Source organism: Sinohyriopsis cumingii, unplaced genomic scaffold, assembly GCF_028554795.1.
Source record: "Sinohyriopsis cumingii isolate HCF-2022 unplaced genomic scaffold, ASM2855479v2 utg001050l, whole genome shotgun sequence".
In the NCBI taxonomy this organism is placed as follows: domain Eukaryota; kingdom Metazoa; phylum Mollusca; class Bivalvia; order Unionida; family Unionidae; genus Sinohyriopsis; species Sinohyriopsis cumingii.
Genome location: NW_028315955.1, coordinates 175,006 through 319,184, shown reverse-complemented (window position 1 = coordinate 319,184; position 144,179 = coordinate 175,006). Strand labels below are relative to the sequence as shown.

The window sequence follows — 144,179 nt, the reverse complement described above, 5'->3', positions numbered from 1 at the left end:
AAGCTGAAAATTGCGTTTAAAGAAAGTCAATATCGATGTACATGGAGTTTGAAAATCTAAAAATAGAGCTTGAGTGCACATAATGTGATCACATTACTAATGCGCACGATGCAGGTGGGTCGGTATCGTGATAGCAAATAGCAAATTATTGCCCCAGTAGTAAATCAATGTTATATGCAGTTTAGAGGAATGGATGAAATAAACCATTTGTTCTCAATATCTTAGTGAGTGAAAGCTGACGTTGTAACTCTCGCTCTCTCTCTCTCTCTCTCTCTGTCTCTCTCTCAACAAAATGTATATCGTAAAAGAGGTATTGTTTTAAAAATCAACAAGATAAGAATCTAAGATAACTTTTCATTTCTGAAGAAAAATAAACACGCATAAGTTTCGGTCAAATAGTACGCCATTGTCCTCTCTATCCGTTATTAAAAGGTTTCGGAGGCAACTGAAAAGCATTTTGCAGAAATTGAAAAATTTGCTCAGTTGCCGAATTTTTTAAACTCTTTTTTTTTTCTTGAAAGTTATTAAGCATGCCATATATTTTCAGATAAGGTAATGGCTGACAGTTAAAAAAATGAGGTCATGAAGAATGATCATATTTGGATTGGTTTTAATGTGCAATATAGCTTATTTTTTCTGGGTGCATTTACGTCACCAAGTAATCAATTTATCTTTGTCTCAAAGCTAAAAATACAATACGCATTTAAATCTGACGTGAATTGTGTAATCAAAGGTCCCTAGATACTTTAGACTGATTAGCTGTGCTAGTTTATTGTGTTGTTCGAGATTCTTGTATCGCTTGCAAATTGCATGTGGTAAAATTGTATGGGTGCGGTTGCACCTGCTTAACCTCCACTGACTATTTTCGTCTAACACGTGAAAGCTATTTTGAACTCTTGAATTACAGCCGTTTGTGATCAGGAGCAGAAATAGCGTTAAACCCAAAACAACGCAACCAACAACAAGAAAATTACACTGCAGAAACACAAATTGCATAGTAATCAAATGTGTGTCACAATGAGCAGGTGTGAAAGAGTTTTCAAGACACTTACAGCGAACAATCCTCGCTTCCTCCAGGTCTAGCTGGCGCGGCCAAGGATCTTTACCCACCAAACGAACTGAGGAGAATATCTGCATAACCCGCAGAGGCAACTACGCTAACTCCTCTCCGCCTCGAACAGAGGTGAAAACATTGTAACGACCGGACCCCAACAGTGTAATAGCGGTGTCAAGCCACCAGCCTCAGTCTCCTCGAGCAGATGCGATACTATTTTCATAACTCAGGCCCATTAACGAAAAATTGCGATTTCAAGCCACCTGTCTAGAGACATTATTTCATCACCAAAAGGTCGGGAAACCTATTTTTATGCCACATTGCACCCCGGCTTGAAGTTTACCAGATCATGTGCACGGGAAAAAAACTAAATTTCGCCGTGCCACTACGGCTGCGAAACATTAATCTAAACAAAAGTGTCTTGTATAGCAGGTAGTATGCGCACCTGTAAGTAAGATGCCATTTGCAGCTGCACAAAACCGTTGCCCATGATTAAAAATATGAAATATGCCAAGATGCATGTGTCCGTTGGTACTGTCACATTCACAATGCAAAGCATAAATCACTCACTGCTGCTGAGTGGTTGAGTGGTCTAAAGCGCTCTCCGTTACGGATCACTGCCATCTCACCTCTGTCTGCGTGGGTTCGAGTCTCGGATTCGGCTAATGTAATGAAAGCTTGCCAGTAGCTTCTCGTGGGTGGGTGGTTGTTTCCGGGCTTTTCCCGGGTTCTTCCTCCACCATTAATACTGGCCGCCATGTATAGCCTATCGTGTGCTGAAAAATGGCGTTAAACCCTACAACAACAACAAAAGCTGCTGAAAAAAAATGTTGGAAATGCTCCGCTTGGGATACGTCATATCAAGGAATATGTTTTACCTGCGATGGAACACACACTGTGCATAATTTCCAAAGAAAAGAATAAATTTCAAGACAAATGTTTCCAAATATAATGTATGAAATATGGCTGACCATGCCTGAGTTTGACCTTACCCATTTATTGCAATGTTGTCTCATGTCTCTACACATACTTTCAGTAGGGATGGCTGCATTAACGGCCATACGAGCTGAAAAGTAGGCAGTTTAAATGCCTGAATTGACCCCGCGCTAACGGCCAGCACTGAATCTGCGAATAGTGCCCACGCCAGGTTTGCGATCAATGACAGCGCCACATATGCAACTTTTCTGAGTCAGGTATGCGACCAGTACCCGCGCCAAGTTTGAGATCATTGCTAGAACCGCGTCTGCGACAAGTACCAGCAGTTAAACCTTCGGGGAGGATCTTAAAAGACTCATTAATTGCTTGTTGGACATGCATAAGCCGATCTACAAGCCTGGCAGCCAGCCATGTTGAAACTATTATCGAGCTGTGAAAGGAAATGAATTTCATGTGACGAAGCTCCTCAGGCACCAGCCCGATGGAGCTAGGGTAGCAAATGAGCACATGAAACAAACTGCAGTTGGGCCGTACTTTATTAGGTTTCTAGCAACAGAGTTTTGCGAGGATGAGATCGACTGGTTTGTGGATGAAGTAATTGCAAAAGTCTAGGACATAGAGCGATCATGCGCTCTGGATCTGACTGGTGATTTTTAAAAAGCATATAAACTTTGGTTGTAGCGATTTTCTAATTAATGTTGGCATGCTTCTTCTGTCCTAGCCGATAAATTATCTTAGCCACAATGTAAGAAAGAAGAAGGCAGAAAACACATATGCTGCCGATGTCTGCTAGTATGTAGCATGGCTGATTTGCTTAATTCAAAATACATAACAGGATGACAAGGCATACGTGAAAAGCAGTAGCGAACAACCAGACATGAATATTCTAGAGTTTTAGTCCCACTACAAGTAAATGCACGTACCCTACGTCATTTATACCGACAGTGAGGCACTAAATGTGCTGATTGAAGTCTTGCGCGAGCTTGCAGTATAGCAAGCAAAGATATTTTGATCAAATTACGTGACTGCATGCGTCTGTTACCAAATACCGGTATGAGAAAATTGACAGGAATATATAAATTCCATCTTTCTAAAAAATAAATGCACATGGATAAAAGTTATTGTTAGTTTTTTGAAACATTTTGAGTCAGTAAATAGTATCCATACTTAGTGAAAAAGTTTCGACTTAATGACAAAGTATAGTTTCAATGAAATAACTTGTTCAAAACATTAGAAATTTTCTAAAACAGTATTATAATTGAAATTAAACATATCACCAATAAATTGTACTAACTTGAATTTTTTTAAAATATAATTATACTAATTATTTTATTCTAGCTATACCTCCATTTCATCTATAAACAACATAAAGTGTAGCTGAAACAATATTTTCCATCTACCTATTAATATGATACCTAAATTGTCAAAACATGCATCGCAAAATACAAATTGCTATTTTCCATTTTCATGACTGTAGTAGTGGACAGGAAAATAAATAATAAATCATGTAACAATCATTGCACATTGGAGTTTCTTTTTCTGCCCTCAGATTTTATAGGTATGAAAGTAAATAATTTACAGTTTGTGAATTTGTGTTGATAGGTATCTGTAATAGAAGATTTCATCCGTGTCATATATACTCAAAGTCTGTTAATGTTTGTAAAAACAAAATTCGATTTCTTCCCTTCTGACATTTTTTTCCGCTGAAATAATTTTTTTATGCTATGCTATTGGATAGCTATATTGTTTTATATACAAACATTCATAGAAAGCATCACCTTCCTCTTTCCGAGAACACAAATTTAAATGTGTTTGGCAAACAGAAACTAACCCCAGTCATCAAATGCACTGTTGGTAAAATTTATATCACATACAAATAAATACAGTTACAAATATACATTAAATCGTTCGAGTAACGGTTGCGTGGCTACCAATGAAAGCTAAGTTCACATGGACTCGAGACACAAGAATTTTGGGTTCTGATGGGTTGGCTGGTATTAGTTGTATTATATGGGGATTTTAAATGTCCTTATGACATGTACTTCTAGTAAACAATAAATAAAAATAAAACAAGCAATAAATAATGAACATAAAGTAAAACAAGTTAACCAAGTATGGCACCCTGCCAAATGTATGTATGCAGTGTATACAATGCATAAAGGAAAATGTTCAGTAAAGAACATGAGTTGTGTTTTAACTGTAACAGATTTTATTTCAATGATGTGATGATGATGATAATGATGTCATCTTCTGCGGCTTTAACTTAAGAAGAACATTCTTATTTGCAGATAAATAAATATTTAAACACACACACACACATTACTATATATCCCCCCATAAATGTGGTCACTATCAGGGTTTGTTGGAATATCTCCTTCCATTTTAAAATGAGATAATTTTGTTGATATAGGGTGTAGAGGGAGGATTAATGAAGAAATCAAGGTAAAAGTTACTAATATGATGCCAACATAGTTATCTAGCTAATGTACATCGTAGAATAGTCCTAAAAGTCAGCTCCTCACCCGTGATGATAATGATTGGCGGTTTATCGTCCATTAGTATCAGCATAGATTCGAGGGGAATGCTATATCAGACTAATCCTATAATAATACATCATGCGTTATGTGCCGCACACCCCCTTTCAACCCTTTTATAAAGTGAATTATTGGTACCTGATAAAGTGTGGCTAGAATTTGATATAACCACGTTGCGATGACGTCCGTTGATTATTCACGTGCTGCTGTGTTCTTTGACCTAATTTTCAAACGTAATTTTTTCTTGCACAAATTAAATATAATGGACTTCAAGAGAAAAGAAAACGTGTTATACAATTAAAGACAAATGTTCAATACAAGTCACTGAAATTATTATGTCTGGGAAGCTGGACCAAGTGTGCCCCTGCAAAATGATTTGACGTAATGGAAGCAATTTTAACATTAAGATGTCATCGGCTGTTTGGAACAGAGATAAATATATAGTTAATGGGGAAAAGAACACTGAAACGAATAAAGCTTATGCGATAGGAACTCTGTTAGTGAAGCCATTTTCATAAATACTTTGCTGTATCCAGTATCAGGTACTGTTCATGATTCCATTTGAAATCAATTATAGATGTAATAACATTATATGGCAGGTATTTGTGCAAGTTATTCGTTCCTCTAGATGTATTTATACTATATGGTATGACTTTCTGTAAAGAAACCAATAGTTCCTGTAGATGTAATTGTATAGTATGTCAGGAATTTGTGTAAAAATACCAATAGCTCCTGCAGATGTAATTGTATAGTATGTCAGGAATTTGTGTAAATAAACCAATAGCTCCTGTAGATGTAATTGTATAATATGTCAGAAATTTGTGCAAAGAAACCAATGGTTCCTCTAGATGTAATTATATCGTATGACAGAAGTGTGTGATGACGAAATTATACCGTAAGGTAGGGATTTATGTAAAGAAACCAGTGGTTCCTCTAGTCTTGTAACTATATCAATTGGCAGAAATTTGTGTGTGTGTGTGTGTGTGTGTGTGTGATTTTGATTTTTAGCGTAGCTTTAACAATATTTTATCATATCGCTATTATGTCTGCAACAAAATAGCTAATACTTTATGACCGCTCCGATGACCTAGTGGTCCGATCGTCGTATACGGGAGGCCGCGGGTTCGAACCCCGGCCGAGTCATACCAAAAACTTATAAACATAGTACTAACAACTGCCTCGCTATGCACTCATCATTTAGAGGTTAGAAATAAAACTGTAAACTGTCACACTGCATGCATCGTAGCGATATGACTAAAAAATTGTTAAAGCTACGTTACAAATCCAAACACACACACACACACACACACACACGATATCTGCCGCTGACATGTGGCATCATGCCCCATCTAGTCTCATTATCCTGACACCAGACCGACCAGCACTAAGACTAACCTCTTAATTCAGAGATCCAAGTGAACCATTTTAAAAGTCGACGGTTTTACTCGGCTGGGGTTCGAACCAGCAACCACCAACCTTCCGCGTAGAAGGCGGACGCATTAGCCACTTAGGCAACCGGAACAGTCAAGGGGTTTAGTTGAAACCAGTGTAACTGTGGATGTGCCATTGTTGACACCTACTACTTGATCCATCAAAACAAAGCTACTGATATTACCCAGAAAATCTGAACATTTGAGGAAAGATCAAATTGTATAGAATGATGAGCATTGGTAGCACAGAAGGGTTGAAACATTGTAGGTGTTAGTGAGATAACACAAATTTCACATAACTGTATCCGTGTGCTTTTCCTGCTTTGCTAATCAGTGCAGGGAATTCGTTCCTTCTCTCACGAACAACAGGAAAAGTCCACAGTGACAAGTCGTATTCTGCATGAATTACTACTGTACACACTGATTGCTAAGCTGCTCCAGAAATATAGTAAAGTTATGTATTAGCCGGATGCAAGACAGTACTGAAACTGAATCTTAGGAAAAGTCGTAAACAACCAACTAAAACCATGCATTAGCCTGAAACGTAACAATACTGATATTAAGCCTTATGAAAGTCGCCAACAGCCCACTCACAACTGCCAGAGAATCATATCTTCAAGAGCCTTTACTTTTTTTCTCCAAAATAACCAATTTTGTAGACTACCAGGAATATCATAACTTGCAGTCTTGAACTGTAATACACGTTACGTGATGACCAGTTTCTTCAGCATCCATGCAGCCATAACGGTTTTGATGTGGCGAGGTATTGTGGAAGCTGGAAATAGTGATCACTTTGGCACCCATGAATTGTCAATTTCTCATTTCTTATATACCCTACTGTCTGTTTGCCATAGTGGTCACTTTGAGATCTGTATGCTGTCAATTTGTCTATTCTTACGTACCTTTGTGGAGGCTTGACATAGTGTTCACTTTGGTATCCGTCTACTTTTGTGCCAGTGTATCCGTCCATACATACCTAGGGCATGGTCGTTGTTCAGCTTCTTAGGTCTACTGTTCATGCTCAGCATGAACTTAGGATAAAGGATGTTAAAATTTTCCTTATGGGATATAAAAATGTGGTTGTTATAGCACAGTAGGTTGTTATAACTGTATTCAGGGGCATATTAACCATTAAGCAGACTAAGCACGTGCTTAGGGCACCAGGGCCAAAGGGGGCACCACAAAGTTGAGAAAAGGGTGAGAAAAAAAAACGAATGAAGATTTGTAAAAAAAAATTGATAAAACTAGTACAAATTGATCATAATGTTTTGTTTCTTGATCATGGTGCACCCTAGGGTTATCTTCCCAGGTGTACGTGGAAAGGAGGGGGGCACCAAGATTTGTCAGTGCTTAGGGCACCAGTGAGCCTTAATTCGCCCCTGACTGTATTACACTATATATGTATGTGCTTTTCCTGGTGTGACATAAAGATAACTGATCCTTTAATTTAAAAGAAAAGATTAAAATGAAACAAAATAAATAAAATAAGGAATCTATCTTATAGTATATTTGTTCTTCAGATGCAGCATGTCAGAGTTTAATTAGTTTATTTAGCCATTTGGCGGTATCACTGAAATGAATGAAAATGCTATATGGCACTAAATTCAAGTATCTGCTAGATAATTTGTGACGTCAACGTAGACATTGGAAAATTTAATTTGCATTTATGTAAGAAGAAATATGTGTTAATTGGTACTGTTTTTACTAATTACAAACAATAAAATAGTAGTTATTATCTTTTACATACATTGATATATGCACTGTTCCTCAATGTGATTTTATGTTTGTTTCACTGTGTATCATGATGGGGACAGAGTCGCTACGGTTTGATGAGAAGAAAAGCTCTGCTTACCATGCTTTCTCACGAAGTCCCACCAGACCATTACCCACAGAGTGCACATGGTGTTCATGAAGTGGGTGTGATTTACTTCTAATGAAGTAATCAAACATGAGAGAGAGAGAGAGAGAGTTCTAAGTAGTTAAATTTACCATGATTGGGAAAAGATGTGATGAACAGATTGAAGTACAAGTCACACGGGTCATGTAGGCATTCAACACCGACTATTTCAGTAATAGATGTCATTTTCTAGAATTTAATTCTACTTACCTTTTAGTGGCAAATATTCGCTCCATTTGGATACGTATACATCGATATTTCTTTAGAACGTCATTATTTAGGCGCACCGATAGGTGCATACGGTACAATCAATATTAAAGTATGTATACCTTTTTTGGACGCAATGAACCTAAAGGTGTGGTCCAGTATAATCCGGATTGAATGTCGTGCGCTAGGATGTCACAATGAAAGCTACGCATATTGATAAACAAATTCGTACTATCCTGTTTCTGACGATTCTACTCGACGCGCTCTTATTTTGATCCAAGTTTAGTACATGGCCCCCATTGTGAAAGTCCATAGTAAGGATTGAATAGACTTTGGTTAAAGAAAGTGTTAAATTTTAAAAGAACAATTTATATTTAATTTAAAATGAGTAAATGTGCATACATGACCCATGTGACTTGTACAAAAGTAGAGAGTAAATAGTGAACGAAAAGGTTAAATTCCTGGCTGAAAAAAAGGTTCAGTGGTTAAGTACACATTCAATATCATTCACATAAAACAGGAAAAATATAATTTCATAATCAGCTAGGTCAGCTGGAAATGTCATTTAGTGAAACTTCAAATTGCTTTGAGAAAGAGATACCTTAATGAAGAATTACCGATGACAACTGCATAACTACTTTTTGTTCAGTAAACTGAATTAAACATTCATAAAACAGTCTGGTATATTGGACTTATATTTTTGTTTGCAGATTCATGATCTGACATGTTGTTTAGTTTGGAATGTGATTGTAATGTACATCAGCACATGAAATCAAGGCAGAATCATACTAGTGGTCTAAACATCTCTACCATCAAACCCTCGAAATTGCTAATAATTTAATGTACTGAGGCAATTCGAGATAGTTTGCTTACTATATCGTGTTCCTGTTCAGGGCAAATCACTTATTAATTACGTGAGAAACACGTACAATTTCAATTTTAATATCAACAATTATCCACAATACACTTGTTTAGATAGCTGCTCCTTACGTCAATTCAATAAAAATGGAGTTGCAGAGTTTACACTAGAAAGAAAGATTTTCGACACCGGGATTGTATCGTCTTGAACAGCATGAAATGTTTGCCAAACAAGAAAACTGCAAGTGAGAAAACTGTATTTGATGATGCAAGATGTTTATTGGAATTTAAAGTCTGAAAGAACTGACTGCAAATTAACTATCCCAGAGAGAGGGGAATTAATCTTAGAATCATGATAGTTTTACGTACATGATTGTTTATTTCAGCAATAAATTTAGTTCATTTTAATTGCAGACAATTAACATACATGTGCTGTTAATTGCTGAGCTATAATTAAGGTTTATAAAAATGATGTTTAACAAAAACATGTCTTAGAAGTGGCTTTGATCTATTTTCACTATGTAATCTTTTTGGGATACATTTGTAAAAATGAGTTTGGAAAAAATATTTAAGACATCAACAGTAACCGAAAATATTAGTATTTTTCACAGATACTGAGGAAAGTCTTTTGTACGCACGTGTATTGAATATAAATAAAATCTCTTTAGAAATGATTCTATTCTAAAATTGGTATTTAATTGTAAACTACCCTGATGTCTCAACCTTTCCATGACTGGTATTTGATTGTTAATCACTCTGCTGTCCCAGCCTTTCCAGGATTGGTATTTGATTGTTAATCACTCTGATGTCCCAGCCTTTCCAGGATTGGTATTTGATTCTAAATCTCTCTGATGTCCCAGCCTTTCCAGGATTGGTATTTGATTGTTAATCACTCTGATGTCCTAGCCTTTCCAGGATTGGTATTTAATTGTAAATCTCTCTGATGTCTCAGCCTTTCCAGGATTGGTATTTGATTCTAAATCTCTATGATGTCTCAGCCTTTGCAGGATTGGTATTTGATTGTTAATCACTCTGATATCCAAGCCTTTCCAGGATTGGTATTTGATTGTAAATCTCTCTGATGTCCCAGCCTTTCCAGGATTGGTATTTGATTGTAAATCTCTCTGATGTCCCAGCCTTTCCAGGATTGGTATTTAATTGTAAATCTCTCTGATGTCCTAGCCTTTCCAGGATTGGTATTTAATTGTAAATCTCTCTGATGTCTCAGCCTTTCAAGGACTGGTATTTGATTGTAAATCTCTCTGATGTCTCAGCCTTTCCATGATTGGTATTTGATTGTTAATCACTCTGATATCCAAGCCTTTCCAGGATTGGTATTTGATTGTAAATCTCTCTGATGTCTCAGCCTTTCCAGAATTAGTCCTCTTGCTATGGCTATATAGTCAAATGTCGGTAACGTTGATTAGCCCCGTTAATGGTAGAGCAAGATACTTACCTGCTTAACTGCTGCCGTGATCTGTATTTGTATTTGCCACTCTACTGCAGCAGCTTCATCACAAAGAAAAAATTGATACATACATGCATATCACACAAATACATACATACATACATACATACATACATACATACATACATACATACATATCACACAAATACATACATACATACATACATAACACACAAATACATACATACATACATACATACATAACACACAAATACATACATACATACATACATAACACACAAATACATACATACATACATACATACATACATACATACATGCATACGTACATACGTACATACATACATGCCATACATACATACATATACACACACACACACACATACATACATACATACATACATACATACATACATACATACATACATACATACATACATACATACATACTTGAGTTTTTTATTTTTGGCTGCTGTGGGGAAGTATGTGCTTAAAAATATTTTTGTTTTGTGTAAAATTTTGTAACTTTGGCTTAAAGCTACAATTCTATGAGTGTCATACATATATTACTTAGCAGGTATTTAGAGTGCATTGTACCATGTCATTGTAGGAAGCATTGAATATTTTGGCACTTTGTGGTCAAGGACATTGTGTCTGAAAAAGAACAGATTTTCACAAAATAGCATTAGTTCTAATTAATTATATCCTGTGGCATAATCCATATATTATTTTAAATACAATAATTACATTTTAGAATGATCGGTGTGTAAGATAATACTGTTTATGCGTTTTCTTTTTCAGATACACGTACTAGATGCAAGAAAAATAGTAAATGCCAAGATCCTGTGAAAAATGTGAAATCACATATGACGGTTTGCATTAGGTATTCAATGTTTATTATGCCACCAATTTAGTAACAGAACATGACAAACTGCTTTGCAGCTGTCTGTATGTCTACACATCTACATTGCCCAGCAGACTCTATTTTAGCAGGAAGGCTCATAAAAATGGAACATTGAACCATAAAATTGTACACACAGGATGATGGGCATGTGTGGACTATATGACTAGATTTTCACATGCATTAGCAATGAAATTATGGTCCTTTAATCTTCGCTGGCCAAGGTTCCATTGCGTTAACCCTAACTACATCTTGGCAGATCGTTCAGATATTTCACAGCTTTGTCAAAGCGATATCTATTAGAGTTCTTGAGTTGTCTACCTTAGTATATAATGGTAACTAACCAACATGAAACAACGGGGCAATGTACGTCGGCCGCAAATGGTGGAGGCAGTTGCCCTGAAAAGGATACTTGGTAAGCTTAACATCAAAAGACTATATACCACAGAGATGACGTTGTACGTGTATAATTCGAGGGAAAGAATGTATTTCTACAAACACAGATTGGCAGTGGAACATTGTTTATTGTGAGTCCATTCCAGCTGTGTGCTGCCCGTGTCTCGATCTTGTATGAACAGTGTTTAAAATGTGAACAACTTGATTTTGATTGGATTTGGTTACTAGCCGCCATATCAAATGAAATTCGCAAACCCGAAGCACCGAAATATCTGAATGATTCGCCAGGGTGTAGTGTAGATAGGTTTAAGCTTAGCTGACAAAGATGTTTTCCTATATGACTTAGAACACGTTTGCTGATACAGCCCAAATGACCTTCAGCAAGAGTGCAAGAAGATGATTTGTGTCAAAGCCAAGAACATTCTCAGACCTTATGATAGCCATAACACATGGTCCACACTAAGGAACACTTCAGTGGAAATTGTAGCAGCAGAGGGGGCGAATCGGACATTTTGTCCAATCGTTATTTTGCTTAATTATTACTTTCTGCACTCAACGATCTAGTGTCGTCAGCGCCTGGTAAAAAAAAAAACGACGTCGTCGTTGGGGGATCGTCCAAACGTCATTTGGTTTAATTAACACCTTCTGCGCGTCGATCCCCAGCGTCGTCAGCGTCCGGTAAGCACGTCGACGACCGCGTCGATGTCATTGCCCCCTCTGCTGCTTACAATGAAAATTATTTACAACTAACCGAATATTTGGTCAAGTCCGATATGATATCGTGTCCGAGGATCATGTAAATTTATCGTTACGAATCCATGTGGGGTCGACTGAGCATGACTAAAAAAGTTTCGAAAAACATTAAAGTCCATGTCACCGCCGCACCATGTCTGCCAAATATTTCGTAGCGTGTGTGTATCAACGCCGTTGAACACAGCAAGAATATTACAGTTGTCTCTAATTACTTTTGGAATCTGAGTGTATCGTTGAGTGACATATATCACGTCAGTGTTTTTATGCCTGCCTCTGGAAAATATCCTAGCTGGGTTTTTTTGATTGTCTAACATAACATCATCGTACACGACTAGATTGTTAACGTCGCCATCAATATCATCAATACCCGGTGCATCATTGATATCCGTAATAAACTCAATAACATTTTTTTTAGCGATCGCTGATGCATTCTCGTTGAAATCTTTCAACACCTCGTAGCATCGTTGATCATCTACGCTAGGAGCAACCAAATACAACTTATCCCACTTCATCCATCTCATTATTAAATTGAGTAACAATTGCGTCTTGCCGGATCCAGATGGTCCGATGATAATCATCCGGATCGAGTTTGGTAACGCTGCAACATGCTTAACTGGTTCTCTTGTTTTAGTCGCCGAAAAATCAATTATATTCATATCTCTATACATAAATTATGGATCTATATTGTGTGAAGTGTAGAGTACGTACTGGCACAAATGATATGACAACCGCTACAACAAGAAATAACAGATCGGCCCTTACTGGCAAGTGTGTACAATGCGGTACAAAGAAATTTAGATTTATTTCTATTAGACCCGGAGATGTTTTAAAAAAAAGCGAGGAGGTGACATCGCAGCCAAATTGGCAAAACTCCCCGGAACACCGTGGGCAAAGTATCCAGGAGAAAAACACCTCCCAGGATATAACTACTGTGGCCCCGGAACACGATTAGATATTAGACTCGATGATCAAAATCAGCCCAAACCCGGTGAGTATCCAATAAACGCTATCGATAAGGCGTGTCATGCTCATGATGTTGCTTACAAAAGTAGCGATCTGCAACAGCGTCATATCGCGGATGTAAAATTAATTCACGCATTAAATGCTATTCCTGATAAATCCGTCAAAGAAAAATTGGCCTCATGGTTGGTAAAATCGGCTATGAAAGGTAAATTAATGATTGGAAGCGGAGCTTCTGGCGCTGGTAATTGAAAACGATAGCGTTTATAATAACAACATGGAATCCATCTATTATTCTCCGAGAGGATACTGGAAGGGGAAGGCCGCAATTGGTAAGCTTGCAAGCGCTGCAAAGGTAACAAAGACCACTGCGGCTAATTGGTTATCCAAACAGGCTATATGGCAAATCTATCTACCACCGCCTAAACAAATCAACTTCTCGCGCTTTGATGTCAGCGTACCTAATGAAGTTCATCAGGCTGATATACTATTTTTGCCGCATGACAACGGTTACAAATACGCGCTAACCGTAGTTGATGTTGCGAGTCGATACAAACAAGCGGAGCCGTTAAAAACAAAGTCAGCAACTGAAGTAGCCGCTGCGTTTGAGCGGATTTACCGAAGAGGCCCTCTGCGCTGGCCAAATCTATTACAAGTTGATCCCGGTAGTGAATTTCGCGGCGCTATTTTATCAACGCTGAAACATCATAGCGTCGCGATACGACGAGGTCATACTGCGCTACATCGTGATCAGGCAATTGTTGAACGATTCAATCGGACTCTCGCTGAACGGTTATTTGGATATCAATACGCGAAGGAATTCATCCAAGAAAAACGATCTCGTGAATGGGTTAAAAGGTTGCCAGGTGTAATTGCAGCGTTAAATAACGAGATTACCCGAGCAATCAACATGAAGCCCAGCGACGCGATTAAATACGAGTATATACCCGGAAAATCAAAAATAAATAGCGTTTCCAAGCCGATTCTTGGCGATGTCACTGTTAGATATCTATATGAACCAGGAGAGCTTGAAGGCGGTAAAAAAAGAGCTACTGATCCTATTTGGAGTGTTACCACACATAACATATCAACGATAACACGATCAACTGGTAGACCACCGATCTATAGACTGGATTCAACTGCTCCTCAGCGCGGATTTACACGCGAGCAACTACAAGTGATACCTAACGATACTCAATTGCCCCCACGTGGTCTTAACTAGCGCCGTTGCGTCTATTGCACTCAAGACAGGTCAACCTCACATTGTTTTTGACATGACCGACACTGTTATCGATCCTATCCACGGTAAATTGGCGAGTGTCTTTATCCGAATAACGCCAACTCATTATACAATTGCAACTCGCGCAGTGATTATTCTGTTGTTGTCGTAGCGAGATTATTAATTCGGCATCAATATCAAAACGCCGCTGTTTTTTTTTATCCTGTTGGCGGTAACCCGAGAGTTTTCTATCAATGACGCTTGCATCGATGGTGACTTTGTCGCCGGCTTCGTCGGTGGCTTCGTCAATAACAATTCTTCGAAGCTGATTTATCCTTCGTACTCTGGACACTGCAAGATAGACTAGATTCGACCATTCGATGCGATTATCAACTATCCAAACAATTGTGTCCGTGATGGTTAGTCCCTGCGAGGAATGTATTGTTGTTGCGTATCCTAGCGTCCACGGGGATTTATCAGCACGTAGCGCGTCCTCGACGACACCGATATCAACGAGCACGATATCATTCAGCACGAGAATTTGTTTTTCTGTCCGGCCTGGAATTTCAACTTCAATGTTCTGCCGCCGTGTGTCCGCGGGTCTATAACATAACGGCACTGGACGCGTTGGAAACTTTTCCTTATGCAACGTAAATAACTTCCGCTGAAGTGTGTCTCTGACTATCTTTCTACTCGCTACAATCAAATCGTTTGGTCTCCATGTTTCCCAGAATTCATTCAACGGCGTTTCCGGAATCACCTCGCGGATTATTTCACACTGAATTCTATCCGGCTGTAATCTGATTAGTTTTTTAACCTCGCGCAGTTGTTCATCAAGTGCTCGGTAATCAGTATCGGTTTCTTCATAATAGTCCACGAACCCGCTCAACCAATCATGTGGACCCTCGCCGACAAATGGTGGTGGTTGGCCATGGTCCCCACACATGATTACCGCTGTATTCGCGCGCAGCAACCACTCAAGAAACATTTGTAAAGTATCTAACGAAACAGTACATATCTCATCCCAGATGATAATGTCGGGAATAAATTTTTCACCCATTCGATCAGGAGTCCACTCACCGCCGCTGTATCGAAAAAAGCTGTGATAAGTAACGGCGTCAACATTTCGTTGTTTTATCTCTCGCGCTAGTCTATGGGTCGGTGTAAGCACGATTATACTTGCCCGCGTTCGAAATAATTCAATTGCCCGAGTCGTCTTTCCTGACCCGCCACAGCCGCTTAAATAAACCGTCTTGTGTCTACAAATTGGATCAGAACACGATGGTGCATTAGACCATTCTGACAATTTATCACCGCGTAAGTAGTTGTTCTCAACGGTGACATCTGCTGACGGGGAATAATCGCGTCGTATTTCATTTTTAATTCTCCATGTACCCCAACTCTCGTCCGGACTAGTAAACTCGGCTACGTTTCCCTTGTACGCTACGTCAATATAAAATGAATCAACGGCTACTCTAACCGCGGTATCGGGGAATCTATTTATCATCGAGAATAAATTGATAGCGGCATAACCCAGCATAGACGCCCTCAAATGTGGATACGCCGGGCTGTCTCCATCGCTGTAGGTAACAACTGTACCCAACCTCGTTCCATTGGACAAGAAAGCTGTTTTGCAGTTCACGTATCTATTTTTTGCCACTGCGTCCTTGATTACGAAATCATATTCTGCGTCATCTATAATCAGCCGTGAGCAATATCGTTTGTAGTCGCAGTTTTTTCCACCTTGTGTAAACTTACCGATTATTCTTCTACCGAGATCTTTTGCCTCGCGGTTTCGTTGGTTAAATATCCTCCTGGACCATTCGATGATATATTCCTCGTCGGCATCAATGTTTTTTCTGGACTCGTCAATTATGCTATCTAGACGCTCCGGTTCTGGTAACCAGACTTCAGTCTGTGCCCGGTATGATATAATCGCGTCACTGACAATCAACGAAACTAGCATGCTACAATCAATCATATACCGTAGCAGCGCTATTGGCAGCCACTTCTTTTCAGCCATGTGTCTACCGATCCAAATATAGCAACAGCGATGGAGTCCTGCCGCGAATTCAAATGATACTATGCGAGCGAATCCGGTTAAATCAAAATCAGGCAGTGGTCCATTAATAGCAACACGAGTCATTTCATGACTGGGGTGTCCAAATCGTCTAAAGTACTCGGCGGCGGATCCATACCCGAGAAAACTCGCTGGATAACAGGCAACCATATCAACCGAGATCATAGCGTCGCGGTTGTATTCAGTGTTCCATAATCCACCGTGATAATACTCCAAACAACTGGATTGTACATCCGGCAGAAATTCCTTGCGCGTTGGTCTCCACGCATTTTTCCTTGCTGCAACATGAGCTACAACCGATGGAATCGTAAAACAATTTGTTAGCAGTTGTTCATCATGCTCCTCAAATTCCATGGCGGTTTTTTTCATCCTGTTGTGAAATGCTTCAGTGCGATATAATTCACCGTTTGGTCTTACAAACTGATCAAAGGTATCCGCATCGTTTTCAGCGCTGCGAAGTAACCACATTGATACAGGGTCGTTTTTACACAAGTAGGCAATAGCATCAAATAGTTTCCTCTCCGCGAGAAAACCATCCCGGGAGAATTCTTCGGGTATATACTTTACTGTTCTATCCCGTGGAAATATTGTGATCGCGGGCGTCCATGCGTGTTCGTTATGATCAATAATTTTGATTGGGGCTCCCTTCGATTTATACTTCGATTCGTATAATACTTCACCGGTTATCGTTGTAACGGTTATTGGAAATCTCAGCGATGTTTCTAATCTCGCTATGTCGCTGATGGTTGCTCCACGCTCTTTTACAGTTAGTTCCCACTGGTTGATTTTGCTACGTCGTAAATCAGTCAATTTGTTTCCTCGACATGCATTTGTAAAATGCTCTATTATTCGTTCTGCTACGCAATTTATCCCAGTTGACTGTTTCATCGGTTTCAGTTTTCCGATATCAGGTTTCTTATTTAACGGGTATATTCCATAAACAACTGCTGTTTCAGGATACGCTCGTTCATAGTATGGTCTATCAATTCCGGTTAACAACCCCGGCTTGGAGTCGCGGCTGACAGTGACTGTTTTCTTGTCGCTGAGAACTGGTTCAAATTTATCACGCATGATCCAATCGCCTGATTCCACCCGGACAATGAATTTTACTCTGAAGAAATACCTTTTACCGTCAAGTTGTGATATTATCGTTGCTGCGCGGTTGTCGTTCATGGTAGCATCAACAACACCATCAATTCGAAATGTTGACCAACTATGAGATGCACCATCACGCTTGAATTCATTGATACAATCGCGTATTTTACTCAACAGGGTTTTATCGTTTATTAACGCTTTTGGTGTGTCCTTGAGGACTCTATCGAGATTGAACTTAATATTTTTCCAGGGCTTAATTACTGCTAATCTCTCAAATTCATCCATATAATTAAAACAAGTATTTAAATAAAAGAATATAGTATAATGAATAAATGCAAATGGTTGATGATTGGGTCGACAACCCCGTGCAATAAATCATGCAGAGGTGAATTCTGCGGGTATCATTTACAAAGCGTTCGTAATGGTTCTCTTGGCCCCCTCCCGTGCTTGGTTTGTCACGTCGGTGTAAGAGGAAAATCGCAGTTGTGTATCAATTGTGGCGGAAAGCGATACAGGGAACTAAAATGCTATTACGATAAACGAATAAAAAACGCCGTCATTGACCCCACCGCTGACTTCGTCATCAAAACCCCCCAAGACTACGTTGAAAGATTCATAATTAAACCAAATAATAAATTAGACAAGTAGTATTATTATACAAATGGACCAAGAGTTCAGACCTCACCCTGTGTTTGTTAATTACGAGGCATCTCGCGACGGCATTGTTAGAAATCGTAGACTGAAGAAGCCGGTTGGATGGAAAAATAATCAGGGGTATTTGATGTTTGGTGCCGGAAAAAAGAAGTATTTTGTTCATAGGGCGGTATTTGAAGCATTTAACGGATTAATCGAGAATGGGCTTGTTATTGATCATATTAATAATAATAAGACTGATAATTCTCTTACAAACTTGCAAGCTATCTCGCAAAGTCAAAATACCAAAAAAGGGGAAACTGGTAAATACTCAAAGAAAGCAAAACCCGTAAAGTCATTTGATACAACAACTCACGAGGAAAAAATATTTCAGTCGATGAATGAGGCAGGAAAATATTTTGACATTTTTATCGCCTCAATACGAAGAGTAGCAGAACGAGTATATCAAACAGCGATCTCAAAAAAGACGAGTCACAGAATTCGATTTTCATATATAACATCAAAGGGAGATAACTCGTTTTGTGATAGCGTCGCATGACAAGAGTTACGTCCCTTGAAGTCCAATTAAAGTTGCGATTAATTAATCATTTTACGATGAAAACTAATGAAATACACGCTGTTATCTAACAGCTGTATTCTTTTTTTTAATGTTTTATTTGAGTATTTGGTTTCATTTAAATGCCGTGAAGCACCATTCATAAGTATTTAAGGATTCAAACGATTCAAGGGAATTCAAATTAACACACACCTTGTGACTGACGCCGCTGTATTAGTCACTTTATATATAAGATAACTCGTTATAAGCCTGGGGCTTTCGAAAGCCAATTCAACTAATCAAAACTAACCCACGCTCTTGACCCGGGCGTGTGGTTGTCTTTTGTTCACAATCATGCAACCGGGTTAATTTAATTGGGTTGCTTTTGATTGGTTGAATTGGCCGTAGAGTTCCGCCCCGCCGTTTTATGTTTGTGCTGTCTTGTGCCGTCCCATCATCCATCAATCATTTCATTGTAAATATATTCATCCTTAATTAAGTACATGTAGTGATGTCCCCCCAAGCATATCTTCTGGGCGGTCTACGATGACGTTTGTCACCCTAGGCCTCCCTCCCGGAGATGTATATTTGGGGTTCCAAGATGTGAATGTCCTTAATTAAGTATATGTATATGCCTGTAATCTGCCACAACACTCGAGTGGAGATTTACGGCATTGTACTGTCCATACAAAAAACGGGGTCAAAAATGACCCCAATAATTTTATTAAACTTAAATTTTATTAAATTTTAACTTAAATTTTATTAAAATTTTTGATATTAGAAATAAGATGTTTATAAGAATATGGATTCCCAAGACATCAATAATATATTAACTGAGATTTCAAAATTAAAAAATCAAGGAATTGAATTATCTGATGGTCTCGACAGTGAAAAAATATTATCCGATTATGAGATTATTAACGAACAGTCGAAACGGGGGCGTTTTACCCTGGCCCGCGAGTACTTTTTTATAAAACGATTACAACATACGATTAATGAGAACCTGTACCACAATGACGCAAATGCATTCATTGGACTATTCACTGCCGTTGAAATAATACGAAAAAAGCTCGGACGTGTTTATGAACGACGCCGGGAGATTTCTAGTAAGATCAAAAACATTAGAAGGATTATAGACGAAAACTCCGTGGAGCCCCCGATGGTACACTCGGCGGAAAATTAGAAATTTGCGGAGCAATTTGCAATAATGGTAGGTGAATCACTTACTACTCGGCTAGCCAGAGAGCGACTAGCAGCGCTTAGAAAGTTTATACCGTTACGAGACAGAGTGAGAGAGAAACTTCAAACGCGACAACAAATGCAAACTGATTTTGCTGTTGGAAGTGAACAGTTATTTGCCCCGGTAACTAAAGCGACTAAGGATGTTACGGCGGTAACTGTACCCGTTCTTGGTGCGCTTGAAAAGATAGCGGCAGAGACAAAACAAACAAAAAGGTCTTTAGAAACACTCCCTGCAAAAATAGCGGCTGCTACAACACGGAGGCCACCACCACTCGCTATAACCGAACCACAAGAACCTTATGTTACAATGGCCGACGAAGAAGAATTAGGTGCTACTGCGAAAGAACCAGAAGAAGAAATACCCGAAGAAACACCAGAAGAAGAAATACCGGAAGAAAAAGAGGGGAATATACCCCGTATTGTACTCAAGAAGAGCACAATAGATCAAATTAGAGACTTCAGCAACAGGGAAGAATTAATTAATTTTACTGCCAACAATTTTGCTAAGAGCATACGAGATAAGAAGCATATCAATAGCGGTTACGAGAAAAATATAAAGTCGTTAAAGGACTGGGCAAGAATAGTGTATTTAGCAAGTAAACATAAAGATGCATTATCACATCGTAGTAAATCCGATTACGACGCATTCCACAAGGAAGTTAAGAGTATAACACCAAAAAAAGGAAAAGGATACCCTGTTGGTAAAGAATCCTACGGCGTTACCTGCCCTAATAGTGTTCTCAGTGATATATCACGGCTGGAAGTACTAATCGGAGGAAAACGAGCCGGAAATAACTCTCCGGAAATAATCAATGAGGCCGCTGATATTTGCAAGCGGTTATTTGCAGGCGGTATTATGGACATTAATGCATATCGAACGCTCATAGACGAACTCGTGGATGATTAAAAAAATTATAAAATTATAAAATTATAAAATTATAAAATTATCGTTTTTGTTAATTTTTGACCGTTTTTGGCCATTTTTTGACTGTTTTTGGCCATTTTTTGACTGTTTTTGGCCATTTTTTGACTGTTTTTGGCCATTTTTTGAGGGCAAAAACCCAAGGAAATCATTTAGAGAAAATCGATGTTTTTCTGAAAAATCGAGAAAAAAACGACTATAGGCAACAAAAAACGACCAAAAATGACTAAAAATCAAGAAAAAACCAGAAAAAAACCGGATTTTTATCGAGGGCAAAAACCCAAGGAAATTTTGATAAAATTTATTCCGGTTTTTGATTCGGTGGGGGGGGGTAATCAATCACTGGCGATCACAATCACTAATTGGAAAACTGGTGTTTTTAATAAGGATGATCATACACTACAACCATGATAAACCAGTACTCGTCTACGTGGTAAACTCGCGATTGCCTGTTTACCGCGCGTACTATGGAGATGGTCTCGGTAGCACCATTGCGGGGTTATTTACAAGAATGGCTCCAAAAGTAGCGCCGTTAGCCAAACAATTAGGAATGAAGGCTATTGATGTTATTCGTGATAAGGGTATTAGTGCTATTGGAGATGTTGCCGGAAAGGCGCTTTCAGCCGCGCGGGACAAACTAATGTCATTGGTGAAATCCAAGAGATTTTCAAAAAGAAAACAGAAACCACCGGTAATGCCATCAACGATAGTGATGCCTGCAAATGTCAGTAAAGTAATAAATAACGCCGTGGAAGAAAAACTAGAGTCGTTGGCGACGACTCAGTCGTTGGCGACGACTCCGTCGTTGGCGACTTCGCCATCCGCCGATGCGGCAACCAACGCGCTCATGAACGCGATAGCGGGAAGTGGTCTACGACGAAAAAATCGCAATTGAAAACATCAACATGATAAATAATAGAATGTTTGCGCGTACCGCTGATCCCGCGTTTGATATGGACGCCCCAGTGCGCAGGGATGATTCTGTCCGTGATTATCAATTTTATTCTTATTATGCAGCGCAACCTGACCTACGATCGCGAATTGAACTTCAGGTCCAAGATACCAGTAAATACTTTCTGCCGTGTGAAGCGTTTATCGAAATCGAGGGAGAACTCGTGACAAATGCCGCCGATAATGCACCATACGCAGATGACCATCGTGTTCGAGTTGGCTTCGTCAACAACGGTATCATGGCGTTATTTGAGAGCGCCAGATATCTTATTGACGGGCGAGAAATTGAATCAATAGAACGCGAGGTTGATGTTGCAACGACGATAATTGGGTTGGCGAGATACTCGGATGATTATACAAGATCGGCGGGCCCATCTATAATGTTCGCAAAGGACACCACTAATAACGCTGATCATCTTCAGTACATCAACGTGCTGGTGGAAAGAGATACCGCAGTTGCTAATCAAGCTGAAGCAGCCAATCCAGACCGTAGAGCAAGACCAGACGCTGAGTTCAATATTATAAAAAGTCTTAACGGTAATTACAATATGGGATTCGCAGCACGAGTAGGAATGTTGCAAGGACCACGCCGAAAGTTTTCATGCGCGATTCCACTTCATCACATATTTGGATTCTGCAGAAATGTCAGGAAGGTTATCTATGGGGCTAAGCATACAATCGCGCTGACGCGAAGGGGCGATGATAACAATGCAATATGGCATGCTGCTGGCGTCGCTGCCGGTAAAGTCGTTTTAACTAAAATGGCATTGTGGATGCCGGTGCTGACTCCATCAGTTACCACGGAAGCACGATTGTTAGCATTTATGGAACAGGGAGGGAAATCGTTGTTGAGTTGGCTAGCGGTAACAACTGATGCTAAAGAGGATAACGTCGCCGATACGTTTACATGGCACTTGGCATCAAAACAGGGTGTTTCAGCCCCGCGTCATATATTCATAGCGCTACAGAATAGGGAACGATTGGGCAGTCAAGAACACAGCCATATGATATTTGATCAATTAGGAGTCAGGGACGTTTCGCTGAGAATAAACGGACAACAGGAACCATCCGAGGACATACAGCTTAATTACGGCGACAACCATATCGCACGTGTGTATCATCGATTGCTGTCGTATATGGGTCGTGATCAAAACGTCGACACTGGTTTGCAAATATCACAACTTGATTTTAAAAACCTGTATCCGATTTATTATTTTTCGCTGGAACATCTTGATTTAACGAGACAATCCGTCGTTGATATACACTTCCGAGCTCGTATAGCCCCGGGTGGTGTTAATTACAGAGCGGTTGCTGTCATTCTCAGCGATAAATCAATGCTGCTAGAAGGTGTTGGTGGACGAATGAGAATCGTTGATGCGCCAGTGGAAAACATGTAATTGAAAACACAAACGCGTTTACAATAAAATGTCGTATAGTGTCGTCAGTGTAGAGTTGACTGATGGTCAAGTCAAGAAATTACGATCAAAGTCGGCTAAACAATGCGGGACCACAATAACGCTGAAGCCGTCACAGATGGCAGGTGGTAATCATAAGATATCGTTGACGGCGCGTCAAATAAAACATTTCAATGATGCGATGAAGAATAAAAAGGGTGTTCAAATAGATTTTTCAGCCGCAGCAATTAAAAACATGGAAAAGACCGGTGGGATATTTCCGCTGTTAGCTGCGATTCCAGCGTTGATTGCCGCGGCCGCACCAGCAGTGGCTAAGGCGGCGGCGTTAGGAGCCGTTGGTACCGCGGCGGGAATGGCATTAAAGAAGGCAACCGGGAAAGGCTACAAAAAAAAACGACCCGTAGCCGGAAAGGGTCTAAGACTACCGGGAACCCCGTATTCATGGTACTCGGGAAAGGGTCTAAGACTACCGGGAACCGTTTATTAACTCAAGAGTCTATGACTCCCATGTCTAATTTTGATTTAATAGACGCCGCAAACGCGCTAGCGATAAAAAACTTCAGAGGTGTTTTTATGAGGGATCAATTACCGGCGGCGCCAAGGAATGCTGAAACCGGCATAATTAACCTCGACGGGTCCTCCGGAGCAGGGACTCATTGGGTTGCGTACGCGATTGATCCGCGTGCGATCGTCTATTTTGATTCATACGGGTTAGCCCCGCCGAACGAGTTCATGCGGTATATCCGGACGTGCTCAGCCCGGGTTTTTTATTCCACGCTGCCAACACAGCGATTAAGCGACCCACCGATATGCGGCCGAGAGGTATTGAACGTACTCGCGGAGATTTCATCATCGCGGAAACCACCTCATGTGGTTGTAAACGAATACACTAGTGGGGTCGTAGAGGCCCGGCGGGTTAATTAGAAACACCGTTTTTTTTACAATAACGATGATTGATATCTGGGGACGACCGGTTTCGGCGCTGAAAGGATCCACGGAAACGCTCGCCACCGATGACATAAAAAACTAATTGAGGATGAAATCGCTGATACGTTGAACTTAACCAGTGTTGACCCAGGTGAAATAGTTGTATTTCAAGACCGCCAGGGTAAATTGAAATCCGGTAATGTGTCACTGAATGACGTTTTAATACGACAGCGTGATGCCGCCGAGGACACTATCGCGCTGTATACCAGCGACGGACGACTCAAACCGGGTGAACATATATTGGAGATAACGAATAGGATAATATCAACCCAAGACGATCTTATAAAGTTGAGGAAATTTATGATCGAACTCAACGTGCATGTGAAAAAAACTACCGATAGTTTTTTTGGGATCCCGACGGTAACCGAACCAAATCTTGCAACAATAAAAAATACTATTTCGGAGTTTACAACGCTGTCGGGCCAATTTTACACGTTACGAAAAAATTTTAACAGGGTTGATAGCGCCGTTGATAAATTCCTTGGTAAAAAGAATGTCAAACCGGATGAGATTGCAACAACTATAAATGATATCACTGCGTATGGACAGGAAATAGAAACAATCAAAACTGATGTTGCAACGAACAAAAGGAGTGTAGACGCGCATGAACGGGAAATAGAAATAATCGGCGCTAATGTTGCAACGATCATAAATAATGTAGACTCGCATGGACGGAAAATAGAAACAATCAAAACTGATGTTACAACGATCATAAATAATGTAGACTCGCATGGACGGAAAATAGAAACAATCAAAACTGATGTTACAACGATCATAAATAATATGGACGCGCATACACAGGAAATAGGAACAATCAAAACTGATATTGAAGCGAACAAAAAGAGTGTAGACGCGTATTGGCGGGGAATAGGAATAATCAAAACTGATGTTGCAGCGAACAAAAAAAGCATAGACGTGCATACATATGAAATAGGAACAATCAAACTTGATGTTGCAGCGAACAAAAAAAGTATGACCGAGAATACACGGGAAATAGAAACAATCAAAACTAATGTTGTAACGATCATAAATAATGTAGACGCGCATGGACAGAGAATAGAAACAATTAACACTAATGCTATAGCGAGCAAAAAAAGTATAGACGTGCATGAAGGGGAAATAGAAGTACTCAAAATTAATGTTATAGCGAACAAAAAAAGTATAGACACGCATATACAGGAAATAAATACACTCATTACTAGGGTTGCAGCGAACAAAAAAGATGTGGACACGCATATACAGGAAATAGGAACGATTAAAACTGATGTTGAAGCGATTAAAGACGGACTACCGAGAGTAGCAGAGCAATTCGAAAAAATAAAAATCCCTCATGAGAACATCATCAACACAGTATACACAATTCGGCATGGATCATTCGATTGGACTCCTACACAGAATACAGTAAATATTACCGCAACTGTTAAGGGCATTTATCGATTGACACTGGTTTCAATGATGCAGTTTAATATATTATCGTCGAGTTCATCCGGGTTTAACAATACAATATCAACAATTATAGACAGGAACGCAACTGAACAGTTTACAATTTATGCCGTTGATAGAAATCTAGCCCGGGCAAACATTACATGGTATGTGGAATTTGCAGCGAATCTAAGTAATTAAAAACACTAGCTCTTTTAAAATAAAAATGACCACCAAGGAAATTGAATCAGAGGTATCACCGACGTCACATCAATATCGATTCGATACCGCAAAAGAATTTTCCGCGAACTTGAAAACGCTTTCCGAACAATACCGTGCAAAAATAAAAAAAATACCGCCGAAAAATAACCGCCATCGACGCGGTCGTGTACTCGGTGTCGGGTATAGTGGCCGGTACCGGCGTCGTTTTATCCACGGTGACCACGATAGCCCCGATCGCTGTTCCAATCGCCGTCTCCGCGATGACAACAATTGCTGGAGTCGCCAACGCAATCACTAGGAAGATATCATCGTGTTTTCAGAAAAAACTCAACGAGCATACAGTAAAACATCAAATAGTATCCGACGCGTACTCGAAATTATCCGGGTTGATCTCGTTGTCAATTGATAATTTGTTCGTATCCGATGTTGAATTCTCCACGATGGTCCAGTTATATAACTCCGCGATGTCAAAAATCGAGGATTTTCAACTGGAAGCCGAAACCACCTGGTTGTTAAAATTAGACACTAAAAACAACGAATAATAATAATGTCGCTGAACCCCGAAGGGTCTCAATTACTTCAGCGGATCGCGGAGAATACCACTCCGGTACAAACAAATATGATATCGATAACATCAACGAAACCCGAATTCAGTGTAAACTTCCCATCGCCGGTTCCAGTGAAGGAAATAGCGCTGGCAAAATTGCGAGTATATCACAGTTGGCCTAATATTCGAGCGGACGCATTTAACGGACAACAACCTAATAACTCGCTGGTTTTTGCACGGACAAATAAACCCGATGGAACCCCAAACTGGGAGGAGGTTACAATACCAACTGGGTCATACCAAATAGAGCAAATCAATAAAGAATTTCAACGCAGGATAAAATCGATCACAGGAAAGGAATCAAAAATCGCTATTACGGTTCATGAACCGACGTTATCGTCGACGATTGAAATAAGTACACCGGGGTATATGGTTGATATTTATAACAGTTCAATAAGAACCATACTAGGATGGCCTGAAAATCCACCCGCGGACGCACCCCCATCAACTGTCCTCAGACACGATAACGGAGATGATGGCAGGCATATTGCTCCATACAACGTAAATATTGCATCGGTGATAGCGATTAATCTAGTGTGTGATGCTATCGAAGGAAGTTACCAGGTGGATACCAAGCAATCAAATCAGGCTCAACAGGGATATATCCTTTATTCGTTTTCACCAACAGCCCCTCCGGGATTTTTAATCGTTGAGAGTCCGATTAATCCGGTCTATATGCGATGCCATGATCGGTTTTTAACGAGAATTAATTTTAGACTTACCGATCAGTCAAATAACCTAATTCATCTACAAGAGGAGGAGTTAGTGATCACTCTGTTTGTAAGATCATAGCAGCAGGGGGGGCGATGACATCGACGCGGTCGTCGATGTGCTTACCGGACGCTGACGACGCTGGGGATCGACGCGCAGAAGGTGTTAATTAAACCAAATGACGTTTGGACGATCCCCCAACGACGACGTCGTTTTTTTTTTACCAGGCGCTGACGACACTAGATCGTTGAGTGCAGAAAGTAATAATTAAGCAAAATAACGATTGGACAAAATGTCCGATTCGCCCCCTCTGCTGCTATTGTTGCCGTAGTGCCGGTCATTTTACCCAAATTATTCCTAATGAAAATTCACACATAATATATTTGAAAAATGAAGTGCAATTTCACGCATTCGTAGCCCAATTAAGAATTATTAATCTATGGAGATTTATACACAGATAGATACTTAAGATAAATAAGTTTATTTGAGATGGTGTGTGTGTGTGTGTGTGTGATTTGCATTCTTACCGTAGTTTAAAATATTTTTCAGTCACATCGATACGATGTCTGCATGCTGGCAGTTTATAGTGATGTCTAGTACTGGGGCATTATGCTACAGACCCGTGGCATCATGTCTCACCCAGTCACATTATCCTGACACTAGCAGTAGTGAAGGGGGACACTTTACGGACAATGGGAATTAGCATTAAAAACACCCTTGGGACACTTTACGGACAATGGAAATTTAACATGGAGAAAAATCGTGGGACACTTTACGGACAAGGGGAATTAACATGGAGAAAAATCGTGGGACACTTTACGGACAAGGGAATTTAACATGGGAATAAATCGTGGGATACTATACGGACAAGGGAAATTTAACATGGGATTTTTTTTTTTTTTTAAAAGTTTTTTTTAAAATTTAAATTTAAATTTAAATTTAAAAAAAAGGGGTAGGCAATTCAAAGACTATCTCTTTTCGAGAAATATGGCTGGCCCTGAAAAGGGCCTTTGGGTTTTCTTCTTCTTCTAATTTCTTCTTTTTCTCCACCAAGTTCTTATTTTATCTCCTACACTCTTCTTCCCTTTCTTTTTTTCTTCTCCTCCTCTTCTTTCTTCCTCTTCTCATTTTCTTCTTCTTTTTCATATTTTTCGTTCCATTTTGTGACGATCGTCGATAAATACCTATGTATCTATAATCAGCTGAAATTCCTATGAAATCCCACTATCTATTTATAGCTCCAACTTGTGGGTTTTTCCTTTGGAAAATCCCACTCTCTTTTTATAGCCTCAGCTTGAGTGACGTTCCTGTTTATGAATTCTAGTATATATGTATAGCTACAAAATGTGGAAATCCCCAAGTCGATATTTATAGTCTCGAAATTTCCAGCGTCAGTGACGTCACTGTACTGAACACTAGGGATAAATATCAACAGTGTTGCAAGTGGCTGACCTGAATACGCGCTACTGTAGGTAGGTAGGTAGAGTGTATCTGATAGGGATAAAGTGAGTTTTATACGGACAAACAGAGACCAATAGACACACACAACGTACGCGCGCAGACACACACACACACACACACACAAACACACAAACACACACACAACGTACGCGCGCCGACATACTCACACACACACACACACACACACACACACACACACACACACACTCACACACACACACACACACACAGAAACACACAACGTACGCGCGCAGACATACTCACACACACACACACATAAACACACACACTATAAAATAGATAAAATTAGTAACTACTTACAATATCAACTTCTGTGACGATCGTGGATAAATACCTATGTATCTATAATCAGCTGAAATTCCTATGAAATCCCACTATCTATTTATAGCTCCAACTTGTGGGTTTTTCCTTTGGAAAATCCCACTGTCTTTTTATAGCCTCAGCTTGAGTGACGTTCCTGTTTATGAATTCTACAAAATGTGGAAATCCCCAAGTCGATATTTATAGTCTCGAAATTTCCAGCGTCAGTGACGTCACTGTACTGAATACTAGGGATAAAATATCAACGGTGTTGCAAGTGGCTGACCTGAATACGCGCTACTGCAGGTAGGTAGGTAGAGTGTATCTGATAGGGATAAAGTGAGTTTTATACGGACAAACAGAGACCAATAGACACACACAACGTACGCGCGCAGACACAAACACACACACACACACACACAACGTACGCGCGCCGACATACTCACACACACACACACACACACACACACATACATACTCACACACACACACACACAGAAACACACAACGTACGCGCGCAGACATACTCACACACACACACACATAAACACACACACTATAAAATAGATAAAATTAGTAACTACTTACAATATCAACTTCTGTGACGATCGTCGATAAATACCTATGTATTTATAATCAGCTGAAATTCCTATGAAATCCCACTATCTATTTATAGCTCCAACTTGTGGGTTTTTCCTTTGGAAAATCCCACTCTCTTTTTATAGCCTCAGCTTGAGTGACGTTCCTGTTTATGAATTCTAGTATATATGTATAGCTACAAAATGTGGAAATCCCCAAGTCGATATTTATAGTCTCGAAATTTCCAGCGTCAGTGACGTCACTGTACTGAACACTAGGGATAAAATATCAACAGTGTTGCAAGTGGCTGACCTGAATACGCGCTACTGTAGGTAGGTAGGTAGAGTGTATCTGATAGGGATAAAGTGAGTTTTATACGGACAGAGACGAATAGACACACACAACGTACGCGCGCAGACACACACACACACACACACACAAACACACAAACACACACACAACGTACGCGCGCCGACATACTCACACACACACATATACTCACACACACACACACACACACACACACAGAAACACACAACGTACGCGCAGACATACTCACACACACACATAAACACACACACTATAAAATAGATAAAGTTAGTAACTACTTACAATATCAACTTCTGTGACGATCGTCGATAAATACCTATGTATCTATAATCAGCTGAAATTCCTATGAAATCCCACTATCTATTTATAGCTCCAACTTGTGGGTTTTTCCTTTGGAAAATCCCACTCTCTTTTTATAGCCTCAGCTTGAGTGACGTTCCTGTTTATGAATTCTAGTATATATGTATAGCTACAAAATGTGGAAATCCCCAAGTCGATATTTATAGTCTCGAAATTTCCAGCGTCAGTGACGTCACTGTACTGAACACTAGGGATAAAATATCAACGGTGTTGCAAGTGGCTGACCTGAATACGCGCTACTGCAGGTAGGTAGGTAGAGTGTATCTGATAGGGATAAAGTGAGTTTTATACGGACAAACAGAGACCAATAGACACACACAACGTACGCGCGCAGACACACACACACACACACACACACAAACACACAAAGACACACACACACAACGTACGCGCGCCGACATACTCACACACACACACACACACACATACTCTCACACACACACACACACACAGAAACACACAACGTACGCGCGCAGACATACTCACACACACACACATAAACACACACACTATAAAATAGATAAAATTAGTAACTACTTACAATATCAACTTCTGTGACGATCGTCGATAAATACCTATGTATTTATAATCAGCTGAAATTCCTATGAAATCCCACTATCTATTTATAGCTCCAACTTGTGGGTTTTTCCTTTGGAAAATCCCACTATCTTTTTATAGCCTCAGCTTGAGTGACGTTCCTGTTTATGAATTCTAGTATATATGTATAGCTACAAAATGTGGAAATCCCCAAGTCGATATTTATAGTCTCGAAATTTCCAGCGTCAGTGACGTCACTGTACTGAACACTAGGGATAAAATATCAACGGTGTTGCAAGTGGCTGACCTGAATACGCGCTACTGCAGGTAGGTAGGTAGAGTGTATCTGATAGGGATAAAGTGAGTTTTATACGGACAAACAGAGACCAATAGACACACACAACGTACGCGCGCAGACACACACACACACACACACACACACAAACACACAAAGACACACACACACACAACGTACGCGCGCCGACATACTCACACACACACACACACACATACTCTCACACACACACACACAGAAACACACAACGTACGCGCGCAGACATACTCACACACACACATAAACACACACACTATAAAATAGATAAAATTAGTAACTACTTACAATATCAACTTCTGTGACGATCGTCGATAAATACCTATGTATCTATAATCAGCTGAAATTCCTATGAAATCCCACTATCTATTTATAGCTCCAACTTGTGGGTTTTTCCTTTGGAAAATCCCACTATCTTTTTATAGCCTCAGCTTGAGTGACGTTCCTGTTTATGAATTCTAGTATATATGTATAGCTACAAAATGTGGAAATCCCCAAGTCGATATTTACAGTCTCGAAATTTCCAGCGTCAGTGACGTCACTGTACTGAACACTAGGGATAAATATCAACAGTGTTGCAAGTGGCTGACCTGAATGCATGCTACTGCAGGTAGGTAGGTAGAGTGTATCTGATAGGGATAAAGTGAGTTTTATACGGACAAACAGAGACCAATACACACACCCACACAACGTACGCGCGCAGACACACACACACACACACACACACACATACACACACACACACACACATACAGAGGGAAGAGGAAAAAACAAACCCCAAATATACTATCAACACAGAAGGGAGATGATACAAAGCCCAAAGAAACTATCCACACAAACGTACGCGAACGCATACAAACCCCAAATATACTATCAACACAGAAGGGAGATGATACAAACCCCAAATAAACTATCCACACAAACGTACGCGAACGCATACAAACCCCAAATATACTATCAACACAGAAGGGAGATGATACAAACCCCAAATAAACTATCCACACAAACGTACGCGAACGCATACAAACCCCAAATATACTATCAACACAGAGTAAAGAAGTAAAAGTTTTTTGAAAGCACCTAAGCCCTCACCTGCAATGACCAACTCTGCCAAACACCTACACCCCACCCCACCCCCCACTCCCAACACTACAAAACCCATTTAACCCGTTATTTTATGGCATCAGTGTGTGATTTAGGAAACATCAAGACACAAAATAATGGAGGAATAGACTGACTATTGTTTACCGACTTGCATGCCTAAAGAGCGTGCGTGAAGGAAAACATCCTTCCATTTCAATTCTAACTAAAACATGATCCAGAGGGATAGAGATAGGTGAAAGGGCACAATTTCATAAAGTGTGAGTAGAAAACAAAACACGCCATCCTTATTATACAATGTCAAGACCAAGAGACACGTACGTGTTCTTTCTGGTCTATTCTCTTTTAGAAGGTAATATGAAATTTCACATCAGGGCCAACGCATCGGCTCACATTGTCAATTTTTCCATTTCCATGTCTTTACTGGCACAAGTTCTTCATCATCTTCAATTTCTTCTTCTTCTGAATCCCTCTTCTCTCTTTCGTCTTGTTTTTGTTTCTTCTCTTTTCTCGTAGGGCACTCTTGGCCATTCTCGTCACTGTCTGAATAGCTACTCAAGTCAATTCGAAGCGAACGCGGTAAGAAAATAAGTATAGCCAATGAAATGGCTTACAACGGGTGATGCATTGTTTTGTTCTAGGACTGTGTGGCATAATAATCCCTATGTTCTTGCGTTGTTACCATTACAGTGCAGACAGACTGAAATGTGAACTTACAAGCCCTCTTTGTGTGTGTTGTACCATTTCCTCTTACCACATCAAAATACTGAGCGTCACAGTATTGGTTCGCGTTTTCAAACTGACCATTTTTTTTATATCTCACTTAAACATTTCGACATAAACACTCACACTCACATCGGTAGAGTCAGAACAGACGTGTTACAGTATTGAGGGGCATGTTATCTTTTCGTTTTCAAACTAATAAATTTGGGGCTTGTATGAAGTAAAGAACCGAAAGTACAGTGAAACTCAAGGATGATGACCCAATCTGTCTGTCTATTGATGCGTGTATTTACTTAAGAAGAAATATGACCTCTAAAACACAAAGAGATACGGCAAGCATGATTAGATCAAACACAACGATGTTTTCCTTCACGCCCGTGTAATTTAGAGTTTCAATCGTCTTTGAAGACAAACTTGGTCTCATTTTGTAGGGCTTGAAATAATAAAAGAAACTGAAAAATCTTAAGCACTTTGCTATAGATAATTTCATCAACAGACTAAACAACATAAATACCGTTACAACAATAGAAAGCCTTAAATCTTCTATCAAAAAGAAATGCATGAAAAAAATTAAAGATTAACGATAACTAACCAATGAAACCGAATTTAACAAAGGCAATGACATGTGAACAAATGCCTCTCACTTTGGAAAAGTAGGCGAATGTACTCTGTCATGCACCATCAACTTGAAAAAAATTATAAACAGAGAGAAACCTGAATTCAAAATTCAGTTGTTTCTTTTTCTTCAAAATTGTTTCGTTTCTTTTTTCTTTTTTTTTGGAACAAATCTAAGCACTAATATAGAGTGGAAAAGGGAAAATGCACATACAAGCTTTGATATTTCTGAAAAAATGAGGGGATATTCCTAACGTTCATAACCACCTATATATGCTTGGACTTGTCTGTGACTTATCCACAAAACAAGATGTACATATTTCTGGTCAAGCTGCAAGTGTGTGCGTGTTTTTGAAAATGGTAAAAATGGGATATACAATTTTCTCGTGACACTTATAAAGTGAAGAGTCTGTGCAAGTGTCAAAAGCCAAAGTCATATAAGTTTTGTATTTTGTACGGCTTGTAAAGATTTCCACTTTAGAAAATGTGAAGTATCACAAGTTATTATCACAAACAGAAGTGGAACATAGGGGCTTGCAAGAAGGAAAATAACCCAGACAGTTGGTGTCATCAAGAGTGCTAGAGACGGTACCCGAACTTGCTTGCTTGCTTACTTGAATTAAAGTGATTTTCGCTCTAATGGAGCATGTATCACTGGTTTAATAACGCACCGCGTGATTTTTAATTACTCCTGGGGAAGGAAAGAGAGCCTCATCCCCCCAGGCTTTTATGTACTCACAGACTACTTTTAAATTTAGCCAATCAGGTGTAGGACTAACTAGTCCTTAACAACCTGACTGAAAGGCTTTAAACATGAGTGGGAATTGTCTCACCACACACTCATTTTTCTGTCCGAGCGTGGTAAAGGAGGAAAAAGGTGCTCAGCAAGACAGCCATGGATGTTAAGTACTCACCAAAACGCTAGCCCGTACTTATTTCAAATCAAGTCGTGTCACCAAAAAAGACGACGTGTACGACATCAAAGGCATTGTCAAACGCAGAATACCTCAGTGCTAACTGGCTAGGTCTGCATTTCTTGCTCCCGCTGCTGTTGCGTATATTTCTTCCCTCCACACCGAGTTCTGGGCCTAATTCTTTAAATTTCGTTGTACCCGAACTTATATTATCCATATTATCACCAACAAAAAAAAAAAAAAAACAAAAAAAAAAAAAACGCACAGACCTAAAAGAAACACTCACTCACTTTTTACAGAACATTACTATTTTTAAAATTTTGATAAGCGACGGAAACGAACAACTTAGAGTCACACTTTCTAACCAAGATAAAGAAATCATGTGTTGATAGACTCACTTCTGTATTTTTTCTTCTAACTGACTAACATATCATAGGCAATGGAATGTTATTTCTTTTCGAGAGTATGGGGTAGCCCTAAAAAATTTTGGGGGAACTTGAATCGATCGCCAAAGCCATAGCTTCAAGTTCCCCAAAATTTTTTAGGGCTACCCCATACTCTCGAAAAGAAATAACATTCCATTGCCTATGATATGTTAGTCAGTTAGAAGAAAAAATACAGAAGTGAGTCTATCAACACATGATTTCTTTATCTTGGTTAGAAAGTGTGACTCTAAGTTGTTCGTTTCCGTCGCTTATCAAAATTTTAAAAATAGTAATGTTCTGTAAAAAGTGAGTGAGTGTTTCTTTTAGGTCTGTGCGTTTTTTTTTTTTTTTGTTTTTTTTTTTTTTTTTTGTTGGTGATAATATGGATAATATAAGTTCGGGTACAACGAAATTTAAAGAATTAGGCCCAGAACTCGGTGTGGAGGGAAGAAATATACGCAACAGCAGCGGGAGCAAGAAATGCAGACCTAGCCAGTTAGCACTGAGGTATTCTGCGTTTGACAATGCCTTTGATGTCGTACACGTCGTCTTTTTTGGTGACACGACTTGATTTGAAATTAGTACGGGCTAGCGTTTTGGTGAGTACTTAACATCCATGGCTGTCTTGCTGAGCACCTTTTTCCTCCTTTACCACGCTCGGACAGAAAAATGAGTGTGTGGTGAGACAATTCCCACTCATGTTTAAAGCCTTTCAGTCAGGTTGTTAAGGACTAGTTAGTCCTACACCTGATTGGCTAAATTTAAAAGTAGTCTGTGAGTACATAAAAGCCTGGGGGGATGAGGCTCTCTTTCCTTCCCCAGGAGTAATTAAAAATCACGCGGTGCGTTATTAAACCAGTGATACATGCTCCATTAGAGCGAAAATCACTTTAATTCAAGTAAGCAAGCAAGCAAGTTCGGGTACCGTCTCTAGCACTCTTGATGACACCAACTGTCTGGGTTATTTTCCTTCTTGCAAGCCCCTATGTTCCACTTCTGTTTGTGATAATAACTTGTGATACTTCACATTTTCTAAAGTGGAAATCTTTACAAGCCGTACAAAATACAAAACTTATATGACTTTGGCTTTTGAAACTTGCACAGACTCTTCACTTTATAAGTGTCACGAGAAAATTGTATATCCCATTTTTACCATTTTCAAAAACACGCACACACTTGCAGCTTGACCAGAAATATGTACATCTTGTTTTGTGGATAAGTCACAGACAAGTCCAAGCATATATAGGTGGTTATGAACGTTAGGAATATCCCCTCATTTTTTCAGAAATATCAAAGCTTGTATGTGCATTTTCCCTTTTCCACTCTATATTAGTGCTTAGATTTGTTCCAAAAAAAAAGAAAAAAGAAACGAAACAATTTTGAAGAAAAAGAAACAACTGAATTTTGAATTCAGGTTTCTCTCTGTTTATAATTTTTTTCAAGTTGATGGTGCATGACAGAGTACATTCGCCTACTTTTCCAAAGTGAGAGGCATTTGTTCACATGTCATTGCCTTTGTTAAATTCGGTTTCATTGGTTAGTTATCGTTAATCTTTAATTTTTTTCATGCATTTCTTTTTGATAGAAGATTTAAGGCTTTCTATTGTTGTAACGGTATTTATGTTGTTTAGTCTGTTGATGAAATTATCTATAGCAAAGTGCTTAAGATTTTTCAGTTTCTTTTATTATTTCAAGCCCTACAAAATGAGACCAAGTTTGTCTTCAAAGACGATTGAAACTCTAAATTACACGGGCGTGAAGGAAAACATCGTTGTGTTTGATCTAATCATGCTTGCCGTATCTCTTTGTGTTTTAGAGGTCATATTTCTTCTTAAGTAAATACACGCATCAATAGACAGACAGATTGGGTCATCATCCTTGAGTTTCACTGTACTTTCGGTTCTTTACTTCATACAAGCCCCAAATTTATTAGTTTGAAAACGAAAAGATAACATGCCCCTCAATACTGTAACACGTCTGTTCTGACTCTACCGATGTGAGTGTGAGTGTTTATGTCGAAATGTTTAAGTGAGATATAAAAAAATGGTCAGTTTGAAAACGCGAACCAATACTGTGACGCTCAGTATTTTGATGTGGTAAGAGGAAATGGTACAACACACACAAAGAGGGCTTGTAAGTTCACATTTCAGTCTGTCTGCACTGTAATGGTAACAACGCAAGAACATAGGGATTATTATGCCACACAGTCCTAGAACAAAACAATGCATCACCCGTTGTAAGCCATTTCATTGGCTATACTTATTTTCTTACCGCGTTCGCTTCGAATTGACTTGAGTAGCTATTCAGACAGTGACGAGAATGGCCAAGAGTGCCCTACGAGAAAAGAGAAGAAACAAAAACAAGACGAAAGAGAGAAGAGGGATTCAGAAGAAGAAGAAATTGAAGATGATGAAGAACTTGTGCCAGTAAAGACATGGAAATGGAAAAATTGACAATGTGAGCCGATGCGTTGGCCCTGATGTGAAATTTCATATTACCTTCTAAAAGAGAATAGACCAGAAAGAACACGTACGTGTCTCTTGGTCTTGACATTGTATAATAAGGATGGTGTGTTTTGTTTTCTACTCACACTTTATGAAATTGTGCCCTTTCACCTATCTCTATCCCTCTGGATCATGTTTTAGTTAGAATTGAAATGGAAGGATGTTTTCCTTCACGCACGCTCTTTAGGCATGCAAGTCGGTAAACAATAGTCAGTCTATTCCTCCATTATTTTGTGTCTTGATGTTTCCTAAATCACACACTGATGCCATAAAATAACGGGTTAAATGGGTTTTGTAGTGTTGGGAGTGGGGGGTGGGGTGGGGTGTAGGTGTTTGGCAGAGTTGGTCATTGCAGGTGAGGGCTTAGGTGCTTTCAAAAAACTTTTACTTCTTTACTCTGTGTTGATAGTATATTTGGGGTTTGTATGCGTTCGCGTACGTTTGTGTGGATAGTTTATTTGGGGTTTGTATCATCTCCCTTCTGTGTTGATAGTATATTTGGGGTTTGTATGCGTTCGCGTACGTTTGTGTGGATAGTTTATTTGGGGTTTGTATCATCTCCCTTCTGTGTTGATAGTATATTTGGGGTTTGTATGCGTTCGCGTACGTTTGTGTGGATAGTTTCTTTGGGGTTTGTATCATCTCCCTTCTGTGTTGATAGTATATTTGGGGTTTGTTTTTTCCTCTTCCCTCTGTATGTGTGTGTGTGTGTGTGTATGTGTGTGTGTGTGTGTGTGTGTGTGTGTCTGCGCGCGTACGTTGTGTGGGTGTGTGTATTGGTCTCTGTTTGTCCGTATAAAACTCACTTTATCCCTATCAGATACACTCTACCTACCTACCTGCAGTAGCATGCATTCAGGTCAGCCACTTGCAACACTGTTGATATTTATCCCTAGTGTTCAGTACAGTGACGTCACTGACGCTGGAAATTTCGAGACTGTAAATATCGACTTGGGGATTTCCACATTTTGTAGCTATACATATATACTAGAATTCATAAACAGGAACGTCACTCAAGCTGAGGCTATAAAAAGATAGTGGGATTTTCCAAAGGAAAAACCCACAAGTTGGAGCTATAAATAGATAGTGGGATTTCATAGGAATTTCAGCTGATTATAGATACATAGGTATTTATCGACGATCGTCACAGAAGTTGATATTGTAAGTAGTTACTAATTTTATCTATTTTATAGTGTGTGTGTTTATGTGTGTGTGTGAGTATGTCTGCGCGCGTACGTTGTGTGTTTCTGTGTGTGTGTGTGTGAGAGTATGTGTGTGTGTGTGTGTATGAGTATGTCGGCGCGCGTACGTTGTGTGTGTGTGTGTCTTTGTGTGTTTGTGTGTGTGTGTGTGTGTGTGTGTGTGTGTGTCTGCGCGCGTACGTTGTGTGTGTCTATTGGTCTCTGTTTGTCCGTATAAAACTCACTTTATCCCTATCAGATACACTCTACCTACCTACCTGCAGTAGCGCGTATTCAGGTCAGCCACTTGCAACACCGTTGATATTTTATCCCTAGTGTTCAGTACAGTGACGTCACTGACGCTGGAAATTTCGAGACTATAAATATCGACTTGGGGATTTCCACATTTTGTAGCTATACATATATACTAGAATTCATAAACAGGAACGTCACTCAAGCTGAGGCTATAAAAAGATAGTGGGATTTTCCAAAGGAAAAACCCACAAGTTGGAGCTATAAATAGATAGTGGGATTTCATAGGAATTTCAGCTGATTATAAATACATAGGTATTTATCGACGATCGTCACAGAAGTTGATATTGTAAGTAGTTACTAATTTTATCTATTTTATAGTGTGTGTGTTTATGTGTGTGTGTGTGAGTATGTCTGCGCGCGTACGTTGTGTGTTTCTGTGTGTGTGTGTGTGTGAGAGTATGTGTGTGTGTGTGTGAGTATGTCGGCGCGCGTACGTTGTGTGTGTGTGTCTTTGTGTGTTTGTGTGTGTGTGTGTGTGTGTGTGTCTGCGCGCGTACGTTGTGTGTGTCTATTGGTCTCTGTTTGTCCGTATAAAACTCACTTTATCCCTATCAGATACACTCTACCTACCTACCTGCAGTAGCGCGTATTCAGGTCAGCCACTTGCAACACCGTTGATATTTTATCCCTAGTGTTCAGTACAGTGACGTCACTGACGCTGGAAATTTCGAGACTATAAATATCGACTTGGGGATTTCCACATTTTGTAGCTATACATATATACTAGAATTCATAAACAGGAACGTCACTCAAGCTGAGGCTATAAAAAGAGAGTGGGATTTTCCAAAGGAAAAACCCACAAGTTGGAGCTATAAATAGATAGTGGGATTTCATAGGAATTTCAACTGATTATAGATACATAGGTATTTATCGACGATCGTCACAGAAGTTGATATTGTAAGTAGTTACTAACTTTATCTATTTTATAGTGTGTGTGTTTATGTGTGTGTGTGAGTATGTCTGCGCGTACGTTGTGTGTTTCTGTGTGTGTGTGTGTGTGTGTGTGAGTATATGTGTGTGTGTGAGTATGTCGGCGCGCGTACGTTGTGTGTGTGTTTGTGTGTTTGTGTGTGTGTGTGTGTGTGTGTGTCTGCGCGCGTACGTTGTGTGTGTCTATTCGTCTCTGTCCGTATAAAACTCACTTTATCCCTATCAGATACACTCTACCTACCTACCTACAGTAGCGCGTATTCAGGTCAGCCACTTGCAACACTGTTGATATTTTATCCCTAGTGTTCAGTACAGTGACGTCACTGACGCTGGAAATTTCGAGACTATAAATATCGACTTGGGGATTTCCACATTTTGTAACTATACATATATACTAGAATTCATAAACAGGAACGTCACTCAAGCTGAGGCTATAAAAAGAGAGTGGGATTTTCCAAAGGAAAAACCCACAAGTTGGAGCTATAAATAGATAGTGGGATTTCATAGGAATTTCAGCTGATTATAAATACATAGGTATTTATCGACGATCGTCACAGAAGTTGATATTGTAAGTAGTTACTAATTTTATCTATTTTATAGTGTGTGTGTTTATGTGTGTGTGTGTGTGAGTATGTCTGCGCGCGTACGTTGTGTGTTTCTGTGTGTGTGTGTGTGTGAGTATGTATGTGTGTGTGTGTGTGTGTGTGTGTGTGAGTATGTCGGCGCGCGTACGTTGTGTGTGTGTGTGTGTGTGTTTGTGTGTTTGTGTCTGCGCGCGTACGTTGTGTGTGTCTATTGGTCTCTGTTTGTCCGTATAAAACTCACTTTATCCCTATCAGATACACTCTACCTACCTACCTGCAGTAGCGCGTATTCAGGTCAGCCACTTGCAACACCGTTGATATTTTATCCCTAGTGTTCAGTACAGTGACGTCACTGACGCTGGAAATTTCGAGACTATAAATATCGACTTGGGGATTTCCACATTTTGTAGAATTCATAAACAGGAACGTCACTCAAGCTGAGGCTATAAAAAGACAGTGGGATTTTCCAAAGGAAAAACCCACAAGTTGGAGCTATAAATAGATAGTGGGATTTCATAGGAATTTCAGCTGATTATAGATACATAGGTATTTATCCACGATCGTCACAGAAGTTGATATTGTAAGTAGTTACTAATTTTATCTATTTTATAGTGTGTGTGTTTATGTGTGTGTGTGTGTGAGTATGTCTGCGCGCGTACGTTGTGTGTTTCTGTGTGTGTGTGTGTGTGTGTGTGTGTGTGTGTGTGTGTGTGTGTGAGTATGTCGGCGCGCGTACGTTGTGTGTGTGTTTGTGTGTTTGTGTGTGTGTGTGTGTGTGTGTCTGCGCGCGTACGTTGTGTGTGTCTATTGGTCTCTGTTTGTCCGTATAAAACTCACTTTATCCCTATCAGATACACTCTACCTACCTACCTACAGTAGCGCGTATTCAGGTCAGCCACTTGCAACACTGTTGATATTTATCCCTAGTGTTCAGTACAGTGACGTCACTGACGCTGGAAATTTCGAGACTATAAATATCGACTTGGGGATTTCCACATTTTGTAGCTATACATATATACTAGAATTCATAAACAGGAACGTCACTCAAGCTGAGGCTATAAAAAGACAGTGGGATTTTCCAAAGGAAAAACCCACAAGTTGGAGCTATAAATAGATAGTGGGATTTCATAGGAATTTCAGCTGATTATAGATACATAGGTATTTATCGACGATCGTCACAAAATGGAACGAAAAATATGAAAAAGAAGAAGAAAATGAGAAGAGGAAGAAAGAAGAGGAGGAGAAGAAAAAAAGAAAGGGAAGAAGAGTGTAGGAGATAAAATAAGAACTTGGTGGAGAAAAAGAAGAAATTAGAAGAAGAAGAAAACCCAAAGGCCCTTTTCAGGGCCAGCCATATTTCTCGAAAAGAGATAGTCTTTGAATTGCCTACCCCTTTTTTTTAAATTTAAATTTAAATTTAAATTTTAAAAAAAACTTTAAAAAAAAAAAAAAAAAATCCCATGTTAAATTTCCCTTGTCCGTATAGTATCCCACGATTTATTCCCATGTTAAATTCCCTTGTCCGTAAAGTGTCCCACGATTTTTCTCCATGTTAATTCCCCTTGTCCGTAAAGTGTCCCACGATTTTTCTCCATGTTAAATTTCCATTGTCCGTAAAGTGTCCCAAGGGTGTTTTTAATGCTAATTCCCATTGTCCGTAAAGTGTCCCCATTCACTACTACTAGCCGCTTAATGCTGGGCGCCTAGTGAGGCAGTTGTTGGTACCATTATTTATACGTCTTTGGTATGCCTCGGCCGGGTGTCGAACCAATAACCTGCTGGTTCCGAGGCGGACGCTCTAACTACTAGGCCACAATACAGAGGCACATTTTATCATCTATTTCAGTAACATGGGCACTGTAACAATGATGTTATTATTACAATTTACTATTACAGAGCCAGTAATGAAGAAATATTTAAATACCTACAAGTGGAGTAATTGTAGGTCAGTTGGTAGCATCAAAATCATAATCTAATGGTAGCAGGTTCGATACCCACTAAGGTCACCCCGTTTTGGCTTTTATGATTTCTCCTTGGAAACAGCAATTAAATCTCATTACTCAGCATATGCAAACCAATTATGTGTTCAGAGTGATTTTAACACCAGCCATCCAACAGACCTTTAAACATTTCAAATCAAGTTTTTATATCTTTCATCATCTTCATCCAAAAGTGAAAATTTAATATCAGCATCACGATTCTAAATGCAAAATCTTATAATTTGTAAGAACTCTCTGATATAAAATTTAATTTTTTTTATTCTGAAATATAATAATTTGCACGTATCCGATTTGTTATGCATAGTGTTCTGTTACAATGGCAACTGTTTTGTTACCAATAAACGGAAGAAAAAAGAATGTGACAAAATGATCGTTTGATGGTGATTTCACAGGGTTCCAATATGTGAAACATTGAAAATAAATCCAGCTGTATTGTTGAATCTTGAGTGAGCCCATGGGACATTATACCTTCCCAAACTGGACGGTTGTGTCCCCAGAAATTTCACAAATCCCCATTTATGTTAATTACACATCACATAACCGAGGTGCATAAATGCAGACAGAATCTGGCGAGCTAGTACTTTTCTCATTGTAGTTTAACAAGGCATGGAATTAAACGAAAATTCCTACTCATATTGATAAACACACATTTTCGTTTTCGAGTCATTTGTCTACAGTAGCAGGAATATTCGGCTGGGAAATATTAAACGTACATGGAAAATATGCTTAGAGTTTAGATCAGGTTGTAGAAGGTTTAATGTGGCAATGACCTGGATTATTTTAAAATTTCTAAAAATTGTGTATTTGTCTAATGATAATTAAGAGAGAATTTTATACATTATATTATATCATTGCAAAAAATATGTCTTTGCAAGACACATGACACAAAACCAGTTAAAATTGGTATGATTCTTTGTTCGGTTGGTTTTAATGGCGTTTTTTTGAATACATTTTTATCTATATCATGCTGAGAAAATGGAAACTAAGTGCCTTTTCCAACATAGAGCTGACATGGGCAGGTATTAAATCCCCCAAATGTATGGAATACGAATCGGATATTCCACGTGCTGACCTACCACAATTCTAAAATATGATATACTATGTTTCGATGTAGCAGTGATTAACGATTAAGGTTCAGTGAGATGCAATGTTTTCTTCAGAATATGCAAGTAGCATTTAGAACTGTAACTGATCTTTTAAGTGCCTAGTAGTTAAATTATGCATTAAATTAAAGCATTTTAATGACATGGACTTTATAGGAACTTTGATGAGTGATGCTTACCATCGTTAATAATACAAGTAATGCATTTGATGACATGGACTTTAAAATAACACTGATGTGATTTGCTTACTGTGATTAAAAATATATGTAAAGTATGTATCAGTCGATCAATTCCAGCTTTGGAAATCAAAGATAAATAAATGTTCTGGTCAGCATAATGTAATCTTTTAAAATAGTATTAATCCACCACGATTTTCTTTGCTAGTGCTGTTTATATTCACAATCAGGAAAGAGGATTCTAACTTATTTCTAAGAAAACACAACATATGTTGAAAATAACGTCAGCAATAAATGATTGGCATGCTGATGTCTTATGAATATTTCATGCGTAAAAATTAAAAATCCATACCAATGAAATATGACGACAGGAATTCCTTCAGTTTAACAGCACCCTGGAAAAAGCGCTATTCATTAATTTTGAATTTTGTTTTAGAATTGGGAGTTCCTCCAGTTAAGTAAAAGTTTGATTATCGTTTAATAGTTTTTTGTTTCAAAATGTCTTTTGACAGTAAGGAAAGATGTTGCTCAGTTTATTGAGACTGAGCACTTCCCAGTGAAGGAGATGATTCAAAATGGAAGAAGCTGAGAAAGATAAATGCTCAGAAAATGAAACTTTTGAATTCTTTTGAAAATAATTAGTTTTGTCGATGAGAAATTCATTCAGTGTTAAGAATGTTTCAGCTTTTCTCAAGAATAAACCATAATTAGGTCTAAAGTGTTGTGATTACGGAGTAAGTTTACATCTTGAATCATCACAAGACGAAAATCCAAGATTTAATAAAAACCAAGCCTGCCACTATTGCTTACCATTCAAGACACTAGGTCTCCTTGTACAAAGTCATAATTCCACCATCATAGTATATGGAATGTTGTAAATATCTAGATAAAAAGAACCCAGATTTTCTTTGCTAAAATGTTTCATTTCAACTGCGTGGTTATACCCACAGGCAATGCATTCGCTGGCTGAATTTAGCGTTCTGAATAGTTGTAGGGACTTTTTGGCATTGTATTCATCAAGATGTGCTCTTCTCATTTTTTTTCCTCTTCCCTTACGTAATATTGGTATCAGTAATTCCTCCTGAGTGGGAAGTTCTGGAATTTACATTTGCTCTCGCATCACTTTTACGGTATATATTTATGCCTAGAGTTAACCTTACTGCACTATCTTGGTTTCAAATTTGTCTTCCCTTATGTTTATAAAATCTAGAACAAATAATTAATAGTAATTACCACGGCAGTGTTCTTAATTGCTTTGATTGTCAGCTGTGGAAATTGAGTAATTAATAAGTACTCGCTTAGGAAGTAAGCTGAATTTATTGCATGGAAATAATTTATAACGCTGCTTTATCAGTACCATTTGAATAAGAACCTGCTTACGCAGTATATACGAAAATATTGTATCAAATATTTTTCTGCCCTGCTGTGAATAGACACATGTTCAGTATGATTTTAAATTGTGGAGATAAATAAACTGTATTTTGCTGCCTCTGCAATATACAACTATTTCTAAATCTACATAATAAAATTTGTGTAATATTTTTGTTTCAGATAGTAATAGCATTGTCAGTGCTATTCCTTCAAGAATGTCTTAAACTGTGAGCACATTAATGCATAATGGGATACGCACCCCACGCGTTTATCTTGCACGAAGTACATATAAATGGACATTTTTCTGTTCTGTTGTATATAGCATAAAGACGTTGGTACCTGTCTGACTGTTGGTGCGCCTATAAAGTGTGTAATTAATGTCATTCTTCCCTTTGGACTCCGCGATCCCAGGATCATATGAGATCATTATGTTAAAGTCTGGAGTGTATGAGAACTTCCTCATCCTGACAGGAGAGTACTTCGCCATGGGGACAGATTCATTTTGATTCCTATAAGACTTGGAGTCCCAGAAAAGTACGGGACCAATTGCTCCTCAATCACAAGACCATGTGGAATATGTATTTCCTGAAGTCAAGAAATGCAAGGCTCCTGAAGAGTCGCATAACCTTATCAGACTAGTTACTGATTGATTCCAAACATATATGATACCTTTATCTTGTGAGGTAGCGAGCTGTAATGATCCTGAATAATTGCAGCACTATGTCAGGGTCAGAAGCCCGCTGAACGCACCAGAGCCCAGCTCACTTGTCCCTGAGAAGGGAAAGCAGCAATATTGTTGTGTATGGATGCTCATCTATCAGATCGCCATCTTTGATTTGTCACTGGAAAACTGTCTTTGAGTACCGCTCAATATAGTAACCATCTGCGGTATGGTCGATACTCAGTTCTACCCTACTCCCTGGTTTTCGTTCTACCAAATAATTTGGACAGGGACAGGGAGTCAATATATACTTGTCTGACTAGGGCTTAGCGATTAGACTGACATCCTTCCTTTACTTTGTTCCCTCTCAACCCTTATGAGATGTGGTGACATCTAATCCAGGGAAGCACATCTTCTTTCCCAATAATGTAATGGATCTCCATGCCTTGGCCTCCACTCAGCACAGATGTGGGAGGCCACAGGTCCATACCTTCTGGTCTTTTGGCGACAAACGCAAAAAGGCAGAGGGCTTTTTCTATTCCACTAGATAATCTAGGAGGTACAAGATCTGTTCCCATCCCTTTAATACCTCTGTAAGGGCTGTCCTGCCACTCTAATGAGAAGTTGCACGACATGGATAACCCTATAAGTCAAAGAGAATTAGATCCTGTCCTCCTTAAACGTCCAATAGTAGGGTCAGTCCCATCACACCAAGTGAGAGGTTGAAGAGTGTGGATATTCCCACTCCTCCGTCTCCCTGTTATCAGAGAGACTCTGGGTAAGGAGGTATCATTTTCCCAGAGAAATGGGATCATCATGGTGATGTTTTCTTGGGTTATGTGGACTTTACGAGGTTCACTTTAAACTAGCAGAGATGGTACCTCCTCCTGCCCTATGGTCCTCTCTCTCCTTTCACGTGTCATTTCAGGTGGATTATAAGAAAGATATTTGGCTTTTTAATAATGTGCGAAACGAAGTTTATTTCCCTTCCCCAGAATGTGTTGGCTTGTGGGACAAAAACAATTTCCAGTTTGGAGAGACTATCAGAAGCTACACTTTTAATGTTATTTGATCATCGTCAGGCAGCTTTACCAAAGATTTTCAAAAGGCCACGGATTTGGCAGGTATCATAAGGGGTAGTCAGCAACTCCATCATCGCTGTGATTGGTGATTTCAGAATTCAGCTGCAGGGTTCACTCCTGCTTCGTTGCTGAAACTTCCTCTTCTCCTCCCCCCTTGGACATTGAGGAATTGCAAATGGTTATACTGGCTATTTAAAAAAGACCTTGTATATCTTAGGTATAATGCAAAGAACCTTTAATTCCCTTTATTTTGGTGTATGATTGATGGGTGTACTATGGGTTATAGAGCATACAGCTTGGCCTTACTTCAAATGTGCACCTTTCAAAAAAGTGCTAGCTCTACTTGGTCATTTTCACTTCCTGAACTTCAGAGGTCAATTGTATAAAAAAGAGCCAATAACTTTTTTTACATTTTATATATTTGGTAATTCATTCATTGCGCTTTCAGAAGCTGGCATTGTCTAGTCTGGCAAATTTCATTTTCCCTATTTTAATAGCTGCTATGTATAGTGCACTTTAGACTAATTCAGACTGATTTTTTAACACAAGGGAGCAGTCATTTTAGTTAGCAGTGTACTTAAATCATGTAAAATTTCTAAAAGTACAATATCCAAAAGAAATATCATCCACATTACATTAATGTAGCATAGAGATATGCCAACATTCTCTCCACTGTGCATGTTTTAAATGCGAACTACTTCACCTTACATACGTCACTCTCTCAAAAGTACATATTATCTGGTGAGCGCCACCATAAAGAAGATATAGGTATTAGTTTTGTATGATTTAATTATGTTTATATGGCTGAAACATTTAAGTTGCAAGCATCAAAACAATCCTTTTGAATAATTCTCCTGCCTTCCCCCCACATAACAGTATTTATGAGTGTCAGAGTCTCTAACAAGTCCAGCCTTCCCCCCCCCCATGACAAAAGTGAGCCATTTTAAGAATGCACATTACATTTTGTAAACATAGCAACCAATGTTATGCTGAATGACAGGAACATGAAACTAGCCAGAATTATTTCAGAGAGATCAACAATGAATTTTACAATTAGAAAAGGGAGGTAACTCATCAGGTTCATAAAGGTCAAAGGTCAAAGTGTAAAATATTTGCCTATTGTTTAATATGGAAGAAGCGAATTCACTTTCTCTTCATTTATTTTTTTATTTCATTGCAAATAAATGAAAAGAAACATTTTCACCATATATTTCTGTCACTTGTTGCAACAGTTTTAAATTTAAGTTGACTCTATTCCTATATTCTAAGACTTCTAATTTCCCCATAATTAAGGTCACTACTCACACAAACATACCTCATGGCAAATTATGTAAGCAAGAGAAAAATGATCATAGTTAGCTTATTTTCATGCTTAATATCAATATGAATGTACCATTTTATTCAGAACATCATACATAATTATATGAAAATAAAAAACATAATTGCAAACATTTTTATTTTTTCTTTAAGGTGGCGCTATACAGTTTCGCATTTTGCATAGGGTTAGGATTTTAAAGAAAAAGAATTTCCCCGGCTCTCCCCACTGGTTATACTGGCTATTTAAAAAAGACCTTGTATATCTTAGGTATAATGCAACGAACCTTTAATTCCCTTTATTTTGGTGTATGATTGATGGGTGTACTATGGGTTATAGAGCATACAGCTTGGCCTTACTTCAAATGTGCACCTTTCAAAAAAGTGCTAGCTCTACTTGGTCATTTTCACTTCCTGAACCTCAGAGGTCAATTGCATAAAAAAGAGCCGATAACTTTTTTTACATTTTATATATTTGGTAATTCATTCATTGCGCTTTCAGAAGCTGGCATTGTCTAGTCTGGCAAATTTCATTTTCCCTATTTTAATAGCTGCTATGTATAGTGCACTTTAGACTAATTCAGACTGATTTTTTAACACAAGGGAGCAGTCATTTTAGTTAGCAGTGTACTTAAATCATGTAAAATTTCTAAAAGTACAATATCCAAAAGAAATATCATCCACATTACATTAATGTAGCATAGAGATATGCCAACATTCTCTCCACTGTGCATGTTTTAAATGCGAACTACTTCACCTTACATACGTCACTCTCTCAAAAGTACATATTTTCTGGTGAGCGCCACCTCAGTTAGCTATAGACTGGAAACCAGACTAATATACATGACAGTATCAACTACTGTAGCTCAAAATCATGTCAGTTGCCATTGCAATTAGCCTCTTATTATTTTAGGGAATAAATCAATGACACATACAGTCAACTCAAGGGAATTAATTAAGGACACACACACACACATACACACACACACACAGTCAATTCAAGGGAAGCAATCAAAGACACATAAACACGATTCAAGGGAAGCAACCAAGGACATACATACTCAGTTAAAGAAGAGCAATCAAGGACACATAGTTAATTCATCAACTCACATTGTTTCCTAATCTTTAACCAACACCAATGAACGTCTATAACGTCAGAAAGAGAAACCTTCTTAAAGGGTTTCAGTGTTGCAGTGAAGACCAACAATTTTGGAGACATTTTTGAATGCTTGGCCTGAATGTGGTCTTTGTGTTTAGTAACTGATAATCATTTTTCAGATTGCATTGTCATTGTAAAATGTTTGGGCTAATGTTTATATTTGGTTGTTGATTTTGACGTTATGCTTGTTAACCCCACACACCAAGCTTTCGTCAGTTTACCGTAAGGCAGTCAGTTAATACCCCTTTTGTAAAGTTCATCTTTATATATCATCCATGAAATAAACCTTTGACATTTGTCCTTCAATATATTGATTTCATATCTGAATGATAGTTCACTATTTCTTTATTTTCATTCATGGTGGATAAATGTTCCATAAGTATCCAAAACCTGGTCAAATAAGTAGTAGTGTACACTCATACACATGATAAGTAAATGTTACCATAGTTAACTATGCTTTCAAACTGTCTGAAAGACCACCTGTCTAGAGAGACATTTTAATTATTGTCAGTATTTAGTACATATAATTATGTGGATTTGTCATATTTCATAACAGTATAAAAATGCATTTTAATAACTTCATTTATAGTAGTTATTTGATGTATTTACATATTGATTTACCAGTACTGACTGTTTTGTTGTCATAAAGTAATACTTTCATTTTTAAATCAACATTAATTGGATTAATATAATGTTATTTTTGATTATGCTTTTGTGAAGTTTTCATCAGTTACATTTCAATATTTCCATGGAAACAACTTGAAACTTTCAAATCAAATATATAATATATGCCTATATAATGAAGGTCTTTAATTTGATAATGAGTGAGATCCTTGCATACTAATGAGGTGATGTGCATTTGATTGGCTGAGCTCATTACCATTCATGTGAGGCTATATTTCCGATCAAATTTTGTTCAACTCTGAATCTGGTGATTTGTCATCTGATTGGCTGAGCTTATTACCCTGTTTGGAGCCAATTTTAAGATCCAATGTTTATCAAACTTTGATATTGTTGTGTCTTTTACTTTTGAACGAGTTCTATAATGAGCGAGATCCGTGAGTATTAATGATTAAATATATGCTTCTGTTTGACTGAACATGTTATCACAAAATTCACTCAGGGTCACAGTATTAAACAACATAATCATTTAGACACTTAAAGTTTATATCTAGATCTTTTAGCACCTCATGTACATAGACTAGAAGGCATGATTCAGTAATGTATACATTTGTGTGCTGTTTTTTTAATTGTTATTGGTTCAAATACACAAAAAAAAATTCACACTAACAAATCCTTTTGGGAATTATACAGAGAATGCTTATCAAAGTAGTGTCAGAAAACATTGTATTGTCACTGTGTACTGCTAACAGGTTTTTTTTCTCTCAAAGAAATATGTTTTGGTTGTGCAACCTTGATTCACTTTTGCTAACTAGAGGGAGGAAAATGAAATTTAAAAGGGTCTTATTCAAACAAAATGAATCTATACATTTTTAGAAATATTTCGTATTATTTTTGACCGAATAGACAATGTGGCAATTACTTGCTTAATTTTGTTCTTTTCACTCCACAGTTTAACTATATTGATTAATTTATATTGTAAATTATTTATAAATAATTTATATTTATATTTATCATTTAACAAGGTAAGTGATATTAGGACCACATGGGCTTCGACTTTTAAGATATGTATTGCTAGACCCACTTGCACCTCATCGCTGTGTTATATTATACAGAACTATTTTGTTGTGATTTATTAGACTTACGAAGGATCCCTATTCTGATGTATGCATTGGGGAAGTGACTCAAGGACAGTTATGCATCACAGCCACCGTAATGAAAGAACAATACAACGTTGAATGGTTTGTTGGCCAGAATACCCAGTAGATAATCCAGAGCAAAGAGTCTTTTTGAACCCATTATTTTGGCAATAATCGTGAAGGATAAAAATATCTTAGATCCTAGTGTATACAAAATCAGTATTAATATGCTTTAGTTTTCAAAAAATACTACAGAATAAAAATGAAGTCTTATTTTCTGATTAAAGGTAACATTTAGAATTAGATTTTTTAAAAATACAAATTTCAATTGAAATGACAAGAAAATGTCCTTTCATTTAATAAACATTTGATATGAAGGTATTGGATCTCTGATGGAAGTTCCAGTGTGCTGTTACACAATTCACTTGGACAGGTCAGCTCGAGTTGATGAGGTGCTATATGCATAGACTTCATTGAGACTATTTACATCATTTCCGCAAAAAGAGGGTCAGTTCCAACGGAAACGAATGTCAGTTCCATCAATGATACTCATCTAAAATGCAGCATTGGATATGGCAGGAAGAAGAACAAAAAACATCATCATTCTTGTTGTTGGATATTAGCCGAAGGGATAAATACTGGATACAGAAATAGTACTAAATCTAAACGTGTTATGCCACTGCTATATTTTATTCATATGCTTCTTTAGTTATTTACAGATTGTATTTTTGTGACGGGATATTTGCATTATTTTTGTTTGAGAATGCTGTAGTTTGAGAGCTTTTAGTCATTTGAGAGACCAACATTTTTTGACATTCAATTCATAAAAACTAAAGCTGTACCAGAATGCATTTCCTGGGAAATTCCCAAGCTCGCAGCGAATCAGTAACATGAATACCAAGTAAAGATTTCATGGGCTTTTTGGAGCAATCAGTTTCAAGTAACATGGTCTGTTAACATGCTAACATATCAAATGTAAGAAACTGCAATGTTAATCGTGTTTAAAAGCGTGCCAACTATGTGATAATTTTATGAATGGATCCCCAAACATACGGTTATTATGACGGACATAGTAATGGACACAGTGAAGCTAAAGCCCTGTGTGAATGCTATGTATGCTCTGCCATAAACAGGATGTTCATACCAATCGTATCTGACAACTATCTTCTTTTAGTGCTTCGATAATAATTGGAGAATCTTTACATGAGTATGAAAGTGCATTTGTACGCATGTTCTGTGTAACTCTAACATCATGTGTACTTCTACGCATGCTCTACAAATCTAACATCATGTGCATTTGTACTCATGGTCTTTAACTCTAACATCATGTGCATCTATATACATGCTCTGTAACTCAACTTCACGTGCATTTGCTTTGTAACTCTAACAGTAAATGCATTAGTACTCATGCTCTTTGACTCTAACATAATGTGCATTTGTATGCATGCTCTGTCACTTTAACAACATAAGCATATGTAAACATGCTCTATAACTCTAACATCGTGTGCATTTGTACGCATGCGTTCTAAATCTAACATCACATGCATTTGTACGCATGCTCTGTAACTCTATCATCCTGTACACTTGTGCGCGTGCTTTGTAACTCTAACATCATGTGCATTTGTATTCATGCTCTGTAATTCTAACATCTCATGCGTTTGTACTCATTCTCTGTAACTCTAAACATCATATTCATTTTTATGAATGTTCTGCAACTCTAACATTATGTGTATTTGAACGCATGCTCTGTAACTCTAACAGCATGTGTATTTGTACGCATGCTATATAAGTCTAACATCATGTGCATTCTTACGCACGCTCTGTAACTCTTTCAAAATGTGTATGTGTACGCATGCTATGTAAGTCTAACATTATATGCATTTGTACGCATGCTCTGTACCTCTAACATTATGTAAATTTGTATTCATGCTCTGTTACTCTAACATTATTTGCATTTGTACGCATGCTGTGTAGCTATATCATCATGTTCATTTGTACGCATGCTCTGTAACTCTAACATCATGTGCATTTGTATACCTGCTCTTTAACTCTAACATCATTTGCATTAATACGCATGCTCTGTAACTCTAACATCATGTTCATATGTACGCATGCTCTGTAACTCTAACATCATGTTTATTTGTATGCATGCTCTGTAACTCTAACCTCATGAGAATTTGTATGCAATCTCTGTAAATGTAACACCATGTGTATTTGTATGCATGCTCTGTGACTCTAATATTACATGCATGTGTTTGCATGTTCTGTAACTCTAACATCATGCTTATTTGTATGCCTGCTCTGTAACTCTAAACGTCATGTTTATTTGTATGCATGCTCTGTAACTCTAACATCATGTTTATTTGTATGCATGCTCTGTAATCTAAACATCATGTTTATTTGTATGTATGCTTTGTAACTCCAACATGGTGTTTATTTGTATGCATGCTCTGTAACTCTAACATCGTGTTTATTTGTATGCATGCTCTGTAACCCTAAACGTCATGTTTATTTGCATGCATGCTCTGTAACTCTAACATCATGTTTATTTGTATGCATGATCTGTAACTCTAAATATCATGTTTATTTGTATGTATGTTTTGTAACTCCAACATGGTGTTTATTTGTATGCATCCTCTGAAACTCTAACATCATGTGAATTTGTATGCAGGCTCTGTAAATCTCATACTATGTGCATTTGTACTCATGTCCAGTAAGGATAGCATCATATGTATTTGTATACATTCTCTGTATTTCTAACAACATTTGCTTCATTACGCATGCTACGCATGATCTGTAACTCTTAACATCATATGCATTTGTATGCAAGCTCTGCAACTCTGACATTATGTAAATATGTATTCATGCTCTGTTACTCAATCATGATATGCATTTGTACGCATGCTCTGTAGCTATATCAGCATGGGCATTTGTATATGTGTTCTGTGACTCTATCGTCACGTGTATTTGTTTGCATATTCTGCAACTGTAACATCATGTGAATGTGTATGCAACCTCTGAAAATCTAACACCAAGTGCATTTGTATGTATGCTCTGTGACTCTAGCGTCACGTGCATTTGAATGCATGCTATATAACGTTAACATCATGTACATTTGACTGCATTCTCTGCAACTCTAACATCATGTCAATTTGTATGCAACTTCTGTATATCTAGTACTATGTGCATTCAAATGTATGCTCTGTAACTCTAACATCTTATGTATTTGTACGCATGCATTGTAACTCTAACATCGTGTGCATTTGCATCCATGCTTTGTAACCCTAAAATCATACGAATTTGAATTCATGCTCTGTAACTGTAACGTCTTGTGCATTTTGTATGCATCCTATGGAACTCTAACGCTATGTGCATTCGTATGCATGCTGTGTAATTCTAACATCATGTGCATTTGTCAGCTTACTCTGCAACCCTATCATTGTGTGCATTTGTATGCATCCTATGGAACTCTAACATCATGTGCATTTGTACACATGCTCTGTAACTCTAACGGCATGTGCAGTTGAATGCATGCTCTGTAACTCTAACATTATGTACATTTGTATGCATGCTCTGTAACTCTAACATCATATGCATTTGTATGCAGACTCTGTAACTCTAACTACATAACCGTTTGTATGAATGCTCTGTACCTCTATGCTGATGTGCGTTTGAATGCCTGCTCTGTAACTCTAACATAATGTGCATTTGTATGCATGCTATATAACTCTAACATCATGTGCGTTTGTACGCATGCTCTTTAACTACAACATCATGTGCATTTGTATACACGCTCTTTTATTCTAACTTCATGTGCATTTCTATGCATGTTCTGTAACTCCAACATCATGTTCGTTTGTGTATCTGTGTTTTAATACTAACATGATTTGCATTTGAAAGCAAGCATTGTAACTTCGTGTGCATTTGCATCCATGCTCTGTATCTGTACAAGCATGTGCATTTGTATGCCTGCATTGTAACTCTAACATCGTGTGCATTTGTATGCCTGCATTGTAACTCTAACATCGTGTGCATTTGTATGCATGCATTGTAATTTTAACTTTGTGTGCATTTGTATGCATGCATTGTAACTCTAACATCGTGTGTATTTATATGCATGCTCTGTAACTGTAACATCGTGTGTATTTATATGCATGCTCAGTAACTCAAACATCATGTGCGTTTGTACGCATTATCTGTAACCCTAACATCATGTGCATTTGCTTGCGTGCTCTGTAACTCTAACATCATGTTCATTTGTATGTATGCATTGTAACTATTACATAGTGTAGATCTGTTTGCATGCTCTGTAACTCTAACATCACGTGCATTTGTGTGCATGCTACATAACTCTAACATCATGTAACTCTAACATCATGTGCATTTGTAATCATACTCTGTAACTCTAACATCATGTGCATTTGAATGATTCTGTCTAACTCTATCATCATGTGCATTTGCATGCATGCTCTATAACTCTTACGTCATAGGCGTATGTACGCATTCTATGCATCTCTGACATACTGTGCATTTGTACGCATTCTATGTAACTCTGACATCATGTGCATTTGTACGCATGCTATCTTACTCTAATATCATTTTCATTTGTTTGCATACGCTGTAACTCTAACATCATGGGCTTTTGTACGCATTTCTATTTAACTCTAACACCATGTGCATTTGTATGCATTGTAGGTAACTCAAACATCATGGGTGTTTTGTACACATTCTATGTAAGTCTTACCTCATGTGAATTTGTATGCATGCTCTGTAAGTGCATTTTGATGTTTGTTTTGCGACTCTTAACATCAGTGACTGTTATCTTAATAACATACTGGGCATTACGATGGCAATCAATTATGTGATATACATATTTAATTTGTTTTGTTTATCAGGTTTTTTCACCATGATTATATGCTATTTATAATTGTATTTTGAGCTTGATCTTGTCCAGAATTAAGTTCATGGTGTACCTGACCATTGACATTTATTTTGTTAAAAAGGAAGGCATAGTTAATATTTTCTCTTTGAGTGTGGGTTAAATAGTCAGATCATAATACATAGCAAACATGACTACCTGAATTTGAATTAAAAATAGAGGCCTTGATTCTGACCTCAGAATGATACTGAATAAAACTTTCATCACGTGACAGTATTTTCCGTAAATGGTAGTATTAATGTCAAGTAGAGAGCTATATTAGCTTGTATATGAAAAACTGATTCATTCTTACATTAAACATCTGAGACCTAAACATTCTTATTGTTGTGTTCAGTACTTGATTTGGATGGAACCATTTATTCCAGTTATTATTCACTGGAAATTCAAGGTGCTCAAATAATAGTCTTGGAAATGATATTAGAGTAAGATAGCATGCGTACATACGCCCATGATGTAAGAGTTACAGAGCATGCATACAAATGCACATGATGATAGAGTTAGACAGAATCATTCAAATGCACATGATGTTAGAGTTACAGAGTATGATTACAAATGGACATGATGTTAGAGTTACATGATGTTAGAGTTACATGATGTTAGGGTTACATGATGTTAGAGTTACATGATGTTAGAGTTACAGAGTATGATTACAAATGGACATGATGTTAGAGTTACATGATGTTAGAGTTACATGATGTTAGGGTTACATGATGTTAGAGTTACATGATGTTAGAGTTACAGAGTATGATTACAAATGGACATGATGTTAGAGTTACATGATGTTAGAGTTACATGATTGGTAATTGTAAATGTAATAAGCACAATGTAAGGTTTGGTTTATAGAAATACTGACATTGGGTCTTTTGGTGTGTTCATTTACGTGTGTGTTTGAGGGAGGGAAGTAGTTTAATCTTGGTGTATGTATGAAGATAATGTTGATTAAAAAAATTTCTAGCATGTGTAAACCATTAATCCATTAACCATTAATCCATTATCTGATCTGCTGCATAATTATCACATTTCATTAGACACCGACCCAAGTCGCATTACCACTCCTAGCCTTGCGTATTGATCAAGGTCATGAGATCAGCAAATGCAGTATATACTAACTTATTTGGTTGGTGATTTGGATTGTTTTTAAAGGTAGCTTTAACAATGTTTCAGTCATATCGCTACGATGCATGCAACGTTGCAGTTTATAGTGATGTCTAACACTGGGACATCATGCCGCAGACACAGTCACATTATTCTGACACCAGGCCGACCAGTCCTAACACTAACCTCTTAAAGCTAAGCGCCTAGCGAGGCAGGTGTTAGTACCATTTATTTAATTCTTTGGTATGACTCGGCCCGGGTTCGAATGCTAACTTATTATTCGAGTGAGACTGTAAGCAACAAAGATCTTGATCTTCCATATCATAATGCAATTGCAGATCAGGTCCTATCTTGTTTGTTATACGTATTGCTCCTAAAGAACTACAGATACCCAGGTATGTCAGCGCATTATGCGACGACAGATCTTGATCTGTGCAGTTTGCAGTTTAACTCAAAAGTGGGTATATATGGTACATTATGTACGGTACATTATGGATTTGTTATAGTACAGGTTTTTCTATTAATCTTGTTATGTTTATTTAATTTGATTGTTTGTTTGTTAGTTTTAAAACCTTTTTTATTTCATTGCATGTTATTGTAATGTAACATTGTATGCTGAACTTGACCTTGTCCAAAACTGAGTTCAGTTCGGCTTGATCTAATCGACTCTTTTTTATTTCATTTTATGATTCATGTATAGGATTCAGTCCCTTTGAACTGGTTTTTTGACATATTGTGCATGGAACATTGAAGTTGTTAAAAGAGGAACTTCTTTCTAATGAAGTCACCGAAAATAATCTTCTCGAGTATGTTTCCAATTTTAAATATACGTTGTTAAATGCTTGTGAGGTTGCAAGAACTAACCTGCACTCTACTCATTCAAACATAAAATTAAGGTACGATAAAAAACAAAAAGGAATTAAGTTTTCAGCCTGATAGATTTATGCCTCTCTTGCCAGTACCTCAAAATCCTCTTCAGGCTAGATACAATGGTCCTTATACAGTTGAAAAGAAAGTAAGTGATTTAAATTATATCATAAATACTCGTGGGAGGGGTAAAAAAAAACTTTGCCATATAAATATGTTCAAGGAGTATGTGGATAAAGATGGCCATGTTAATCATGCAATTAATTTAGTTATACCTGTCCCACAGATGATTTAAGCGATGGAATGCAATCAAACTGGAGTAATAAATCTTCTAAGTGCGGAAATTATAAATAATCTGGACCAGAAAATTTCACATTTGCAGCAACAAGAAAAGAATGAACTAAAATAGTTATTACTTGAATTTGTTCGTTCCTACAAGAACAAATAAAATTTATCATGACGTTGAAATTGTAAATTTCGCACCTGTGAAACAACACCTGTACAGGATGAAACCTCTCAAACATGAATATTTGAAAGAATAAATTCAATATTTGCTGGAGAATGATGTTATAGAGGCAAGTAAAAGTGATTGGCGTTCACCATGTATACTTGTTCCCAAACCAGATAATGCTTTCCGCATCTGCTTTGATTAAAGAAAGGTGAAAAGTGTGATTAAAACAGATTCATTTCCATTACCAAGAATCGAGGACTGCATTGATGAAATTGGAAATGCAAAGTATGTCACCAAATTTGACCGTCTGAAAGGATTTTGGCAAATTTCACTGACGGAAAGGGCAAAGGAAATTTCGGCATTCATGACTTCAGATGGACTTTATCAATATAAAGTGATTCCGTTTGGGAAGAAAGGTTCGCCTAGTACCTCCAAATGCTGAATGAACATGATTACATCTGGTCCATATAATTGTGATGCTAACTTTGATGATGTCATCATCTACAATGACACATGGAATGATTATTTAGCGGCAGATCGGAAATTCTTTGACAGACTCGCTGATGCAAATTCGATAAGTAAATTTTCTAAACGTGCGCTTTTGCACTTGTGCAACATTTCTAAGACATATTGTGGAACATGGGCAAGTTAAACCTATAGATGCTAAGGTCAAGGCTATCTTTCTGAATGCACTGTGGCTGTAAATAAAAAGCAACTGATGCGATTTTTAAGTATGGCTGGATACTATTGGAAATGTTGTTCCACTTTTTCCATAATTGTTGAACCCCTGACAAATTTATTGAGCAAGAAAAAGCAAGTTTTCACTGGTCTGAAAAAGTCAGGATGCTTTTGATACGTTAAATGCCATACTTGAGAGTTCACCAGTGCTTACAGCTTTAAATTTTACTCATTCACTTAAGCTGTCTGTTGATGCAAGTGATGTTAGGGTTGGAGCAGTATAAATTCAAGAAGACAAAAATTGTGTAGATAATCCAGTCTGTTATTTTTCAAAGACATTCAATAAGCATCAGAGAATTTATTCTACAATCGAAAAGGAATGCTTGGCTTTGATATTGGCATTAAAGGAATGCTTGGCTTTGATATTGGCATTAAAGGAATGCTTGGCTTTGATATTGGCATTAAAGGAATGCTTGGCTTTGATATTGGCATTAAAGGAATGCTTGCCTTTGATATTGGCATTAAAGGAATGCTTGGCTTTGATATTGGCATTAAAGGAATGCTTGGCTTTGATATTGGCATTAAAGGAATGCTTGGCTATTGATATTGGCATTAAAGGAATGCTTGGCTTTGATATTGGCATTAAAGGAATGCTTGGCTTTGATATTGGCATTAAAGGAATGCTTGGCTTTGATATTGGCATTAAAGGAATGCTTGGCTTTGATATTGGCATTAAAGGAATGCTTGGCTTTGATATTAGCATTAAAGGAATGCTTGGCTTTGATATTGGCATTAAAGGAATGCTTGGCATTGATATTGGCATTAAAACACTTTGAAGTCTACAGCTTCTTCTCCGATTATTTTCTTTAGTGATCACAACCTCCTTACTTTCATCGGAAAGATGAAACACACAAATCAGAGATTAGTAAGTCGAGCTTGGTGTTGCAGAAATATAATATTCACATCAGGCATGCTCAGGGAAAATACAGTTTACTAGCAGATTCACTTTCACGTGTGAAGAAATATATTGTTTCATGTGTGCTTTGTGTCATTGATAATATTTCATTATATGTAAACAAATTTAAGACATGTATATTTGACTTATGGTGGAAAGAAAGCCTCATTGCGCAACTATTTATTGTTCTTTTTGAGGGGAAGGGTTATGTATATTTAATTTAATTGTTTGCTTGTTAGTTTTTTTAAAAAAGTTTTTATTTATTACATGCTATTGTAATGTAAAATTGTATGATGGACTTGAACTTGTCCAAAATTGAGTTCATTTCTGCTTGACCTGATTGACTTTTTTATTTCAGTGTATGTAAACAACTAATGCTTAGCTAAATTATTCTCTATGTGTATGGGCTTAATATCAACAAAGACCCTGGTCTTCATGCACATTATGCTATGACATATCAGAATCATTGCTGTCTGTAGTTTGACTAGACTTATAAGCGAGCACATAAGGTACGATACACGTAACATAACAGTCCAAACATTTCTTAAGCAGTGGGGTTCATAGTCGCATACTGACGTGCTAATTGAAAAAAACACTTCATAGTGAAAATACGGTAAAGGGGTAGACAATTATGTACATAATCGAGTGAAGACAATGCGTAAATTGTTTATGCATAAGAGAGACATAGATTAGACATAAAGTACAGTATTAGAAAGACAAAAGAGCCGAGTGCATCATGAGATAAAATAACCACACACATAATCCACGGTTCTGGTTGTTCCCGAAGAAAACAACAGTCTACAATGTATTTTGAACGGCGATAAGAAGATAATACAGTCATCATAGTTTTAAAAAAAAATTGACAGAGGCAATTATTTTGCAGCAGGGAACTCAATTTTATCACTACTTTCACTTATTTATTTTGTTTATTTACTTTTAGAATAGATCTCATTTGCAGACTAGGAACGAAATGAAGCCTAGAGGTGATATAGGGGAAACAACTCTTGCTATGCTACTATTTATATTGATTGCATCCCGTGTTGTTGTGCAGTTTATATTGTCATCCAGGCCATTGACCCTGAGTACATCAGCAGGTAATTGATCGGCAAGAAGAAACCACCACGAGTTTCTTATAAACCTTTAATTATTTCTCTGTTTACAGGTCCTCTATCTTGATTTATTAATGAAACAGCGATAAAGTTAGATAAAGCTGAACAAGCACACACATTATATATATATATATATATATATATATATATATATATATATATATATATATATATATATAACTTCGAGTTGAGAACGACCGAGAATTGTGAAAGGTGCACGTTAATATGAGGCGGAACTGTATCGCAGCCTTAAAACTGGGTATATATTTTATATTTAAGAGACGGTGTATAATCTGTGTTTTAGTGGCATTCGTTTTATTTTTCTATATATTAGATATCTAGCCTATGTCGAGTCCTTAACTCTGCCATGTCTCTTTCTTAAATTTGAAATATGTACCTGGTGTCTAGAATATGGTCCGTTTTGTCTTAAAATGTCATGAGTCATCCCTATTGTACATGTTAACATTCCAAATTATATCGCTCCAATTCGGAACTGTCCCTCTGCATTCCAAAAGATTAATCAGACTGTTAATTATCACAGCGGTCATGCAATAAATACCAGAAGTTGCAATGCAGTTCAATCAAGGATGTAAGTCATTAGTTATCATCATGAAAATCGGTTTATAAATAACATAGATAAAATTAAAACATATCTTATGACAAAATTTGCTCTGAGACATGTCATTCAAGCAATCACCCTAGGTCTGTAAACTCACGATGTATAAACGTATCAACTATGTTCTTGTCCCGAACTACTTTCTCGCACAAGTCAGGGATGAGAGTAACGAAGGTATATGGCGAGAACTGGATACATAAAGCCCTTTCGTTAACTTTTTTAAATCTTTCCAGTCCCTTTATAGTTAAGTAAATACCAGCGTTACAAATGTTTAATACGAGCCCATTATATTAGATATGATACAAACTTATATTCACCGTCTTTTTTTGATGTGCCTATACCTGTAAAACTATTAAATGCAGTTCGATTGGGGGTTTCTATTATTTTTATTTTCGTTTAATATTGTCAGAACGTTACAGTAAATACGGCGTGGGTGGATGCGTGGGATGAGGAAGAAAATTCGTAGATTTAAGATAACCCAGAAATGCTTAGTTTATTGTAAATCCCTGACAAAATACCTACCGTCAAATAAACTTCAGAAGGCTAGGATGGGCCAAATTGTGTGGTTATGAAAACAGGACCTGTAAGTTTGCTTCTATCAGCAAGCTGCACACACGTACACGTTGCAAAACTTGCTAAATAGCTCAGGAATCCAATACGATAGTGTACATTGGTCACATAAATCAGGATTTTAAATTGGATTCGTGCACGTCTAGCTACTTGGTGCAATCCCATGTAAGAGTTTTCTTCCCAAAGCCTCATTTCAAACACATGCCAAAAGTAATAACAGTTTCAGAAGTTATATAAGAATGTGAAACTCGATTGATATTATAAATAAGCGTATTCGATTAATTTTATTGTCATATTTCATTCATCAAGATGGAGTACTTGTTAATCGCGCGCAAAAGAAATCTCGAGACCTTTATTATCGCGCAAACGAGACAACAAATGGAACGTATTTCTTAGAGTTATCACGCATTCGAAGCACATTTTTGGCAGACAGTGGCTGGTCAAGTCGAATATTTTTCTCTAGTCACCGCCAAATAAAAAATGAACTGTGTTCCTTTCAAGATATCTGGCTTCTGTCATTTTGGCATGTGCATTTTAAACAAGCTGACTCCCGCCTTTATGGTATATGCATTGTACACAAGCTGACTCTCTGCCTTTGTGATATGTGCACTGAACACAAGCGGACTTCCTGCCTTTGTGATATATGCATTGTACACAAGCCCACTTCCTGCCTTTTTGGTATATGCATTGTACACAAGCTGACTTCCTGCTTTTGTGGTATGTGCATTTTGCACAAGCTGACTCTGCCTCTGTGGGATATGCATTGTACACAAGCTGACTCCTTGCCTTTGTGGGATATGCATTGTACACAAGCTGACTTCCTGCTTTTGTGGTATGTGCATTTTGCACAAGCTGACTCCATGCCTCTGCGGTATGTGCATTGTACACAAGCTAACTCTCTGCCTTTGTGGTATATGCTTTGTACACAAGATGACTTCCTGCCTTTGTGGTATATGCATTGTACACAAGCTGACTTCCTGCCTTTGTGGTATATGCATTGTACACAAGCTGACTTCCTACCCTTGTGGTATATGCTTTGTACACAAGCTGATTTTCAGCCTTTGTTGTATAAGCATTGTACACAAGCTGACTCACTACCTTTGTGGTATATGCATTTTACACAAGCTGACTTCCTGCCTTTGTGGTATATGCATTGTACACAAGCTGACTTCCTGCCTTTGTGGTATATGCTTTGTACACAAGCTGACTTTCAGCCTTTGTTGTATAAGCATTGTACACAAGCTGACTCACTACCTTTGTGGTATGTGCATTGTACACAAGCTGACTTCCTGCCTTTGTGGTAAATGCATTGTACACAAGCTGACTTCCTGCCTTTGTGGTATATGCATTGTACACAAGCTGACTTCCTGCCTTTGTGGTATGTGCATTGCACACAAGCTGACTCCCTGCTTTTGCGGTATATGCATTGTACACAAGCTGACTTCCTGCCTTTGTCGAATATTCATTGTACACAAGCTGACTCACTGATATTGTGGTATATGCATTGTACACAAGCTGACTCACTGCCTTTGTGGTATGTGTATTGCACACAAGCTGACTCCCTGCCTTTGCGTTATGTGCATTGTACAGAAGCTGACTTCCTGCCTTTGTGGTATATGCTTTGTACACAAGCTGACTTTCAGCCTTTGTTGTATAAGCATTGTACACAAGCTGACTCACTACCTTTGTGGTATAAGCATTGTACACAAGCTGACTCACTACCTTTGTGGTATATGCATTTTACACAAGCTGATTTCCTGCCTTTGTGGTATATGCATTGTACACAAGCTGACTTCCTGCCGTTGTGGTATATGCATTGTACACAAGTTGACTCCTTGCCTTTGTGGTATGTGTATTGTATACAAGCTGACTCACTGCCTTTGTGGTATGTGCATTGTACACAAGCTGACTCCCTGCCTATGCGGTATCTGCAATGTACACAAGCTAACTATCTGCCTTTGTGTGATATGCATTGTACACAAGCTGACTCACTGCCTTTGTGGTATGTGCATTGTTCACAGGCTGATTCATTACCTTTGTGGTATGTGCACTGTACACAAGCTAACTCTCTGCCTTTGTGGGATATGCATTGTACACAAGCTGACTCCCTGCCTTTGTGGTATGTGCATTGTATACAAGCTGACTCACTGCCTTTGTGGCATGTGCACTGTACACAAGCTGTCTCCCTGCCTTTTGTGGTATGTGCATTGTACACAAGCCTACTCCCGGCCTTTGGGTTAAATGCATTTTACACTTGTTCTCTTCCTGTCTTTTTAGTATGTGTGTAATTCAAACAAGCTAAGCTGATGAAAATGCAAAGACAATGTTTAATTTCAAAGCTTAAAATGCAATAGACCGACGGTCTACCTCTTGTCGGACATTTTTAAAAGTATTGTATGGCTCTGATTAACATTAAACAGTTGCATTACCCTTCTAAACGTATTGCGTTCCAGTCATAGTATCTCATTCATTGTACTTGAAGCACAAGTCAGCATTCCCAGAAAAAATTAACATATATTTTCAAAAGTCCGAGTTTCAGCAATATACAATTTTATCACGTTTAAATTGATTTTCAATGATCTTTGTTAATATTTATGGAAACAGATTTCCTGCGTTAGTGTATATGTATCGATTCTTGCAGTTTTCGTGATGATAAAGAGCCAACCATTAAGCAATGGTAAGTTGTACTTTAATTTACTGAAAAGATGCATCGACATTGTATTTGTGGAAATAAAATCGCAATCGCATCTAAATTGTGCAGGACTCCGTTTTAATTATTAGAATTGCTGCTTAAAGGGGCTCTACTGCAAACAGTTTCAAAACTTGTACTTAGCATTCATTTTCTGTGTTATTTATATTTTTTTAGTTATAGCTGATCTAATATATATTTATTTCAAATTAATTATTTGTTTCTCAGTTTTAAATTTTATTTACTTTTCATTACATACTATTGTAGTGTAAATTTATTACTGAAGATGATACTTTTTTCCAGAAAATAGTTTGTCCTTGACTGTTCGTTTTGTAAACACCAGGTGTTGACCTAGATCCTGACCTTGATTCAAAATTGGTAGTAACCACGTAAATAAGCTCTATTTGTATTCTAAAATGATTGGTTGTTGTCGAGGTCATGATGGGACTACCTGTTTAAGATGTAAACATTTTTTAAAATTGTATTTCTTAGAGTAAAATGATTGGTTTTCGTCAGGGCCACACTGGGTGTGTGTGTATTTTAACAAGTTAATAATTTCGACGAGGTTCTGGAACATGATCACGTGACCCCATTTTGCGTTTTAGAATACGATATGACCTTTGTTTTGGAGAGATATTCTCAGATGGGCTCTTACACTGGAAGTTGTATGTTGTCCTGTTTGGAGTTATTTCAAATTACTTAGATTCAAAGGGATCAATTCTTTTTTTTTCCTGGAAAACACGTGTGCTCATGTGAAATTCTTGAACAAAGACAGCTCTTATAAATGTTTATTTAGATTTACAAAACCGGAGTGATAGTTTTTGTTTCTACAAGGAATTGTAGACTTCAACACTACAGATTACAGCATACGTCATCGTCTTCCATTTTGGATTCTTCGTCTTGACATGAACTTGAAATCCTTAGAACATTTTGTTATAAGGACTTCAAACATTTTATTCGTGGACTATTCTTGGATTATTTTTGGATTTGATTCTTAAAACCGTAAGTTCATATATTTTTTAATTTTTCAGAATTTTCCAGGGAATAAATTATTACATTTTTTAAAGGCTTGTTGTTTTCACTCTTTCTTGTATTACTGTTTATTAGAGCCTAAACACGTAACATAAGACTTGTTTGATTCGAAATGTAGAAATAACAATCCCAGACGAAAAATTCGTGATACTGATTTTTCCACTTTAATTTATGTGATAATAAAAGACTACGTACTGCTGTCGCCACTGGGATGGAATAGTTTTAATGCATATAAACGCACTGTCCTTGAAGTAGTTTGTTGTTGTGGGCTTAACGCCATTTTGTAACACATGATAGGCCAGTATAACTGGTGGAGGGAGAACCCGGAAAATCCCAGGGAAGATCCAGCGACACACGGGAAACTACTGGCAAGCTTGCTATAAAATAAAAAAAAACCTACACAGGCCGAGCCCGAGATTCGAACCCACGCAAACAGAGTTGTCGGTGATCGATAAAGCTTTAGATCACTCGGCCACCAGAGGCCTCGCTCTTCTCTTTTAAGTATAGCAGTTTTTATATCCAGTTTTAGAGCAGTGAATACAGCAAGTAATTTTTATGCTCAGTGGGATCACCCGTTGAATGTTTACGTTTACCCGCCCCCCCCCCCCCCCGTAAAAACGATACTAAAAGGATGAGTCCTCTAACTTTTTATATGGCACCAACATGCCAGTCCCAAATTCAACCACAGTGCAAGTATAATGTTAATATATGTTATTGTTGTTGTAGGGTTTAACGCCATTTTTCAGCATAAAATAGGCTATGCGTGGCGGCCAGTATTAATGGTAGAGGAAGAACCCAGAAAAACCGCGGAAAGAACCACCGACCCACGAGCATAATGTTAATAAGTTGTTTATATATATATATATATATATATATATATATATATATATATATATGGATTTTTGCATGAACAAGACAGATGGATCTACAAGCGTTGACGGACAAAGTAAATTCAATAACTTCATGGCATGATATTATTAAAGGAAATATTATATGCAGGTCGTAAACTGACTCCTTTCCAAGAAATTAAATGAATTTTCAAGGGGTAAATTAAACATTCCTTAAAAGAACCAAGTATTGCTCACTAGGATTAGACTGAAATAAGAGTAAAATGAAAGTCAAGCGGTTAAACTTGTTTCAAATATTTTTGTTGTTGGTTGCATTAAACTCAAGGACAAACAATTTAAGTTCTGGTGGATGCGTGGGGCTGGAACATTTTAACCACAAAACTACACATTTCCAACCTTCATGCAACTTGTAAAACTCTCATTCTAATTTGTTGAAAGTTATTTTTTATCCAATTATATCAGATGAAATGAATTACCTGTCTTAGAGATAAAATACTTTGGTTTAAAATGAAAATCGGTGTCCCCTTTCCCTCTGCCAAAAAAAATTATTTGGTCCATTCACAGACGGCATTTGTGATCCATACATACAGCAATTGCATAAAAAAAGTATTAAATTTATGTGTAAAACTTAAATTACCATAATAATTTTAAAAAATATTAAAACAAATTTCTACCTGGCTGGCTTCAAAATATACTTGGTTCCTAGCAAAGCTAAACGAAACAACATTAACTAAAATGTCAACTAAAATATATCAAATTGAACATTTCGTGGCAACATTAAATGAAGTGGTCTCGAAGAAATTCGGCAAATTATCTTCCTCACCTGGCTATCAGTGGGATCAAGATGCACACGTTTGTTTGCAGATTAGGACACAATAAACATTTCCTGTAATAATTTGATAAAAATGTTACCAGGCATTTGTTAACACTTTTTTTTTCTCTATCTGGATGCTATGAGTTTTAATGGTTGCTATGGAAGCTGTCAAAAAAAGAACTTGCCTAAAAATACACCTCGAATGTTTAACCAAATACAGTTATATCTTTAGCTGTAAAAGATTATTTTTAATCGGACTGTTGTTGGAATTAAACATTGTGTCACCTAATAAGTCAATGCAGGATAGATGATTAACGAATAATATATGATACTGTTTGCGCCGTGTCTCATTTTATAGGAAGATCCGGAAGATGGAACGCTCCTCATCCTCTGAGCCTATTCGAAATCACGTGAAACGGTCTTTTGTACCAAAATTGGTGTCATGTTTAAATTTCTCGAACATTATGTTAAAAAAACAATCACAAGAAAAGCAGTAAATCTGCGGGGTCTACCCTTTTATGCAGTATTTACCCAATATTGCTATAGTTACATGCAAAAAAAAAAAAAACTGACGACAATTCCATGACAAAAGGTGGTTATGTTAAACGTCCTTAAAACACACACTAGTTCGCATTAGGATCATATGGGTTAAAGGCAAACGTATGATTAAAGACCCTCTTAAAGTCTGCAACTTTGATCTCGAAGATGGCATCAGAACACTAAGATGTGTGTGTGTGTGTGTGTGTGTGTGTGAGAGAGAGAGAGAGAGAGAGAGAGAGAGAGAGAGATTTGGATCTTTTTACGTAGCTTTCAAATATTTTAAGTCATATTGGTACGATATCTGTAGTGTGACAGTTTATGGTGATGTCTAGCATTGTTGCATCATGCCGCAGAGATGAAGCATAATATCCAACAGTCACATTATTCTCACACCAGGCCGACCAGTTATAACACTAACCTCTTAATGCTGAGCGCCAGTGAGGTAACTGTTAGTGCCATTTTTTTTATAAGTCTTTGGTATGACTCGGTTGTGGATTTTACCCTCGACCTCCCGCATGCGAGGCGAACGCTCTAGCCATTTAGGCCACCAGAGCGGTCACACAATAAAGATGTAACACAACCTTGAGGCTTTACGCAACAAGAGTTCCACACTGCATATTTATATTCCATCCTGTGCCCTTTTCCTTACAAATGACCTCGATGTTAGAGCTACAAACCTGACAGCTGCATCATAAAGCGTGGAACTGGATAAACATTCATCAAAATATACGAAGTAGTTAAAGAATCACAGCCACGATATGGAAGCCGTTCAGCTGACTTCCCCTGTATTTGACCTTGACCTTGGGGGCATAATCGTACTAAGAGTACATGAGACACTATTACATCTAGATATACAGCAGGCTCATGTTGCATGAAAATACCTTCATTTCGTCAAATATTATAACTGTGTATGATCAGAAGCTGCTGATATATATTTCCCTTTCATACTGAAGTCATGGCTATGGTATCTCTAATTATGATATATAATTGGTTCAGGTTTCATTCATTAGTAGTTTAAGGCTTGTCCTAAAGAAAATGCAAAAATCGCATAATTACATTTATCTTACCTTGTTGTGAACTAATGGGAGGGGGCTTGTATTTCCTTGTTCGGTCCAATATGAAGACATGAGCTCAAGGGTATTAGATTATATTTTTCACTTTTACAGTGGGCAAAACGATTTGATGAATGGTAAAGACGTTTCAACTGAGAGAATTTATTGCTATTTGCACTGACTATGCCAGTCAAACAATTGACTTCGATATGTCAGATTTTTACGTTTGTTTTGGTCTACTTATTCTGTCTGTCAATTACACTTCTGAATAACATTTCAGGTGATCTGTCAATTACACTTCTGAATAACATTTCAGGTGATTGAAAGAGGCAGTGATAGATTAGCCATGTTATTATTCAATAATCGTTCTGCCGCCTGTACACGTGCAACCTGATATCTCCTTTCCCGCGCAGCCGGTGTACATTTCATTGTATATCTATCGTTTGCAGTAGCGCCTAGGGACTCTGATACGATTTTGATGATGGAATTTACGTCACCTAGTTAAGTCTAAACGTACACAGAACTTTTGTACTCAGGTGACGGAATTTGCTGCCAAAACCCAACCATTGCCTTTAACAATGCTGCTCACAACCCCAGCCGATGCAGTCCATATACAATATGTCTGTCTGAAATGGAAGATTCAGTTCATCCCCAAAATCGAAGTTAAAGACACCAGGAAATAGACTATCCGCCACTGAAAGGTGTGTCAAACGCAGACGTTCAATTATAGTTTTGACCATTATAAATGTACGTCATCGAATAATGTGTCATACGTATAAGGCTTCGTAGTGGACAAAAGATAGTACAATGAGAAAGTTGCAGGTGAAATTTCGATGTCGTGTATCGGATATCCAATATTACGTGTTAGAATAAAACTGCATGTCTTTAAAGTTCCATTTTCTAGATCGATTGTTGGCAAACAATATAATTTTGATTTCTTCTCTTCATGTGATAATTATACAGATTTATAGGCTATGTTAATAATTGCACGGAACATCATTTTTACATGCACATGTCCATACAAATCGTCCCCTTCTTCTTTCCAAGAACAAAAATCTAAAGGTATTTGGCAAACCGAAATTAAATTCATTCTTAGGAAACACTGTAGCTAACGTATCGATCTGATCAGTGTCGAGATAGACGTAGAATCCTTCACCATTACAGTTACAAATAAGTCAATGTAAGCGAAGTTAACAAGTAGGCGAAACAGACAAAATGGTTTGAGATTCTAATATATGCAAATCACTGTCTGGCCTCTGATAATATGTGTGTATGTGTGTGTGTGTGTGTGTGTGTGTGTGTGTGTGTGTGTGTGATAGATTTTTATCGTAGCTTCAACAATGTTTCATTCATATCGCTACGATGTCTGCAGTGTGGAAGTTTATAGTGGTGTCTAGAACTGGGAGATCATACCGAATACATGTAGCATCATGTCCCACTTAGTCACATTATCCTGACACCGGGCCGACCAGTCCTCTTAATGCCACCAACCTCTTAATGCTGAGCGCTTATATATCTTAATAAGTTGGAGAGATTAAACAAACAGTTTTTACGACTCTTTCGTTCTTTTATTTTACCTTCCACATAAGATCCACTTATGTTCTACACAGCAGTCCCGCAATTGTACTTAATTAGACTATGCAATATGTCTTTATAGATTAGTTAAATGCATGTTTTGGACATTTTTAATAATTTAAAATGCTTTTCTTTTAAAAACATAAGTTCGACAAATTGTCCTTGGTTTGTTATAGAAACATTCTAAGAACAAATTCAGCAATCAGAAACAAGCTAATAAAAGCAACACAATAGAGGAAATGTCTCGTCCGTGTTATCGAGGCATGTATCGTAAACATTCCACCAGAGAGACCAATACAAGTGCATTTTTGTTTAACGTTAGTGCTTAAAGCGTGTGCGCAAATAAGACGCATTCAGGTTGTGGCGATGTTGTAAATTTATATCGATTTGGGGCAAGAAGAGGGCGCATTCAAGTGATGGCGATGTTGAAGATTTACATCAACTTGGGTCGAAAAGGAGACGCATTCATGTGGTGGTGATGATGTAGATTTTGATTGACTTCGGGTGAGAAGAGGATACATTCATGTGGTAGCGATGTTGTAGATTCATATTGACTTGGGGCGAGGAGGGGACACATTCAGGTGGTGGCGATGTTATAGATGTATATTGGCTTTGACCTAGAAGGAGACACATTAAGGTGTGGGCGATGTTGTAGATGTGTATTGACTTGGGGCGAGGAGTTTGCACATTAAGGTGTGGGGGATGTTGTAGATGTGTATTAACTTGGGGCGAGGAGTTTGCACATTAAGGTCTGGGGGATGTTATAGATGTATATTAGCTTTGACCGAGAAGGAGACACATTAGGGTGTGGGCGATGTTGTAGATGTATATTGGCTTTGACCGAGAATGGGATACATTAAGGTGTGGGCGATGTTGTAAATGTGTATTGACTTGGGGCGATTAGTTTACACATTCAGGTGGTGCAATGTTATAGATGTATATTGGCTTTGACCGAGAATGGGACACATTCATGTGTGGGCGATGTTGTAGATGTGTATTGGCTTTGACCTGAATGGGACACATTCAGGTGTGGGCGATATTGTAGATGTGCATTGACTTGGGGCGAGGAGTTAACACATTCAGGTGTGGGCGATGTTGTAGATGTGTACTGACTTGGGGCGAGGAGTTTACACATTCAGGTGGTGTCAATGTTGCATATTGGCTTAGGCCGAGAAGAGGACTATTAAGATGATGGCAATGATGTAGATGTATATCGAATTGTCTTACACTTTCATCTAACCATGTGTGATATCGAAAGTAAAAATTATAACCAGGATGCGAAGTGCATGTAATCCTTTAGTTGCCATTCATAACTGGAAATACGTCAGCAGTGACTGACATTTGAAGCTAGTGTTTCCGTCTCTAGTGATGACATTATACGATGTAAACCATACCGTCTAACACACAATCCTTTAGTTCTTCAACAGGATATAGAAGTCTTCATAATATTTCACAGGAACTGTAGATAATCATCGAACGACTATATGAAGTTTATCCTTTATTAGCTAAAGCAGGAAGTTAGCTGGCATTCTTTTATTTTCACGTTTCGTTTCGATCACTGTCATAATCAATGGCAGTTAATGTAGTCCTCATTTCACTGCTGAGATGAATGTTTTTGTCTCTTCCACTCATTATCTTTTATCGTAGAAATTGCAGCCTGATTCAAATTAAGGTATCTTTCTAATAAAATAAAATATTTACAATATTTCGTTATGTGACAGTTCTTTATGTGAATCATATTGATCAAAACACTAAAGTTTCCTTTCGAAAAATAGCTTACCGCTTCATAGCCTTACTCATGTATAATGAGACGCCTCATGAATTCTTCTTTTTATCTAAGTCACAGAACAGGTTCCTGAAAAGACGAAATTGTTTTTAAATAAAGTTTACAAAATTAATATTAGATACGTTTTTGTTTCCGTATGGATCTAAGTTAAAATTGTGTCAATTTGTTTTTCATCTGGTTATTTTACAGTCCGTCACAATGAGACTGTCTTGTACAGTTGGGGCATCATGTCGCACTGGGGCATCATGCTGCAAACATGCTGCATCATGTCCAACCAAGTCACATTATCCTGACACCAGGCCGACAAGTCCTCTTAATGATGAGCGCCAGTGAGACCGTTGCAATTATCATTATTAAAAGTCGTTGGTATGACTCAGCTGGGGTTTGAACCCACAAGCTCCCGCATCCGAGGCGGACGATCAAACCAGTTAGACTACCAGAGCGAACAAGTAGTTGTCTGTGAAATTACAAACATAAAATTCATGGAAAGAGACGTATCAAAATATTGGACACTTGTTATTGGTATCGTCTGGGCGCTTTTAAGTTGACTCCAATACAAACTGCACAGATCCCGATCTGCCGTCAAGTGATGCACCGGCAGAGCTGTGTCTATGCATTCTCCTCATATTGCACTTTTATTCAAATTGAAAACGGGAATACGAATATAGATAGTAAATGATAGTCACGCATTTTATCGAATAAATATTTGCTTTTGACCTAACTATAAAGACTAACTAGCCACGACTATTATTCAAAAACTCGGATGGCGTTAAGTGCACCCTGTACAGCGCATGTCAGACAACTTGTCTTAAGCCATGTGTTCTAGATGATGTGGACAACTTTTTTTTCAGCATCCTTTCTTTTTCGTTTGTAATGGCAAAGATAGTTTATCATTATCTCAGTAATAGATAGACCACTGTGTCGGGCAATCTCCGTAATAGATAGACCACTGTGTCGGGCAATCTCAGTAATAGATAGACCACTGTGTCGGGCAACATCCTCTTAAGACCAACTTACAATTTAATATTTTGGATATCAGATAATCTTGGATCGATAAATATGAATATACAGAAAAGAAAGAGAAAGAACATATGCACACATCCATTTAAGATGTACTCTCTATAGGTATACGATTAAGATAAAGAAACGCATGTATGCAACGTCAGATTATGTGATACAAACTTTTATAAAAGTACAATATATTGTTCCTTTTGCTCATCAAATCAGAGTAAAAATTTTAGAAAGAAAACAACAAGTTGCAATGTATATATTCATGATAGATGTTCTCTTCTTTGTTTAATCTACTTATGCATTTGTATTTTTCAATGTTTTCATATCTCTAAACTACTGGTTTCAAAGTATTGTTCAAAGCATGGAGTCTCTCTACGGAATCAAACACCTGCGTGATTGTGGAATGAAGTGTCTTGTTTTTCTTTTTTTTCGCCAAGGACAACAAAAAGGAAGATGTTGCCTACTGTCGTAAACGCGCGAATACTGCAAAGAAGTTTTCTCTAATCGCCTAATGGTCACACATGACGAAATTCTAATTTCACAATTGCATGGTCATTTTTATTCCACATTTCCATGATTCACCATTAAGCCTTTCCAAACCGAATATTAGTACTTCATGCCATACAATACAAAACACGACCCAAGCATCCAGTACAAAGAGTTATTCCTATTTCGGGTCACTTCATACGTATATCTTAAAGTATTTAGAAGATTCTCTCTGTTAAGAAAGTATGGAGGGTCGATTTTACGAAACGAATCCATGCTGTCACAACGTTTCATGAATAAGATACGCACGTTATGGTGTCTGCTCATAGAAAGTGGCGAATTACTCGAATAGACAAATACCTTCCCAACACCGATTCCCCATAATGAACGAATAATAACTATATCACAGCTACAGACGGAGAGAAAATACACGTGTTGCCATCAATCCAAATCAAACTATTCGTGCATGCAGATCGAAATGGTCCTATATAATTCATTCATTTATATCAGCAACAGTTAATCTAATTTTGTCCTGGTGCCGATGTTGGGCTGGTGCCCTAAGCACGTGCTTAGTGAGCTTACTAGGTGATCCATCCCTGAAGGTTGCAGACTTTAGTATATGAATGACAGAATAAAAGACGATTCAGACAAATCAGGATCTTCTTAATCGTAAAAAGACAATAGCAATATCAGAGTAACTCATGTTTGTTTCTAGGTAGTCGACAAGTCTAGGTAAACTGAAGCAGAATGAGTTTCTCTCTGCTGCTACATGATATATACCTTGAATCCCTCCGTAAAACAAGCATGCCGCTAACAACTGGTGAAACAAGCAGGGACTTCCTTCACGGCAAAGATAAGACAGGTAGAGCTATTTTGATTTGTTTAGCAACTCAGTAGTTTTCCATGAACAACTGAAATGTTAACTTCTTCCTTTCAATAAATCTTCGATATCACATGTTCACTACGAGCCCCACATGTTGCCGCTACACGACAACAAAGAACCCTGTCGCGTTATATTGCTGATCACATGTATAAACTCACGTTATGACAGCCAGAAAGCTCCATCAGGAAGATCAGCATACACAAGATTAACTGTCACAATGTCGCTCAAGAAGGTATTTCCAACAGAAAGCCTGACACGCTCGCGCCCATCAAAGATGAACATTCGGTCATTCTTCGGCCCAACCAAGAAACCTACGTATGATAGTACAGTCCAGACTAATATCAAATATATGCTTACAGTGACCAAATATATGCCGTGTTACTTCTGCGATAGAAACAGTAAACCAGTCCTAGACATGTCATTGCGGTGGTTCATCTATCAATGTTTGTAGTCGATTTTCGTTTACTATGAGCAATCTTTCTGAGATTAGTTAATAAACCTGATCTTCACATGCCAATTCATTATTATATACATGATGATGACAACATAGTCATTGTTGTTGTAGGGTTTAACGCCATTTTTCAGCTTACGATAGGCTATACATGGCGACAGCCAAAATTAATGGTGGAGGAAGAACCCGGGAAATCCATGGAAAGAACCACCAACCCTCGAGAAGCTACCGGCAAGCTTTCTCAAATACCCACATTGGCCGAATCCGAGACTCGAACCCACGCAGACAGAGGTGAGATGGCAGTGATCCGTAACGGAGAGCGCTTTAGACCACTCGGTCACTCGGGAAATGTTGCCTATGTTTTGCAGGTACTCAACATTTATCGAGTTCGCTGAGGAGATGCTTATTAACAAACAGGTCTCTAGCAGATCCAAAACGCAGACTCGCCCTCATCCTGCTGACCACGACGAAAGGTCATGAACAGAGATTGCATCTCTACCAAAACACAATAGTCGCTTACGACCTCAGTGCCCATACTAAAGTGGGTAAAATAAATCGTAGTCTGTTTCCCTACTTAGTATGCTCCCTGCGTTGCATTCCGCTATACTAAGTCAGGCGAACGCTGACGTCATATTGTCACGTTATCAAAACAAATGGCCTCACATGGAGAGATCTCGGAAATCTAACCGTGGCACATTTATTGCTTTAATATTCTGTTTGTTAGAGACACAATACGAACTTTACTAATACTTTCAATTTGAACTATAGCAGTCGTTATCTGTGTTTAAGCTTAATCAGCAAATCGGCAACGTAGGTATTTAAAAAAAAAAATCTACAGTTTGGCGAGACGAAGTATAGGGATACACACAACAATATTGCACGTTTCCCACTATGTCATCTCAAAAAAATTCCCTTTCTAATCGATTCCTTTATAAATCTTACGTCAAAGTTGGTATGAGTTGACGTACGACAGCTTTAATTGTGTCAAAGATTATGACGAAAATATCTTCCCCATTTTACCAGGGGTGTGGGTAACGAAGCGGAGTGCAACTCAGGGAGCATACTAAGAAGGGAACCAGACTAAATAAATCGTCTCCACTAGACCAAGCTAGCTGACACTGTATTCTCACATATACATCACCACTAATATACAACTGCTACAGTGATGGAAAACCGTTCGAAAGAATCTACACAGTTACAACATAAAATGTCACATTCCACTCACACTATCCCCCCAACCCCAACCCACCCGAATCCTACGCCAAAAGCAAACCGCGCGAATGAGTCTAATCGACTATTTAAAAATCTAAGGCGTTATTAGAGCTGCTCTTTTTCAAAGCACACAACCGAACTCCAATTCACGTGTCTCGTGATTAAAGCAGCAAACAAACGACTTCTAACCAATGCTTATGTGTTTTAACCGATGTATCCAAATCAAATGATCATATACATCTTTTTTAGAAGAAAAACAAAAAACAATACCCCCCCCCAAAAAAAAAAAATAGAGCCACCTGCGATATCACTGTCAAATAGCATCATTATAAAATATACACCAACAGCAATGCACGGAACTATATGAGCTATCCGTGTGGTTTTCTCTACTCCACCCGGCCAACAACAATGTTCGTATCCCAATCAACAGCCACGGGACACAAATGCTGCTCATCCTTTGCTGAGGGAAAGTGTCTGTACGGGGGAGAGGGCGGGTCTATAAGATGGTACTTATGTTATCAGCCAAAACCTGCACAACATATTCATCATACCCGAGTGCAGAAAAACGCATTACAATGTAATTTGGGTCATGTAAATGCACCAGTAATAGATTACGCATGCTCTGTCACGTCATTTCTAACTTATAATGCAGTACGGCTAATCTCGTGTCTGGTACAGACCATAACACGTTTCTCACTGATCCAATGAAGAAGCTGAACTGCGACTCGATTGTTAAAAACATACTATATTTCACCTCCAAATTAAATCCAACCGGCTTATAAATAGCTGTGCTGAATTTTAAATGGAAACTGAAACAAAGAAATATAAATTCTTTCATGCAATACATGTTTCGAATAGCCTGACTTTCTTTTTTCTATACGAAAACCGAAGAAGAAAAGAAAGAAAAAAAATAGAATAAAAATATAAATACTACAAATCAATCCGAAATCCCACCGCTACCATTAGAACATCTTTCTTGTTACAGCAAGGGGTCTCTCTAACGCCTGCTCAGTGTGGCATGATAGTCTATGTCTTCCGCTATTTACAAGGACTTAACGACAACATTCATTGTCAACTGAGAGGTTCGTAAACTTGCAAATACCACATAATTTTTCTCTGATCACCTAATGACCACACATCGCGAAACTCTGATTGCACACTTACATGGTTTTTCGCTTGTTTCACATTTGCATTACTTACTAGTGAGCCTTACCGAGCCTGATGTTAGGAGTACGGGCTATGCAATACAAATCACGACAAAAAATACGTAATACGAAGAATTATTCCTTTCTCAAATTACTAAACACTTATAACTAAAAGCAAATCCAGAGCATGTCCTCTTTCAAGTCTGAAGAATGATGACATATGCCTATTATTTATAACACACTTTTTATAGCAATTACAAAGTAATTAAATATCTTACAAACATAATCACCGAAGTTAAAAGCCTGCAACGCCGTTTCTACTATTTCCAGTTAATTGACTCAATGGATTTCTCAACGTCTATATGCAATAACAAACCATACATGTTTTCGCCCTCTGGCTGATCCTTGATATCATATAAACTGATATTTACTCTGGTGAATCTATTCTTCATAAATTCTTTTTGAGTATAGCTGTTTCTTGATAGAAAAAGATATACTGTCCTAGCTACAATAAGTCCTGAAGTAATCTTATAGTCAACATATAAAAGAAATATAAATATAGATATCCAATTTGTAATGTATTTAATTATTTTTCTTAGCTTGGTAAACACGCGATAACTCATGGATCCTGAAAATCTACAGTACTAGTATATCTTTGATTTATCGATCTACATTAAATCCCACCCTCGTCACCCTGAGGTTTACACAATAATTTATTGAATTCTGCAGTCCATCATTCTGAGACTAGACATTTTCCATCTCCAACAATGTTAAAGAATTATTGATAAACAGACCCTATCACAATTCTCTTTCTCTTGACTAAATTTCGTAGTGTGCTTAAAAATAGACTTTAAACTTCATGAGTAGCATCAACATCTAATTGAGCATCAACATCTAGCTGAGCATTAACATCTAGCTGAGCATTAACATCTAGCTGAGTATTGACGTCTAGCTGAACATTAACATCTAGCTGAGCATTGACGTCTAGTTGAACATTAACATCTAGCTGAGCATTGACGTCTAGCTGAGCATTAACATCTAGCTGAGCATTAACATCTAGCTGAATACTGACGTCCAGCTGAACATTAACATCTAGCTAAGCAGTGACGTCTAGCTGAACATTAACATCTAGCTGAGCATTGACGTCTAGCTGAGCATTAACATCTAGATGAGCGTTGACGTCTACTTGAACATTAACATCTAGCTGAGCATTAACATCTAGCTGAGTATTGACGTCCAGCTGAACATTAACATCTAGCTGAGCATTGACGTCTAGTTGAACATTAACATCTAGCTGAGCATTAACATTTAGCTGAATTTAACGGAATATTCCTTTTGAGTGTCAGTAAGACACTTTCTAGCCAAACCCATATGTTAATTGGTCTTCAATAGTTCGGCATCACATTTCCAACAACGATTTCCCTTGGACAGCTTGACGAAGTCACGCTCAAAACTGAACGATCAGTTTCATATCCAGCAAAAATTGATGCATCAGCTATATTCATATGCATATCGCATTACGCATGATGATAATCCAAACACCTCTGCTTCTAAGGATATGTTTAATTGTGGGTATAATACTTGACTGACATTTCTCCAGTTGTCAATTACTTTCAGGTCTAGACTTGCTGTTTAAGACGGTCGGTATTTGTCATGTTAAATATAATCAGTACCTAAATTTAAGCCTTTAACATTAATCCAGTCTCGACACAGTTTAATGCAATGGCTTTCAAAGCAAGGTGTCCGACCCAGTAGTGGGTCGCAGAATGCCAGGCATTGGGTTGCCATAATGATTCATATCATTACAATAGTATGATTGTATGTAAAATCTAGTCAAAATATATAAATGGTGCACTTCAGGCATAAACGATTTACTTGAAATCGGTCTCTAGAAAACATGTTTGAAAGATTTAATGGATGACCTCTGAAAGACTCGTGTGTCGTTCCTTTATTTAGATTTCTGAAAAGGTAAGGATTATCGTCATAAATTATTATAATGTCATTAACTGAGGTATGTAAAATAATTAATATATCTTGCTCTTTATATTATACATTCAAATTTATTCATAATATTTGTTGAGGCCCCAACAGAGGCTAATAATTTATTTGCATCCCTATCGAGCAGCCCAATGTTTTTCAGCATATTTTGTACAATGCGTTTCCTGGAAATATACTTTAGATACGTTTAGTTTTACCAAATGAAAAATGTTCTTTCATTTAAAGGTCGCATCTTACAGATCTTCATCATTTATAGATACAATTGTTATGCTATTATCCATGACAGCAGATGTACATTAAGATTAATTTGTTCTTGTGCAAAAATAAATTTTGCAATTATCATTTGGAAATTTAACATTGACAAGGTACTCACAAATACACCAATACAAATGACTATTACAAAACCATCCATCGTGTGACAGTGTGCTGCATTTACTACATTTAATGTATCAATATGTTTATAATGTGTTGACATTTAATATAATGGACGATAAATTACGGATACTAGTTTAGTGAAACACCATTTCTAGATTGTTACTAACAGCTGGCTTGTGTTCCGTTATGCCGACAGTTGATATGCGTCTCGTCGTGCAAACGGCTGGTACGTGTCTCATTATGTTGACAGGTGAGTTTTGTCTTCTCGTGCAGCCACATGATATAATGCCTCGTCGTGCAGACAGCTGACCGTTTACTTTTGCATACAGCTGATATGTCTCATCGAGCAGACAGCTGATTTTTGACTTGTTGTGCAGCAAGGTGGTTTCTGACTTGTCGTGCAGCCAGTTGATATGTGTCGTTATGCAGACAGCTGTTTTTTTTTTATTTGTCTTCCAGGCAGCATATATGTCTCGTTGTGCAAGACTGTTAATTTGCGATTTCATTTCATATGATATTTATGACACAATTGGAGAAACGAAAATAAGAGACATGGCGATGTTGATGGCGTCGTCGGAGGTGTTATTGGTGGCGTTAAAAAAACAATGCTATATTTCATGCCACGACACAGCATTTAACGAAAGTCTTATGCTTCACAAAAACCGACTAGAATAACATTAAATAAATCGATCGAATAAAACTTATTGTCGCGAACCCGAAACTGTATTGTTGTTTTTGTTGTTGTTTTATGGTTTGACAACATTTTTCAGCACAAGATAGGCTATGCATGACTGCCAGTATAAATGGTGGAGGAAGAACCCGGGAAAACCCCGTAAAGAACCACCGACTCACGACAAGTTACCGGAAAGCTTTCTCACATATCCACATTGGCCGAGCCCGAGACTCGAAACCACGCAGACAGAGGTGAGATGGCAGTGATCCGTAAAGGAGAGTGCTTTAGACCACTCGGCCCAAACTGTTTACACACATCCATCCATAAATACATCCATACATACATACATGCATGCATGCATGCATGCATGCATGCATACATACATACATCCATCCATACATACATACATACATACATACATACATACATACATACATACTTTCATACATACATACATACATACATACATACATGCATACATACATACATACATACATACATACATACGAAAGAGAGAAATATAGAGGGATAAAACTGACACCTGATTGTGTTCTACACATGTGATACACTTATAATCGGTTCTGTACCGTATTTTAAGTACCCATTTAAATACATATAAAAACGATTGCGCTCATTTCACTGTGTAAACGTTTCGAAACAAAGACTAGAAGTCATCTCCATGAAATGCAGACGTGTATGAACCTAGAGGAGTACTATTTATCGAGTCATAATCTTGGTGCTGAATTTATGCCATTCCTTACTTACCATTGTCGGAAATTATTGTGTTCTATATTATTATCATTATTATTATTATTATTATTATTATTATTAGTAGTAGTAGTAGTAGTAGTATACATTTTGAGGTTGTTTTATGTAGGTTAAATATCTGGTTAAAATACAAAACAAACAACTGACTGATAAACAGCATAGTTCTAAACCACCCACCCCACCCAAAAAGTAACCCACCAACCACCAACCCCCAACAAAAAAGAGAAAACAGAACCAAATTATTCTCAGGCGCATATGTCCATATTTGATTTGTAACTAAACGGATGAATGCTGCATTGTAAAACTTGATTGTTACTTCGTATTCTAAGCAAGCAGCCATTTCATCATAAGCTGAATCACGTAGAGCATCCTACATGTGTAAGATTATCACACAGCAGCAATATATATAAAATAAGATTATCACACAGTCGCAATAGATATCAAAATAAGATCATCACACAACAGCAATATACATAAAATAAGATTATCGCACAGTAGCGATAGATATCAAACTAAGATCATCACACAACAGCAATATACATAAAATAAGATTATCACACAGTAGCAATAGATATCAAACTAAGATCATCACACAACAGCAATATACATAAAATAAGATTATCACACAGCACTAATATATAAGGACTTATTGAAATCAGATTATCACACAACAGTAACATATATCAAATATAGATTATCACACATTAGTAATAGATAACAAAATAAAACTGTCAAACTGTAGTAATAGATACCAAAATAAGATTGTCACACAGTAGTAATAGATAACAATAAATGATTATCTCAAAGTAGTAATAGATAAATAAAAAACAGATTATCACACACTAATAATATATATCAAAATAAAATTAGTACCCATCTTTAATAGATATCACATTAAGAATTCAATTTCGGTGATATCTTTATGATTTTACACCGTCTAGTCCGTATGCGTAAGTCCAAATTTCCTCGTAGGTGTACAGTTATTTCCGTTTCTATTTAAAGGATTGGTTCCCGCTTATATACTTGATCTACAAACTATCTACTTCCACTTTTTAAAACTCAGTAGCGTTCCCGGATTTTTAAACGAAAGAAATGATAAGTTTGCATTTTATTAGATCTTAGACGTGCAAATAAGAACCAAATTACGCAATAATATACATAAATCCTGTACAGCACGCAATAATATACATAAATCCTGTACAGCACGTTCAACACAAGTGGTCTGATACAGAACTCTGAAAAAATGCAAACTGACTTGTGTGTACAACAAAGGTTCAATTATTTAACATACAATAGGACGCTAAGCCACTATAACGGTTGTAACTTACGAAGAATGTTAACATACATGCATGTGATATGACAAAGCAGTACGACGGGGACAATTGTAGGTGTTGTACATAAGTGTGTACATGTGTTTAAAATTGCATTTATTTTATAAAAACCATGTAAAAGAAATAAAATTATAATACAAAATGAAAAAAGCTCCACAAAATAAAGAACGCGACAGAGACATACTTTGGTTGTTTTTTAAACACGTAAAACGCAAAACGGAATAACAAAATGTAAAACTAATGTCAGCGCTAATTAAGTAATATGTATCAGAAAATTTAGACATACAACATTAGACTAACTTTACAAATGATAACGTTATCTATGACGACAAATATATTGACGATACATATTGTGATAATTATCATATCCCTATCACCATTATCATCACCACATCTACCAATCTTATCACTTTAACCTATCTCCCCCTCCATTTCCTCATCACCGTCAGCATATCAACATGAACAGTGTCCTAGCTTTCATTATTATTATCAACGTTGACGTCGTTGTCGTCTTTATCATCATCGTCGTCATCGTCCTCGTCACCAACATCATTAGAAGTAATATGTTCATCTCTATCTCGTAGCTGATTTGTCCGAATTCACTTTCATTTTATTGGTGTTTCCGTTAGTAGCATGATTACAACAAGACCATCATCATCATCACCACCACCATCATCATCATTTGCAATGTCTGCTGCTCATAGTAATTCTTTCTCTCAATGTTGGCGTTTGCGAGCGCGTAGGTTTTGCCAAACTAAAGTCAAAACTTAGAAGCAAACAGGCAGGTAACCAAAATGAAAAGAAAATAAACCAAAAAAAGAAAAAAGAAATCAAAACAATACCCTCCCCCCCAAAAAAAAAATTATACAAGTGTCAACTTTAGAGTCCTATAGGTTTCAAAAGATATACTTTCATGTGAATCTATCCTCTTATTGGTATGTTTTTTGTTAATAAATATCATTTATTTATTTATTTATTTATTAATCTAGGGCGGACATAACTGGCACAATCAAAGTGTTCAACTTCTGTATGTTGGTCCTGTTCTGTGAAACAACTTATGTTATTTAGTACCCAATAGGTAGGTAGATTGTTAAAAAAAACGAGGCGAACCGTTGTCATAATTTACGCGCATATATGTTACGCTGTATTTGTCATAGTTTGTCACACAAATACGGAATCTCTCGAAGGTCTCCGTTTGCAGTAACACTGGGGAAAATCCCCACTCTTTTCAGTTTCGCATTTAACATAGAGCGTACGTCTTTTGGTCATGTGATATAGCTGTTTTATGCTAAGGTCTGTTACGTTGTTGAAACAGATGGATCATGTCAGCGCTTGTTGGAATGGAGTATTTAAGTTGACCGGTCAAAGGAGGGTATTATGATTTGAACTATTAATGTGTCAGCAGTTAGGAATTTGTGTCCCACTTGGATTGCAAGTAGAGATGTAAGTAGAAGAATATACTATAAGAATATACTAATGTATGAGAGAGAGAGAGAGAGAGAGAGAGAGAGAGAGTTATTCAGTAATTATTTACAGTCAAAGCAGGCTAACTGTATGAATGGGTTCAGACACCGTTTAACGATAATATGAACTGAATCAACATACATTTCTTTGCTTGTATATTTGAAAATAAAAATCAGTGTCGAAAACATCTGCAGCTTTTCGAGTTAATTATGGTTAAGGCTCATGTATGCCTTGCCGGAATGACTGTGGGGACTTTCTCTAGTTTTTCCTCCACTAAATATATTGACCGACATGTGTATCCAGCGTGTTGTTGTTGTTGTTGTTATAGGGTTTAACGCCGTTTTTCAGCACATGATATAATATACATGGCGGCCAGTATAACTGGTGGAGGAAGAACCCTGGAAAACGCCAGGAAGAAGCAACGACCCACGAGAAGCTACTGGCAGGGTTTCTCACATACCCACGTTAGCCGAGCCTGAGACTCGAACCCATCCTTCCTGTAAAATGGTCTTAAACGCAAAAACAAACTTGAGGATGTTTTGTACTAAGTCAGATCTAATCAACACGCTGCGACCTGACAAAAGGAAATACAGTGCCTCTCAGATTGTTTCCATTTTGACTACCGTATACGAAGTCACTGAAGCGATAACAGTACAAGGCTGCTTGTATGGCACATTCAGCAGTATGAATGTGTCATTGAAAATGTAAGGTTCATTTAGTTCATTATTCCTTGTTACGTTTTATATGCCCGCCTTGATTATTAACCTACATCTTTTTGTCATATCACTTTCAATGAGCGCAGTAGATGCTATAAACCCGGGTAACTAATACATTACTCCGATTACTGCAATACTGCAATATAATTTATAATTACAAACAGGTAATATATATATATATATATATATATATATATATATATATATATATATATATATATATATATATATATATATATATATTCAGCGGCCACTTAGACCAGTTATTGATTCATTTTTTGTGTGTGAAATTTCCAGAATTTCATCACAGAACTATAATGACGAAAGCATTAAAATGTTCTGACACAAACCCTGTAAAATATATACAAGATCACACCCACGTGTCGCTTCAAAATGTAGTGTTCATCTGTTCTAAATATATTGGTCGCCATTGTTAAGGATGCGTAACCTCATCTTTGCAACTACCTGTTTAGGTGATTACTTCTAATCAACATTCAGATCCTTTGAACTTGGTCAGATGTTTTTGTTACGTTTTGAAGAAAAACAATTGCTTGTTTTAGTAGTAGTTGATGAACCGTTATTACCTGTTTACACTGCAACTGTGTTAGCTAGGTACTCCATTCAGTAAGCATTAATTACAATGTGTATTCGCTGTTGTGCTCGTTGGAAGTCATATGGCCAAAATTCTGTGTAATGACCAGGAAAGGTACGTGTGTGGTTGTGTATGTGTTTTGGAAGTCAATCACTGGGGCATCATGCTGCAAACATGTAGCGTCATGTCCCACCCAGTCACATTATTCTGACACCAGGCCGACCAGTCCTAACACTAACCTCTTAACGCTGAGGGCCGAGCGAGGCAGCTTTTTTTATCATTTGTATTTCTTTGATATGAATCGACCGGGTTTCGAACCCGCGACCTCCCGCATCCGAGGCCGATGCTCTAACCATTTAGACCACCGGATAGGTCAAGGAAGGGTACATAAAACCGTATTTAAAGTGTATATCAGCAGTTGCGTAAGTTAAATTAAATATGTATTGTTGTTCTAAAATGTAATATTAGTATTAATTAGTTTAAACACAGCATATTTAATCATGATTTGTCAATACTCTGCAGTTATTTCATCAAAAAACTTCCAGACGAAATTCATGGACTTTTACAATTGTGGCCAGGTACTAAACAGGGTCATGAAATAATGAAGTCGGGCCTGTCTGTCGTCACAAATAACAGGATACTACATATATTAAAACATGCGCTGATTTCATTATGACATCATAGCGCGAGACATTCATTCCGGTTTGGGGGGTCCAGAGTGGCCGAGTGGTCTAAAACGCTCTCCGTTACGGATCACTGCCATCTCACCTCTGTCTGCGTGGGTTCGAGTCTCGGATTCGGCCAATGTGGGTATGTGAGAAAGCTTACCAGTAACTTCTCGAGGGTCAGTGGTTCTTTCCGGGGATTAGCCCGGGTTCTTCCTCCACCATTAATACTGGCCGCCATGTATAGCCTATTGCGTGCTGAAATATGTCGTTAAACCCTACAGCAACAACAACATCATTCCGGTTTGCATTGGATGATACCTTTAGTTTCACCTCGGCCAGAAAAGTCGACGTAACTTACTATTTATTTCTGACGTATGTATTCATCGGGGCATGTAAATAACAACCCCTTCCAAAGGAATGTGGATGTAATATGACGCAAATAAAGTGAAATATCTTCCTTTAAATGTGTGTATTCAAATTCTAACAATGACATATATTACTGAAATAGTCGGTAGTAAACGTCGACCTGACCTGTGTTTCTTTGTATAGAAACTGCTTAACATGTAACCGTATACGAGTTTGAACCGGAAATGTGATTGAACTGTTCATCGTCATTACAACATGAAGAACTCTGAGCAGTATAGATTTGTATAAATTTATCAGCCAGGATATGTACAATTTCAATTTATAGAATATCTTTTTAAAAGAACAAAAACATGAAAAAACAGCGGCTGAATGAGTTTGAGGGTAAAACTTCATCAAAATCGACATAGTCTTAAATAGCCAAAACAAGTTGTAAAACAAAATGTAATTTTTTTATTCGGATTTACATTTCTGTTTGTTGTTATTAATTATTGCCTGTAATTGACCCTTAGGCCGAAAAATATACACTTTTCTTATAGGCCTGTTCGATAAGCTCCCTTAAAGAGCTCTTCGGAGAATTAATATCCGAAACGTTGTCCGCGACTTTACAATCCCTATTTCCGGTATGAATTCTTCAACTTTAGAGCTTTAGTGTGCGCGTGTTTGTGTCCTTTTCAGATTGAATATATATTATTACCATTAAAATTCAGCCCATCATACATCAGTTCTCCTACTGAAAGCATTATTATTATTTATATAAATCCTCCACACACACACACACACATATATATATATATATATATATATATATATATATATATATATATATATATATATATATATATATATATATATATACATTTCGAGGTTTCCCAAGTAAGCCTAGATATGTAATTAATTAGCTTTGTTTTTGTGAAAATTCTTGTGCTTGGAGAAAGAGGGATATGAATTAGATTTGTCTAGAAATGACACATTGGAAAAGAGCAAATAATCTGTTCTGTCTAATATGTAAAAAAGAGGTGATTTAAAAAAAAAACATCAAATGCATTTTTTACTTAGAATATTAATGTTAAGACTGCTTTCACTTCTGAATGACTAAAGGGGGCAGAGGCCAGTTTTTATGAACAAATTTAATGCCACAATCAGTGACCTAGTTAAAAAAAACATAAAAAATCAAATACAAAAGTGAGGTCAAAATGGTCCATATTGTTAGATACCTCTATTAAAACAAAGCAGAAGAATATTTCCCACTGGACCAGGGAAGTCAATGGCAGTTCATAGCAGTATAAGTTTATGCACCCAACCCCTATTTTTTTATACATGCATTTTTCACATCCCAATGTCATTTTTGACAGCATGTGGTGCTACTAAATAACTTGATGCAATTTAGAATAGTTGTCATCCAAGCCGTTTTTGAGAAATTCTACTTGCCTTGAATCCACGTGTCTGCTGCTTTCGGAAGGCTAGCTCTTCTTCCTAGCCAACTATTGGTATTTCACTATCAACATACTGCAGAGCAACTATGGAAAGTGTACATTTCTGACATCAATTTCAAGAACAACACAAGCCCGAAACACCTTGTTCACAAATATAACCATATCTATAAATAGTAAACAATAATACCTGAAAAAGGCACACCATGGCTTTAAGTTAAGAAATTTGCCAGTGGCCAATTTACGAAATTGGACCTTGCCACCTAAATGCTCTCAATGATGAAATAAATACAGACTTCATAGTCAGGCTTCTTGCTTGGTTTTCCGTCAAAGTCCAGTCCCTAGATTTACCGTAACAAAGGGAATTACCGGCATAAACTTTAATTTACCAGAAGTAGAAGTTGAACTTAAAAGTTAGCAGTATTGTCCATGTGGAAGAAATCACACACACACACACACACACACACACACACACACACACGTATATATATATATATATATATATATATATATATATATATATATATATATATATATATATATATATAATCACACTCATATTATTTATTAGCAATAAAATGTATTTACGCAAATATTCCTGATGAACTTTAGTTTTAACCGGTGCTCTAATTTGTTCATAAGTATTAAATTAAAGGTGGCCGCATGCGTGACGTCGACACCTCATGTCGATAGTTATAATTTAATTCAAATTAGCCACTTCGATACTCATTGTTTCCGTTTCTTAATGAAACAAACAAACTTTATACCTTGCTTCCTGTTCTTTTGTAATTAAATAAAGGTGTATACGCTCTACTTTCGCATACGCTTATTTATACAAATTTCTCTCTCGCGTGCGCATACACACACACGAACACTCTTTAAGGATTATACATCTTTCTAGGTAAGTGCAAAATGAATTAGATCATTGCGATTGCAATTCCGGATTTAGTAACTTACAATCGACCGTAAAATCATCATTCTGTCTTTGTACTACTATCATTTGCCATTTGTCAAACATTTCAACTAAATCCATCTTAAGTCATTACATGAATTATATTTAAAACAGGAGAAAGGTAAAAAGAAATTCATATAAAAATCATTTATATTAAAGTTTATATTGCTTTTACTTATTATTCAAACATCTACATGGCATAATTTCCGCATTTACAGCCAGGACCGGCCTTAAACCGATTGGACCGATTTGGCCCAATCGGACACCGTGCTGACAGGAGCCCCGCGCGTTAGTAATTTTTAAACATATATCTATGGAGAACTTAATTTTAAAGCAAGGGAGGACATTTTTTTAAGTTTAGTATCATATAAAACCTGTATAAAAGTGTATTTCCAAAGGGGACCCCGCGCGTAAATCCAAAATGATCTAAAACAATCCGAAATGATCCAAATGATCCAAATCGGGCCCTCCAGTTGTTAAGGCCGGTGCTGTTTACCGTGAAGGTTAATTCAGAGATTTATTTGTCGACTTTACTACACAGATTTGCTCACCGAAATAAGGTTGCATCATGGGTAAATTAGGGGATTTACTAACCCATATATATATATATATATATATATATATATATATATATATATATATATATATATATATATAATCTTGACTTGTGGGGTTACTGGGGGGGGGGGGGGCAGGGACGGCAATAAGAAACAGGCATGGTCAGCCGACTGAAAACATGCGGTGGTTTTTGTTTTTTATAAACAAAATTGGAACTTAAGGTTTATTTATAAGGCGGTGGTGGGGTGGGGTTGAGTAGCTAATCATGTACTGTCGATCAACATGTAATCCAGGGACTGTGATGGGGTGACAGTAATGATAGCAATTTTGATGATCAGGGCATAACACACTATTTGTCAATAGTCATCTATGACTGAATGCTTGTTTTATATGTTTAGTGCTTAGAACCAAAGTGGAGACTTTATTTTCTTTAGAATGTGTTTTCCCTCTCTCTCTCTCTCTCTCTCTCTCTCTCTCACACACACACACACACACACACAGAGACACAAACAAACGCATATTGTGCTTTTGTGAATTGTATTGAAATGTGTGATGGGAAACCCATTCTAAGATTAACAAAGGCTGGTTCACTATTGCAAATGCCCAGGTATTTCAGTACTGAAATTGACATCCCCCAACCAATGTCTTGTCACGTGACCGATTTGGCCCAAGGTATGTTAATCTGAAACCCCGATACTTTTTTGATGTCATCTTATGCAGTGAGACTAAAAGTGTTCACGTTACGTTTGTTCTTCTAATATTAGAAATGAAAATAATTTGTTTAATATATAATCCCTCCCATACCACCGGGCTCCAGATACTGCCAGACAACTCCCAGATAATTATCAGAAAGGAAAGCTAATTGCCAAGTTCACTGTAGTACCAAAGAGGTTTAGAAAGAGAATGTGTTGAAGACAGACAAACGGAAAACATGTGGAAACAATGGACTTGTGATCTGACCCTTATTACCTTTCGTGTGAATTAGATGTTTTGAACTAAATTATATACATATGGCTTTAACGTTTTACCTCTAGATATTCGCCATATTATGTAAAACACCAAGTGGTTCTTTCCCCGCCATTAAAGCGATTCCGTGTTCCTAGTATCAGTGTTTTTCGCGATACACAAATTACCAGTGATGTACATAGATCTCTTTAATGCAGAGAAGTGTTTTAATATTCACAGGTGGTCTTAGTTTCCATTCCATATACAGGGTATTTTTCACTCTCTGTTCGTTGTGTAAAGAAAAAAAAAATCATACCAACAGTTCTTTCTCCGCCCCCCCCCCCCAAAAAAAAAAGAAAGAAAAGAAAAACCACGTAAATATTTTGTATGTGTTATTAAGATGTTTATTTGGTTTCGTAGTTCATAAAATGAATGCGTAAAAACCAAATAATTTAGTTACTGCCATTTTGCAAATAAAAATCAGCGTTCCGGTGGCCTAGTGGTTAGAACGGCCGCCGCGGATGCGAGTTCGAGCCCATGCTGAGTCATGGTACTAACAGCTGCCTCGCTTAGAGCTCAGCATTAAGATGTTAGTGTTAGGACTAGTCGGCCTGGTGTCAGGATAATGTGACTGGGTGGGAAATTGTGCTACATGTCTGCGGCATAATGCCCCAGAACTTGACATCGCTTTTAACTGTAACGCTGCAGATATCGTAGCAATATGACTGAAAAATTGTTGAAGCTACGTTAAAAAATCCAAATCACACACACACACACACACACACACACACATAACATTCTGATAATAAGTTCTGATAATAAGTTTAACGGCTATCGAAGTGGTTGGGACATAGGATGGTTGTAAAGCAAAATTCAGCGCGCAGCTGGTAAATCCGAGTTTTCTCTGACCTTTCCCATCATGTTTTAGATATTAGGACTTTTTACTTTTGGTATAAGGTTAGAGCACATTGCCTATCGAAACGTTGGATTTAGCTGAAAAAGCGCGGTGCGATCATTAGGTTGACTTTTACTTAATCTGGCCGAGGAAATTTGTAGGACCTTGACTCGGGTCCAACATACATGAGATGGATAGAAGATGATTTATCTAATCGGATAATATGAGTACAAAATTAGTTAAGTCTTTAATTTGTTGACAATCGAGACGATACTTCAGCGTTGACTAACTTACCTGTTACTTTCGATTTTATATTATGATTGCACAAGTCTCGTAGTCTACATGTTCGTGACATCAGAGACTCAATATAGTGACGTGATACAAATTTTTGTTCTAATGTTATCAACATTAACAAATATTATTAAATGCAAGTCACATAATGTTTGTAGAGAAAACGAATGGTCAGTATACACACACACACACACACACACACACACACACACACATATATATATATATATATATATATATATATATATATATATATATATATATATATATATATATATATATACCGCGTTAACACGTGCTCTCTGGAAAGGAATTGTGTTTATATCACGTGACTATATTGTACCTCTGATGCCATGAACATGCAAACCACGAGATCTGCTAGGGGAGTCATGTGACTAGCAATTGAAAATTGATAGTAGCGGTCACATTTCATCAACACAGGTGATTCAGTTCGTCTGTCAAGGTATGGAAGTCATACGCACTATTATACTCACAATGTCAGAAATGACAAATCATCTTCATATTGATTTCATTCAGTTGTAGCTCGTTGTTCGATTCATTAAGTTTGATTGGTCAGGTGGTAAGCAGTATATATACTACTGCTGGAAACATTTTTACTTTTGCTTTCAGCTATGGTATTTTGTTTCTAATATGCAGTACCAATATCACTTGTACACAGTTAAGTGCACGAAAAATGGAAGTGGTGTTTCATTCGTGGCGTCATAGATAATTCATGTATGTCACGGAAACTCCTGATGGTTTTTTTCTTTATTTTGTTTATCCTAACTCCATTTGAAGAGCGTCTCGTAAACGACGTAATAAAAATTGATCAGCTTTTTGCATAGCTTCCGTCTTGAAACTTTCTCTCAGGGAGTTTTAATACAGTTTCGGGTTGTGTAGCTGGGGTATTATGTGAGGCAGCTTATCAAACATAATTCGAAACATAGGAAAATGACGGTACAGCAGGAGGGTGGCTCTTATATATTATATAATCTGTTATCTTGCTGTCTTTGCTACGTCATATATACGTTACCTATGTTTATTGATAACGCATATAATTTGCACTATTTTTTCCTTTTCCCCTTGACGTTCCTCTACCTTTTATGTACAAACTATGCGACCTGAAAATGTATTTCTGTAGGCGGAAGTAGCCCTGTTTAGATGTCTCGGCAAGACGAATGATGTGTACTCTTGAGTCAAACTTGATATATATCAAGCTAATATATTTATTTTGATGTATATTGCAATAATTACAGAATATCCGTGGGCAGGTAAGTCAAGTTTTGTCTTTAACAATCGTGTTTGTCATGCTCCTGTTGTGTATTTGTGTACCTGTACAAATGTATTCTATGGTGGTGACAGGAACACCGGTATAGCCATATACTTTTCAGTTATTCCACCTCGTGCTTTACACAAAACTATTATAACGGATATATCTGAATTTGTTCTTTATACGCCGTTACAGTACTTTTCATTTTAGGCAAAGGGTATGTGATAGCTGTTCAAGAAGCGGTGTCGGTAGCAAATATAATTTGAAATGTTTGTACGACTTGCATGACTCTATTCATGGTATACACGTAACTTCCGTCTAATAACCGACCAACCTCCATCTTACTGGGTGAAATTATGCTCTGTGACCGCAAGTTGAACTCCGTAGATTCGTTACTATTGGTTGTTGTCATAAGTCGTTGTCATACACTGATATACATTGTATATGGTCTTAAAGTGACTTCTCATTACTCCTGATGATCGGCCGCTTTAACACAATAGGCGAACAAGGCGGCGGCCTAGTGCACCAAGATTTGGGGGAGGGGTGCGGAAAACTAAGTGCACTGTGAGGTTATTCATTTATTATCATTACATATGTAGACTAAACAATGAAAGTGCTAAATTTTCAAGCAGAACGTTTATTCCTACTTATCAACAGTTGATAATGAGCGATCCCCCCTCCCCAGGTGTGTGTGTGTGGGGGGGGGGGGGGGGAGGAGGCAAGGTGGAGGGTTCACCAAAGCACAAAATACTCCTGCACCGGCCTTGGAAACCGGCCTTGGACAAAACATAAAATACTAAGATGTTTGGTTAGCAAACAGTTGTTGTCATTTTTAATCAGAGTAAATATATCCGTGAGATGTTTACATCCGCTGTTAGAAGGAAATGAATTCGTATCAGTTTTAGATGGACATGCTGTAGACCAGAGTGGCCTGCGCCCATACAAAATGTTAGTTCAGTAATTACTTTACATTTTTAGTCTGTGTGGCCCACGGCGTTGACGATGCTGGACCATCCTAACAACAGTTAAAGATGACCATTTCGTTCAGCAATCTTAAAGTTTAGAAATATGTTGTATTTATACAAAGTACACGAATTTTGTTTAAGCTAAACTTACATTGAAAGCCTGTAATGATACAATACACATACTAATTTGAAATATGAAGAAGAAAAAAAAACTTGAATTCTGTACAAATTAATTAGCTGTTAATTCGGCAAATGAGTTTTCATTAGATGATAAATTTGTTTCAAAATACCTAAATGATACAGCGATCTCGAAATTAAAACGGCGATGGATCCTGTTTATTTGAATGTCTCATTTTACAACATTCGACCGCTCTGGTGGCCAACTGGTTAGAGCATTCCGCCTCGGATGCAGGAGGTCGGGGATTCGAACCCCGGCCGAGTCATACCAAAGACTTATAAAAAGGGTACCAGCAGCTGCATGGCCGTAGAGAGCGATCACAGGCCCTGGGGTAAGAAACACCTGGGTGTCTCCTAGTTCTTGTTCAAAGAAATGTTTTCTTTTATAAAATTCAAAAGTGTTGCTCGGTTAGGGCCCCCATTCTGGCCAGGGCCCCAGGGATATATCCCCGCCCCCCCCCCCCTTGTCGACCCTGAGCAGGTGCCTTGCTTGGCGCTCAGCATTAAGAGGTTACTGTTAGGACTGTTCGGCCTGGTGTCAGGGATAATGTGATTGGGTGGGACATGATGTTACATCATGTCTGCGGCACGATGTCTCAGGGCTAGACATCACTATATAATTGCTACACTGCAGACATCGTAGCGATGTGTCTGAAAATGTTTTAAAACTACGTTAAAAATCCCAACACACACACACACACACACACATACATTACATTATTAATGTAAAAGTTTACACAAAACGCAGGTAGCGTTTAGATAGGTTCTAGCATTATAATATACGCAAGAAAGATCGCTTTCGTCTTCTGTGTTATCTTTGCAAAAGAAGAGTTAATGCACTGTATAAAAGCGATGTGAGTTAATTTTAGTATACAACGAGGTGAGTTAATTTATAGTATACAACGAGGTGATTGCTCTTCAAATCAGTCGTTTTGGCAAGGCATTGTTGGTAAAAAAATTTCTAAGATATTATACGTATTACGGCTGATGCCAGATTAGGTTGAACTCGTTGAAGTGTAAATAATGCAAGTCTTACATACTATGTCTGGAAGAAAAGCTTCCACAATGACTTGGAAATATGTGCGATTTGTATCAAAACAATATAAATGTTAGATCGTGATGTTTGTTAGTATCATCCTAGTCCAGTTAAAAGCAAACATTTTCATATGTTAAATGTCATCTTGTATGTCACGTTTAGTATACGTAACTGTTTTTCTTTGTCCGTGAAACCTACCAATGAGCAGAGCTGTCCGATAAATCATCCGTTTTAGCTCTTAATAAATTATGCACAGATATGTGTGTGCCACGGAAATATGATAAGTCTCTAAAATAAATATGATTTATATACCAGGTGGATAGACTTAATATTTACCTCATATATATATATATATATATATATATATATATATATATATATATATATATATATATATATATATATATATATATGGGCTTATTTAGTGTCGATGATAATCTGCATAAATACATTGGTTTTGAAATGGCATGTCAGTTTTTAGTGGTCTGGAACGAGGCTATTACCTTGTGATGTCCGTCTCAAAGAAACCTTGCAAACATTTTGTTGTTGGTTATATTTACCAAGATTTGAGTGATCATGTACGTGGAGCAGGTAACTTTATAATACCTATATGACCAAAAGATAAAATACAAATTCTTTTAAAGCTGCTAGTTTTGAAGGTCTACCATATTCACTTGTGTGGTGTTTGAGAACGGAAAAATTTATCGAGCTATTTACTTCGTTTCTGTCGGATTTATCATATGCTTTGTAAAGGTTCTAAATAACAAACGGATGTAAAAACCCTATAGGACGAAACAGGTATTGCTCAAACGAAACATTTTCATGCGTTCAATACCTGTTATCATAAACCTGAAGTCCGGTATGTTTAATATCACTACGATCATTCGCATATAATTGATTTGTTGTAATAGATAGTGCCGGTCGTGTGAAGTGCCCCGGATGTGGCAAGTGCGGCAAAGTGCGACGACGAATGAATGTATATTAACAAAGAGAAAAAAAAAAACACGTTTAAATAACTTCAAATTGAGAGTTTTATTTATTATTAGTTAACGGAAATACCGAGTTTTAAATGTTTGAAACTAAAATGATCTTCCTTTATCATGGTTTAGGTATGTTATTTGATGGTATTTCATTATGATAATATATTCAATACCTCTTCGTGTTCGTGCGTGTGTGTGTGTGTATGTGTGTTGTAAATGAGAGATATATTATTGTGACCCTACCAATTCGTCCTCTGTGAAGGTGTGAAGGAGTTTTCTTCGTTATATATATATATATATATATATATATATATATATATATATATATATATATATATATATATATATACGTTTAGATGCCAATGATCCCGTTCTCTCACAAGTAAAATTGTTATATTATTTTTCTAGTATAAGAAATCAGGGGACCGTGTTACATTGGTCGTCAGTTGCGTGCGTATCAAAATAATTTGGTAAATAAAAGTACCCCCTCCTTTACCGTTGATTATGCTACATGTTCCCTAATGGACATTTGTGTAAGGTTTTAGTATTTCCAGACCATTTGCATAACATTTATATGACTAAACTGACCACGATAGTGCAATGCTTGCATGGAAAAGTGTTACAAAGGAAAAAAAATGAAGGCATATATGACAATGTTGATGTAGATAAACAGATGTTAAACAGGTTTGAGCAGTTACCACCATTTGGTGTGGTCAAGTGTCTTGGATTGGGAGACGGCGCGGATAGGTAGGCGCGAGTGCGACAATAACACAAAGCTCCCAGATACACTTTTGATGTTTAGACTTGTAAGCGTTTTTTATAGTAAAAAAAAATACTTGATATGATAAAAGCTTCATGCAGTTCACGTATTTGTGTATACTTAAGCAAAAACACGTATAAATATAATGTATATAAACGCCCACCTAACGTAATAAAAACTATCTTCTTAGGAAGTGAAGTTCTTGTTGCAAGTTATTGTGGTTTTTGCAGGGGCAGAGTGGGGGAGAGAGAAATGCTATACCGTAAAAGAGGCTAAATAAAACAACAACAAAAAAATCATGATCACAGACTTTAATTCTGTGACAGCATCGGTGCCTGATTACTCACTGTTTACTGTACCCAATGAACGCCAATATCAAATCACGTGATTCTCATTTTGTAAAGGAATAACCAATTTACCAGGTTCTTTGAAATCACTACTTACAAAGTTAAATCTATTCCAGAACCAACAATACATAAACGTATCAGAAGGATAACCAGCAAGAAAAGAAAGAGATACTCCAAAAATAGATTTTGGACTCGACGGATTCTACAATCATAAATCGCGCAGCCTTATTCTGTCGTACTACTTTAAGAATAATGAAGATGTTACACTGTAGTGACACTTAATATGTCTGCATAAATGTCACTCAAAGAACCAAAATATTTTTTCTTTATCATCAGGAGACAATTTTATAGAAGCTAAATATAAGCAAAATGAAGAATTGAGTTCAAATATATTGTCCTTTATGAACCAGTAGTCTTAATATGGAAACGTCCGCTAAGAGAGGGACATTGATTTTGCGTGGCTGTCGTTCGATTATCCCTGCACTGCCTATAATACGTGCTCATTTTGTTTCATGACACTTGTTGACAATCTGGAGATTAACGAGGAATAATCCCTCCCCCAACGTCCACACACAAGTAACTGTCACTATTCCTGAAAATTGTTTTTTGCTACTATTTAATGGTTGAATTTATGTTTGTTCCTTGCTGAGAAGTAATTCACCTGAGTGAGTCTTTAGATTTTTCCAGATTATGGTCCCATGGACAGGTGGATTTTTTGTATTTTTAGACCGTTCTAGATTATATGTTTCGTTTCATGTAGCGGTATTATTTTCCATTCGTGCATGCTGATGCCATCAAATAACTCGAGAACAGGCAAGGAAACAAGCCAGAATGTAGTTATGAACGAAACATTAATTTATTTTTTATCACAATTATTCTTAATTATTATGTTTGGAAACATCAAACTCATTGTGCTTTTACGATTTTAAAGAATTCTTAAAAGAGATTTGTCTACTGGACAAGGAAATTTAAAAATAGATCCCTGTCTTTTCGTACATAACTAGCCCTGGAAAACTAACCGTAAAATTAATAACGTAGCTGAAAACAACTCTTTTGTTTACATTTTCGTAATATATAGAGTTGAAGGTCATATGATTGTATATCTAAAAATAGGCATGTGCTTGAGAATTGATTATTCTGTCACTGACACTGAATAAGGCAAGCCGACTTTAACAAATGATGTACTACTTTAACATGACGCCGTTGGACGAGCTCGAGTGAACATGTGCACTGATTAATGGCTGTGATTTCTAATGTCTTAAGTATGCATGGAATCCACGATGACCTTGAACTGACTTCAATGTTCTCACATCCAGAAACATCCCGCCCAGCTGGATACATTTTCTGAGCCTGAAGGTACATTTTCGTTGATTTACTTTTTTTTTCATTTAATTTTTTCCTATTAAAATTCCAGGTACGCGATTGGTTCTTGTCTCTGATTCTCAGTACACAACATGTCCTCAGTTAGGAATTTCGGATTCACGACCAACTCTCACTAATAGACCAACGTACCTCCAAATACCAGTCAAGCGTTATTTGTTTACCTTGATTCTACGTTTTTGAAATGAACACGATGAAAAACGAAGACATTTAACGACACACAACAACAAAAATTATTTTAAAAAATGTCAGTTAATTTTAAAAATTAAATTTAGCTTTGTGCACAAATTACATTGAAGGTGTCTGCAGAAAGAAACTATTAAGGTCCAGTTTGAATACAATAAAGTTCGGTATTCACAACGTCCGTATGATACAATGCTGAGATTTGAATAAAGTTAAATTTTATTTAAATCGTTTAAATGTTTCACTGCGAACGAATTTATACAAAGTACCATCTTTATATGCTGCACCATCTTCCACGTTTTTGTTCTTCAAAATTGCAACAGAATTAATAATACTTTATAACAGCTCTGGTGGCCTAGTGGTTAGAGCGTCCGCGTCGGATGCGGGAGATCGCGGGTTTTATATTGGTCCTTGCAGCTGCCTCGCTTGGCGCTCAGCATTAAAGAGGTTAGTGTTAGGACTGGTCGGCTTGGTGTCAGGAATAGGTTCGTGTTAAAATATCTTTATTTGTGGGATGTTAATTTTTCTCCTTATTATCACTGTAAGCAGACCACTCCGGTGTCCTAGTGGCTAGAGCGTCCGCCTCGGATGCGGGAGGTCGTGGGTTAGATCCCCGGCCAAGTCATACCAAAGACTTACAAAATGGTACTAACAGCAGCCTCGCTTGGCGCTCAACATTAGGAGGTTTGTGTTAGGACTGGTCGGCCTGGTGTCAGGATAATGTGACTGGGTGGGACGTCATGCTACATGTCTACGGCATGATGCCCCAGTGCAAGACATCACTATAAACTGCCACACTGCAGACATCGTAGCGATATGACTAAAAAATTGTTAAAGCAACGTTAAAAATCCAAATCACACACACTACAAGCAATGGTCAGTCACTTTGAATAGTTCAACTATGTAACATGTCTGTATTCACGATAATTTAACCGATTTAAAACAACCTTTTTCATGAAATGTTGGTTCTGAACTAGACAATAACGTTGTTGTAACCAGGCACATTATGAAATTGAATCTTTGATTTTAAAGGAGCTGTTGTATATATGTTGTGAGCGTGGTTATTTTAGATGTGGCGATTCGTCTTTTCCGACATATTCATGGACGCTTGCTCCATGGGGTGAACGATTTTGTTCTTTATCAATGGTTTTACATCATATTTCATTAATTGTCTTGAAACATTAACACTATTCTTTTAAAGTGTATAATACAGTCAGTACTGCCCAACTCCCCCTCCAAAAAAGAAAGAAAGAAAGGAAGAAGGAAAGAAAGAAAGAAAGAAAAGAACTGTACTTCATGAATGGTAAAGAATAAGTTTTCTCAACTGAAAAAGGAATCATTTAAAATCTTCCGGCATTTGAGCTTCAATGTTTGTAAGTGAGAACGCTTGTCAGTGGCTTCCCTTGGGTCGGTGTTTCTTACTGGGGTTTCCCCGGTTTCGCCATTTATACTGGCCTCTTCGTATAGCCTACCGTGTGCTGAATGTTGGCGTTAAACCCACAACAGCAGCATCAACAACAGCATTCTCGGCCTATTCCGTCAAGTAGAGAAATTGACAGAAATGGCAGATCAAACTTTTGACTGAGTAACCGGATGTCGTAAATTACTAGAACAAGGTAAAATAGTAGTCCATGAAATGCATTGTGCTGATAGCTTCACAGTTGCGGGGGTCTTGGGTTGAGTAGTAAATACTATTTATATTTCCAGTGTTATATTTAATCTGAATCAGTCGTTCTGATTCGGACTGTGGCACTTGTTATATACAGTTGCATTGCCCCGTATACTAACCGTATAATAACCGTATCCAGTTTTATTTATAACAACCGCGGCCAGTATTTATTTATTAAAACAAACAAAAAGTTGAAAGGGTTGTTTTAGAGGACAAGGAAATTGTGGTAAACGATGTTATAAGGCCTTTCACGGACGACCAGGATGAGTTCACATCGGAAAAGGTGAAGTGCAGATGGCAATGAACAGAAATTATCCAAAACTAGACTGATGTTTCAGATCTTTACCATCATGACGAGAACTTTAGAAATTCCAAGTATAATTCGCAACAACTGTCGAATTAACTTAATTGGCTTCGCTAAACATAAGCCACTACCGCTCTTTTCAGCAAAAGGTCTATGATATGCAGCCATCCAAGTAACGATCTCAATGACCAGTCAAGTAACGGTATTATATCTAACAGTTCAAGTCATCAACGATTATTTGTGTATAATGCTGGAAATGTGAATATTTTATACAGAAATTAATAAATCGTCAGCCTATGGAATGCATGTATATGCATCTCCTCGACAGAAATAGATGATACGGATATAGGTGTTTTGCCGTTCGTTCGTCTGTTTGTTCGTTCGTGACGCGCTCAATAACTTGGATCCTTTTTTTTTTTGGTTACTTTTATTCGCGAGAATTGATATGGGGATGCATTTCTGGATAAATAGAATATCAGCTATATCAAACCTAGATCACTAAAATCTAGTTTTTCACGCTTAATTGTCTTTTGTCGTTTTCACCATTGATTCATTATTGTCTGACCTCTATGGTTGCCTAGTGATTAGAGCGTCCGCCTTTGATGTGTGAAGTCGCGGGTTCGAACCCCCACCTTAATCATACCAAAGACTTATGAAAATGGTACTAATAGCTGCCTCGCTAGGCACTCAGCATTAAGAGGTTAGTGTTAGGACTGGTCGGCCTGGTGTCAGGATAATGTGACTGGGTGGGACATCATGCTACATGTCTGCGGCATGATGCCCCAGTGCTAGACATGACTATACGGTGCCACACTGAAGACATCGTAGCCATGTGATTGATAAATTGTTAAAGCTACGTTAAAAATCAGCCACACACACACACACACACACACACACACACACACATTATTATCTTAATATCTTTTAACACTATAGCATTGATACGAGTCAAGCATTCTTTGTAAACTTTTCTATTGAAACTTTATTTGTTCATTCATCTTGCTGAATAGGATATCGTAATAATAGTTCCTTATTCCACATAGTGGCTTAATCGTTGGCGTATACTCACAACTAGTGGGTATCTGGTTCGAATCATATTCACACCAGCCTGAATCAGTTGTAATGGCATGGCAACAAGAGTAACTTATACGTACCCCAAATTATCCCTTTTATGCAATTGTCACCGTATGACGGGTTTGTGTATTTTGGGTTATTCGTTTATGACGCGCTCGATATTTTGTGCCCTATTTGCCTACCCAGACGAAAACTGAAAAAGGATATATCTGAACGATAGCAAAACTGAGATCACCGTGATTTAAATTTTACGCTTGAGTAACGTTTGTATTTTCAGGCGTTTCGTTCTACGAGACATCTTTAGCTTCACTATCTTAAGACGAATCAAAATGCATTAGCAACCTGTATTGATTGACAAGTAGAAGCCTGTATTGTTGAACCTTTAGAACCCATTGTTGATGAACCTCTATAACCCTGTGTTGTCGAACCTTCGGAATCCTCTATTGATTAACTTTTGGAACCCTGTGTTTAATAGCATATAGAGCCCTGTATTGTGGAGCCTTTAGAACCCTCTATTGATTAACTTTTTTGGAACCCTGTATTGGTTAACCTTTAGAACCCGTATTGGTGAACCTTTGGAAACCTGTATTGACGAACCTTTAGAAGCCTGCATTATTGAACCTTTGGAACCACGTATTGTTGAACTCTTATAACCTTGTATTGTTGAATTTTTACAACCCATATTGTTGAACCTTTGGGACCGTGTATTGATTAACTTTTCGATCCCGGTATTGTTGAACTTTGTAACCCTGTACGGATGAATCTTTATTATATTCAGCTAATCAAGGTTTGTTTCAACTCTTTATTGATGAACCTTTACTCTTGTATGCATCTCAGTGAGTTGCATACTGTAGTAACATTCTTCTACTTCAAACGATGGCTTTTTCCTTTAGACTCGCCATCAGTGGATAATTGGTTCGGTCTCTGTATACACCAGCGTGAGCAATGTCGCATCTCTTTGCAAGGCTCCTAACTACATCGGCATCAGTCGTTCATACTGGTCTGTACATTGTCTGCTACCCCAGACGTGTTTGCGTGGTTGATTTTTGGAGAGATTCGGATTGAAGACTTAACGATATTTCAACGACTTGTGCGGTTATGGATTCACGTGCACTGTCCTGCCTCCCTGTACTACTCGATTAGGGCTCATCTGCTTTAACAGCGTTTTGTCAACATGTAGTTAATTTTGCACAGTTAACACTGCAGTTTTAAATCGAATTTTGGCGATATTACATTACTGTATAATTGTCTATTTGATTGTAATGTTTACCAGACTTAACACGCAAAATAAAACGAATATGTTATGTCTAAATGCAGTAAATCGTACCATACGTGCCACTCACACATAAAGAAACATGCTTATCCTCGACTATAAGAAGGAAGACATTTTGCAGTTTCTCGCGTCTCTATTATAGAGATGCTTTAAGTGTGTTCTTTAAGATACACGCACTCACTATCAAGCGCCCATATATATATATATATATATATATATATATATATATATATATATATATATATATATATATATATCAGTGCCTTCTTAAATGGATAGCCAGGCTGTATAAGCTTGTATATTATCCTATAGGAACAGTTTTCCTTTAACATTAAAACATTAAACGATCCACTAAAAACATGTAGGTATTGCGATAGATAAACGTGAGATTCGTATGTATGTTTGTATGTATGCATGTGTGTGCATGTGTGTGTGTGTGTGTGTGCGTGCGTGCTTACATACATGCATCTATGTATAGGACTCTTTCTTATGTGTGTATGACTGAAATATTATATAAACTCTAATAGAACTTCCTAGACAAGTCAAGTGACACTAATGTGTGTGAATACTTGAAACATAAGAAACCAGGAAGTTAACGCTGTTCAGTTTAAATGTAGGTTGTTGAATTCTGTTTGCGTGAATAATGCAGACTGTTTTCGTAAGATGGAGTGAAAAGGCGAAAGTCCTGTTAATTCGTTTCCCCGGGCGCAGAAAATAAAACTTCTCTCACGGTTGACATGCTGCTAATACCTTCTAATTAGACACAAGTCTGCCCTTGACTTCATCGTCCACAGCTTGTGTTCGATTTAAAAGCTGTTATATCTGCTATTTATTGTATGCATGCGTCTTTCATATGTTTTTTTTTTTCAGAAATGGGAGGCGTTAGGGGTGGTACACATTGATGCCAGCCCCGTATCTTAATTAAAAAATATATTTTGACCAACTCTTATGTGACATAATAAATTGTTGTCATGGTTTGTTTGCATTACCGCAGACGCATTACGAGGCCTTTGACTCATCGTTAAGAATCGATACAAAATCAATCATAGTATGAAATCTTCCGTAGCAATTCATCGAATCCTAGGTCATATTCCTCTACCATGCAAATGAATAACAAAATATCTTATCTTTCCTATGGCTTGAATGCGTCACTTGATTTTCATTTGGTGGAATGTATCATTGGTGTAGCATTGGTCCAACTTTGCTGCGTAGGTAAATATCCCGGAAGATTTTGAGACATAGTCATCGTATTTAAGCAAAAGCACGTGCTGTTTTCGAACATTTCAAAATTCTTAATAGGTAGGTAGATTAGCAGTTAAGGTAGGAAAGTATATAGATTGATGTTTTGAACATACATACATACATACACACACACACACAGAGATATATACATACATACATACATACATACATACATACATACATACATACATACATACATACATACATACAACTACCTGTTGTATCCAACATATCTTGGAGTCGGCGTTATTGATTTGGCCAATTTTGTACTGATTATCTGAGATACATTATTTTATAATTTTTTTCGAACCATGGACCATGGCCAAATACAGTTAGTCAAGACTGTATTGTAGGATCAATATAATTTTGATATCGTTCTCTCTCAGCATGATAACCTAGTAATATTTTAAAGTTTTGCTGAAATCAGCAAAACAAAACAGCTCTGTCTGACTGACTCAAATACGCACGCACACATCCACACTGACTTTATCGCATTGAAATGGCGGTTATATGGCACTGTGGCCATGTTTTCTTATAATTACGGTTTTGTTTGGCAAATATGCCGATAGCACTCACACTCGTGTGTCCAACAGCAATTCAACAGTGTCATTAATACAAAACTGCCTACTTGTATTGTTGCTTACCAAGTTTTTCACATGACGAGTTGCATATCACGTCTGCTAGTCTAAAAAAAAAAGAAACGAACTTCTTGTTGTTGTTGTTGTTGGGTTTAACGCCATTTTTCAGCACAAGATAGGCTATACATGGCGGCCAGTATAAATGGTGGAGGAAGAACCCTGGAAAACTCAGGGAAGAACCACCGACCCACGAGAAGCTACTGGCAGGCTTTCCCACGTACCCACGCTAGCCGAGCCTTGGACTTGAACCCACGCAGACAGGTGAGATGGCAGTGATCCGGAACGATGAGCGCTTTAGACCACTCGGCCACTCGGGGCCCCAAGAAACGAACAAGTGCTGGTATAAGTATTGCCAAAAAAAAATGTATTCAAGTGATAGGTTTGTTTTTGGTGTATCATTTCGCTCAGTATCTAATGTATTATTTGTAAATGTTGTCTTCAAATGGCATCCGTTCAACTTGTTGTGCTTGGGTCTCACCCCCCTCCCACCTCCCCTCCCCCCCCCAAAAAAAAAAGACGTGTTTCCCATTGCACTGGTTTTAAAATTAGGGTGGGCAGGTAGACTTTTTTTACCTTGTTGGAAAATATTGCTAGGGTCGGCACCGTGTAACAGAGATGGTCGGCCGACCGGAAACACTCTTTTTCTTTTGTTGGCTAACTGGACAGTTGTTTTGGTGAATTTTCATTGGACTAAGAGAGATTCCATTTTTTTTAAATATATTTTATATATTAGCAATAAAGATAAATTTCAGAAAAATGAGAATACATTAATAATTAACATCAACAATGCAAATATAAACTAACCAATATTTTTTTGGTGCTAAATTCATGTTTTTAATTAAGGGTTTGGGTTAACTACTTGTGTCCGTGTTAACTCTTACACTGAACCTACACTAACCTGAACCTCTCTATTTAGCGTCGATTTTTTATTTTTACAGTAAAGAGCTGTGTGGGGTATTTTCGTGTGACAAGGCGGTTCAAATAATCAATATGGGCCTTATGCATTTTTAAAGTTCACTGGTATTATAACAAATTGGCATGCCTCCTATCACCCCTTAACATTCTCCATTTTGAGATATTTACTGCTGTAGCCACATAAATGGACCCAGAACACAATTTTACTATATATTCTCTACATTTGTTTCTCAGTACTAAACTTTCTACTGTGTGACAATCAATACAAATCATATGTTAATCTAAAATAGCTTCAAAGATGACTTCACGGTGAAGTTCTTGTCATAGGTTAACCGGCATTTTTTTTGTTTTGAGAGGCTGGACTGTTAACAAACCAGCGTGCAATGGAACACAGATTTCACCTCCTGATCATCACTAAGACCTGTATTTCATTCTCTGACAGTTTAAAATTATTTAGTAGAGAACTTGAGTAGGTTCTAGTATAAAGTTTTCATCTATGTCCTCCCATTAAATATCCTATATCTAAGTTTATAAACAATTACTGATAGCTATAGAAGCAGATAAGTGTTACTCAGGAAGTCACCCCATTATAAACACATAAATTAACTGCTTGGACCCCTAATAAATAGTTTGAATGACATAAAGGCACAGTACAAAATAGAATTTTGTCTTAGTGTATTTTAAATGAAGGTCTCATTTTGACTTACAAAGATATTTTCTCAGACAAAATTTGACAAATATATATCATTGCAGCTTGTATATCGTGTAGGAATACATAAATGCTGATATTATTTAATATCATTACCAATAAATATTATATATGGGCATTTTTTGGGGACAAATTTAAATTTAATTGTAAAAAATATTTTCTTTTAAATTTTTAAAATAAAGAGATTTTTTATTTTTAATTTCATTCTTATATTTTCAAAGTCAATATACATATCATATTAAAATGTCATGTGTCTATCATTAATAATAAAGATTTTATACCAATTTAAACTTTATTCAATACTGCACTGACAGGACGCAGAATACAATTAATGTTACTATATATTCTCTACATTTGTTTATCAGCACTGAATTTTTCCACTGTGTGACAATCAGTACAAATCATATGTTAATATAAAATAACTTCATAGTGAAGGTCATGTCATAGGTTCACCGGCAAATTTTTGAGAGGTTGGACTGTAAACAAACCAGCGTGCAACATCGCCGAAACACACAGGTAACCACAACATAAACTCATATTATGAAAAATAAACAATTGCCTTTAAATCCATACTAAGAACGCCTTAATCTAACTCTTGTATCACCACCAAAAGGAGACAGGAAATAATGCTCTAAAAATAGACTGATAGTACATTTGTGGGTACTGAACCGGAAGTAATAATTGTGGTCTGATTCCAAATGCATGAACCAATTCGGTTGTTCATTTGCACCCCAAGTTACGTATTTCATAGCCCGAGATTTCTCTGACCCTTGCCAACCCATTTTTGATATTTGGACATTGATATTTGGGTGTAGGTTCAGAGTCTACTGCGTATCGAAAAGTTGGAGTTTGTCGACACCGTTAGGTGTCGGCTTAGGGTAGCTACGTAGTAGCCGACCTAGCAAACTTGAATGGCGTTTCATTGAGATATACCTGCATGAAATCGATAGGAATATGATCTATTTTCTCACAAATAGCGAGCTCAAATCAAAAACAGATAGGACGTTTTTGGTTTTAACAGCACCTTTAAGTCTTGGCTGCCTTTTCTTTTTTCCCCTTAGAGTTACTATATCAATCATTTCTTGATGATTGTACGCTTCGTTTTATAATTGGTGTTATTTCTTTATTCCATCGGGTCTGTGCTATGTTGATACGCCACGCTTGAACCAGTGAGTATCGAACACACACACACACACACACACACACACACACATTTTGTTTGAATGTAAGCATTATAGAGTTTAACGTAATATCATCATAATCCCCACTATCATACTTCCTCGAACTGAGACAGAAACAGAGAGACGGAGAGCAATAACGGTGCTACAGACATGTTGTTGTTCTGAGGTTTAAAACCATTTCTCTGCGCACGACAAGCTATACATAGTGGCCGGTATTACTAGAGGAAGAACCCGGGAAAACCCTGGTCAGAACCACCGACCCACGGGAAGCTACTGCCAAGCTTTCTTACACACTCACATTGGCCGGGGGCGAGACTCGAACCCATGTGGACTAAGGTGAAATGCTAGTGTTTGGGAAAGGCAAGCGCTTTAGACTACACGGCCACCCGGGGTCCCGTAATATGGAAATAACCGCAAAGAGACATTTATATTTTTGCACACATATTTGTGAACATAATACAGAAGTTTTAGCACGATGGAGAGGTCCAAATAAAGTTTAATGCAATAAATTATTTCCAAAAGTAAGGTCGAAATTTAAAGTTACTGTTTGATTTTAAAATGTCACAAAAACAACTTTTATATTGGAAAGAACAGTTTACTTATTTCAAAGACACTTGTACCTTTTATGAAATCTTGAGTCAGTTTCTTTTTCTTCTGAATCCGGACATTTCTCCATGCATTTAAAATAGAATCACCACGTATGTCCTACAATATATTTTGATGCACTCCCCAAGACCGATACATCTGATCGAACATATCCATGCTATTTTCTGTACGTATTACAAAACGTCAAGCTGTCAAAAACATTAAACGTCGCTAGCACCGGCTTTTACGTTCTCTAGTATTGTCTTCATCCTCGAATCCACACAGTAGGATCCACATAGTAGGATCCGCAAACTAAGATTGTATTACATCCCACAAGATCGACGAAGCGTGATACATTTAATCCATTACCCTGTTGGCATGCAGAATGCAGAACGTGTATCTGAGCCCACTGAATAGAGCGATCAAAGAACTCTGCAACTTTTTCAAGTTGACTTTGTCACGTATAGTCATGTATACTTGGTTTTGTGACTGCGTCAACAAATACACGCGTAGCAATTATGCCGAAGATAATGAAAGCGTTTATCAAGGTTTTGATTGTACATGATCTGTCAGTTGAATAAAGAATGATATACAATTCAGTATGCTAATGTCCATTTAGCACATTTAAGAATTTATTTTAATAATTTTGTTGCGGATTAAGTGAAATATGGCCACTTTAAAAAAAAAATCTGTATGGAGAATTAATTGAACAATTTTGGAACCTTCTTCTTAGAATCGGTCCGTTAGGGATGGTCCAATATTACGGTACATTTAAAAACAAAACAACAAAATTTCAAATATGTCCTCAAACAGCTAGAAATGTGTATACATATATCTATAGAACCGCTCCGGTAGCCTAGTGGTTAGAGCGTCCGCCTCGGATGCGGTAGATCGCTAGTTCAAACCCTGGCCGAGTTATGCCAAAAAACTTACAACGATGGTACTATCAGCTGCCTCGCTTGGCGCTCACAATTAAGAGGTTAGTGTTTGGACTGGTCGGTCTGGTGTCAGGATAATGTGCCTGGGTGGGACATGATATTATATGTCTGTAGCGTGATGCCCCAGTGCTAGACATCACTTTAAACTGCCACACTGCAGACATGTAGCGAAATGACAGAAATATTGTTAAAGCTACGTTCAAAATCCTAATCACACACACACACACACACACACACACACACACACACACACACACACATGATTTAGCATTATCCTGATGAGGAAATGGTATGTTGGCGTATGATATACATACAGTGCCTATCGCGTTTATAGTTTGATGGGATTGGCTTCAACTGAATTGATTTATTGTGAGTTTGTACTTGCCATTTACGTAACTACAGTAATGCGTGTTACAGGCACATCACCCAATCAACGATAGCAAATGCTTTTTATGCAGGACTTACTCAGCTAAACATGTCGATCAAGTTCTCGTGACACGGCATGTCGTATATCAACCGGGTAGCCTTCTAAAAACCCAGCAAGAAGATACCGTCGTTCAAGTGTCGTTTGTAAAGGGCTACATACAGTTACCATTCCGTGTCATTCATACGTTCATCGGTTGGGAACTAGCCCGCGAGTTTTATTTGTGGTGCGCTTTATGTCGGCATCATTGTATACGTGCAAAGAAGGATTGGTTGTTGTTGTTGTTCTAGGGTTTAACGCCATTTTTCAGCACAAGATAGGCTATACATGGCGGCCAGTATAACTGGTGGAGGAAGAACCCTGGAAAACCCAGGGAAGAACCACCGACCCACGAGAAGTTACTGGCAGGCTTTCTCACGTACCCACGCTATCCGAGCCTTGGACTCGAACCCACGCAGACAGAGGTGAGATGGCAGTGATCCGTAACGGAGCGCGCTTTAGACCACTCGGCCACTCGGGGCCCCAAAGAAGGATTGACTTAAGATGAGGCGAATCCCACGGTCGGTGAGATCTTATTTAGATCGGTCCATATATATTGAAAAGAATACTGAAAAGAAGACGTGCTAGTATCCGTGACGGTCAATGTACGCGCCGTTTGCTGATATTTGCTCTTCAGTTTTGGAAAGCAAATAAAGTACATGTTAGGGTATCAGATCGTAGGGCCAAATTAAGCTCATTTTATAGCGAAGATTTTCAGTGTTCAGTCCCCATTTAACTTAGAAGAGAAAAAGTAATTTTGTTACTCAGGGTTTAATGATTATACTTAAAACAAAAGAAAAATGTACAAATACAGGGAGATAACAAGCATATAAACTTAAGTTGTCTCAGTTCATTACAGACGTTTATAACGAAGTCTATTTTACAAGGTAAATACGGCATTACGGCAATGGGCCAAGTCACACGCTTTATTGATTATTGTACCTCACAATTACATAAGGTAAATACTGCAACGGTTCAAGTCATACGCTTCATTGATTATCGTACCTCCAAATTACACAAGGTAAATACTGCAACGGTTCAAGTCATCCGCTTCATTGATTATCGTACCTCCAAATTACACAAGGTAAATACTGCAACGGTTCAAGTCATACGCTTCATTGATTATCGTACCTCCAAATTACACAAGGTAAATACTGCAACGGTTCAAGTCATCCGCTTCATTGATTATCGTACCTCCAAATTACACAAGGTAAATACTGCAACGGTTCAAGTCATACGCTTCATTGATTATCGTACCTCCAAATTACACAAGGTAAATACTGCAACGGTTCAAGTCATCCGCTTCATTGATTATCGTACCTCCAAATTACACAAGGTAAATACTGCAACGGTTCAAGTCATACGCTTCATTGATTATCGTACCTCCAAATTACACAAGGTAAATACTGCAACGGTTCAAGTCATACGCTTCATTGATTATCGTACCTCCAAATTACACAAGGTAAATACTGCAACGGTTCAAGTCATCCGCTTCATTGATTATCGTACCTCCAAATTACACAAGGTAAATACTGCAACGGTTCAAGTCATCCGCTTCATTGATTATCGTACATCCAAATTACACAAGGTAAATACTGCAACGGATAAACGCAAATAATTACATATAGCAGCAAATGCAGTAGCATATGCGGGTTACAATTAACAATCGCCATGTAGTTCATGAAGTGAAAACGCTAAGGGAGCTAACTTTCTCCGAACATTACACGTGCTACCAAGAAACAACCACGACACTGACAGACATTTTAATTTAAGATTGATACGAATGCTTATGCTACTGGTTTTGCTACTACTATTACGATTATTATTCCTACTACCGCTACTAATGCTGCTGTTTTAACTGCTACCACAACTACTGCTACGGCCATCGATATCAGTCTAATGTCATTTACGTCTTAGCGGGATTAAAGAATGTAGAATGAACGAATAAGCGACTGATTGATTGATTAATTAGTTGATTGATTGATTGATTGATCTAACCATATACTTTAATTACTGTATGTTTGCAGAATGAAGTCTTACATGCAACAGGCAGGCGCTTAGACTATGGCAGTGGAAGAAAATTTCCTGGAACATGTTCCACTATCATGCCTTTCTCCCAACACGATAAAGGAGTTGGGTGTTTTATTAGATCCAGCGGTATTGGAAAGTGATGTGCGACGTTTGGCCGATCTGTTGGGCTATGATTATATACATGTGAGGAATCTGGAGGATAGACCTGATAGGACCAAATATTTTTTTGATTCTTGGTGGTGCTTAAGGCCAGATTTTACAGTATTAAAACTTAAAGAATGTTTAGAAATAATGGAAAGAGAGGATATTATCGCTGACATTTGGCCACAGATAAGTAAGTCAACTTTTACAATTTTGGTAGTATTGCAACTGAGGTCATTACACGGATTTTATATATATACTTTGTTTTGGCCTTAATTACTTTAAAACGTATGGACGTTGAAATCAATTAACGTATTTTACAAATACTTATTTTATTTGCCTAAATTGCTTCGAAATGAAATGAATACACGTATGTTACATATCCCTATTTTATTTGCTTTAATTGCTTCGAAATGAAATGAATACACGGATGTTGCATATCCCTATTTTATTTGCCTTAATTGCTTCGAAATGAAATTAATACACGTATGTTACATATCCCTATTTTATTTGCCTTAATTGCTTCGAAATGAAATGAATACACGTATGTTACATATCTCTATCATATTTGTCTCAATTGCTTCAAAATATAAGATCTTGCAATAATTACTTTAATATGTATGGACTTTGAAATCAATACAAGTATTTTACTTATAACTATTTTAATTGCCTAATTACTATAACATGTTTGGATTTTGAAGTCAATACACGTATCTTACATATGCTTAATTTATTTGTTATACTTGCTTCAAAAATGTATGGTCTTGCAATAATTAATGTAAAATCTATCAACTTGACATAATTGTTATAATATGTATTGACTTGGAAACCAATTTGATTTTGATGTACAGGCTTGAGAGAGAGAGCAAAGTTTGCAAAGACAGTTCAATTTTAATTTCCCATAGCTTGTATCCAAAGAAACAAACTTTTGCACACTTTTTGAGGTGGGTGGTGGGTAAGTGTGTTTCTTGTTAAAGAACTAAAACATTTTCTGTAATTTTTCATGTCTTATAAATGTTTTAACATAATCAGTTTTATAAACATATATTTTCTTAATACAAAGGTTACATATTGGATGTATGTTAGGAGAAAAATGATATTTTATCTAGATTTATTTGTTTAGTAATGTAAAATAAAAATAGCACTAATAAAAAATAGTTTGCCGACAAGTATTGAAAATTTCATTCTCCGTTTTGTGATTTTCTTCAGTATCCATAAAACTGTCATAGCTATATCCTACAAACCATATGCAATGGATGCTCTTTTAAAATAACTTCAGTATCACTCAATCACCCATCACATCCTTAAGATTGCGTATCTGCAGAAACGTGCCGCCCGAGTAAGCAAAGAAAATTAAAACGATACCTTGTTTTCTGAAATACTTTCTGGACTAAATTGATTAAAATTTGGTGAACATGTCGTATTTATGTTTGCATGATGTACACGGTGGTCGGTGACTGAATATTTATAATGTGTATCCAAGATGTTTTTAGATGTTTGTGATTTTTGATCCTTTTCTTAATCAGTATGTTTTTTTTTCTTTTTGCCATTCCATGATCTCGCTCTTCCAATTCCGATTAACTATATGGATGCATCGGGTCCGAAATTACTGAAATGCTGTTTTGAAAATATAAATTCCACTTTTTACAGTGAAGTCAAATCGTTGTGAAATATTTATAATCCGGCTCACTCTACATGCCATATACATATTATGTTCAATCTGTGTACATGTATGCATATAATGTGGTCATTTATTGTTTCTCATTATATCCTGTTGTAATTTACTTGGCGTTTTCATCTGGGTTTTAATAAGATCACTAGTTTTAACTCGTATATAATATAATAATGTTCATGAAGTACATTTCTTAATTTTGCAGTTTTGTACATAGAGTCCAAAGGGCAACGGACACTATGTCCCCCATATTCCAAGCTGGGTACACAACATTTAAGAGGGACTAATCACAATAATTGTGCATAATAAACAAATAGTGCGATAAAAATGAGATAATGTTATTTGCTTCAACTTTCTTTCACCTTAACTTTGTGGTAGGCCGAGTACTGTCGTGTTTTTCTTGGGCACGTACATTATTCCACTAAATATTAATCAAGCACTCGAAAAAATAAAACATAAACATGTTTGAATATCTGGTTAACCTGAAATGATATGCAGTGTAACTTTTTATTTCTGATCTTGCGCTTCTTTATGCACTCATTAACTAGCAGCATTAATTACATTATATATACTCCACGACTTTATTTACCCTTCATTCACACGCGAGAGCATTATTTTCACAAACCCATGGTGCACCTCCACCTTGTGGTCACTCGACAGAGAAGTTAATATACCATGTCAGTATACTGCTGTGGCTGCCTTCCACTGTAATTGTTGATTGCATTATTCTACATAAAATATATTATGCGGAGATTGTTTTCTCTTTGTGAGAATATATAGGTAGCAGAATGTATGTTATGGAGAATATTCTCTTTGTGTGAGAATATTATATATTGATTTTGTTCATATTTCCATACAGTATATTGTGTATAAATATTATGGCAACATTAAATTTCGTAGGTTTTTTTTTTTGAGAATATATTAAATAAGTATGACGCCTTATATTATATAAATGGCGAAGAATATGAAAAGTATTTGGAAAGATTCTATGAGTATATCCAATTTTGGGACGATTTTGCCAGAGCAACGGAGTGATTCCGACCTTAAAGAAACAATTAAGTTGCTGTTTCGTTGTAAATGACAAAATGCAGATCTGTCAAAGAGCTCAATATATATATTCATTTTTGAGTACGCATCTTGATAAATTGATCTGTTTGGGGATTATGTTGGCAGCACAACGACATAGGCTTGGACAAGGTTGTGAACAACAAAAAATAACATGAAAAGTTATTATATAATGTTCAGGAAGAAATGAAGTTGCTTACTTTGACTAGACCACTCAGTTTGGATAATGAAGCGAGTGATTATTATAGTGGTAATTAGCGAATATACTGGCAGCAGCGAGGATCATCAATGATCAGTTAAACAGAGCGAAGCCTTTGGCATTATAATATAACAGTGGCATGTACACTCTCCAACCGGGGGCCCCGAGTAGCCGAGTGGTCTAAAGCGCTCTCCGTTACGGATCACTGCCATCTCACCTCTGTCTGCGCCGGTTCGAGTCTCGGATTCAGCCAATGTGGGCATGTGAGAAAGCTTGCCAGTAACTTCTCGTGGGTCGGTGGTTCTTTCCGGGGTTTTCCCGGGTTCTTCCGCCACCATTAATACTGGCCGCCATGTATAGCCTATCGTGTGCTGAAAAATGGCGTTAAACCCCACAACAACAACAACAACAACACTCTCCAAACTTTACAGTTGGTACGAGCTGATGTAAAATACCGTAGATGCGCAAGCCCTGGGAAAATTTCTCAGAAGCTATTGCAAAAAGACATTTAATTAAAAAGTATCGAAGAATGTTACAAGCGCTCAAAGTTACTGGCCATTGTTGGATACAAACGTACATTGTCTCGAGGTATCTGAGTTGCTTCAATACTCTGTGATGGGTCATTTGAGCTCATTTGGACTGACTTTAGTTTGAAAGATATTCCATTAAGGCCTGTAAACTAATACCATGATTCTAAAAAGAACAAGCCTGCTATGTGCAATAGTCTTATCAACATTTTCGGATTACCATAACACCATACCATTCCACATTGTTTGATAGACTCCGTAAAATTGTAATTTACCATTTGTATTTGAACCTTGTTACCCATGTTCCACCTTATGTACAGGAGGACATACAAGGGCTGCGACTGGAAAGATCAGTTGATTAGATAACGCTGTGTGCATATAATGCCTTCAGTTTGGATTAAGACGCAATGAATGCAAATGTGTTAGCCTTGAAAAAAGTACGGTGCGGTAGAGGGTGTCATTATTAATACTTTCAATCGCTTTTACATGCGTTACTTGTTGGTCTAGGTGCTCGACCATGTCCTAAACGTGGTATCGGAATAAAGTCTCGTAATCAACCAAAATTATCGTGCACGCCGTCGAAGATCCCTTAACCTATGATTACAGAAACATACGACGATATGAATGTAACAAATTAAGTCAACGTTGGTTCAAAACATACAGAAGTCAATGAAGTAATAGCCAGAATTGTAGCAGCTACATTTTCGGATCCAAATAAAATTAAAATACTTAAAATTCATCGACGGAATTTGAAATTAGACAATGATTTAACCCTAGATACAGGTAGGCCTACGGTTAATCATTTGAAGAAATCGAAGCATGTTTGAGCATAGTTGCCACTGCTTTGGCCTAATATTAATCAGTTAAGGGTCCAATAGAAATCAATAGAAGGAGCCACCCTGATGTACCATTCGAGATCAGCTTGGTGTTTAAGCATCAACACGTTAAGTCGCTCAATTGTTGACTACAAAGCCAGGAATGAAAGTATTCAGGGATTGTTTCTACAACCATGAAGTCAAATCTACCTGGGCTGCATCGCCCGACGATTATGTTGTACCAACATTGAAACGACCAAGAGGAAAAAAATCTCGACTTTTATTTACCAATGACGCACTTGTCCGTGTAACAGCGTTTGGACGAAGACGAAAACGATCGTTTCAGACATCTTTTAATGGCGTACTTGGTTTGTTTCTATAAGGGGCGCTCACCGGTTAATATGTACTTTTGAGAGAGTGACGTATGGAAGGTGAAGTATTTTGCATTTCAAGCATGCACAATGGAGAGAATGTTGGCATACCTCTCTGCTACATTAATGTAATGTGGATGATATTTCTTTGGATATTGTACTATTGGAAATTTTACATGATTTAAGCACACTGCTAACTAAAATGACTGCTCCCTTGTGTTAAAAAAATCAGCCTGAATTAGTCTAAAGTACACTATACATAGCAACTATTAAAATAGGGAAAATGAATTTTGCCAGACTAGACAATACCAGCTTCAGAAAGTGCAATGAATAAATTACCAAATATATAAAATGTAAAAAAAAGTTATCATCTCTTTTTTTATATAATTTACCTTTGAAGTTGAGGAAGTTAAAATGACCAAGTAGAGCTAGCACGTTTTTTTAAAGGTGCACATCTGAAGTAAGGCCAAGCTGTGTACTCTATAACCTATAGTACACCCATCAATCATAAACCAAAATAAAGGGAATTAAAGGTTCTTTGAATTATACCTAAGATATGCAAGGTCTATTTTAAATAGCCGGTATAACCAGTGAGGAAAGCCGGGGAAATTCTTTTTCTTTAAAATCCTAACCCTATGCAAAATGCGAAACTGTTGAGCGCCACCATAAGAAGAGCCGCTTATATACATTATTTCATAACGTACAATCACCGGAGACTTAAATATTCCTCAGGCAGAGATTTTTATATATGTATAATTGTATGACCAGTAAAACAAAATAATTGTTTAGAAGTGCTTGTGCGTGATGCACCCGAAGAAGACAATGTTTTCGAGCAGTTATATTACCTGTTCACATTATGAATAGAAGAATTATGATAGACACTCAACAGCTGCAAGATAAAATCATCATGAGAACCGCGCTACTTTTGAAATATAAACGCATGTTGTTTGTTGGAAGATGTTGTTTACGGAAACACTGCCGTTTGTATTGGTACTGTAGGAACTGTAACCATAGCAACCATAGGTACACGCATCGGATTGGCCGTCAGCGCTAATTCGATAGTATCCTATGTGGTTGGCGGTATTAGTATATTAATTATATTGAGGCTGCATTTACGAATACGCGTTTATTCGGAACTTCTTGCAGCAGCTCAAATTAATCTCAGTAAGATTAGTAACTCAACACGAGTAATAAAGTAATTGGAAGTGGTGATTTCCAAATGGTGCTGGTAGAGGAGGAAAACCACCTCCGTGAACAAATACTAAGCCAATGTGGGAGTGACCCATTGTAGGTGATTTGATTTACAAACAGTGGAACTCGACTAATAGTCTGTTAGCATGTACTGATCAAATCAATCTGCCATTATGTTTGCCAGCACCTTGTATAGTAATTTCACATGCGGGTGACCACGGAACGGGGGGGGGGGGAGCTTACCACTGGTTTTTGTAAATACTGCACTCGGGTGTGATTTAAGGGTGAGGTCTTGGAGTATAGTAGGTTATGACCTCTGTTAGCTAATGAATTCCAAAAGCTTCAGAAATTATACTCTTCCTATGCTTGCTGCATAACATTTCTTTCCAAAGTAACAAATAATTATATGACAAATTAGGTACTGAATAAGTTTAATATATTTTGCCATTATTCGAATTTGAAACTAAATTCAATCTACCTCACATTGGAAGTGAATTTAACCTCGAAAATACATTACACTAACTGCTCGTGTATTGCAGTTAAGTTCATCATAAACGTCAAACGTTTTCTTTGCCACATACACTATTGCAAAGTATGTATTTATTGGCATCTAACAGGTTTTATCACCTTTTGCGACTTTGGCCATAGATGTAAAAAAAAAGGCACTTATTTAAAGATGTAGGCATATTTTAAAAAAAAAAAAAATTCCTGACGAAAAAAGCCAAACTTAATGTCAAGGTTGGTTGGGTGAGGGCATAGGACAAAATTATCCTCGCTCATTGTGCATCACTGTTTTTTTTTGAGGATGATAAAGAAGATTAGCTTTCAGTGCTACGTACGTTATACTCTAAAAATAAAATTATTGTTATTATTATTATTATTATTATTATTATTATTATTTGGCCTAGATATTGTGGGCTCGATCCCCGACCGAGTCATACCAGAGACTTACAAAAATGGTACTAACAGCTCCCTTGCTTGGCGTTCAGCATTAAGAAGTTAGCGTTAGGACTGGTCGGCCTGGTGTCAGGATAATGTGACTGGGTGGGACATCGTGCTTCGTGCCTGCGGCATGATGCCCTAGTGCTAGACATCACTGTAAACTGCCACAATGCAGACATCGTAGCGATATGACTGAAAAATTGTTAAAGCTTCGTTAAAAAACAAAATCACATTACATCACATCACATATTATTATTTTATTATTATTATTATTATCATTATTATTATTATTATTACTATTTTACCACCATTTATTATTTATTGTAGAAAAAGATGCCCGGGCCTGGGAAAGACATGTGCTAGGTAGGTTAGGTCGATTTCTAACTTAATACCACCAACTCTCTGCCTTTCAAATTGACTTCTTTTTTTTAATACAGAATATTATAAATGAGACATACATAGAACCTCGTATTTCTTTTACCTACATACACATATCCATTTTGTATTTTGTGATGTATACGTTCAACATATAATTGATGAAATAACAATAGAAATAACACTGAATCATGTGACTTAAAGTTGAGTTTCGTTCACATTTTACTGTGCTGTAAATACTCTTCAGTTTACTTATTTTTTATTATTTAATTTTCACATTTGCGATATCTGTGGTGCATACATTGGAAAGAGAAACAGACAGACAGATGGATAGATAGATAGATATAAAGATATATCTTTTGTTGTCAGTGTCCTATAATATATCGAAATGTATTTAAAAAAGGTGTGCGCATATAGTTCATTGAAGCGAGATGTTAATTTATTCGTAATAAATCTTGACCAATAGAATATGTGCGTGATTTCGGAGATCAACTTTGTAGCCACTTTTTTTATATTCAAGATACCCTTACATAATTACATATAATCTTTGTTTTCCGACTTAGTATTTTTTCAGTTAACTGGACAAGAACAGTCAAGAAATTATTACTTATTTATTTACTTACTCTTTTATTTATTTAGTTACTTATTTACTTATTTATTTATTACGTTTATTATGGTTATTATTATTGTTATTATTAGTAGTAGTAGTAGTAGTAGTAGTAGTAATAGTAGTAGTAGCAGCAATAGTAGTAGTAGTAGTTTTAGTAATAGTAGTATTTTACCACCATGTATTATTAATTTTAGAAAATGACGCCACGGCCTGCGAAATACATGAGCCAGGTAGGTTAGGTCAAGTTCTACCTTTGCCTACATCCATATATCGATTTTGTATTTTGTGATGTATACTTTCAGCACATAATGATGAAATAGTAATAGAAATATCAGGTCGCGGGTTCGAACCCCGGCCGAGTCATACCAAAGACGTATAAATATGATACTGACAGATGCTTCGCTAGACACTCAGTATTAAGAAGTTAGTGTTAGGACTGGTCGGCCTGATGTCAGGATTATGTGACTGGGTGGGAAGTGATGCTACATGTCTGCGGCATGATGTCCCAGCGCTAAACATCACTATAAACTGCGACAGTGCAGACATCGTACTGATATGACTAAAATTTTGTTAAAACTTGGTTAAAAATCCAAATCACACATACACATACACTTTGTTGTATTATTGTTGTTATTATTATTATTATTGTTGTTGTTGTTATTTTTGTTATTATTATTATTGTTATTATTATTAGTATTATTGGTATTGTTATTATTATTATTATTTTATTATTATTATTATTATTATTGTTATTATTATATTATTATTATTATTATTATTATTATTATTATTATTATTATTTCAGACATGACTGATGATAGTTGGAAGTTAACAATTCATGACAGTGAGTATTACTCTCAAAATGGGAGCTGTTTTTCATTGAAAAAACTAATGTTTTTGTCATTTTAAGTAAGAAGATCAGTTAATCAATTAACATTTGTTTGATTTTAGTTGACATTCAATTTTGTACTACACGCAGTCTCTGCCAGACTTAGAATTAAGTTGGGATCTGCCATTGCTAAACACCAGGGCTGGATCTCAAGCCAATTATAGGACAGAACCTCCATTTTTTTAACAGCAGAATTTACAGCCATCTTAAAATGTTTGAAATACAATTAGATTTTAATTTTAAAAAAATGTCATAGTGTTTTGGGATGTCCTAATGTTTTGTGATTCTTTATCCACACGCTGAAAGCTTAACAAAACCTTAAATTTGACAACCTAATAATTTCCAGATCTGTTAGAATATAACTTAATAGTATGATTAGAAGAAAGTATTACATACTGTTGGCTATATAGTCTCATTGGTATTAATGGTAATACAATGACAGACAAAGCAGCCAAAGCTGCCCCCAGTCACTCATTTCAGAATGGAGATCCTATATGCTGAGTTCAATTACTGTATAAGTCATCATGTTTAATATACATGGGCAAAATATGTGAAGGATATCTCATATAGTACAAAGTGCAGAAATGAGGTGGAATTCTGCCAGTCGAGTGTAGGACGTCAAGTCCCAGAATAATGCATACCTTTTGAAGGGTGAACCTTAACCAGAGGGCATGCCTGCCACTGTCCGTTGACAGTGGAAAAGATTCTTATTCGGTATATCGACTTTCACCCTGTAATACGAACTTTTATGATATCTATTAGGGAACTTTATGATGATATGCATCCAGAGAAACAGAGAAAATCATCGACTTTTTGTAGGGAACTTGTTTTATATATTTTGACCCAATATTTTTGTGATGTCATGCTTTTTACATTTATCTTTTATTTTATATTCATTTACCTTTCGTTTATTTGGGATATTTTACCTTCCTAAAGTATTCTGTTCGGTAATTCTTTAGTGTTACATTCCAAAATTTCTTTAAGTTGGCACCACACAATTAATTATTGCGCTGACGTGCCTCAACACGCTTATACATACATAATACATAGCTATAAGGCTATTTGCACTATCTTCCGCATTAGACAAGACAGCATATAGACATAAGGCTGTTTGCACTATTTCCCGTATTAGCTAAGACATCATGTAGACATAAGGCTGTTTGCAAAAAGCTCCTGTATTTGGCAAGATATCATATAGACATGACTCTGCCAAAAGACCAGTATTTAGTAGGTCATCATATAGACATGAGCCTGTTTACAAAAAGCCCCGTATTTGGCAAGTCATCATATAGACATGATCTTGTTTGCAAAAAGCCCCGTATTTGGCAAGACATCATATAGACATGAGTATGTTTGCAAAAAGTCCCGTATTTGGCAGGTCATCATATAGACATGAGTCTCTTTCCCGTATTTGGCAAGGCATCATATAGACACGAGTCTGTTTTCAGAAAGTCCCGTATTTGGCAAGACATCATACAGACATAAGTTTGTTTGCAAAAAGCCCCGTATTTGGCAAGTCATCATATAGATATGAGTCTGTTTGCAGAAAGCCCCGTATTTGGCAAGACATCATATAAACATGAGTCTGTTTGCAAAAAGTCCCGTATTTTGCAAGAATCATATAGACATGTGTCTGTTTGCAAAACGTCCCGTATTTGGCAAGACATCATATAGACACGAGTCTGTTTGCAAAAAGTCCCGTATTTGGCAAGTCATCATATAGACATGAGTCTGTTTGCAAAACGTCCCGTATTTGGCAAGTCATCATATAGACATGAGTCTGTTTGCAAAAAGCCCCGTATTTGACAGGACATCATATAGACACGAATATGTTTGCAAAAAGTCCCGTATTTGACAAGACATCCTATAGACATAAGTTTGTTTATCATGAAACATTTCTCATTTCTGGAACACAACTACTAAATCTGTTCAGAATATATGTTTGAAACTTTGCACATGTATTGAACTAGTGTTTCAGCTGTATCTTTTGCTGCTTATAGTTCTTCTGTTGCAATATTATTTTTTGTCGTGTGTGTGTGTGTGTTTTAGTCCATTTTTCTGTTAATCCACCTATTTATTATTCACACTTTCATCTCCGGGGCAAAACTTAAGAATCGTAACAGATATTTCTATGAAACATTTCACACACTCGTAAGACTGGAAATCACGAAGTTCCTTTCGCTATTCGCGTTTGTTTGTCCGTCCATCCACCATCCACACTTCACATTTCGGGTAAAACAAACATATATATCTCTGAACAGTGGTGTAGTCATTAGGTTCGTGGTGTCGATGTGTCTTTTGTTGTTAAAAATTCTTCCATTTCATTTTTTGTGTGTTTCTTTCATGTATTTGTCCGTTTATTCATTTTCCACACTTTACTATCATACAGGTTAGAGAATTTTTAATTCGTACTCAACAGAGGTTTGAAACCACGTCCGCGGGTAAACGGCACACATCGCCTTCCCTGCACGCACCAGCCCATATTCCATCACGACTAAGCACACGTCACCAAAAAAAATGCAACTGCGTCGGTGTTGCACACACACACACACACACACACACAGTGAACATATCTTGATTGCTAGATCATGCCGAGTTATCATCATCAGAAAATCCGGATCATTATGAGAGGCGAATCTTCGAATCATGATCCGGAATTTGATGCTAACAACAAGATCTGATCTAGCAATACAAATGGCAATACTGTGATTATCACATTTTTGTAGTTTACCACTAAAAAAGTTGTATAAGTATAAAATTTATACTTTCAGATTTATTATGCGGGAAAAAAAATCACCAACGTTACCAATTATGAATTTCCGTAAATGGGTTGTTCTGTACAGTAATGAGTTGGTACACGATTTCCAAATTTAGATTACCACTCCGGTGGCCTAGTGGTCAGAGCGTCCGCCTCGGATGCGGGAGTTCGTGGGTTCGATCCCCGGCCGAAACATACCTAAGACATATAAAAGTGGTACTTGGCGCTCAGCATTAAGAGGTTAGTGTTAGGACTGGTCGGCCTGGTGTCAGGATAATGTGACTTGGTGGGACATCATGCTACATGTCTGCGGCATGATGCACCAGTGCTAGACATCACTGTAAACAGCCACACTGTATAAATCGTAGCGATATAACTGAAAAATTGTCAAAGCTACGTTAAAAAATCCAAATCGCACACACACACACACACACACACACCAAATTTAGTTTTGGTTGAGACTAACATTTGGCAGTCTGCAATCTTATCTACTTCAGAAAAGAAATGAATAACTGTTCTATATTGTTGTACTGACAAAATAATGGTTTGTACCTTTCATATATTTTACATATAACGCAAGGTTTCTTAACTAATGTCGTTTTAAGTGCTTTGTTTTACTACCAGTGTTTATATTGTTACGAGCCCTGCTATTGTAACTAAGAAACCTCGAGGATAAAGTAGCTCAGGCCAGTTTTGAGAGTATGGTGTTGTTTAACCTACTTCTTGGAAATGACGTTAAAGTTTTTGTTCTTTCTACGGTAAAAAGTTGATAGGTATATATTAAATTATTACACGCGAGGAGTCTTAATTTGAACGAGTCAAACACCTGTATTACACGCGAGGAGTCTTAATTTGAACGAGTCAAACACCTGCGAGAGCGTGGCTTGATAGTCCATGTTTTCTACTGTTTCCAAGGATCTCAAAACAACAATCGCTGTCAACTGAAAGGTTCTTAAACGCGTAAACGATACAATTTTTTTTCTATTATCACCTATTGACAACACACCACGAAACTCTGATTTCACGCTTGCATGTTGTTTCTTGTTTCACACTGGTATGATTCACGAGTAAACCTTTACCAGCCGAATATTAGTCCTTCACTCAATGCAGTCAAATACACGACCCAAACACCAAATGAAAAGAATTATTCCTACCACAAATTTCTAAACACGTTTACCGACAAATATCTGGATAATTCCCTGTCTTTGGAAATTAGGGAGGGTCCATTTCTTTGAAACTAATCCATGCTAGCATAAAAGCTCCGGAATACTGTATATTTTGGCGTCGGCTCACAACAATTGGCTAACTGCTCGGTGTGAGAAATATCTTCACAATACTGTCTCCCCATAATCAACAAACAATCATAAAAATCTAAGAAGCTGTATGTTAATGTAAATAATACATATCCTAGGTTTATTACAGTTTAAAATCTGAGCTTGCTTGGCCATAGGGTACTAGCATACAAAGTATATTTAAATTGAGGTTGCTTGGCCATAGGGTACTAACATACACAGCATATAAGTTGAGTTTGCTTGGCCATAGGGTATTAAGATACACAGTATATAAATTGAGGTTGCTTGACCATAGGGTACTAGCATACACAGTATATAAATTGATGTTGCTTGGCCATAGGGTACTAGCATACACAGTATATAAATTGAGGTTGCTTGGCCATTGATACTAGAATACACAGTATGTAACTTGAGGTTGTTTCGCCATAGGATACTAACATACACAGCATGTAAACTGAGGCTGCTTAGCCATAGGGTATTAGCGTACACATGTAAATTGAGATTGCATGGCTATTGGGTACTGGCATATGCAGTACATCAATTTAGCTTATTTATACTGATGGGGGACAGTATGACACTTCGATAGGAGTCTTGATATAGATGGGGGACCATAGGATGCTTTCAGCTGGAGTCTTTATGTTGATGGAAACCAAATGATATTTCCAATAGTGTTTATGTAGAATGGGGAGCACAGTATGCTTTAAGTTAGAGTTTTGATATAAGAGGGGGACCCTTGGATGCTTTCATTTGTAGTATTTATACAGATGGGGAACCAAAGGACACTGTCAGTAATAGTGTTTATATAGATGGTGTACTATAGGATACTTTCAATATGAGATTTTATAACGATATGAGACAATAGAGTACGTTCAATAGCAGTTTTTATATAGATGGGGGACAATATAATACTTTCATTAATAGTCGTTATATATTTGGGAACAATAGGATACTTTCAATACGAGGTTTTATATAGAAGATAATATGTCAGCTCAAGATGACTCGTCTTTCAGTAAGGTCCAGTTACTTTCAGCATTAAATTTAAAGAGCACTTGATAACATACGTTAAAATTTGAATGTGATCGAAAAGCTAGGATTGTGATTTGGCATTCCCGTTTTGCTAGTGTTTCTCTGCAACATACTTTTCCCTACAAATGATACAATGATTGGATAAAATACCCCCAAAAATCTTTTGTGGCAGAGAATATTAAACATACAGAATTATACCATAGAAAGAAAAGGATAAGATGCAAATACTATTAAGGTCTGCAAAGGTTTCATATTGCTTCATTTTCTTTCAGTCTCTGCAACATATCTTAAGCCTAAAGACGGACGGACACCGCCACGTCCATATATATATATATATATATATATATATATATATATATATATATATTCATACGCATTCATATGTACATTATAACCTGTCTTAAAAGACCACCTGTTGGAACTAAAAGTGACCTCTGGAGACGGATGGTCATCTCACACAAGTTTTTCAACAGCTGTAATGGCAGACATTGAAATGAAATTGTATGGTCTTTAGAACATGGAATCTCTGTGAAGAGGGATTATTTTTAGACTGAAAAGAGAAACATTTTCACTTTACCTCGCTATCACTATATCTGCTGTTTGTCACTTAAATTTTTCTTAATCATTTCTTAAACGAACCTCGTGTAATTAACACCCGTTTCGGACAAAAGGCTAATTGACTAAGACTAAAGATCAGTTTATGCATAATGATCTGTCTTAGTGGCACACACCTGTCATATACAGTTTTGCATTTAACAGATAAGAGATTACAAAAGTTGTGGCTTCAGTTAGCATTTTGGAAGGTAACATTGTTTTGTTTTTGTTTGTTGTTGTTGTAAGTGAAAGATTTAAGTTGTTCTTTCGTTCAGTCTTTCTAGTTTGATTGATATATCTTTATTTTTATCAGCGGACCCTAAGCAACCTGCTCGCTACAACGCTTGCTTATGTTACGAGGACGACGATATTGAAACAGCAGAAAAGTTTGAAAACGAGCTAAAAAATGTCCATTCGGATTTAAAGTTTTTTGTTCCTCACCTCCATGTTATGCCTGGTAAATACATTTACGACTGTGTGGCACAAGTTATAGACGAAAGGTGAGTTACATATCATGTTCATTTACTTTCAAAAATCGCTTTAAATTTGACGTGGTCACATATATAAACAAATCAGTTGTTGATAGTTTTCAAACTACTCCAAAGATGACGTAGTTAAACAACCTCTGCCTGCGTCGACCATTAAATTTAGGTCAGTTTATTTGAGTGACATTTGTAAGATTTATTTGCTTTCATTCTTTAATCTTAGATGGAAAAGAAATTTATTACTAGAAAAATCAATGACCGCTCCGGTGGCTAGTTCGTTAAAGCGTCCTTCTCGGATGCGGAAGGTCATGGGTTCGAACATCGGCCGAGTCATTCCAAAGACAAAAAGGTGGTACTAGCATCTGCCTCGCTTGGCGCTCAGTATTAAGAGGTCAGTGTTAGGACTGGTGGGCCTTATGTCAAGATAATATGACTGGTTGGGCATGATGCTACACGTCTGTGGCATGATGCCCCCGTGCTAGACCTCGCTGCAGACACTTTAGCGATATGACAGAAAAATATTTAAAACCTACGTCAAAAATCCAAATCTCTCTCTCTCTCTCTCTCTCTCTCTCACACACACACACACACACACACACAAAGAACTTAATGTGCAAGATTTGTTGGGTGAGGCCTTTGCAAAAACATGTGTATATGTATATATATATATGTATGTGTGTATATATATATATATATATATATATATATATATATATATATATATATATATATATATATATATATATATATATATAGAGAGAGAGAGAGAGAGAGAGAGAGAGAGTAGAAATCATATGACGAATAACATTTTCGTCAAGTCCTCTGGATCCAGCAGGTGATCACGTGTGTCAGTTATTGATTACGATAAATGCAATAAACTGACAACGACCAGTGCAAAACTAGTATCCAATTAGCCTGAGCGCTTTTGACTCTCAGCGAGTCTTTTTCAAAGGCAAATACAAAACCTGCACGAGGCAAACAAATAAAACAGAAAAACCGTTGTATTTGCAAAACTGTACATGATTTCCGAAACATGGCAAGAAAATGAATCTTACTGGATACTCCGCCTTAGAACATTGAAACCAATCGGTTTAAGGCAAGAAGACTAAAAAAAGACAGCCATTCACAAATAAAAGAAATATTGCAGCCGACACATTTTCTTTTAAATAATTCTCTAACTTTTGCTTATTAGTCACCAAATGGCCTATAGGTACTACTATAACAATGAATTATCCGGGATATAATTAGCGTTTACATAAACTTACATAAAATAACAGATGTCCTAACGGCACATAGATTTCTAGGTCAATATAAATATTATCCAGCATCCGCAACAAGTTGAAATAAACTATTTGAAACATAATAACTTTGAAGTTTTTTTTTTCATTCCTGCAGAAATAGCTGTGTAAAGTTTTGCAAACACAACGGTTTTTGGAAATAATTTTAGAAAGTTGAGTTATCTCTTGAATATAAATCGAAACCTCTTGAATGTTTCAGATGTAACAAAAAGCTTGTAATAATTCTTCCAAAGAGGGAATTCACTGATGCCACCTGTGATTTTGCGTTGCAGTACGCGAGGGCTCTTGATCCATGTAAGCTCTCTCTCTCTCTCTCTCTCTCTCGTTTTGATAAATATGTAAGAAACAGTAACTTTACAAAGATTTTATTTGTCTTCACAATATAAAGTTTGAACGTATTTCACTACCACGTAGTAAAGGAAACAATGTCAGGAATGCAAAGTCAGTTGGAATCATTAAAAATTAAGCACGTGCTGAACATCGATGATTTTGATCAATGTTCGAATTGTAATCAATCAGCCTTTCCGTTTTTGCAAGATGACCCCCCCCACCAGTTACTAATGGCTTCTTATAACACTATTTATGCTATAAGTTTTAAAGCGAAATCTTACCTAGACCGAATAGGGCTTTGAGATAAATTGATTCCTACGCCTATAATGTTTTTCCAAAAATGATGTAGCTTCCTTTCACGATCTCAGATCGTCCGTTTTAGGCATTCGTTCATTGCTCTTGTTGTCATTCTTGTCGATGTAGCAATTGTGAAATTCTAAATCGTATTTCACCGGTAGATTTATAACACTAGACAGCTTTCCTCCTGAAAAATACTCCTATATCTAGTGGAATAAAATCATAGTCGCTAGAGAGGAACACACATGCGCCAGCATTTTTGAATTTATTATGTTCTTTTTATACAAGGATATAAACCAATATATAAACTCACAAATAAGTCAAACCCAACTGTAAACAATATGGACTATGATCAGGGACTAAATTATCCTAACAACAACTGATTAAACCTAGCTCTGAGGTCGACTTTTGTGACGACATATCAGGGTCCGTATTGTTTGCATCTGGATTCGACCTTTATTTGCGTATACGGAATCTTCTTTCCAATCTAACCTGTCCAGATAACTCCTTTCCTATATAACCAGTCCAGATAACTCCTTGCACATCATTCATAATAACAGTTGCATCATTCTTAAAACGAAAATAATTTTCGACTATCCTCCATTAAACGGAGTCAGGTAAGTACATCTTTGTATGATTTTGAAAAAAGTATTCGATAAATTAGAAAAATGGATATCCACTTGCCACAGAGTCCATGGGAGAGGAAGGGTCAAAAGGTCCACAAATATCGCATTGGGTTAGAATCATTTGTACAAATGGACTGTATGCAATGAAACATTCTTGTACAAACTGGGCACCTGGCAAGGCGTTATGGTTGGACTGGTACTTGATTATTCTCTTAATAGTACACCATTTCCGTAAATGAAAAACGCTTTAAAAAAATAACATTATAACTGTAATACAATTAAAGCTTGCAGAACATTACCCCCATGTGACTTATCAAGATGGCAATAATTGATACAGGAATTGTCGTCTGCTAAAACTTATGGTCGTACACGGAATCGAACTTCATTTTACCGCCTCATGATGATTGGCTTCTCTTGTAGTAAGGTTGAATTATCGTTTTGAATTTGTTGAATCATATTCTGTTTTAAGGAAAGCAGGAATTACGTTTATACTCCACCCTGTTGAAATAAACTCGGGTTATATACACAAAAATCACTGTATTATTATGTTTTTTTTTATAAAAAAATGGAAACATACGTCTACGCGACCCTTTGGAAATAAACTTGGGTTATACACAAATTAATCGCGGTACTAAGATTTTGTGACATACATTGTGTAACGAACCAGATCACAAAATCTTTTTTGTGGCTATTTCCACATGTCTACCCATAGAAATGGTCATTTTAGGTAGCATTAACAACTGCGTACGGGCTCTTTGCCAGTAGTCATTTTAACAGGATTTCTTACAAACATGACCGTTTCCAAGCAATGCTTTCACGACACCTCAGATCCATTATTTCTGGAAGCAAATATGATCTGTCTAATTATAGTTGAATGATAACTTGATCTCTTTATCGTATTCTCCTATAATCCAAGTTCAGTGTAATTTTCTCCGATCCAGTGTCTCATTTTCACCTCTTTTTTAAGCTGTGCTTATGAGTTCTCTGATTTTCACTTGTGAGACAATATATTAAAAATGATTGTTCAGAACACTTATAACATGCATAATTCACTCTATCCTTTCTGAGATGTCTGTGTAAATTTCATATAATTAGTTTAGAGTCTCATCTTGAAATATTCATCGCCCTCGCCATTTCTGGGCATTTTAAATAAAAAAATATATTGATGAAATGCCTAAGTATTGTAATGACTGGCACACCGCTAACATTTTATTGGCTACAGCATCCAGACATGGACACGTTATTCCCGTGCAATCAAGGAGAGATGCTTTCGTGCCGCGCGTGTTGGTTGGGATTAGCAGTGTACAGCTTTATAGACAAAATTCACGGCAGTTCTGGGAACACATTATTCGGCGAATTACTCCAAGATGATTACACATTCATTCTGGAAGTTGTATAGAAAATAAGTAAATATCATCTGCAACGTTTGCAAGAGAAATTTTAATTTTGGATCCTGATATTCCATTGGTGAATGTGGCAGGATAAAGATACTTCCGGTGAAATGCCTCCTAATATAGCTGCATGAGTGGTGGTTTCGGTTTGTTAGTATCATGACCGCCGTTAACTTCACGTGAAATGAAATCAGCTGGATTTAGAAATTTTGTGCATTGTGAGTTTATGCAATGTACGTAAATTTGTTAACACAGAGAGACAAAAGCATATTCCACTGACTGTTTGAATGACAAGATACACACGATACACTTTCATGTTGTGGTTTCTTTCAGTTTCTACTAGTTGAAATGGAAAAGAGTGAATTTCGTGTGCGTGTCACCTGCTTGATAGATTATGTGTGTATTGGAGATGATCTGTATTTCAATTCCATATCAACATATATGATAATTCGATCGAAACTGGGATTGTTTGATTTATCCATCACTGAATCCACGTGGACTAGCGTTAGTACATGCATATCTATGCTTCTTCTTTTCAAGAAAAGTGAAGTGAATAGTACAATTCAGGCTTATTTATACGCTGATTCACGTGGACAAAGTTATCGTGAACGGAGAACTAATTAACTATTTTTGTTGTTACTTCAGCTGCCAGACAAGGAAACCTCATTCCAGTCTTAGGGGCCAAGGATATACACACTCCCAGAGTGTTGCTTGGCGTATCAGGGATTCGTATGTTCATGAAACACTCTCCGCTGTTATGGCGTGCAATTATAAACAAATTGGGTGTACGAATCAGCTCACAATCTTCTGATAGTTCCTTTGACACTGAATCCAGTCCGTTATGCAGCTCTGGTAGATCACATAAAACCTCTACGTCATCTTCAGATACTCATGAAAGCGACGAGGGGCTAGTCGCGGACATTACCAGCAAATTTTATTCCGTCGCTTTACAGGATAATGTTATAACAGAAAACCCCAGTAATAAAGTGGAAGAAGCCTCCAAGTACAAAATGTCTAAAGAGTATGAAGAAAAGGGAGAACATATTGTTGGAAAAAAGAAAAAGAAATATTCAGCTGTTGTACGGTTGGTCTCCAGTGTTGGTAGGAGACTACGTAGAAAGCAAAAGGAACGGTCATGTGAATCATCGCTGGACAATGTTGCACAGGTTGCCACAGATACCGCGTCTAAATGTAGAGTAGATGGTGCTTGTGTCAGTGATTCTGAATCGGATAACGGACTTGTGGGTGTCGAAAATGAAGACAAGAGTTACTGCAATTCCTCTGATGAAAAGGTTGTGATGAAAATGCCACATCTTCCTAAAATGTTTTCATCGTAATGCTGAAATCTTTCAAGAAAAACAATTCACGTGTAATTTTAATGTTCTCTACATACAGCCAAAAAACTGGTCCTCTGTTTTTGTTCCTGTGATAATTTGCATTGTTTTTTGATAAGTAAAAAATCAGTTATTAAGGATATTTCATGGCTCCAAAATGACTTGATCCTGTCAGTTAGCAAATTACTGCAATATAGAAATTAAGACAGTATGCTTCATTAAGGCTTTCTCATACTTTAAATTAGCATTTTTAAGAACAGTATTATATTAGCATTATAAACATTGTGTTCTAAGGTTGATTCAGTTGATGTCGATATATTACAACAGGAAAATGTATCATGGTCCGCATAACACTTATAAGTCAAAATTCAGAATCTTTAAGAAAAAGGATATGAGAATCAACAAGCTGATTTTTGTTATGATTGACGTATATATATATGTGTGTGTGTATATATATATATATATATATATATATATATATATATATATATATATATATATATATATATATTCGGCACGTGCTCAGACTAAGTAATGCCAAAGAATTTTAAAAAAATATTTTTAGATTCAATGAATGAAATTGTAAAATGCGGTTATCGTTAAAGATGATATTACGTTTTATATTTATCTCTACTTAAATTTATTTTTTTATCGATTATTCATTAATTTCATAGAATATAACTGGAGCTAAAGCCGAAATTCAGCATTGTTTAATACTTCAAAATTAACTAGGGTATAAAAATCGGTAAAGTGGTTGACTCACTCGGTCTAAATGAAAACGAGATAATATAATTGCTTTGTTTCAATTTTGCTATTTTTTTAAATAGCACTAGTATACAAAATCATAGCCAGAAAGAAAAAACAACTTGAAGATTTCCAAAAAAAATGTTTATAGATTTATAGTGATTCAAATATCTGCACTTCTAAGACGTTGAAATTGAGATTTTTTAAATAAAACTATTAAAATCTTAAATTTAAAAAAATACTCAATCATGCTTTTGTCAAATGTCCTAAAATCTGAAAGCCGAAACCATTTCAATTTGAATTTTTATGTTTTACACAAACACGTTATTTTCAAGGTTTTATGTTTTCCACGTCTACATTAAACTATCAAATGTCTGAAGTTTTGGATTATTCATCTTGGTGCAATATTGAAATAATTCAAATCCAATGATTGCTAAGAAATTTGATGAGATCAAGGATGATCAAGTTGACATCTGCAAGTAGCTTTTGAGTCTTGCGATTTTATTTACTAGTGGGTCTTTTAGTTTCTGGTATATACAGTGACATATTATTTTGTCACGTGATCCTGTCACGTGCTAGGTCACAAAAGGCGAAAAGTCTTCAAACATACATTTTGCAACATATGTGTCGTTACCATTTATATATATATATATATATATATATATATATATATATATATATATATATATATATATATAAATAATTCTTGCACTAAATGATCAGTGAGGCCAGAAACCATCGTACAACCATTCTCTTCATGACGCTAAATCTGTATAGAGACAATTATGGATTCAAGTGAGTATAGACGGTAGACGGTGACTGACTATAGACATAATTCAGGTCTGCCTTCTAACCGGTGTAGACGTTATGGGTGGCCGAGGAATCGAAGGCGCCTACTTTTCGAGGTCACACACACCCACAAACTCAGTCCGCATATATCTGAGTCTCGATTCGACCAATACGGGTATGTTAGCTTACCAGTAGCTTCACGTATGTCGGTGTTTCTTTCCAGGGTCTTCTTAGGATCTATCTCCAACTAATATACTGGCCGCCATATATATCATGTGCTGAAAAAATGGCGTTAAACCCCACAAACTAACTCTTGTGTTCTGTGTATTTTGGAAATTATGTCTTAGTGGTAATACGTATCACTTGACTCAGTTGAATTTGATTGTCCTAAAAGCAGCTTGATTGGGCTTAGGTATAGCGAGGACATAATAACCTGGACAGCACAACTCACGTTGAAGCCTTTCAAACTTGTCATATATTTACATGGAGTAGATTTGAGGAGATCTGAACTATATATATATATATATATATATATATATATATATATATATATATATATATATATATATATATATATATATATATATAATCAAATGATGTAAATGATTTAATTGTCCAAGTAAACCAGTCAGAAATATTTATCAAATAATTTATTAAATTTCATAAAAAGGCAAAGTTAGAGATTTGTGTCTCGCATATATTTCTCCGACGTAGGAATGGAAAAGTAGGTAAGACAATACTGACTTAATGGTGTATTCAGTTATCCATATACGCTGGCATTCCATAACCATCCCTACTGATGGCAACATTTACAAAACAGTGTTCTTTATTTAGAAGCTGAACAAATTCCAAAACGTAACATTTGAGCTTGAACGTTGTCGATATTTCTAAGTACCAATGTATGTCTACAGTTGTGACATAACACGTATAGACTAATTATTATTGTGCATCTTTTCCAGTACATTTTGTTCGTTTTTCAATTTTAAGGACACATTCAATAGTTTAGAACAAACGTGTCCAGGGTCTGATCTGAATTAATGTTGTAATTTAGTATTTAATACACAGTTAACATTACTAAGTTTGTGACTTTTTATAATGTTCTGTGTATTTGATACTGTGCTATACAATTTACACGTTGTTCTGTGTATAGAAAATACTATTGTGTTTGCTGAGTGCAGTTGTTAATAATTAAAATTGTTATGAATGCCCTGCGTTTTCTGCTTCTTGACTGGCAGTGATTCTTAATACATTTGATTGGTTTAGATTTGGAACGTTTAAAACGTTGGAATGTTCACCGGACTACATTGGATTCGAAAACAAAGTCCTATGCACTTTTGATAAAACTTGGCCTGTATAAAGTTTTAACTCCACCCCACCGCCGAATCCCTCGTGAGAATCAGATCAGACTTGACACCCAAAGATAAAATCTCTGATGAAAATTTCAGAAACCTTAATCGAACAATCCTTCCACTTCTTTCCGCACGCCAGCACTCAACTCGGTAGCGAAAGAACATAGCAGACTTTGCAAACAACTGATCCTTTGTAAATCAATGTACGTTTGCTTCGATATTTTTTTTTTTTTTTTAAGCGTTAATCAACTGTTCTAATTAATGGCCACTCGTCTTAGGACATAATAAGCACACTGGATCTCAATAAAAATGGACACCATATTTTGGTGTTGAACGATCAAATTGCGGAGAAAGCAAGAGCGAGTAATGCTCACCATTTTAAGTGTATTATCGCATTAAACGTCATGACCCTCATCAGCTATTGCTTTTATTATCTACTGTTAGGCCACATGTGCTAGTAAAATTTCATTGGTATATTTTGTTGGACATCGTCGGTGAATGAAGAGGATTGACAAGTCTTTGCTAGCGACGAAGATGAGGCTTTGTATATTTGGCATTGTTGAAAAATCTCAACAACGAAAACTATGCACTATTTAACTACACATCTTTTGATGACGTAATCTGCAGAGTTGACAACAGAAGAGAGGAGAACTAGAATTATACGCGTTATGGCTGAGTGTTTATCGAATTGTAAAGTTTGTCTAATCATTTACAAATTTAACATAAAAGTCATTCGGATTGTGTTTGCTTTATACACAATTAAGTTTAATTTTAACTTCAATAAATGCCCAATCATTAGCATTTAATCCAATAACAAGCAAAGTGTAAAACCGTTTATTCTTTAATGAACCTTATGGACGTAAAGAGACCTTTTTGAAATTTTGGAGAGCTACGGAAATTATTTTGTCTTTCTTTAAAAGAAATTAAATGTTTGAAATTAATTAAGAATAATAGCAGTTAATCAGTCAGGGCAACTATTTAAATTAGAATTACATCTGGTTTCCTTATTCTGCATATAATGGTCTTCGTTGCTTTTCTGCTTAAATGTCGACATTACTGTTCAACCGTCAACCTACATTTCCATCACCAACCAGCTTACCAACCAAACCGCGAATAATTTTCCTTCATTCCCAACCTTCTTGTCTAACTCTGTGCAGATGACTTTCTGAGGTGAATTACCTCAAATTCAGCGTGGTTTCACGAATCGTCGAACCTCTGACTTTGTTGTTCAGACGAGATATTCGCAGCAAATAAGTAGGGTGTACTCGCCCTACTGTGGTCAGAAATCATGAGCAATAAATGCCGTCCATTTCTTGTAGTCTCTATCTCTTCCTGCACATACCCATCAGAGGTGTTGAGGTAGGCTGTATTGCGTGTTCATATCCACATACCCTTCACACGAGTTACGGCAGGCTGTATTTGCATGTTCATATCCACATACCCGTCAGATGAGTTGCGGCAGGATGTATTTGCATGTTTATATCCACATACCCTTCACACGAGTTGCGGCAGGCTGTGTTTGCGTGTTCATATCCAGATACCCGTTAGACGAGTTGCGGCAGGCTGTGTTTGCGTGTTCATATCCACATACCCTTCACACGAGTTGCGGCAGGCTGTGTTTGCGTGTTCATATCCACATACCCGTCAGACGAATTGCGGCAGGCTGTATTTGCGTGTTCATATCCACATACCAATCAGAGGTGTTGAGGGGGGCTATAATTGCCTGTTCATATGTTCATTAAATTTCTTCAAGCCGAAATACTGAATATTATAAAATAGTATATACAGCAATGTTAAAAACAGTGATACAAATTAGCTGTGATCAACATTCATGTGCCAAAAAGCCCACATAATTTTTACACGAACTGCTTTCAATTTCGGCCTACAAATTAGAGTCCTACATTTCTCATTAATACCTGCTTATCCAGCTGTACTCCATGCTAAACAATACTATCGGAGATTTCACTTTTCAGCGTAAAATATAATTTTCAGAATAATGTCAGTTTTTGTATGGTGCCTTAGTTTTCCGTTTACAAGGGTCTGCAAAAGATATAAAAAAAACACTCTAAAAGCTAGAAAGATACTTTTTGGCAGATTGGGGTACATTTATGCCATAAATAAAAAACACGTCTATATATATATATATATATATATATATATATATATATATATATATATATATATATATATATACACACATTAAAAACGAAGATCTCTTGAACATTCAATGTAACTTTCCTCAAAGAAGTTAGTATATATTTCGAAAATATTTCATATTTAGAGACAGTGGAGAGAATTATGAGTAACCTAGCTTTAATAAGGGCTCTCAGGACACTGTTGTCAAACAATCTTCCTAGTTTTCAGAATATGTATTCTTTAAAATAAATAGTTATTTAAGTCAGTACAATATAGCAATGTTTCTTCTTGTTTATATTGTCCTTCAGATTTATTCCTCTCCTTCCCAACTCCAACTCAACTTTCCTTCCCCGCCTCCGCCCCCCCCCCCCCCGCCATAAATATATCATTATTATTGAAATCAGAGTTTTAAATTGTGATTTAAATACAATAAGAAATATAGAAGGAAGCAAAATTAAATTTATAAACTTACATACATGCGTGATTGACTCAGTTCATCTCTGTAGTGAAGTCTTCAGCTCAAAGTTAAATTTGTCAGTTTCCGATTCCCTTTTTGGGGGGTCTGTAATGAGACTTGAATTAAGCGTTTTTACCGGTAAATTATAAATATGAAGAAAAAAAATACTGTGTTGGGGCTACACTTAAAAGAAAAAGTCTCGTCTCAAACATGTTTGCTTCTTTCTCAGTGCACAGCGTGAATTACAATGCAGTTTCACATTCAATATTGAGCATTATTATGGCCACTACGAGATATTTATCTTATCATTCAGCATTACTAATTATTTATTCCTTTTAGAAAAGTTTGCATTTATCTGTTTTAGTTCCGCAATTATTCCAGTGCTAGTTAACCGACGTTTAATGCCATCTTAGCTCCTATTTTTTCTAAAATGAAATATTTAGTAATTTTTAATTCACTTGGTCGTAGGCATATGGTATGGCCCGCCGTCTCTCGTGCGTTGGTCATCCATCCATCAGAAACCGCTTGTAACCACTCAGGGTCACATATGTATGATCCGATTTCAATGCGACTTGAAATATGCTTATTGCATATATACAGCATTTGGTAAAGTAGAATAAAACACATTATAAGGCGTATGTGCATTGCTTTACGGAATTTCAAAATATTAAATGCTTCTTGTGAGACGCATGTTTAGATTTATATTTTGTATATATTTGCCTTTAAGAAAATACACACAAATTAATATAACCCAATATGATTTTCTCCTAAACTGCTCCCACATTACATTAGCATCATTACCCTTGACCAGAGTAGCTTTCAGTATACTCCAACGTTTCTGATCACATAATAATTTTAAAAGATCCTAAAGGTTTCAAATAACAGGTTTTCGGAATGTTGTTACAATATCATCTAATTCAATTTTAATTCATTTTAATCTTTCATACAGTTGGTGTGATTGTCCCAGTAATTCGGGATAGCACCGTAGAAGTGCCAAGTATCCTTCAAGGCGTAGCTGCAATTCGTTTTCATCGACCCGTCCATCCACACATTTACGAAAACACCGCCAATCTCCTCAAGTTTTCCAGTATGTCTGAAGAGCGTAAACCGAAAGGATCAAACACATTTTCCTCTTCACGTAGTAATAGCGACAGCATCTATGTTGATAAAAAGAAATATTCTATTCTGCAACGAATGCGACGGCGTTTGGGGAAACTGATATTTAAGTCATCCGGAAGCAGGACTCGCAATGTAATGGAGATGCGATCGAGTAATTCAAGTTCTTGCAGCATTGAAGAATCACCAACCAGCCAAGAAAATGAGTTTCTGTATAGAAGGAATGAAGAATCTTGTGAAGGAGAGTATCATCGACTAAGATCAATGTCTTTAAATGATTTAGAAGTTTCCAGAGGGACTAGTACTTTGTCTTATTCAAGTGTGCAAATTAATGCTGACGTTCACATAAACGTAGAAGTCACCGAGAGTTCTTCGGATGAAGGTGACTCTGTAATTACGCAATCTACGGAAAGGACCTCAAATCTTTCTATTAATGAAGAGGAATGTTCAATCTCCGACACGAATCTGGAGTCACACAGGGTCTCTTCCGACTCGGGAACAAGTTAGCTCATGCGCAATGAGAAGAACGTGACTATAATGTACATCTTATGTCTTTGATTGACCTTATGATGATGTTTTTATGGTGAGGTAATCTGAACGGTTCTTGAAGAGAGAACACAAAAAGTATGAACACATCTGTATTTCATAATTTCTTTGAGATACAAGTGTTTACTGTGAAAATGTACCGAAATCCAAAATATTAATAACGTAAAGATGACATCCGTGCAAATATAACACGGTAGGTTAACTCCTGAAAATGCTTTATTCCTTCCCACCGTCTTAAATTCACTGTGATTATAATGTACTCTAAATATTTGACCATTTTATTAAAACTTTTAAAAATATATTATTGATAAGTCCTTCGTTTAAATACTCTTTGATAAACAATAATAAATTATAATCAAATACTCTTTTAAAATGTTGAGATAAAACGACGTTAAGGAGTAAGCGACACTGTTTGGTTGACGGCAATGGATAGCATGTGCAAAATTAATTTTTTGTGGGGTAAGATTTATTAGCATGACTACGATTACACCATTAAAAGATGAAATGGTCACTATTAATATGACTTTATTTACTAGAACTTACGTCTCAAAAGGTATACTGGGAGGACCAACTTTCCACGTTGTTTGCGATTTATGCAGAAGACGTTCGTTTTTTCTGCCAACTTCAAATTTAAACCATTTCATGTTTTACGTAAGTATTTTACAGCTATGTACGCAAGTACAAAAAGAATAATGGCGCGATGCGTCTTCTGCTTCATGCATCTGAGGCCAAGTTAGTGTCCTGATTAGTCTGGCCAATTTGAACCCCCAGATCTGGCACATACAAGGGTCAGTCATCGCCCATTTCTATTTGGTGCTTTATGTCGGGCTCTTTGTTTTTTGCCACAATAAACATCTCCATATGCCAATATTCTAGCCTTCGAAACAATCGGAACACCACGCCGACATTTTACTTAAAATCGGAAACATCATCAGAAGGAACTGTACGAATGCAAATTAATTTGATTGTTTTGGAAAAAATCACCGGCGCCTGAGAACACTAAAAATGATGCGATGAAAAGGCCTTTGAGGTTGCTGTTGTCGTGGCCTCCTACGTGAGAACAAATTGACTTCTTGTGGGGCTTCCGCAATAAATGATTGTGTGAGAACGCGTTCACATATAAAGTCATGCATTTAAACTATATAGATATTCGAGCACTTCACTGACATGAGAAATATAAACAATTTATGAGTTTATTTCATGCCAATTCAAGGCTTTCAAATGCACACTCAGATCAGCGTGTATTATCTCTACACTAGGTGGCGTTTTAAACAGAACAATGCTCTTACATTAAGACCCATTGTACAATAGCTACAGGCTCCCTTTTCATTATCCACATTATCTTATATTAACACCTATTGTACAATAGCCACAGGCTCCCTTTGTATTATCCACATTATCTTATATTAACACCCATTGTACAATAGCCACAGGCTCCCTTTGTATTATCCACATTATCTTCATGTGTGTTGGCAGACTGCTTTGAAAGCCGAACCTTAAGTTCACGTGAACTGACTTTCGCCTGGCAAGTGCCTGTTTGGCACAGAAGTTAACAGTTGCATAGATAAAACTGCAATTCATGTTAAGAGACAAGAAATAAAGAATTCATATCTTGTTTTGGAGTGTTTGTGTGTTTTGATAATAATTGATTAAAACAAATTGTGAAAATGTTATTATGGTGGGTTTTTTAAAATATCTGATAAAATATGTATTAATTTTTGTGATATTTAAGTATTGATATGATTTTCGTATCATCATTGCCGAACCTTAAATGTTTCATTGGAACTTCATTATCATTTTCTTTTGAATTGGAACCTTTTACAGGTTTCTCCATCTGCTGCAATTTCGTGGCATGCAATGAAAACAATGTGATTAAAATCAGATTTCCACCGTTATACATGAAGATCTGACAGCGACCGCTTAGGGATCATGTTTCGGTAACCCATGATATTAGCATAATCGCTAATTGTTTCAACCAGTCAAATGAAGTCTTATATCTTCACTTTGGAAGACTGAACAGTGTGGATGAAAAGCATGAATGTGTACCGAACGGTTTGATTAACTTTCAGATTTTTGAAAGCTGTAATTCCATTGGCTAATTCAAAGGTCACCAGAACACGACTTTTAAGCGGTCGTCGTCAGATCTTAGGACAGCGGTGATCTGATTTTAATCAATTTGGCAATGAAAGGTAGTCAGATGGCATTAAACGTATTATTCTTACCATTATAAGAATTAAATTGTGGATTTTTACTGCTGATGCTCTTCAAATATTGTACACTGTCATTGACAAACTTGATATAAGGTATGGTTGTAGCCACCGAAATATTGATTGATTTGTGAAATTAATCTTTTAATTTTTCCAATACCAGTTATACTTTTAGGTCAAAATGTTACTAACTAAAAAAAAATGTCGGAGGTATTTACATAATTTTCCATGCGGTTTGTCTTGCACACAAGTACCCTTTACAAGCGAAATTAAGAGTATCAGTCAATGACTAGAAGGCTTACGAGCCCAATTCTATAACAATATAACACTAGGGAAATCACGATTCCTCACCACTCGGTATTTTCAGTCCTCTAACTTGTCTTATATTCGTCTCCCAATGTAAAAACATTCGCCATGTGTAATCAAGAATGGCCATATTGTTAAAATATAGCAGGCACATTGCGGAGCAAGGGCCACCACAGCTAGATGTGAAATGGAGTATTTGCTTTCTAATGGCAAGTCTCCGCATAACATGCACTCACATCTCTCTATCTCTCTCTCTGTGAATATATATATGTGTGTGTGTGTGTGTGTGTGTGTGTGTGATATAGAGATAGTTTCATTCGCAAAATATGTAAATATGCGAACATCGCTTTGTATTTTATTACAAAGATAATACATCTTTCTTGCTGCAATTTATTATTTGCATTCACCATTCGCAATGTTTAAGAGGAATTCTATCAGAAATTAAAAGTACAAAACTACTTCATATTGTGAGGTTTGAATAGAACAATAAACCACACGCATCTTGATAAAATAATATTGACTCAGCAAGAGTCCTTTCAATCTCTTTGAAAGATGAATAAAATTGCAAAAGCTAAAACCCTTTTACACATTTAAGACCTTTTTAGAAGATGCATAAAGCATTGGATTGTAATCGAAATCCGACAGTTTTCAGACGTACTTTGTATTGTATCGCGGTCTTGCTGAATTCGTTAGCTACCCGGCAGTAGTACTCACGTTTAACAAAACTCTGCAGTTTATTTTAGATGCAGTAGGAAAGATCAGATTAGATAGATATACAAAGATCTGTTATGTCTGAGTTACTAAACACGAAAGGTACCTAATAAGTAGTGATTGTGATTAATATCACTCGTGGTTTAATTCAAACACTGCTCTAAGCTTTTATTGACAATAAATACGTCTTGATTTGTTTCCAGTTTGTAAAGGTGCAACGTTTAATTATTGAGGTTAGACATTCTTTCTTACTTCAGTGGTGTTGTTAAGGAAGTAGAACAATATTAACACGTGATCCTTTTGATTGAGAAAAAAAAAAGAATTATAAAAGGAAGTGAAAAAAATTACTCCCCCGTCTATACTTTATGCAAACTGATCTCGTTACTTTATTAATAAATCCGAATAAAGAAAAAACGTCATGTGAACTTTTGTATAATACTTTGATAAACGTATACTGTTTATGATACCTTGAGGTTCATATGACCAAGAGGAAGAAAAAGCAAATTACAGCATAACGCTAATCACGAGGTAGGACATGTTTGTGCTCTAAACGTCCGGTAGATTTAATCAAACAGCGGTAATTTCCACAGCAAAATGATACAGTAAGCACCATAGAGTATACAATAACAACGACGCCGCCATCAACTAAGACATCTGTTAAAGCAACCACAAGTACCGTTACTACTATTGCTACTACCAAAACTAATGTTACTGATTATAATACCAATTAACAATTACAAAAATACCATCATAAACATTAAGACGACATAACCATCACCACTATTAATACAACTAGACACATTAAGGGAACATAACCACTATTAAAACGACAACTAGAAACATTAAGACAGAATAACCATCACCACTACTAAGAGACCACAATAACCATTAAGGCGACATAACCATCACCATTACAAAGACGACCACAATAACCATTAAAACGACATACCCTTCACTAATACTAAGACGGCCACAATACCCAATACGACGACATAACCACCACCATTACTAAGACGACCACAATAACCATTAAGACATAACAATCACCACTGCTAAAACGACCAACAGAACCATTAAGACGACATAATCATCATCACTACTGAGACGACCACAATAACCATTAAGACGATATAACCATCACCACTACAAAGACGACCACAATAACTATTAAGACGACATAACCATCACCATTACTAAGACGACCATAATAACCATTAAGACGACATAACCATCACCATTACTAAGACGACCACAATAACCATTTGAACGACATAACCATCACCATTACTAAGACGGCCACAATAACCATTAAGACGACATAACCATCATAAACTACTAAGACGACCACGATAACCTTTACTTTTGCGACAACGTCCACCAAAACCATCAC

General features: G+C 37.0%; 1 protein-coding gene across 5 annotated transcripts; it reads left to right on the top strand.

The window, feature by feature from the left end:
* The first annotated feature begins 84,446 nt into the window (after positions 1-84,446).
* LOC149772881 (myeloid differentiation primary response protein MyD88-like) lies at positions 84,447-141,180 on the top strand. 5 transcript variants are annotated; one of them, XM_089947172.1, is made up of 8 exons: positions 84,447-84,646; positions 112,197-112,534; positions 119,451-119,486; positions 120,303-120,338; positions 120,914-120,952; positions 126,981-127,167; positions 128,650-128,744; positions 138,853-141,180. In XM_089947172.1, exons 2-8 carry the CDS (start codon positions 112,234-112,236, stop codon positions 139,524-139,526), a joined length of 1,368 nt encoding a protein of 455 aa, XP_089803298.1. In that variant the 5' UTR covers positions 84,447-84,646; positions 112,197-112,233; the 3' UTR covers positions 139,527-141,180. The 5 variants fall into 5 exon arrangements, with proteins under 5 accessions (XP_089803298.1, XP_089803294.1, XP_089803297.1 ...); XM_089947168.1 differs by lacking the exon at positions 138,853-141,180 and adding an exon at positions 131,740-133,547 and having other exon boundaries at positions 84,454-84,646; XM_089947171.1 differs by lacking the exons at positions 84,447-84,646; positions 138,853-141,180 and adding exons at positions 92,456-92,543; positions 131,740-133,547.
* Positions 141,181-144,179: the final 2,999 nt, after the last annotated feature.

Coding starts and splice junctions, on each gene's coding strand:
- LOC149772881 (XM_089947168.1), top strand. CDS start 112,234: ATGGCAGTGGAAGAAAATTTCCTGGAACATGTTCCACTATCATGCCTT. Junction 120,339..120,913: donor CTGCGAAATACATGAGCCAG/GTAGGTTAGGTC, acceptor TTATTATTTCAG/ACATGACTGATGATAGTTGG. Junction 127,168..128,649: donor GCACAAGTTATAGACGAAAG/GTGAGTTACATA, acceptor TGAATGTTTCAG/ATGTAACAAAAAGCTTGTAA.